The sequence below is a fragment of the Mercenaria mercenaria genome, chromosome 5 (assembly GCF_021730395.1).
Source record: "Mercenaria mercenaria strain notata chromosome 5, MADL_Memer_1, whole genome shotgun sequence".
NCBI lineage: Eukaryota > Metazoa > Mollusca > Bivalvia > Venerida > Veneridae > Mercenaria > Mercenaria mercenaria.
In genome coordinates this window covers 414,289-558,467 of record NC_069365.1, presented here as the reverse complement: position 1 = coordinate 558,467, position 144,179 = coordinate 414,289, and the positions used below count along the sequence as shown (strand labels likewise).

Genomic DNA, 144,179 nt, shown 5'->3' with positions numbered 1-144,179 from the left:
GAATACTGCTTAAGCCGTGCTAGGGGGCGGGCAGTGTTGCTTTTCAAATACTGCTCATGAACAGACCAATCAAAGCGAGTCTGCAATTTTCCTGTTTGCCTTGTTTCGGTGCTTCCGAGGCTCTACTTTCAAAGTTTATTTACTTCACAACGGCCCAGCGAGTGCTAAGTGCTGTGTGGCGGCCGTAAAAAGTGCCCGACTTCATCTCAGTGTGTTATATTTTTGGTCCTTCGGGATCATTTATTTCAACTTTATTTTAGATTTAAAGATTGAATACTGCTTAAGCCGGTGCTAGAGGGCGTGGGCAGTGTTGCTTTTCAAATAATGCCCCATGAACAGACTCAATCAAAGCGAGTCTGCAATTTTCAATGTTTGCCTTGTTCTCGGTGCTTCGAGGGGTTACTTTTCAAAGTTTATTTTTTACAACGGCGAGCGAGTGCTAAGTGCTGTGTGGCGGCCGTAAAAAGTCCCCGACTTCATCTCAGTGTTGTTATATTTTTGGTCCTTCGTAATCATTGATTTCAACTCATTTAGATTTGAAGATTGAATATTGCTCAAACGGGGCTAGGGGGCGTGGGGGAGTGTTGCATCTTCCATTACTGCTCATGAAACAGACTCAATCAAAGCGAGTCTGCAATTTTCACTGTTTGGGCCCTTGTTTTCGGGCTTCCGAGGGGTCTACTTTTCAGATTTTATTTCTACATATCTCAAGAGTGTTGATCTCGCAAATTATTCATTTATGTTACAAAATATTATTTCTAACTTGATCAATGTAAAATCGTATGCAATTCCTTTCAAGCCATCTTGTTAGAAATAACTTTACAATAATTCATTTTTTATTTATTTCCTTTTAAAAAAATTGTACTTACGGCTCCTTGCGTTCTTGCAGAGCAACCACCGTCTTCTTGTTTCCAGCTTAACTGTATACACTGCCATGAAGCTCAGTGACATTGCTACCAGCTTTACCTGTCTGCACTGCCATGAAGCCTAGCAACCTTCTTCCTACCAGCTTTACTTGTATACACTGCAATGAAGCTCAGTGACATTGCTAACAGCTTTACCTGTGTAAACTGCAATGAAGCACGGTGATATTCCTACCAGCATTACCTCCGTAAACTGTCATAAAGCTCAGTGACATTGATACAGGCTTTACCTATATACCCTGCAATGAAGCTCAGTGACATTGCTACCAGCTTTACCTGTGTAAACTGCCATGAAGCTCAGTGAAATTGCTACCACTGGTACCTGTATACACTGCAAAAAAGCTCAGTGACATTGTTACCAGCTTTACCAGTGTAAACTGCCATGAAGCTCAGTAACATTGCTAACAGCTTTACTTGTGTAAGCTGCCATCAAGCTCAGTCACATTGCTACCAGCATTACCAGTGTACACAGCCATGAAGCTCAATGACATTTTTGCTACCAGCTTTACCTGTATGCACTGCCATGAAGCTCAGTGACATTGCTACCAGCTTTACCTGTATGCACTGCCATGAACCTCAGTGACATTGCTACCAGCTTTACCTGTGTACACTGCCATGAAGCCCACCAACCTTATTGCGACTACCTTTTCATGTGTACACTGCCATGAAGCTCAATGACTTTCTTGCTACCAACTTTATCTGTGTGCACTGCAATGAAGTTCCCGCCGTTACATGACTGAAATACTGTTGAACAAGAGCTGTCTCCATAGGATGACACATGCCCCCGATGGCACTTTGAATGAACAGTTATGGCCAATGTTAGAGTTTAGGACCTTTGACCTATGGACCTGGGTCTTGCGCGCGACACGTTGTCTTACTGTGCCACACATTCATGCGTAGTTATTTTAAAATCCATGCATGAATGACAAAGATATGGACCGGACACGCCCATCAATGCACTATCATGAAATATGACCTTTAACGTCTAAGTGTGACCTTGACGTTTGAGCTACGGACCTGGGTCTTGCACGCGACACGTCGTCTTACCGTGCCACACATTCATGCGTAGTTACTTGAAAATCCATCCATTGATGACAAAGATATGGACCAGACACGCCCAACTATCATGAAAAATGACCTTTAACGTCCAAGTGTGACCTTGACCTTTAAAGCCCCAACTTTTACTACCCTGGCAGTAAGATTTGTAGGAGGAGCCTATCAAATAACAACGCTACTCTAGGCTGTCTGTTAGCTAAAAATAGCTCAGTTTAAATGATTCACAGGCAAATGTAAACAATGGTCAGTTGAAGAAGAAATTTGAACTAGTTTGCATGTTTTGATGGTAAAAAACTATTATTATCACAAGTTAGCAAGTGCTCCTGTGATAAGGACTAATAAAAATGATAAGCTGTTTGAAATTATATTTATCACTGTATGTCTGTAGTTAGTAGTTCCCTATTTCTTTAAAACATTTTTATGATATGACATATAAAATATAACTGTAGAAATGACTATGATATTCTATTTGGTTTAAAAATTCAAAATTACTTTCTGGAGAAGTTTTGCAATGCACTCTAGCTAGGTGTTAATTCCATTGATACGAAGCCTTCTGACGATCAGGTTTGTTGATAAAATTAACCACGTGGGAATTGTTTACATTCTCTGTTCCTCTTGGGTTCATGACCTCATTAGCTCCTCCCGGCAAATTCAAATTTTTGGCAGTTAGGTTTAAATAATTTTTTGAAACTATACTTCAGCATTTTTTGTTTTAAAAAATAAAAACACCAATTGATAAAGAATATTTCAATGTGTATTTATGCAATTTTTCATAACTTTTTATTCAGTGGTTTATTTAAAATTTTGAAAAAGGGCTCTCTGATGTGAAACATGCATAATTTATATAAAAACCTGCCCCGGCACCATCTTGTGGCTTTTATATGGCAGTTGGGGGTTTAAGCTACGGACCTGGGTCTTGCGCGCGACATGTCGTCTTACTGTGGTACACATTCATGCCAAGTTATTTGAAAATCCATTAATGGATGACAAAGATATGGACCGGACACGCCCAGCTATCATGAAAAATGACCTTTAACGTCTAAGTGTGACCTTGACCTTTGAGCTACGGACATGGGTCTTGCGCGCGACACGTCGTCTTACTGTGGTACACATTCATGCCAAGTTATTTGAAAATCCATCCATGGATGACAAAGATATGGACCGGACACGCCCAACTATCAAGAAAAATGACCTTTAACGTCTAAGTGTGACCTTGACCTTTGAGCTACGGACCTGGGTCTTGCGCGCGACACGTCGTCTTACTGTGGTACACATTCATGCCAAGTTATTTGAAAATCCATCCATGGATGACAAAGATATGGACCGAACACGCCCAACTATCATGAAAAATGACCTTTAACGTCTAAGTGTGACCTTGACCTTTGAGCTACGGACCTGGGTCTTGCGCGCGACACGTCGTCTTACTGTGGTACACATTCATGCCAAGTTATTTGAAAATCCATCCATCGATGACAAAGATATGGACCGGACACGAAAATTGTGGACAGACCGACAGACCGACAGACTGACAGACCGACAGACCGACAGACTGACAGACCGACAGACCGACAGACCGACGGTTCAAAAACTATATGCCTCCCTTCGGGGGCATAAAAACAACGTTAAACCCAAAACAAACAAAAGCAATGAAGTTCAGTGACATTGCTACCAGCTTTACAGGTGTGCACTGCCATGAAGCCCAGCAACCATTCTGCTACCAGCTTTACCTGTATACACTGCCATGAAGCTCAGTGACATTGCAAACAGCAGTATCTGCATGATCTCTCTTTAAATGTGCTCTTTAACTTAATTGTTTTTATGTGCTAAATATTTCTTTTACAGGTATTTATGTTTTTCTCGTTTTGTTGTTGCATGACTTTGTTTTTGTCGGAAAATAGCTGACTAGCTAATGTTTCTTTGTTTATACTACCCGACTTAAAATAAAGCTTCTTGTATCTTGTATCTTGTACCTGTGTACACTGCCATGAAACTCAGTAAAATTGCTACCAGTTATATCTGTATACAATGCTATGAAGCTCAGTGACAATGATAACAGCTTTAAATGTATAAGCTGCCATGACGCTCAGTGACATTGCTACTAGCTTTACCTGTGTAAACTGCCATGAAGCTCAATGACATTGCTAACAGCTTTACCTGTGTAAGCTGCCATGAAGCTCGGTGACATTGCTACCAGCTTTACTTGTGTACACTGCCATGAAGCTTGGCAACCTTCTTCCTACTAGCTTTACATGTGTACACTGCCATGAAGCTCAATGACTTTATTTCTACCAGCTTAACCTGTGTACACTGTCATGAAGCTCAATGGTATTGCTACCAACTTTACCTGTGTGCACTGCCATGAAGTTCAGTGACATTTCTACCAGCTTTACAGGTGTGCACTGCCACGAAGCCCAGCAACCATTTTGCTACCAGCTTTACCTGTGTACATTGCCGTGAAGCTCAGTGACACTGATACAAGCTTTACCTGTATACTAGGGATGGGAACGAATATTCGGATATTCGAATATTCGACAATCGGCCGAATATTCGAATATGAAAATCAAATTTGAATATTCGTAATTAGTGTATATTAAGTATAGTTTATTTGGAATATTTCAGAATAAAACTGTTTGTTCTGTCGTGTTTGTTTATCGTATATCAAAAGATGTCCAATTAACAAGAACAAGAGGGCCATGATGGCCCTATATCGCTCACCTGAGTACAGTTGCTTACTTGAACAAGATCTAGGCCTTCTGGTTTATTTTTAGCAAATTTATGAAGATTTCCCTATGTACAATCAAGTAACCCTGGGGCTGGGTAAATCTGACCCTGCGTGGGGGGAGGGGGGGGGGTCAAGATTTGAACAATTTTTGTAGAGGTCCACTAGGCAATGCTACATGTCAAATATCTAAGCTCTAGGCCTTCTGTTTTTTTTTTTAGAAAATTTTAAAGATTTTTCTATGTACAATCAAGTAACCCCATGGGGCGGAGCCAATTTAACCTCAGGGGTCATGATTTGAAATTTTTTTGTAGAAGTCTACTAGGCAATGCTACATGTCAAATATCTAAGATCTAGGCCTTCTGGTTTATTTTTAGAAAATTTTTGAAGATTTTCATATGTAAAATCAAGTGACCCCTGGGACGGGGTCAATTTTGACCAAGGGGGTCATTGTTTGAACAAATGTTGTAGAGGTCCACTAGGCCATGCTACATGTGCAACATCTAAGCTCTAGGCCTTCTGGTTTATTTTTAGAAATTTTTTGAAGATTTTCATATGTAAAATCAAGTGACCCCTAGGGCGGGGTCAATTTTGACCCCGGGGTCATGATTTGAACAAATTTAGTAGAGGTCCACTAGGCAATGCTACACGTCAAATATCTAAGCTCTAGGCCTTCTGGTTTATTTTTAGAATTTTTTTTTAAGATTTTCCTATGTAAAATCAAGTGACCCCTGGGGCGGGGTCAATTTTGACCCCCGGGTCATGATTTGAACAAATTAAGTAGAAGTCCCCTAGGCAATGCCACAAGTCAAATATCAAAGCTCCAGGGCTTATGCTTTTTGAGAAGAAGATTTTTTAAGATTTTCCTATGTACAATCAAGTAACCCCATGGGGCGGAGCCAATTTAACCCCAGGGGTCATGATTTGAAATTTTTTGTAGAAGTCTACTAGGCAATGCTACATGTCAAATATCTTAGATCTAGGCCTTCTGGTTTATTTTTAGAAAATTTTTGAAGATTTTCATATGTAAAATCAAGTGACCCCTGGGGCGGGGTCAATTTTGATCAAGGGGGTCATTATTTGAACAAATGTTGTAGAGGTCCACTAGGCCATGCTACATGTGAAATATCTAAGCTCTAGGCCTTCTGGTTTATTTTTAGAAATTTTTTGAAGATTTTCATATGTAAAATCAAGTGACCCCTAGGGCGGGGTCAATTTTGACCCCGGGGTCATGATTTGAACAAATATTGTAGAGGTCCACTAGGCAATGCTTCACACCATATATCTAAGCTCTAGGCTTTTGGTTTTTGAGAAGAAGATTTTTTAAGATTTTCCTATGTAAAATCAAGTGACCTCTGGGGCGGGGTCAATTTTGACCTGGGGGTCATGGTTTAAACAAATTTTGTAGAGGTCCACTAGGCAATGCTACATGTGAAATATCTAAGCTCTAGGCCTTCTAGTTTATTTTTAGAAATTTTTTGAAGATTTTCATATGTAAAATCAAGTGACCCCTGGAGCGGGGTCAATTTTGACCCCAGGGTCATGATTTGAACAACTTTAGTAGAGGTCCACTAGGCAATGCTACATGTGAAATATCTAAGCTCTAGGGCTTCTGGTTTTTGAGAAGAAGATTTTTTAAGATTTTCCTATGTAAAATCAAGTGACCCCTGGGGAGGGGTCAATTTTGACCCCGGGGTCATGATTTGAACAAAACTGGTAGAGGTCCACTAGGCAATGCTTCACACCAAATATCTAAGCTCTAGGACTTCTGGTTTTTGAGAAGAAGATTTTTAAAGTTTTTCCTTTCGGTTGCCATGGCAACCAGAATTCTGTATGGAATTCAATTCTTTGAACAATTTTTAAAGAAGACCATCCAAGGAACATCCCTGTGAAGTTTCATCAAAATTGTCCTGTTGGTTTAGGAGGAGATGTTGTTTAAAGGAAAGTGTGGACGGACGGACGGACGCCGGACGGTGAGCGATCACAATACCTCACCCCGAGCACTTTGTGCTCAGGTGAGCTAAAAAGGCTATGCATAATTGGCAGGTGCTACCGTTACGGATTAACAGTTTGCAACAGGTGTAAATGTGATACATGTCAAAAATGGTCCAATTAACAAGAAAATTGCAATGCATAATTGACAGCGAGGGGTCATCGTTACGGATTAACAGTTTGCACCAGGCGTAAATGTGATATCTTTTTACCTTTTGTTCCTTTTATATTGGCGCCTGTTTTATGTAACAAATTTTAGATTTTTTTTTCAAAAACAATACCAAACTTGTATTGGCGATCTTTTTGCAAAATTTTGTTTAACATTTCATACCGTCCACTGAAACGGTATTCATCCACAGCGTCCAGGCCATCGGCCGTATTTGAAATAAATTTTGAAGTAGTTTATAATAAAATCAAGAAATAATATATGATCATGTTGAAGGAGGTTCAGTCTGCCTTCGTTAAGTTTGTCGGCTTTTTACTCGCCGATTGAAAATTTTCAAAATGGCGGCGGTAATACAACAGCGCGACACGTGCTTGAATTGGACGACCTGCTATTTTTAGATAACGTTGCGACGGTCTAAATTTTAATCGATTTGAATGTTTCTTCTAAAAATCTGAATAAGTTAAATATGTTCATGATTATACTCACAGAGTCGTGAAATAAAACACTAGGATCGGCGGGTCTAACTAGGTATGGTCGGGTTACCCGAAACAAACATTTTTAGGCCTTATTACGTACGATGATTCACGTTTTAAACAGCGGAATATATTGTGTATATGCCAATCAATTAATAAAGATTTAAAAATTCCATTAAAACATGCCGAATATTCGAATATTGATTGAAGTATTCGTTCCCATCCCTACTGTATACACTACCATGAAGTTAAGCGAACTTCTTGCTACCAGTTTTACCTGTATACACTGCTATGAAGCCCAGCAACCTTCTCGCTGCCAGCTTTACCTGTATACACTGCCATAACCTTAGTGACATTCTTGCTACCAACTTTACATGTGTGCACTGCCATGAAGCTCAGTGACACTGCTACAAGCTTTACCTGTGTACACTGCCATGAAGCTCACTAGTGTTCTTGCTACTACGTTTTCATGTGTACACTGCCATGAAGCTCAATGGCTTTCTTGCTACCAGCTTTACCTGTGTACATGTAGCTCAATGGTATTGCTACCAACCTTACCTGTGTGCACTGCAATGAAGTTAAGTGACACTGCTACAAGCCTCACAGGTGTGCACTGCCTTGAACCCAGCAACCATTTTGCTACCAGCTTTACCTGTATACACTGCCATGAAGCTTAGTGACATTGCTACCAGCTTTACCTGTGTACACTGCCATGAAACTCAGTACAATTGCTACCAGTTAACCCTGTATACAATGCCATGAAGCTCAGTGACTTTTCTGCTACCAGCTTTACCTGTATACACTGCCATGAACCTTAGTAACATTCTTGCTACCAGCTTTACCTGTGTGCACTGCCATGAAGCTCTGTGACTTTTTGCTACCAGCTTTATCTTTCTTTACCTGTATACACTGCCATGAAGCACGGCAACTTTCTTGCTACCACCTTTACCTGTGTAAACCGCCATAAAGCTCAGAGAATTTTTGGCTACCAGCTTTAGCTGTATACACTACCATGAAGCACAGTGACTTTCTAGCTGCAAGCTTTACCTGTGTACAATGCCATGAAGCTCAGTGAATTTCTTGCAACCAACTTACATGTACCTGTATACACTGCTATGAAGCACAGTGGCTGTCTAGCTGCCAACAATACCTGTGTGCACTGACATGAAGCTCAATAACTTTCTTGCTACCACCTTTACCTGCATACACTGCCATGAAGCTCAGCGTCTCCCTTGCTGCCAGCTTTACCTGTATAAACTGCCGTGAAGCACAGTGACTTTCTAGCTGCCAGCTTCATCTAAATACACTGCCATGAAGCTCAGTCACATTGCTACAAGCTTTACCTGTGTAAACTGCCATCAAACTCAGTGCATTTCTTGCTACCAGCTTCATGTGTGTACACTGCCCAAGAAGCTCAGTGCATTTCTAGCTGCCAGCTTTACCTTTGTACACTGCCATGAAGCACAGTGCCTTTCTTGCTACCAACATTACCTGCATACCCTGCCATGAAGCTCAGTGACATCCTGTCTAACAGTTTTACCTGTGTTCACTGCCATGAAACTGAGTGACTTTCTAGCTGCCAGCTTTACCCGAGTACACTGTAATGATGCTCAGTGACATTGCTACTAGCTTTACCTGTGTACACTGACATGAAGCTCAGTGACTTTTTAGTTGCCAGCTTTACCCAAGTACACTGCAATGATGCTCAGTGACACTGCTACCAGTTTTGCCTGTGTACATTGCCATGAAGCTCAGTGGCTTTCTTGCTGCCAGCTTTACCTGTGTACACTGCCATGAAACTCAGTGAATATCTAGCTGCCAGCTTTACCTGAGTGCACTGCTATGAAACTCAGTAACCTTGCTACCAACTTTACTCATGTACACTGTCATTAAATTTGATCTTCTGACTCCAAACTAAAAGGGGTGTATGAGTCATCTACTGACCGTAAGCAATCAGCCTTTGAAGTTTGAGAACTGCAGACCAAAGCATGCTTTACTTATAGACCAAAAACCAATTTCAATCTCAAGGTCACAGTGACCTCCACCTTTTATCTACTGATCACAAAGCAACAGGGCTCATCTACTGACCACAGGCAATCAACCTATGAAGTTTGACGACTGTATGCCAAGGCATTCTTCAGTTACTGACCTGAAAGAGTTTTCAGTCTCAAGGTCAGTGACATTTACCTTGACCTACTGACCCGAAAAACAAAATTTCTTTGCAAGTAACAATAACCTAGGTTGAGTAGCTACCAGTAACAAGTGTTTCCCATTGCAGCAGTGGCGGTCCCTGGTTCTTCAATGGTTCCTTATCTTCTTTGTACGACAAAATATACACTCCTCATGAGTGGGTAGTACACAAGAACTTCCAGTCTGTCCATTTGTGTCGTGTCTAGGCTGAAAGGAAGATTTATATAGTCAGTATATCAAAGCTTGACTGGGTTTGATACAAACATTCTCTTCTTGTGTTACTGCTGTTAAAACATACTGATCTCTAACAATTTGATGCTGAGTCTGTTTTCTATATAGTCATATTAGGGCTATTACTCTGACAGTAATAATGGCCTCTTGGTGATCCAATAGAAGGTTGTAGTTCTCGTGGTTATGTAGTTTCCGTGTGAAATAAGTCAAAGTTTGTTATATAATGAAAAGCTGCAAGTGTAAACAAAGATAAATTTATTATGCTGGATGTCATATATGGCGGGAATATGTTTTATTTAACAGTATAACCACTGTAAGACTTCCTTTTTTATTGTGTTTTCTGTTCAAGTAAATAAAATTCTTTCAACTATTATGCAATTAGTTGATATATCAGTATGGGAAACTTCCCCTTCGGGAAATTATTTATGGGTTTTTCCCTACTTCTTGAACGGGAAATTTGTACTTTTTATAGTAACATGCTTCCCAAATACCGTTACAAGTACATTTTTCTGCGGGAACTTTATTTTTGCGTTTTCTGCGAAAGACAATAAGACTGCAGATTTAAAATCCGCAGAAAATTTTGTCCTGACATGCCAAGATACGACGATACAAGCGGCCATTATAATCCAGTTAAGAATATGACAATGTCAGACAGCATTATCAGCTTTTGTCCCACATGTAGCCTAAGGCCGACGAAGCAAGATGAAAATTTAGTAGTAACGGTAACATAATAGAACCGTTTTTTTATTGTTTTGCTGTTGAATAAACATAATAAAAACAAGAGCTGTCCATAAGACAGCGCATTCGACTTTTCTCAGTACTTGACTCTGAATTAGAGCTTTGCTAGTAAAAAATTCCAAGTTAAAAAGGGACATAACTCTGTTATGGGAATTGCGTCTCCTGGTGTAGACTTTGATAGTAAATAACTATTTAGAGTTTCAAGTCAAAAGCTTTAATAGTAACAGAAATATTTGACTTTTAACAAAAAATTCTAAGTTAAAAAAGGGCATAATTCTGTCAAAATTCAAATCAGAGTTATTGTTTCTCCAGGTGGTAAATAAGTATTTTAAGTTCAAGTCAATAGCTTTGAAAGTAACAGATATCTGACTTTATCAAACACTTTAACCAAAATTTCTAAGTTAAAAAGGGGCATATTCTGTCAAAATTCAAAGCAGAGTTAAGGGGATTGTTTCTCCTGGCGTAGACTTTGCTGTAAATAACTAATTCAAGTTTCAAGTCAATAGCTTTGATAGTAACAGAGATATTTGACTTTATCAAAAACTTTAACCAACGGTGACGCTGACGCCGACACCGGGGCGAAACAAATTTGTTTTAATTTTTGTTCACTAGTGAGCAATCAGCTGTCAGTTTCAATTTTCTTAAATTATATGACAAACACAATCCACTGTGTCCTTTGTGTCTATTATTAACCGATCTGGGGCCACTATCTCGAAGGTACCTTAAGTCCAAAGATGTTCATAAACTTTCCTGGGTTCGTAAGGTATTTGTAGCAGATATTTCCTCTATCTCAAAAGCCTCGTTATTTACGACACTTCGTAAATGTTCTTGTAAGTTGAGGCTGAAAAATCCACCCCTTAGCGTTCTCGTAGCATATAAAAACTTACATTTTTCGACCTATCTGAAGATGAATCAGTTTGTTTCTTATTGTACCACGCTGAAACTCGCGGAAATATATTTATTGAAGTTGTCTTTTCATCCGATCGTGTCAACGAACATGAATTAATTTCGTATAGATGGATAAATTTAATGCTTTTAATCTGTTTTTATAGACGAAAACGCACAGGTTTTGTGCCCCCACAACAGAGTGGAGGGGGCATATATAATTGGTATTGTGCGTCCTGTCGTCCATCCGTGGGTCTGTCTGTCGGTCAGAATTTTGTGATGCGCCTAGCTCAAAAACTATTTGATATGAATAAATGAAATTTTGCGTAAGTCTTTATCATGATATGAACTTGCGCACCTCCTATTTTTCGTCTGGTTCTGCCCCACATTTCCAGAGTTATGGCCCCTGAAATAGTAAAAAAATGCACATTTTCACCTTGTGACGCTAAGTGTTTCATATAAATTGATGAAACCTTGCAAGAGTCTTAATCATGATATGAAATTGCATACCTCCTACTTTTCATCTGTACCTCCTATATTTTGTCTGTCTCCGCCCCCTATATCCAGAGTTATGACCCCTGAGAGTCGAAAATGCACACTGTCACCTTGTAACGCGCCTAGTTCAAAAAGTATTTCATATAAATTGATGAAAACTTGGCTTTTACCACAATTACTGCTGTATATATTCACTGGCGGATTCTATTCATATTGGTGTTGGAAAAAACGCAAACATTATAAAGCTTTAGAGCAGTATGAAACATGTTGTGTTAATATAACATATATACATGTAGTTGAAATTTCCTATCATAGAATTACTGGAATCTTTAGCCCCTGAACTGTAATAACTGGTGAGACAGAATTATTTTTCCGTCACTGTTTCCTGAACTGACCAATAATGAAAGGAATTGCATTGTGCAAGACTATGTATGTATAGTTACAAAGAACCAATCTGTCCAATTTTTTTGACAGTAAATATTTCACAATAAGAGTCGCCTCCTGAGAAAGTAACAAGATTAAAAACAGGCTGAAACGTCTATATAGATTAAAGATATATAGAGGATATTACATGAGTGTCTTTTCATATCGAATTTATTAAACAAGTTGAACAAAATGATAAAATGCCAGGCTGTGCCGAGTACTGTATCAATTTTATTCGACGAGTCAAATGAAATCAATGTGGAAAGTCACAAATGAAATACTCTTTTTATCACATACTAGTATTAGCTTTTCCTGTCGAAACGTTAAAATTTCTACTTTCTTTAACTATTATAAATAAGTCAATTTGACCAATGTCTCCTATACTTTAAACGACGTCGATGTCAAAGCTTTATTACACTGGTGTATTATCATTTTTATGTAATGGCTTTAGTATACTCCCGCGACATCAAACGTGATAAATTGATTTTTAAAATTGAACACTACACGCAAATCTCTGCTCAGCTAGCATAAAACATAGATCACACAAGATCTCAAAACAGGTTCGAATACCTGGCGAGGCATTCTGTTCTCTGTGATTATTGGCTAAAGACAATATATCTCAGGTCATTCATTCTCCACCTCTGACTTATGAGGGGGAGTTGCCAGGCATTTGTGGAGAACAGCTTAAGACTTGTAAGGAACCCAGGGATACTAATGCAGTTAACTGACTAATTTTATCACAGAAAAAAGCATGAAACTCTACTTCTCATCAAAGGTTTGACATTTGTTTATTGCAAACTCTGACAGTGTTCTTTGTCTTATCAGTGCAGTAGATTGTTTTGACAACACTCCTGTGCAGATGTTGGGTATTTTAAGGCAAAGACGATACAGTTGAAAAGAAGTTTAGTAGAAAGGTTCTTTGAATACAATTATGTATGAAATGTTTGAATACCCTAGTCTAAAATAATACCGTACATTCCTTACAAAACTAAGTATATGTGACCAAAAGTTTAGAGTTTAAGTTGAGCGTAACTCTAACATTTTAGAAGTCATCGCTGAATAATTATTAGACAACTGTTTGTATTTCATTATGGAAGAAAGTCTGATGAAATGTAAATACTTTTAGTAGGCTTTATACCGTTGCAAGTGATAAAGTTCACTTAATATGGACATATTCCCATGATGTTTAGCAACAGACAACTTGTGGGCTATCAGATATACGTGCAATTGGTCGAAAATGACGTTACTAAATGGAATATCCATGACTTACGATATCGTAACAAACTAACAATACCTTAAGTAACAAATTCTTTACGAGGGCGTTAAGAGGTGTTTGGAGATAGCTGAATAATACTACATTAGTCTTATGTTAGGTTTAGCCCGCCCACTTAGATCAGTAGGGAGAGCGTTGGTCTACGGATCGCGGGATCGCGAGTTCAATCACCGGGCGGGGCGTATGCTCTCCGTGACGATTTGATAAAAGACATTGTGTCTGAAATCATTCATCCTTCATCTCTGATAATTCATGTGGGGGAAGTTGGCAGTTACTTGCAGAGAACAGGTTTGTACTGGTACAGAATCCAGGAACACTGGTTAGGTTAACTGCCCACCGTTACATGACTAAAATACTGTTGAAAAACAGCGTTAAACCCAAAACAAACAAACAAACAAAATCTTAGGTTTACCGTAAATCATACCTTAACTTACGATACAAATAAGTTTTTGAGATAGTGGCCCCTGTCTGGCAATGGTCATCTGACCGTATTTATAAAATGACTGTTTTTCTTGCCTTTAACATTCAACATTATGTGATATTGATGATGATGATGATGATGTTACATTAGTATTTGTCAACTTCTTCAACTTTTCAAATCGGAAGCCAACAAAACTGTTAAATTAACAACAAATGCGTACCTGTCTTTTTGAAATTAATGAACAACAAACCGGTGAATACAGAACCGCAGAAATAAATCCTATTCATGTGAGAAAGAAGACACCACAGAAATAAGGTACGCAGAAATTTAATACCACCTCATTTTTTTGTAAAACTCGCAGAACATAAACCCCACAGAAATAAGTACTTAATATATGGTATCACAAATTTTAGACCCATTTCATCCAAAATACCCGGTGCATTAGAATATATACAAGATCTGCAAAATGAATATGCCACATTAAACTTGAATGATATATCTAAATTTCTACAGTTCAAATTTTTTTAATGTCTTATCAAAACTTTTATTCAACACTGAAATTGGACATTTTTTCAGAAATAGCTTAAAAGAAGAGTTTCCGGAATTGGAAACCTAACATCCCGGTCAGGAAACCTAGCCCTTAAATTACTTCCCAATCAGGAAACTGAAAGCAGATATCCAGAAATTTTATTCTTTTATTTTGTTACAAAAGGCAGTAATTTCAAGTTTCAAGTTTTCTATGAGCTGTGATCCTGTAATTTAATGTGTCTGGTGCCCCAGGATTTTAACAGACTCATATGAGTTTGGATTCAATGGCACTGGGTCAATTATTTGAATGTTTACTTTTTATACATCCATAGATTTTGTTTTTTGTGACTCTAGTATAGTTTCTGATGTTTACATAATCTCTTTCTCAGTTTTTTACTCTTCTGATTTTTAAAAAACATCAATGAGGTAATGTCGTCAATTGATGGTCGATGTCAGCATTGTTTAAATTTATGTTTAGATCCACTTTTTCTGAAACACTGCAAGAGCTACAGCTTTGAATCTTTGCACACTTGTTTTTCATCATTAGGTGACTATGTAGTTCAAGAACCAAAACTCTAACCTGCATTTTGTCAGAATTACCGCCCTTTTTGTACTTAGAAAATCTGAACTATAACTCTTTTCTTACATACTGTCCAGCACTTGCAGACGAACGATGGCACCCCTATGCGGTGCTATTGTTCTTTTCTTTGCATCACCTTGCTCTGAACAACCTGATTCACTGTCCTCATTGAATCTTTTTTGTGTTTCCCTTAGATTCATTTTGCCAATACTATCAATAGAAATTGCATTCAACAAATGCAGATCACTGCTCTTCAAAAATAATCTTCAATACCTTGTCTAAACAATTGTACAAATATTCATAATGCGTGTCATAAACTGAATCATTACACTGGCCTGTTTTATTCCTTACAGGTAGTTTTCACTATATCGGAACCAGGTATTTGGGTGTATATCCTTGTCAAACTGTATGTTCTAAATGCAAATCTACTGCATAAAATGATGCATTAGCTTTGTTATCAGCTTTAACTGACCATGTTGACGGACACACGACATATGACGGACGACACACGACGGATGACGGACACTGAGCGGTCACAAAAGCTCACCATGAGCCTTTGGCTCAGGTGAGCTAAAAAAAAAATTAACCAATACAGATGCAGACACCAGACTTTCTTATTCTTTGAATAGTTGAGCTAGGAGTTGTACAGATGACTTAAAGCTGATTCAATTCCTGATATTTGTTGTCATTCTTACTGATAGAATTAATTATGTTGTTAATAGACTGTGTATCAAATTACCCGTTTCAAAAAGCTGCTGAACTCTGTTTCCATGAATGCCTTAAGAACTTGTACCTGCTGTATCTTGTCTTTCCTGAGGTCATTTTCCTTTTCTTTTCCTGTAAGACAATATTCAACGATATAACCAAGAAAATGTTTAACTGCCAGAATTATATCACATATGCATATACCACCCTTTATTAAATGTGATATCCTTGAAACATTAAAGCAACTGGCAACAATGTATGAAGCCAAGTTTGTGATTTATATGTGCCTTTTTCCCATATTGGCAAACTGATATAATTTCTAGACAATATTATCATAAGAACAAGTGCTGTCTGTAAGACCACCAGTGTTTGACTATTCAAACTGTTGTCCAAGAAGTAGGAATATTACCCTGTATGTTAAAATATCTATAGAGTATAGAGTTTCAATCCAGTAACTTGCATGCAAAACATGACCAGGATTTTCTAAGTCCCAAAAAGGGCATGATTTGGCCAAAATACTTGATCACATAGATTTATAACTTTGAAGATAAAATTAATGTGAAGTTTCCATTCAATAGTTGCATTAGTTTTGGAGATAGTAAGGTGCATGCAAAACTTTAACCGTCCAAATAGGGGACATAATCTGGCCAAAACACATTTCAGGGTTATGGGACTTGGCCCAGTGAGGTTGGCAAATGTCACAGAAAAAGCTATACGTCTTTAAGAGATAGCTGTATGTACTGGCATGCAAAACTTTAACTAAGATGTGTCCCTGTTGCCGACATCAGGGTGAGTAGAATAGTTTGGACTATTCTTTGAATAGTCAAGCTAAAATAATGATACATGCATATAAGGTTTATGTGTAATTTCATCATTGTTTTATATATACTTAAATATACCTTTCACCAAGCCAGCTCATCCTGTTTATACAACAGGTAAATCTTTCTATCTGAAGGTTGTTGGTTTGAATCCTGGGGAATGTTTGGCCATCTGTAAGACAAAACATCAAGGTGATATTTACTCCTTAGTTCATATGAAGAAGTTATCAGACAGTTACTTGTCGAAAACAACAAGAATTTGTAGCAGAGTTACAAAGAGCCCCAGGCTAGGGACATTTTTCACAAAACATTGCATGCAAACACAATATCTTCTTCTAAGTAATAGAGCAACATACCAAAAATGTATGTAAATCAAAACTATGTATCAGATAATTCACACAGATGCTGTTTAGTTTGAAAATGTCTGGAAATCTATAACTGGTGAATGCTTTCAAATGCTAATATCTGAATATATATATAATATCTGTAAAGATTTACTTTGATTTTATTTTTAAACTGGTAAGGTAACTAAATAAAAATATAATGAAATAAAAATATTCAACAAGAGCTGTCCGTAAGACAGCGCGCTCCACTAATTGGGGATTTGACAGTAAAATGAATATACGTCTGAATAAGAGACCTACTTCAAAAGGAAGATACACCAAGGGGCATAATTCCATCAAATACACAAATCTGAGTTATTAGGATTGTTACAACACATGCAGATGATAATGATAAGGAACATATTTTGAGTTTCAAGTCATTATCTTATATAGTACCAAAGTTATGTCCAGAAAACGAAGTTTGTAAAAAATTTAAGTGTAAAAGGGGCATAATTCGGTCAAAAATACAAATTGGAGTTATGGGGATCGTTACCACACATGCAGATGATGATGATAAAGATACATTTTAAGTTTCAAGTCTTTATCTTATATTGCATTAAAGTTATATCCAGAAAGCGAAGATTGCAAAAAAGTTTAAGAACAAAAGGGGCATAATTCTGTCAAAAACACAATTAGAGTTATGGGGTATGTAGCCACACATGCAGATGATTATAAACAAATATTTTTAATTTTAAGTCATTATGTTTTAAAGTACCAAAGATATGTCTATAAACGAAGCTCTCGAAAAAATTTAACAAGAAAATAATTCAAAGTATAACTTCTTGGTAACCTTGACCTTGGGTATAATGGGCCCAGTCCCTAAACATACTTTGTTTGTATGCTGGACAATGTTTATGTGAAGTTACAGTAAGATATAAGCAATAGTAACAAAGATATGACAGAAAAACAAAGGTTGCCGAAAAACTTGAACCTTAAAAATAACCTAAGTATAAGACCTTAGTGACCTTGACCTTGGGTATAATGGGCTCAGCCCCTACACATATTTTGTTTGTATACTGGACAATGTTTATGTGAAGTTACAGTAAGATATAAGCAATAGTAACAAAGATATGACAGAAAAACAAAGGTTGGCGAAAAACTTTAACCAAGAAGGGTCACGCCGACGCCGGGGCGAGTAGTATAGCCCCCCCCACACCCTATTCTCCGAATAGTGGAGCTAAAAATGATTTTAAGAGTAATAACTCCACAAACAATATCTCGAGCGGACGTGCCAATGATATGCACAACAAGGCTCTATATAAAATCAAGTGACCCCGGGGTCATGATTTGAAAAACTTAGTAGAGGTCCACTAGGCAATGCTACATGTCAAATATCTAAGCTCTAGGGCTTCTGGTTTTTGAGAAGAAGATTTTTTAAGATTTTCCTATGTAAAATCATATGACCCCCTAGGGTGGGGTCAATTTTGTCCCAGGGGTCATGATTTGAACAAACTTGGTAGAGGTCCACTAGGCAATGCTTCACACCAAATATCTAAGCCCTACGGCTTCTGGTTTTTGAGAAGAAGATTTTTAAAGTTTATTCCCTTCGGTTGCCATGGCAACCAGACTTTTGCATGGAATTCAATTCTTTGAACACTTTTTGTAGAGCTTCACCCAAGGAACATTCCTGTGAAGTTTGGATGAAATTGGCCAAGCGGTTTATGAGGAGATGTCGTTTAAAATAAAAGTTCACGGACGGACGACAGACGCCGTATGCCGGACGGTAAGTGATCACAATAGCTCACCCTGAGCCTTTGGCTCAGGTGAGCTAAAAATGCCACAGGGAAAGATGCTGACGTTTCATGTTAATAAATAAATAAAAAAGATCACATTTTATAAGACATAATGCACTTTGCAAGTAGATAGTTACTTGATTAGCAACTTTGCTATGCATTATGGATTATATCTGTTGTTGTTTTTTCTCAAAAAAAAAAATATTAATAATATGATATAGCCACAGTCTCATATTTTGAAGACTCACCCAATTATTATACATATACACCAAAATTTTAAGCCATATATATAAGAATTTATATAATGATGCGATATTTTGAGTATATTGTTTTCATAGCATCTCCTACTGCCATAGAAAGCAAAGAACTTTATTACCAATCAACACCTTGATCTATTGAATGAAATAAAAGTACGCAACAGACTCACATTAAAGTATGATCTCTGAAAATGAAATAGCAGGTCAGATTATAAACTTTTCCTGCTTTCTATTATTTTCTCCTTTTTTTCAAGATTATAGTACTATGTTTCGTGTACATGTATCTTACGCTAGGTGATGTACATATATGTTACGCTACCTGTTTTGATCCGCCTAACATATATGATTTTGATTAATATTTTTTATGACCGAGTTTCTTAATGCAAAAGAAACAAGAGAGCCAAGATGGTCACTCACCTGAGAAACACACCATAACAGTGTAAACATGTTTCACCTAGGGATTTCATGGAAACAAATATTCTGGAGAATTTTCATTAGAACTGAACCAAAAATGTGGTCTCTTGAGTTTAAACAAGTATTTTATTTGATATAACCTAGTGACCTAGTTTTTGAAGCCAGATGACTAATATTCAAATTTGACATAGATTTCATCAAGGCAATCATTCTGACCAAATTTTATGAAGATCAATTAAAAAATACAGCCTCTATTGCATACACAAGGCTTTTCTTTGATTTGACCTAGTGACCTAGTTTTTGATCCCAGATGACCCATTCTCAAACTCAGTCTAGATTTCATCAATGTAATCATTCTGACCAAAATTCATGAAGATCAATTGAAAAATACAGCCTCTATTGCATACACAAGCTAAATGTTGACGGACGACGGATGCCGGACATCAACGATCAGAATAACTCACCTGAGCATTGCTATGATAACAAAGATCATATTTCATATACTGATGCCAAATAAAAGAATAATGTAACATAAATCTATTGGTATAAAATGAATTCTCTATTCTCAGGTTTTTACAGGTCTTTCTGTTTGGCACCTCCCGTAGGTGTTAAGCGGAAATAGCTGAAGCATGTCATCTGCTCTCCTTGCTAAATAATCCGATATTGATCTGTTTATTGAGCTTAGACAGTGAAAGAGAGGCAACTGTGTATAGCATTGATCTTAATGAACAAGGGAAGATAATAGTATTGATTTTTATTCAATTCTTCAGTATGGCTGGAATTGGTGCTCCTGGTAGAATGTTAGCAGTATATGGCCAACTATTTATAACAAAGCATTTCCACAAATACATGTTTTCCCATATACCCACAGTCAGCAAAAACTGCAAAAACAAGTGAATGAAGTATTGCCATGCAATACAAAGTCCCCTACTGGAAGGCACCTAATTTTCTCTACTGCAGCATAACATAATGAACTGATATCTGTCAATGATGTATAAACAATATTGTACTATATATACAATATGTTATAACAACACACTTGGATTAAAATGTGCATATATAAAAACCCACAGTTGTTTTCATATTGAAATGTTTTTGCTGATTATAAAAAAGTTATCATATAAGTTATTTATAGTACCAACAAGGAAATTAATCTTAAAAAAAAAAAAAAAAAAAAAAAAAAAAAAAAAAAATATAAGTCCACAAGAAACTCTTTACCAGGTAGAGATAGGTCAAAATACACCTAAAAATTGGATGTAACATGCATGTTGTACCACAGAAAAGTGGTCTCGATTTTTCTCTACGGCCAATAATAAAAAAGTTACAATAAAATCTATTTATAGTAAAAACAAAGGGACATAATTCTAAAAATAGGGTGCCTCATGGTGGTGAACATTTGGTCCAAGTTACATCAAAATCCCTCAATGCATGAAGAAGAAATGCTCCGGACAAAGTCATTCTTGAATTTGACCTCTAAATATGACCTTGACCTTAGACCTAGGGACCTGGTTCTTGTGCATGACAATCCGTCTTATGTTGGTGAACATTTGTGCCAAGTTACATCAAAATCCCTCCATGCATGAAGAAGAAATGCTCCAGACAAAGTCATTCTTGTGTATGACCTTTGGTCTCTAAGTGTGACCTTGACATTAGACCCTGGGCTTGGGTTTTGCACATAACATGTTGTCTCATCCAGGGGAATATTTGTGCCAACTGATGTCTAAATCCTGTTTTGCATGACAAAGTTATAGACTGGACAGGAAAAAAATCCTACTGACCTTTGATCTCAAAGTGTGACCTTGACCTTTAAGCTAGGGTACTGGGTGTTGCGCATGACACGTCACCTCATCATGGGGAACATTTATGCCAAGCAATATTGTAATCCCTTGATGGATGACAGAGTTCTGGATCGGACAGGAAAAAAAACCTTATTGACCTTTGACCTTCAATTGTGACCTTGACCTTTGAGCTAAGGTTCCGGGATTTGCGCCTGACAAGTCGTCTCATCATGGGGAACATTTGTGCCAAGTAATATTAAAATCCCTTAATGAATGTCAGGGTTATGGACCGGACACGAAACAGACCCTGTTCATGCTATGTTAACATTTGACTGCTAAGTGTGACCTTGACCTTTGAGCTAGGGGTCTGAAAGTTGTGCATGACACATCATCTTATTATGAGGTACATTTGTGCCAAGTAATATTAAAATCCCTTCATGGACGGCAGAGTTATGGACCGGACAGGAAAAAAGCCCCGTTGACCTTTGACCTCCAATTGTGACCTTGACCTTTAAGCTAGGGGTCTAGGTTTTGCGCATGACACATCGTCTCATCATGGGGAACATTTGTGCCAAGTAATATTAAAATCCCTTCATGGATGGGAGAGTTATGGACCGGACAGGAAAAAAGCCCTGTTGACCTTTGACCTCCAATTGTGACCTTGACCTTTGAGCTAGGGGTCCGGGTTTTGCGCATGACACATCGTCTCATCATGGGGAATATTTGTGCCAAGTAATATTAAAACCCCTTCATGGATGGGAGAGTTATGGACCAGACAGGAAAAGAGCCCTGTTGACCTTTGACCTCCAATTGTGACCTTGACCTTTGAGCTAGGGGTCCGGGTTTTGTGCATGACACGTCATCTCATCATGGGGAACATTTGTGCCAAGTAATATTAAAATCCCTTCATGGATGACAGAGTTATGGACCGGACACGAAATTGCGGACGGACGGACGGAATGACGGAAAAGCGCATTCCTATAGTCCCCGAAACTGGTTTTCAACCAGTAGGGGACTAATAAAATCCTCACCAAAATATCTTAGTTTGGGAAGTAATGGGAAGTGACAGTATATGAAATTAACATGTAGAAGTAACTTCTGTATTTTACCTGTCCAGCACCACCTTAAGACCACCACATGTAGCGAGCACATTGGCCATTCTGTACACTTCCTCCTTGTCTATATCTTCCAGTGTGTTTGTATCAAGGGAGTTAACTATGACCTCTGTAGCATCCCCCAACAGTCCTCTCATATGGTAGATAATCTGCATTGGCTCTCCCTGTTAACCATGACAAATAAGACTGTTCTATTGTTTTGAGCATAAAATTTAATGCTATTTTAAATTGGTGGTCAAAAAGATAAAACATTTTCATATGGGTTTGAGATCAACCTCTGTTAGACATATAAAAGGTATTTTCCAAAAAAGACAGGAGTAACATTTGAAAGGTAAGCATTAAGGGTACAAGAAAGGAGTTCACTGGAGAGGAGTACCAAAATAAAATTAAATTTTTATCTGTAACTACATGGGAAATCATCAGTGTTTTGTTTTTGTTTTAAGTAACACTGACACAGATCAGAGGATAACTTTCCAGCTTTAATGGTGAAAGAAGATTCCAGGTGCTCCCACATGTACTATACCAGGCACAGACAGGCACCTAGGCAGAAATATATGGCTTTCTAATGTGACAATTGAAGCTTAAACTCTTCTCCCTTATACTAAATGAGTACTTAGGCATTAGGAAGTTAGAACACATGAAGACCGTCTGGATGCAAGGACGGGCAATGACATGTCTCCTCAATCTGAAAAAGTGTGTCTAGAAAGAGTTATAAGACCAACTTCAACATTTACCTCTTCATGTTCCAGTGTCCATACTTTCCTGTAAACATCTTTCACAGGTAAATCAAGGCTTATGATCTTCTTGTTCACAAGTAACTGAAATGTTTGTTGTATAAGATTTACTGTAAATATTCAGTCAAAACATCTATGCCTATTTTCCATTTGTGAAATTCACAGAAATTTTGAAATTATGACTATGTTGATAAAATTTCAGATGTTCAGTCTGTACTTACAATATTGGTTATTTCAATATGGAGATTTCACATGCAGTTTCTCAGAATTATTATTTTAGTTATAAGAAATCATCATTTCCACATGACTTTTGATATTCACACACTAAATAATTATGAAATATGTCTGGATTGGAATTTTATGAAGTGACACATTTTGCCTACCTCCATACCAGTGTCATCTTCCAGGAGAGCAACCAACTCACAATCTGCAAGGGGAAGGTCATATGCTTCTCTGTATAGAGTGATCTCAGAAAAATTCATTTCATATCTGCCTTCAAGCAGGTTTCAATAACAATTTACATGTCAATTTTAATTTTACATGTTTTCACTTGCAACTTATATTTCTGATAAATGGGAAACATTTCACTGAAATCAACTGTCACACATAAACTTTATATGTGAATTAATAAAAACAGTAACTTTCTCTGTATTCATGTATTAAATACATCAAAAAGATCATAACAAAAAATCTGCAATGTGCACAAAAGACATACCTTGACATATTTTGTTTTTCACATCCCTCATGAGAGGTCCGAGTTAGCTTCGCTCGAGCTGTATGGATTTCCCAGCATTCTCCTCTTGCTGCAGGTCTTTCTCTAGGATCATGAAGAAATCACCAACATCATTCTCCTTCTGTAAAAAGAAAGAACTTTTACACATACCTAAAGACAAGGTAGTTTTCTACATTTCTGTACTTGGGGTATTTTTACAGCACAGTACTCAATCTTGTATTATATTTAACTTTGCAACAGTGGTGAACTGGGTTATATCTTGTATCATGTTACACTGCACGGTAGTATCAATCCATGAAATAAAATGCCCCAAAAGAAATAAGAATTCCCATATTTTTTCTTTATATTTTAATATCCACAAATTCATGTTGCCACAAACCGAAACCACAACTTCTGATAATGATTGCACAGTACAAATGTATTTTAACTAGTAACAGTCTATATTACTACATGACTCCCTACATAAATTGCCAGTCCATAGTTTGTGAAACTAACCAGTCATTAGTGAAACACTAAATTTTTCTGGACAAAACCAAAACGTGAAGTCCATGGACCTTGGGGAAAGATTCTGACTACTGACTGGCAGCTTTTACGTGTATACAATTTAGTCTCCAGCATTTATAATGGTATGTACTAGGATGTACTAACTGGAAAGATGATGCTACACAGTCGCTCAAATATGAAAACAGGTGACACTTTGTCATCTAGCGGATATTTCTGTATAGTCTGTACACACACTTGAATAAATTCCTTTGTCTCAGACTCTGTACCTGTTATAAACATTACCACAACATTACTGGGTACATATAACCAGAGATCTCTGATCTGTTAATTACATAATAATATTAACAGTTTCCTTCAACTGTTAAACAGAATAACACTATCACTTCTTACAAAAAAAACCTATGCTGTTTCATTGTAGAATTAAAATCAAAAGAACAATTTTATACTGATTATTCTATAATCTTCAGATATAAACAACTAAATGGTTCATTGTTCAATACAGAAATAAACTTAACACATTTGGTTAACCTCTCAGATTTTACCATTAACCAATTATCAAAATAATGAAATACTGCCTTCCCTAACATTAATATCACATTTACCCACATCAGAACACATTAAGACCAAGAACTGTGACACAGTCAGACATGTAAACTTTCATTCCCCCCAAAAAAGATTCCCTGAACTCTTCCATAACCTCATCTAATGATCTATACTGCAAAGACAGACCTGTAAGAACATACCTGTAGTAAGCTCCTCAGGGAGCTCTAACAGTTTATCCTGTGTCTCATCTATCAATTTAGTTCTCTGCAACAGAAGTTTCTTCAATGAGAGATATCCATTAAGGACGTAACCAAATAGTCTATTCTTGTAGTGCTGCTTTATCTCCTTTTGTTGAACAAACAGGGACAGTAACTCTGTAAGAGCAAAATATAAATCAACTCTCCCTGCACAGAACTTTGTATCTATTTTCATTTTATAATATATAAAAACTTATTCATATACTGAACCTAAATCTCTACTACTTTATTTGTACTACTGCTTACTCTGCATGTAACTACTATTATTATTTATTATACAAAATTTATATAGCTCCCTTTTCATGATAAACACTTCAAAGGCGCTTTACATAGCGCAAAGGCAGCCACACAGGGCGCGAAATTCATCCTCTACTGGTACAGACACAGAGCGATCAATCCAGAGGGACAGAGTGAGACAAAGCCCCTAAAACTGAGAGAAAGAGAAATCCTTTTAGATATAGGCCTGTCCAGCTAACTTAGCCCAGCTCTTTGCAAATAGACAGTCTGATTCTTTAACGTGCCTAGTGTATAACACCCATACACACAAAGCCGTCTTTCCTGGGAAGAACCAGTACTGGTCTCTTAGTTAGATGGGAGACACTCAGAGCATCTCAGATATATCCAGTGCCCAGACTGGGAAATTCTATACCATACAACTTACATGTGACAGATTTTAGAGCAAAACCTTGTGCCAGATCAGAACTCAGTGTTGTCTCCTCAAGGTACTGTAGTTTCTCCACCTCCTACAAATAAATGTAAGACATATGTCTGTTTCAGTGTAAGATTGAAATATCTTTCACAAGTGAACAGCAAGATACATTATTTTCACAAGTGGCATAACAACAAGTAAAGATGTACGATATGGTGTACCGTACATGTGAAACAAATTTGCTGTTTATTTCAAGTTTTGACTAAATTTACCCATTTTATAGTTTCTTACCAGTGAAAAATATATTTTGGTATCTTTCACTGTGAAATATCAGATATATTTCACTCTAATATTTCAATAATTTACTGAAAAAAATGTAATAAACATCAGCATCCCAAGGTTTAGATGGTACATGTATTTTCATCCATTTTTAAAGACACTGATCAAAGGTACCATACAGTACATTGTGAAAATACTAACATACATGTAAATGTTAAACCTCAATTTCCAAAACACATTGTTAAAAATACTTTCTATAAAAGCAGCTTTCAACTTTTTAGAAACCTTTTAGTTAAAACTTTTATAGGACGAAAGCCTCGAAAGCAGAAACATCCAAAGGTTGCCAGGATGGTACTAGGGCGTGTGAGGCCTCTCTATGACAATTTAATTAAAGCATGTTTAAAGTTATATGCTTTCTACCTCTAAATTCACATTGGAAAGTTGAAATTGCTATGAAATTCCTTGTACAGGTACCAAATCAAGAAATACTGGAAGTTACACTAATTTTTTGAAAATTACTGATATACTGCTGTAAAAGGAGTTTACTCATTAAACAAATTTTAGTACAAACACTTACCTTGGTGATCAGATCTCCAAGTTTGAGTAACACCCCCTTGATAGCAAGGTAATGTTTCCTGTGGGTTGGTTGTATAATCCTACCATAGAGGGATAGGAACTCCTGGGCACATTCTCCAGCCTTGCCCGCCTGATCCAAACACCTGCAGAATGAAACAATTCTACTTTTAAAGTGAGAAAAGAACCTTAACTCTGTATTTAATTTAGTACATAGGCTGATTATTAAACCTGCAATATTTGGACTGGAAAACTCTTTATCTCCTGGATGATCATTTGCAAAAACTGAACAAATTAGAGAAAGTGCAAAAGAGGAATTTTACATTTTAAGATAATAATGCAAGGCAATACAACATTTCTACCATACTCTGAACACAGATTATGAGGAAAGATTGACAATGGTTAAAGCAGTGTTTCTTTGTGGAAACTTGAAGATGTATGGAAAGAGCATATAGCATTACCCTGTGAGCATGTCCACAATTTCTTTCTTCCTAGATGGAACCTGTGCTATATACTCAATCACCCTGGTTGCTGTCTGTCTTGCTGACTGGGACGATGGTGAGAATATAGCCTGCTGCAGCCAAGTTGTTTGTGTCAGCTTCAATGGAACACCAGGAACCTTCCACATCTTGGTACGCCACCTAGTGGCATATTTCTCCTCAAGATAACGAGCCCGAGCTTCAGTCTTCTCAACACATTTATCTTTTTCTGATTGTTTCTCAGTAATTTCTTCCTTCTTCTCTGCTGTTGGTGTGGTCTGCTGCGCTGCTGAAAATACAATACAGTTTCTTTACACAGACACATGACATTTTTTGTTGTTTCTTTATTTGCAACCAGCCGGCCCAACATATCAATTACAGAACCTTGCCTTGAAAGATTTAATATTTTTAATGATTTATTCTGAAGCCACGATTGCTCATAACTGACTTTGTTTTCTTGATATATGTTAAGTTACACAACATTATATGAACTGTATTTTTTTAACTAGTTGAGAACCTGAAGCTGTCTTAATCAAATACAACTATATCATTTTTTTTGTCATCTAGTTTCAGGACTTATTTCAGGAAAGAAGCATGAAGTTAATTTTGACTTAACTTGTACTGAAAAACTTTAACAATATAATTAGCAAAGATAAAACACAAATCTTTAATTTTACACAAACTGAACTGTTTTCAACTTATTTCTAGAATATCTTTGACAGCAAACAAAGTTCATCATCAACCTAAATGAGAAATGCGTTCTTACCTTGTTGGACTGGCAGACATTTCCGCCAGTTCTGGTTTCCAGCCAACCACTCTGCACTGTTCAAATGTAACTTAGGAGGTAAGGCCATCACTACATTGACAGGGGGTTCTTCCTGGCTACCATCCTGCAGCAAATATATCGAAGCATTATTATGAGTCTCGAAGCAAATACAGAAGCTCTAAATGTTTGACAGATTTCATACCAAAATAGAAATGTATCCATTGCCATAGAACTGATTGTCTATAACATCAATATTGGACAGATATTACCAAAGGGTTATAGAATCGGTCTGAAAAATAAGTCAAACCAAGAAACCAGCAATTTCGTACGCCCTGATAATTTACCTTAGCTATCTGTGACTTGTCAGGTCTAATCAGATGTTGGAGTATCCTTAGACAGGGTAATGTCACACTTTCCATAATAACCGGTTGTTTCAGCTGGATTCCCATCAGGAAGAGTCGCATCACTGAAAACAATTTTATCACAGTAAGATGACTGAGAATTTCGTAATAATCTTCAAACGGAAGTTACAATCAAGGTTATAAGTGGAAACTTCACAGGTCGCTCAACACGACAAAAACGAAAATGTTGCAGGCTCGGTTTGATTGAGCCTGTTCATGGACAGTAGTGGAAATGCATGCTACCGTCCACGCCCTCTAGCCCCAGATTGAGCAGAACTCAACATTTACATATGCTAAAAGTACAAAAAGCAATTTAGAGACATCCGCAGATGTATTCAAATGGCGGTGAACATGGAACCTTCAATGATACACATGTTGAGGCATGTAATTCCATGAAGAGCGGTGTTTGGTCCCCAGATAAAATAAGCCACCTTTTCTAGGGAAGTAAGTCCATCTTACTGTCATGTGTTTACCTTAAAGGTGATCATTTAAATACTAATATGATAGATCACAGATCTATTACACTCCCCTCCCATTATACAACCAACCAACAGCACTGAATACACTGGATCAAAGTAGTAAATCAACTTACCACATCTCACCCTGAATTCCCAACATGTATCTTCTTGTTTAAGGGAGTTAGCCAGCAACAGTATCTCATGTCTCACAGAAGAACCCTGGGTTACAGAAAAGATCAGTTATGGCCTTAGAATATAGCTAAAAACCTGTCTTAGCCCCCCACACCCCCCTGTTTACACCAGTCATTTTTGCCTTAAGGTATTAGGCCCATAATAGAGTACCTCCTTTTTGAAGAGTATTCAATTCCTACCATAAACCTACTTTGACAGCAATTTTCAGGGGGGCGTAGGTTCAAGCCCTACTGGGACCAAATTTTTTTCCCTTGTTTTCCTTTTTTTCTAGCTAGTTTTTACTTCTTTCAAGACTTATTATTGATTTATTGTACAAAAATGGGAAAAAAATCATTTGATATGCGATTTCTTGCTGTTAAAAGTGAATTTACCTCTAAAACAGAAGGGGTAGAGTTAGACATCTTTAAAAATACTGAGTTACATGCGGTAAAAGTTCTCTATTTTGCCTTCATTCTTTAGATTACATATTGTGGAAGAAATGTAGGTAGGTTTTACCTCTGCCCCAAGGTTATTTTTGAATAAAGTGAGCAAAATTCAAAACAGACCCGCAGGATTCGACCATAATTTTTCAATATTGGAGTTGGAATTCTGTCTGATTAAATCCGTTTACTCGAGGCACCCTAGAAAAAATGATATTGACAGTTTTTATTTTAAGTTTTATGATTGTTTACCAATAGTTTGATGTTTATTTCATAAAAAATAATGGAATAATAAATTCTCTGAAAACGTTTTGGATAAAGGCCACCACTTTGAAATTTGTCTCTACTTGAGCTTTAGGAAATACCATAAATTACACAAAATTTATAAAAAACGGCACGGTAAAAGTTTTTAAAAATTTGCATATAAGTGCGAAGCATGGTCAACTGTAAGAATATACCAAGCAAATGCCATTTTTTAAACATCACTATAAGGGGCCTAATACCTTAAGCTTTCCAGATTTACTTTTTGTTCTAACATGTCTAAGTAGCCAGATTGGTCCCTGCCTTGGTAGGCTGTTTAATACAACTTTCACTGTACACAAACGTAAGACTATTCTACACTGTTCCATTGTCTCCATGCAAAGAAAATTCTTTTATTTACAAAGACAAATCACTTCAACTGGGTGATAACTGAATTTTAATATTCTTCTTTATCAAAAGTCAATTACCATCTCATTGTTTTTTTTTTATCCCTTATGAATAATACACATGAAACAAGAATCTTACAAGATCTGGGTTGGATAAATGTCCTTTGACTGCTGCTGATGTATGAGTCATTATAATGTTGTTCATTTCCTCTGTTCCACACCTGTTGTCTTTGATCAGTAGGCAGAGCAGGGATCTGACCTCTGACCTTACATGTAGTGTGCCTCGGCGAAGGCTGAAATCTATCAACTCCTGAATCATACCCTGTAATAAAAATAGTTCAATAACTTTAACTTGAACTAAAATACTAAACTAACAACATCAGTAGTTAAACCAAAAACATATTTTCCTAATTAAATTTAAAAATCTGGGATTATTGAATTAATTTTTACTGTTGGGGTACATGTATTATAAATTCATTCTAGTCTGAAAGTGGAATGTGTGAGAGAGATGCTAGGGTTGAAAAGTTTTGAAAGGAATTCCCTACCTGACTACAGAGTACATGTCTAAGGTTGATGTTGGTGACAAGGGCTTGTAACAATGTTATACAGTGTTCCACAGCTGCACTTCCACATCCAAAACAATTGCTTGGCTTGACACTGAAGTGATACAGGAAATCTGCATATTTCTTTGTTTGAAAATTATCCCGTAAGATTTTCAACATCAGTTAACACAGTATCATCATTTCATTTTCATGATTTTAAGTGATGTCAACACAGAAATATCTAACTAAGGAAACTCTGATACAAGAACTCTACTTCAATTCAAAATGCAAAATATACAATACCAGAGATTCTTAAAGTTTGCAGATTTGGTAAACATTTCAAGTTGATTCGTGAAGAAATGTGTGAATGGCTCAAGGTGTTTCCTACAACAACTAAATTAGTTTGCACCAATTTCACTCTTTATAATTAATCAACATTAGACACTAGTGTCAATCCTAACTTTAGTATTCATTAATCTGATTAAAATCAATTAAATTTTCATAATGTATCAAGTTAACTGAAAGTGCTCTTCAGTTGAAAAACATATTCAGTACATATGCTTTAGGTCTTATAGTATTTTATAACGAAATGTATCTGGATGTAGATATGCCATTTTTCACACAAGCTTTTGTGCTACAACTTAATTAATTTATACCAAATTTCCACTCCGTTTTGTAACTTCTGCAAATCACCAAACTGTAAATGAGAACATTTTTATGCCAACAGTAAATGTGAGTAGCTTTAAACCCTAAAAATCTGAGTCCAAATAATTATATTATCTGTACCCATACCTGAACTTTTCAGCTTTCTTTAAGTTTGTTTAAGTACAGGTGGGTCTCTAGGGCTGGTGACAGGGGAACTGCTGGTGTCTACAGCCTGTCTCTGTTGTCTGTCATAGTCTACCAGCTCCTTTCTACATGCTAACACTTTCTTTAAACATACATTTATAAATTTATATTGCAGCATACACTTTCATTAGAAAGTAAAATAAATTTCATAGATGTATCAAAGAGATACTAGAAGACGTTTGTGTAGAAAAGCGCATGTCTCCCCCAATACATAGTCATAATAGGAAATAAGTCAATAGGGGACAGGAGCTAAAGTCAAAGAGACACTGATGGTTGGCTGCAATATGGATCATCTATTTGGCATGTCCAATCATCCCACTAAGTTTCAACATTATGAGCCTAATGGTTCTCAAGTTATGAATTGGAAACTGTTTTCCATGTGCAGGCCCCTGTGACCTTGACTTTTGATCAAGTGGCCCTTAAATCAATAGAGTTATCTATTCTGCATGTCCAATCATCCTATAAAGTTTCAACATTCTGGGTCAAGTGGTTCTCAAGTTATTGATCGGAAATGGTTTTCCACGTTCAAGCCCCTGTGACCTTAAGTGACCCCAAAACCAACAAGAGGGCCATGATGGCCCTATATCGCTCACCTGTTATCACTGCACTTGAGGACAAGAAGGTCCTCAGAAAAAATATCTAAGCCCAAAGGACAGGAACAACAAAGGGAAGAAATTTAACCAAAAAGAAAAACAAATCTTACAAGGTATAGATATGTTAAAATACACCTAAAAATTGGAGGTACCATCTATGTTGTACCACAAAAAACTGGTCTCGTGTTTTCCCTACGGCCAATAATAAAAAAGTTACTAAAAATAAGCTATTTATAGTAACGTAAAAGGAAGTAATTAAAAAAAAAAATATTGTAAGTGGACAAAAGAAGGATCTGCCAAATAAATCTGTTGACATAAATGAAATTTCAGATCAGTATCTTCATTAGTTATGGAGATATAATAATTTTAATTTGAAATAAAGGGAGGTAATCTGACATAAAATCAGTCCATAGATATCTACCCTGATTGTCTCAGTCCAACTAATAACAATAATGAAATTTCAAATAAGTCCTGTAAGTACTTACTGATATAAATCCATTCTGATTCCAATCAGGGGAGGTAATCAGATATAAAATAACTCTGGAACCTACGATTGGATCTGATTTGTCATGGAATCCAAGATTTATTGTTGTTGAAGATATTTTGGAAGTTTGTATCAAATAAAACCATAAATGAAGTCTCTATATGGCTGCAAAAGCCAAAATAGCCAATTCTGGACCTTTAAGGGGCCATAACTCTGGAACCCATGAAGGAATCTGGCCAGTTCAACAAAAGAAGCAAGATCTTGTGGTGATACAAGTTGTGTGCAAGTTTGGTTAAAATCAAATCACAAATGAAGCTGCTATTGTGCAGACAAGGTCAAAAAAGCTAATTTTGGCCCTTTCAGGGGCCATAACTCTGGAACCCATTATGGGATCTGGCCGGTTCAAGAAAGGAATCGAGATCTTATGGTGACACAAGTTTTGTGCAAGTTTGATTAAATTTAAATCATAAATGAAGCTGCTATTGTGCAGACAAGGTCAAAATAGCTAATTCTGGCCCTTTCAGGGGCCATCACTCTGGTACCCATAACGGAAATTCGCCAGTTCAAGAAAGGAACCGAGATCTTATGGTGATACAAGTTGTGTGCCAGTTTGGTTAAAATCAAATCATAAATGAAGCTGCTATTGTGCAGACAAGGTCAAAATAGCTAATTCTGGCCCTTTCAGGGGCCATAACTCTGGAACCCATTAAGGAATCTGGCCAGTTCAAGAAAAGAATCAAGATCTTATGGTGATACAAGTTGTGTGCCAGTTTGGTAAAAATCAAATCATAAACTAGAAAATGCTTTTGTAAAAAGCGCATGTCTCCCCCAATGCGAAGTCCTATAGGCAAGAAGTCAATAGGGGTCAGGAGCGAAAGTCAAAGAGACACTGATGGTTGGCTGCAATAGGGATCATCTACTTGGCATGTCCAGTCATCCCGCTAAATTTCAACATTCGTGGCCTAGTGGTTCTCAAGTCACTGTTCAGGCTCCTGTGACCCTGACCTTTGATCAAGTGACCTCAAAATAAATAGGGGTCATGTACTCTGCATGTCCAATCATCCTATTAAGTTTCAACATTGTAGGTCAAGTGGTTCTCAAGTTATTTCCAAAAAATGATTTTACATGAACAGGCCACTGTGACCTTGACCTTTAACAGACTGACCCCAAAATCAATAGGGGTCATCTACTCTGCATGTTCAATCATCTTATGAAGTTTCAACATTCTGGGTCAAGTGGTTCTCAAGTTATTGATCGGAACTGGTTATCAATGTTCAGGCCCCTGTGACCTTGACCTTTAACGGAGTGACCCCAAAAAACAATAAGGGTCATTTACTCTGCATGAACAATCATCCCATGAAGTTTCAACATTCTGGGTCGAGAGCTTCTCAAGTTATTGATTGGAAATGGTTTTCCATGTTCAGGCCCCTGTGGCCTTGACCTTTAACAGAGTGACCCTAAAATCGTTAGGGTTCATCTACTTTGCATGACCAATCATCCTACGAAGTTTCATCACTCTGGGTCAAGTGGTTCTCAAGTTACTGACCGGAAATGGTTTTCAATGTGCGGGCCCCTGTGACCTTGACCTTTCACAGAGTGACCCCAAAATCGTTAGGGGTCATCTACTCTTTATGACAAATCATCCTATTAAGTTTCAACATTCTGGGTCAAGTGGTTCTCAAGTTACTGACCGGAAATGGTTTTCAATGTTCAGGCCCCTGTGACCTTGACCTTTAATGGAGTGACCCCAAAATCGGTAGGGGTCATCTACTTTGCATGTACAATCATCCTATGAAGTTTCAACATTCTGGGTCAAGTGGTTCTCTAGTTATTTATCGGAAATGGTTTTCAATGTTCAGGCCCCTGTGACCTTGACCTTTGACGGAGTGACCCTAAAATCAATAGGGGTCATCTACTCTTCATGAACAATCATCCTATGAAGTTTCAACGTTCTGGGTAAAGTGGTTCTCTAGTTATTGATCGGAAATGGTTTTCAATGTTCAGGCCCCTGTGACCTTGACCTTTGATGGAGTGACCCCAAAATCAATAGGGGTCATCTACTCTTCATGACCAATCATCCTATGAAGTTTCAACGTTCTGGGTCAAGTGGTTCTCTAGTTATTGATCGGAAAAGGTTTTCAATGTTCAGGCCCCTGTGACCTTGACCTTTGATGGAGTGACCCCAAAAACAATAGGGGTCGTCTACTCCAGCAGCCCTACAACCCTATGAAGTTTGAAGGTTCTAGGTCAAATGGTTCTCCAGTTATTGCTCGGAAATGAAGTGTGACGTACGGACGGACGGACGGACGGACGGACAGGGCAAAAACAATATGTCTCCTGGGGGAGACATAAATAAAGCTGCTATTGTTCAGACAAGGTCAAAATAGCTAATTTTGGCCCTTTCAGGGGCCATAACTCTGGATCCCATAATGGCCAGTTCAAGAAAGGAACCGTGATCTTATGGTGATACAAGTTGTGTGCATGTTTGGTTAAAATAAAATCATAAATGAAACCACTATAGTGCAGACAAGAAATTGTTGACGGACAGACGCACGGACGGACGGACGCACGCACGGACGGACGACGGACGAAGGTGATCACAAAAGCTCACCTTGTCACTATGTGACAGGTGAGCTAAAAAGGGTCATCTATTCTGTAAGTCCTATCATCCTATAAAGTTTGAAGGTTCTGGGTCAAATGGTTCTCAAGTTATTAATCAGAAACCGTTTTCAATGTTCTGGTCCCTTTGATCTTGACCCTTGATCAAGTGACCCAAAAATCAATAGGAGTCATCTACTCTACATTTCCAATCATCCTATGAAGTTTCAACATTCTGGGTCTAGTGGGTCTCAAGTTATTGATCAGAAACGGTTTTCCATGATCAGGTCCCTGTGACCTTGACCTTTCATCTAGTAACCCCAACAAGAGGACCATGATGGTCCTGAATCGCTCACCTCTTCCCACATGCCCCAGTTTTGAGTATGACGTCGTTCTTTCTATTATTTGACATAGTGACCTAGTTTTTGAGCTCATGTGCCCCAGTTTTGAACTTGACCTAGATATTATCAAGATAAAAATTCTGACCAATTTTCATGAAGATCCATTGAAAAATATGGTCTCTAGAGAGGTCACAAGGTTTTTCTATTATTTGACCTATTGACCTAGTTTTCGAAAGTACGTGACACTATTTTGAACTTTACCCAGATATCATCAAGGTGAACATTCTCACTAATTTTCATGAAGATCTCATGAAAAATATGGCCTCTAGAGAGGTCACAAGGAGGAAGGTTTTTCTATTTTTATACCTACTAGCCTAGTGTTTGACCGCACGTGACCCAGTTTCGAAACTGACCTAGATATCATCAAGGTGAACATTCAGATCAATTTTCATGAAGATCCATTGAAAAATATGGCCTCTAGAGAGGTCAAAAGATTTTAATAATTTTAGACCTACTGACCTAGTTTTTGACTGCAGTTGACCCAGTTTCAAACTTGACCTAGATATCATCAAGATGAACATTCAGACCAACTTTCATATAGATCCCATGAAAAGTATGGCCTCTAGAGAGGTCACAAGGTTTTTTTATTATTTGACCTACTGACCTAGTTTTTTAAGGCACGTGAACCAGTTTCAAATTTGACCTAGATATCATCAAGGTGAACATTCTGACCAATTTTTATGGAGATCCATTCACAAGTATGGCCTCTAGAGAGGTCACAAGGTTTTTCTACTTTTAGACCTACTGACCTAGTTTTTGAATGCACATGACCCTGTTTCGAACTTGACCTAGATATCATCAAGATGAACATTCAGACCAATTTTCATACAAATCCCATGAAAAATATGGCCTCTAGAGAGGTCACAAGGTTTTTCTATTATTTGACCTACTGACCTAGTTTTTGAAGGCACGTGACCCACTTTCGAACTTGACCTAGATATCAAGGTGAATATTCCGACCAATTTTCATAAAGATCTCATGAAATATATGGCCTCTAGAGAGGTCACAAGGTTTTTCTATTTTTAAACCTACTGACCTAGTTTTTGAATGCACGTAACCCAGTTTCGAACTTGACCTAGATATCATCAAGATGAACATTCTGACCAATTTTCATGAAGATCTTGTGAAATATATAGCCTCTAGAGAGGTCACAAGGTTTTTCTATTTTTAGACCTACTGACCTAGTTTTTGAAGGCACGTGACCCAGTTTCGAACTTGACCTAGATATCATCAAGATGAACATTCTGACCAACTTTCATAAAGATCCCATGAAAAATGTGACCTCTAGCGTGGTCACAAGCAAAAGTTTACGGACGGACGGACGCACGGACGGATGGACGGCGGACACCGTGCGATCACAAAAGCTGACCTTGTCACTTTGTGACAGGTGAGCTAATAAAAATAGGGTCATCTACTCTAAAAGCCCTATCACCCTATGCAGTTTGAAGGTTCTAGGTCAAATGGTTCTCCAGTTATTGATTGAAAATGAAGTGTGACGGACGGATGGCCCCTGTGACCTTGACCTTTCAAGGAGTGACCCCAAAAACAACAGGGGTCATCTACTCTGTAAGTACTATTACCCTATGAAGATTGAAGGTTCTAGGTCAAATGGTTCTCAAGTTATTGACCGGAAATGGATTTCCACTGTGACCTGGACCTTTAATAGAGTGACCCCAAAATCAATAGAGGTCATCTATTCTGCACGTCCAATCATCCTATGAAGTTTCAACATTCTAAGTCAAGTGGCTCTCAAGTTATTGATCAGAAATGGTTTTCCATATTCAGGCCTCTGTGACTTGAGCTTAGATGGAGTGACCCCAAAATCAATAGGGGTCATCTACTCTACATTTCCAATCATCCTATGAAGTTTCAACATGCTGGATCAAGTGGTTCTCAAGTTATTGATCGGAAATTGTTTTCCATGTTCAGGCCCCTGTGACCTTGACTTTTGATGGAGTGACCTCAAAAACAACAAGAGCCATGTCAGACATGGCTAATCCCCCCACCGGGCATATCATAATTGAAGGATGTGGTCCGCATCAGGGGTTTTAAGATGTGGAAGAAAGAATAAGTCAGTAGTGAGGTGGTTTACTGCTAAATTTTATTAGTTTTCATGAAGAGTATAGCTATGATGTTTTTCTATATGGCTACTGTAAAAAGAAGGAATGGAAAGCTAACAGGGAACAAGAGTGCCAGAATGTCACAATATATGCCCGTCAAAGCAAATTTCTTTACTCCAGCAGCTGTATTTGCAAATGGAATGTTAATTTTGTGGTTGTTTAGTAATCATTGTAAGTCTTTTGTTTTTTAAAGTCCACAAAAAAACTCCTTACTAGGTAGAGATACCTTATATATAATAAAATTAATAAAATACACCTAAAACTGGAGAGTAACATCTATGCTGTACCACAGAAAAGTGGTCTTGTTTTTTCCCTAGGGTCAATTATAAAAATGTTACAATATAAGTTATTTATAGTAACAACTAAGGGAAGTTCATCTTTAAAAAAAAAAAAAAAAAAAAAAAAAAAATTGCAAGTCCACACAAAAATCTTTATCAGGAAGAGACTGGTCAAAATACACCTCAAAATTGGATTTAGCATGTTTGTTGTACTACAGAAAAGTGGTCTCAATTTTTCCCTACGACTAGTAATGAAAAAGTTACAATAAAAGCTATTTAAAGTAACAACAAAGGGAAGTAATTCTAAAGAAGGGAACTGCGCATGACACTTCGTCTCATGATGGTGTATAATTGTGCCAAGTTACATCAAAATCCCTCCATGCATGAAGAAGAAATGCTTCGGACAAAGTCATTCTTGTATCTGACCTTTGGCCTCTAAGTGTGACCTTGACCTTAGGCCTAGTGACCTGGATCTTGCGCACGACACTCCGTCTCGTGGTGGTGAACATTTGTGCCAAGTTATATCAAAATCCCTCAATGCATGAAGAAGAAATGCTCCGGACAAGGTTTTTATTCTTGTATCCTTTGACCTCTAAGTGTGACCTTGACCTTAGACCTAGGGACCTGGTTCTTGCGTAGGACACTCTGCCTCGTGGTGGTAAACATTTGTGCCAAGATATATCAAAATCCCTCCATGCATGAAGAAGATATGCTCCGGACAAATTTTTTAAGAAAATATGATAAAGGGGAATAACTCAAAAAATAGGCAAGGTAGAGTTATTGTTCTTGCACACTGCACTTCCTCCCAATGTGTTCTATCAGTGTATGAAGTTTGAAGAAAATCCCTCCAGTACTTTTGGGGTTATGCTCCGGACAAAATGTTTTAAGAAAACATGATAAAGGGGAATAACTCAAAAAATAGGCAAGGTAGAGTTATTGTTCTTGCACACTGCACTTCCTCCCAATGTGTTCTATCAGTGTATAAAGTTTGAAGAAAATCCCTCCAGTACTTTTGGAGTTATGCTCCGGACAAAATTTTTTAAGAAAATAAGATAAAGGGGAATAACTCAAAAAATAGGCAAGGTAGAGTTATTGTTCTTGCACACTGCACTTCCTCCCAATGTGTTCTATCAGTGTATGAAGTTTGAAGAAAATCCCTCAAGTACTTTTGGAGTTATGCTCCGGACAAAGATCGTTGCGGACGCACGGACGGACGGACGGACGGACAGACGGACGCACGGACGGAGAGCATTTCTAATATCCCCTTCACCTTTGGTGGGGGGATAAATAAGGGGTGTCTACTCCATAAACCCTGCCATCCTATGAAGTTTGAAGATTCTAGGTCAAATGGTTCTCCAGTTATTGGTCGGAAATACGTGTGAAGGACGGACGGACAGGGCAAAAACAATATGTCTCACAATTAAAATTGCTGTAATGCAACAGTCTTAAAAGACTAGGTTAGAGATAAATTTTCATGTCATAGCTATCTACCATAAAATAACTTAAGAAGCTGAACAATCAAGAACATATTAATTTGTAATGATCTACCATTTATTAGGGAAATGGTTAAAAAATAAATAATACTTGATATATGTTTCAGTTACCTGTATAATTTTGCTGAGTTCGTCAAAAGAAGATTTGCTTTCTCCACAGTATTTCAGGGCTAGATGTTGTATAGATTTATTCACAGCTGATCCTGGCACTCCTCCCCACTGTCCACCACCATCTTCTGGTCTGTCAGTGCTGTGCTCAGCTACCTGGATCCCCAGGTTCTCCAGTGCTGGACGATGCAGTTGTAACTGTTTATAGATTCAGTCTGCCTTCTCCAACAGCGAATTTATGGTTGTTTTAGTCTGAAATATTCATTTATCATTGAATCAATCATTGAATCAAGAAATTTATCTGTTCATATACAAAAACTTTATTTGGAATGATATAGGGATTGATTGGTGCTTTAACTTTGTATCCCAATATTTAGCGGTATATTCCAATAATCAGTATTCAAATAAGTGGAATCAATTTATCATGTAAATGTCTAATTATCTCCTCCCAAGAAAAATCCCTTGCCAATCTCTTATAGGATGTCTGTAGTTTGAGATCTTATTCTATAAAATTTGAACACAAAATCTGTATAAACTCCCTATCATTCAGAAACAATACAATATCATCACAAGTTACCACAAGATTGGAAAATAGAGAAGAGAAGACATGTAACCATGGTAACAGTATAATTTCTCACCTTCTTCCTGTCTTCTTCATTCTCAATAGGATCTACAGCACAACATGGTTTGGCTGTGCGGGTGAAATCAAACTTGGCATATTTACAGAAGCCACAGGCATTACACAGGAACGGGTCTTTCTCATCATAATTAATGGCTCTGTAACGAAAAAGAAAATCATCAGAACATATTTAGCACCAAATGTGACATAAAGTGAGGGTATTTGCTTATAGACAGACTAATGACATCACAGTTTTGGTCTGTCTTCCAGTCTGTTCAATGCGATATCGGGATAAAAAGTCAAATTTTAACACAACCAGATTTCTTTTCCTATTACACAAATAAGACTGGGAATTGTGACAATTATTATGCGACAAAGTCCCTGTTTGTATTTCATAATTACTATGCTATAGCATCAAATATCATAGCAGTACCCTGGAAATGAAAATAGATAATATAAGGCGGCTGTCATCAAGGATATAGGTGGTTACCCTTTATATCTTGTTCCTACATGAAATAATCTGACTTAAACCTGCATTTTATCTGCATTTATCTGCTGCTTCAGTACGGTGTAGGGCCTTTTACAGCGTAGAACAGCGTAGGACTCTGAAACATACTCTAATTGCAGACACTAACCATTAGCATGCTGGACACGACTGATTCTGCCTCTACGACCAGTGTAGATCATAATCAGCCTGCACATCCATGCAGTCTGATCAAGATCTGCACTGTTTGCTATTCAGTCAGTATCTTTTTGGTAACACCACTTTAAACAGTTAATGGTACTGTCCAAATTGAAACACTGGCAAGTTTATTTAAGAAATTGAGCAGGGTATGTGCTAAGCAGATCATGCTTAGAAAAACCATGCATACTGAAAATGGATAAAACTATGGCTGAACACAAGAGGCTGAGATATCTTACCTGCATTTATGACACTGGAACACACTTTCCCGCAGTTACCGCAAACTCCAGGGTTAGCTGGGATGGAGGCACTGCAGCGTGGACACTGTAATGTCTCACTGGTAGCTTGAAGGTTGTCACAGAGATCAGCATATTCTATCATCAGATTACACGCCACTATAGGAATTCGAAACTCAACCTGAAATATACATTAAACTTCTGTTTTACTGAAGAACTGCAAATATCATTTTAATAGAACAAAAGGTGAAACTATGTTTACAAAAATTTTACATAAGGTATCAGAGTGCTTCTGCATTCTTATAATTTTTCCTATCCTATATTCTTGTGTTCTTATAAAATATGAAGTACCTGTTTTACACTAGAATTATTTACCTTTGCATACAACAAATTGCATAAATAGGCCATAATTATTTTTCAAAAAATATTTTGCTTCCATAACAACTTATTAAAATTTAGAGAGGCTCTGATGTACAGGGATAGAGTTTCAAAATTCTGATCAGAAGGTTATGGGTTCATGTTATGAAGAGAGAATTTGGCTGCAGTCTTCAAAATAACTTATCAAGGCAAGAGAACTGGTCAGAAGTCCAGGAAGCAATTAAGGAAAGTAGTTAATGCAGGTTTGGAGAATATAATCTACAATCAATGTAAGAAATAGGTCTCAATCATTAAATTTACTACACAACATCTTTATTACCTTGACATCTGTGTGGCCTGCAGTTAGTGTCATCTTTCTGGCCTTGTGCCAAAGTCCTGGTCTGAAACTGAGAAGTTCCAAGAACACTTATTTGTCAGAAATGAGTTAATGAGTAAGCCATCAAATTCCATTTTTGTATGTATGTGAGCTCGATTCAATGTTGGTTCGACACACCTAGGAGCAGCGGACAACATTTTTAACACTGCTAATAAGCAAAATGCATTTTCTGTTAACAATGGTTAAGGGCAGGCACGCAGGTAGAGCCTCAACCTTCTCTAAGCTTGCTTGATGACTTCATAATAAGACATAAAGTCATTTTTTGTTTGGATACACTCATGCCAACACTATCATAGGTCATGTGGCAATTTTACATTTTTTTCACCAACACTTCAGTTTCAGTAGTATAGGTTTTCCCTAGACGTCCCAACAGACATTACTTCAGGCTAGGGCAAGCGCCTTGGTAGAACAGTCAACCGTCAAAAAGCCAGATTCCTCACAGGAGTACAAAAGAAGGGCTCAATGCACAAGAGGTTATTCTAGATAAAAACATTACTGACTCATCTATGGAAGCTCTTTACTTGTTACTAAACAAAGTACTTACAAGAACAAGTAGAGAGTCATATGGCAGTATGACACTGTGTGGAGCAAGCTCAGTAGTGGAAAGTGCCCTCTTGTTACACTGTTCAATGACAGCATTCAGGTTGTTCTCTATAGAGTAAAGGTCACATATCTCTCTGTATCTGTCCCTTGATCCACTAATAAACAGAAGTAACTGAAAATACAAATGATGTTTGACAATAAAGTATGAAATAATTAATCCTTTGAAATCATGGTGTTATTATGTACTTTCGAATGAAAATTAGAAAAAAAAAGATGAGAAAAAATAAAATATAATACATTTTCCCCTGTATCTTTCACTGCAATGCAAAATATTTTCACCAGTTTTTTGCAGCTATTTTAGTGTCTCTTGGGCAGTGATTTCAGTTGAAGTGAAAACTTGCATATGAATAATGAAATGAACAATGTCTCTGGTCTTCCAAAAGTCACATTATAAAATTCAAATTGCAACCCATCTATGGTACAATTAATCTAGTACGAATATAAGTACACTGCATCCAATTTCAAACCTCAACGAAGGCACACTACTCAGGAATCATTTTTTATTTTCAATTTTTTACATTAGAAAAATTGAGAACTTGAGTTGTTTGTACTCATGCAGCTAAATTTTCATATTTGTTGATGATGTAACAGTAATTTTTTAATTTATTTGTGAAAATAAGATTAATCTTGCCAGTAAACAGAAAACATTTTGTTGTTGTTCTCATTGGTTCTTAATGTAGACAAATGACATTTTCAACCATTTTAGTATTTAACAAATAAGCACAATTCCATACCACTGGATGAAAATAAAAACCACAGTCATGAAAAAGACTTGAATGTCCACTATTTTTCTATAATAAACTTACTTTTCTTGCTTGTTTTTTGACAAATGGTGTTCTCTGTGTCTTCATATACTCGGCTAGTGTGGTGTTCCATGCAGCATCAAATGTGGTTGTAAACACACCTTGAACATTGTCTCCTATCTTCTTCAACTAAAACCAGAAATTATGCATTACATGCAAGAAAATATCATCATGGGGTGTGAAACTGCAGTGCTTGAATATATTGAACCAAAATCTATAGTAAGTTGCAAAGAAAAACCTTATATAAAATCTAAGTATCAAGCAGAAGTGATATTTGAATGCACAGTATATAGATCTAACATACACACTCGTCTAAAATAAACAACAGAGCTACTGTGAAATTATTTAATTTCATGGTAATATACTGAACAGCAAATGAAACTATCCAGTTTTATAACTGGGGTATTTTTTCATTTAAAAACTTTAATTTATAAATCACTTGTGTTTTTCATATCACATTACACTTGAGGAACTTCATGTGTAAGATTTTAAAAAATCAATCAACCGTCAGTAGTCCCACAATAGCTGTTTTGCACAAAATTCATGTGCGCCTGTAATTAGCAATTTTCTTTGTGAAATTTTATTGTCATTGGAAGTATTGATCATTAGCTAATTCGAAAAACAGCATAAAGTTTAAAAAATGTTGTTGGTTGCACCGCACAACTGAATCAAATAGGGCGCGAGCGCCCAATTGGGATATTACAATGCAACTGACGCGCAGAAGATATAGCCTTTCAAACGGCTATTGTGGGCTACTGACTTCACGGTTGATTGATTTTTCAAAATTTACCACGTGAAGATCTTTAGGTGTAATTTTGATATGAAAAAACAATTCAAATTTGAATTATTTTTTTTATTTCAAAATATACCAGTTACACATCTGGATAGTTTCTTTTGCTGTTCAGTATAGTTTTTGGCCCCCAAGAACAGGCAAGAAACTTGAGTGAAAGAAGGAATTAAAGATATTCAAAAATGTTGGAAACATTTTACTTCAAATAATTTACCTGCATGAATGGAATAGCAGCAACTCTACCTTGTGCTGAGACCTTGGGTAGGTACTGCAGTAACTTCTCTAGCAGGTTCAGACGTAGGCTGTGAAGTCTGAAACATATGAAGAAATCTTGACAAATTCCACAATGCCTAACTGTTCATTGCAACTTCTTCAAATGCAAAAGTACACATACAAAGTAGAGATTGAAAAAATAAATTCAATCGAGTTTTGAAGAGTCCAATATATGGTACACCCCTGGAGAATCTCTTTTGCCCTTAACCTACATGTGAGTCACTTGGGCTTATCAGTAATCAGCTGCAGCCTCGCATTAGTTTGCGCATCCAGCTTCTTTCTTTCTTTATTCGGAAGTGCATGGTCAAGACCAGCCATTTTTCGGAGCTCACTAATGGCCATCCACCCATCCACCTTGTACCACAATTCTAGGTTCTGCATTCTTGGGAGTAGGAACGTACAGTCCAACACAGGGTTAGCCATTATGGCCAGCCATTATATAACTGACGCAGTTTGTCGAACTGCCTTGATGAGTAATCATCGCCTATGGTCATGGTCATCGACCATGACTGCCTGGGATCTCTCGGATACTGTCATCCAATCACATTCAGTTCACCGAACTGCCTCAATGGGTGCAAGCCCAAATGTTTGATTATGCAACAAAATAATCAGCAACTTGAGTGATAACTACCATATAGCAGGTTACTTCTGCAGGCAAAAAATTCTGTGGTTTTGTCCTAAAACGGGCCTAGTTTATTTCTGCTTTTTTTTATTTCTGCGACCTACGAGAAAAGCTGGAATTAATTTCTGCGTTTTGCATAAACCGGCAGTAAATTCTGTGCATGGGAAATAGCTACAGCATTTACTACATCATAATTAACAACGCAAATGCATAGTGTTCTCGTCAGTTATCTCTTGGTGGCATTATCTAGGCCAGAATCTTGGACAATGAAGTTGGTGCAGCCGATTTATGTTTAAATCCGATTTCTTTTCATTACCGTGCATGATAAAAAATCAGAGGTAAAAGTAGATACAGTAGGTCTAGTACCGGTAATTCATTTTGAAAGACATTTTCATGAAATGTAACACAGCTGGTAGAAAAATTTGCGATTTATTTACAAATGCAAAATCTAGTACATAGTCCATTTACAGTCCATTCAGTTACAACAGTAACCACACACATTAGTAAGTTTGTTTAGCTTTTCATAAACCTGGAGTATTTTGTGATATACACTTGTAAAGATTACATGCACGAAACGGTAACCATTCATTCATGGACAATAGATTGATACATTAACAAAAGAAATCAACCACAATCGATAAGGTGTGAATAACTTGACAGCAGATGAAAAACTCATGAGATAAAGATAACGGGTCATTATATTAAGCAAAATATAAAAGTTTATTTCTGCGTCCAAAATTTCTGCTAATAGTTTAAATGTCCGGAATTTATTTCTGCGTGACAGCCTCGGCCCGCCAATTTAGCAGAAATAAAATCCCGCAGAATTAACCAACTATATGGTATTCATATTGATATGTATTATTCAGACATTTTTCGAACACTAATAAAGCCACTTACCAAGATTTTTTTTTGTAAATCCTAATTTTCTTGTATTTTCTAACATAATTTAACTTTTAAATCCCAGTTTTATCTGACACATTTGGTGACAAAATTGCATTAACATCTTGAAATAAACACAGGCACATGGCGGCTGAAGTTCAAAGGAAAAGCGCCGATCAACGTTTGGCCTTTGATGTAGGAAGAAAGGAAGCCCTGTTTGACAGCGAAATGTTGTGATGTATGTGATGTAATTTGACCTAATTCTATGTGCAACCAAGCAACTTTGGTAGAGACCACCAAAGGAACATCATGGCCAAGTTTCATCAAAATCCATTCACTGGTTTTGGAGGAGATGTTATTTAAACACAAATGTTGACGACGGACGCACAACTTGACGGACGCACAACTTACACAGCGTGATCACAATATCTCACCATGAGCACTTTGTGCTCAGGTGAGCTAAAAATGGCTGCAGACTAATGAACTTCTTGTCAACTCTGGTTTCCCTGCAAAAACATTCAAACTAGTGCATAAAATTTAAGTCTGGATGACTACAACTGAAGTCTGGGAAATTGTAACTTAGTCTGGCCAAATGCAGCTATAGTCTGGCCAAATGAAGTTAAATCTAGGAAAATTCAGCCAAAATCTGGGCTGCTGAAGCTCATTCAAACTGCAACTAAAACTTTTACATAAATAGATTTTTAAGTTTTATTTCATTAAAATCAGCAGTTTGTTGGAATATATACAATGTATAATACCATAAAAAAATTTGACGTCATGTGAACACCAAAAATTATGTATAATGTTCATTCCATGAAATAAATTTTAACCATTCATTGAAAGAATAAATATTATCTACATCACGGCTTTAAATTAAATTACTCCAGTAATACTTACCAATGCTGGTTCATAAATTCTTTCTGTGTAACTGTGGATATATATAGTTTGTTGTTCAAAGATTCTTCACCCTAAATTAAAAAAGACAACTTTTATAACAGTTCTGCGAAATGATACATTTACACGGGCATGAAATTTTATGGTACGGCCAAAAGCAGATAATCTGTACGGATATGAATTTACTGATTTCATATTTTAGAAAATTTCATCTGATGGGATTTAATTTTGTGGATGGACGCAACCATAAATTCAAAGCAAACATTAAAGATTTCACAGATTTCAAAATTAGCAACCAGAGTATTTCATCAGAACTACTGTCATGCTAATACAAGCTTTGTGTACTTCTTAACATATTTCAGAAAAAGTCTCTTGATTAGAACTGTTTCGCAGCAGACTGGAACACTTACAGAATCTTCTCCTGCAGTATCTTCCTCCTCATGACTCAGATCTTCCTCCCAGTCGCTATCAATCTCCTGGGTGACACTGATCTCATGCTCTAATGGTGGTGAAGTAGAACCAGTCTGGTCACCTGACTTCATCAAGGCAACCAATATCTCTACAATATAAGACAATAAACAACATAATGTGTACATCAAATTCTGAAAAAAAAGTATATGTTTAAACTTTTGGCAAAAAAAGGAGAGATAAACTTGAAGTAAACAAGGTACATACATGTATTACAAGATGCACAGCTGAAACAAACAAATCAAAATCTTTCCTAAAGAAAGTTAAGGATGTTATTGAGAAATACAATACATGCTTATTAATCAAATCAATTACCAGGCATGCAGGTAAATGATTTCCACTATTTATCTATACATACACTTATTGAATGTAAACCCTTTTACTCATACATGCCATATTTTCAGACGGTCAATAAGGGAGATTTGCCTCAGCAGGGCTTTTTGGGTAGAAATAAGGGAGACTTTTATTCGCTCATTTTTTACGCGCTAAATAGCCGTTTTCATGAAAAAATCATCAAGTTTTTTAACATTGAATTGATGAGTGGACAGACATCCCAACTTTTTCTGAATGCCAAGTGGGAGTTTTTGCTTTCCAAAGTGGGAGATTGAGGTGTTCAAGTGGGAGATTTTATACCGCGGTAATTATGTTCATGATAACGAAGCTTTTAACAAATCTAATGATAATATAAACTTATTTGCCCTTATAAAATCACTATATAGTCTTAAAAAATTCACTTGTCTATATCTTATTATTCATGCATTTTTAATGTTTTGGAACAATAATACATGAAGCCTTCTGTGCAAAATTAAATATGGCACTTTAAGCACTATGTCTAAATTCAAAACACCACTGAGAATTAAACCTGCACTTTTATTTCTTTTGTTGGAAAGAAGACTCCCCAGGTGAATTTTACATGACAAACAGTGCAGCTGTTAGAACTGTAAAAACAAAATGTATATAGCTAAAAGAATAAAAGTTCAAGCAATAGAAAATTTACTGTTTGATTCTCATCCCTGTTAACCAGTATTTAAAACCCCTCGCTCAAATACTTCTATCGATCAAAATCCTGTTATCCAAAATTGAATGTCCGGGTATTGTTACACTTTCGTAGATTTGCCTAAATCTCCAGTTAAAGGCTGAACACCACTAAATCCAGCTGTTCTTTATTTCATATAAAATCCACTCACTTCATAACGGTGTTTCGACATTTTCTAGCATATCAGATTTTCAGACATTTATATTCCCATAAAGAACTAGATCGCTACTTTAGTAAAACAAAAAGAAAAGGGGGTGTTAACTTTTATATAAGAAAACTACAGTTTGTTAAATACAACCCGCTGAATTTACTACTTTTCGCTTCTTTCAATTTCTCTTTTCGTGACATTAAATTCTTACGCCGCCATTTTTATCTAGCATGCGATAGGAACATGCCGATTTCATTAGAATGCAAAGTGATACATACTGAAACGCGGTAGGGTAAAAGTAAGCACGCTGCTGTCGAGAAAATGCACTAGGAAAGGAAAAAAGATTAGTACTATTTATATTTGGACTACTTGTGACTAGACCTGCGGAGGCTTACATTCTGTTTGGTAGTGATCAGCCTAAAAGGATCTGTTTGACAAATTGTTATGATGCCAAGACAGTTTAACAGCATTTGATAGTAAGTGATATTAAAATTTACCATGACATTTCCTCTTATCAAAATGATTTTAAGAGAAATGTTTTTTAAAACCTAGCAGGTTGACTCGGCGACCATCTACTTTCGATTTCAAAAAGTTACAGAAAAAGGTAAAGCCAGTATAATTTCTAATCTAAATTTGATTGAATTTAATTAGATATCTAATGTCTGCATTTTAATTTCAATTGTGACACATTAATCAACACCTGGCTTTGTTGAATCGTGTAATAAACAATAATCAGCACGGGTAGAATAAGGCGCGAAAATATCCGAAAGGTGTTGTTTACAGACTCATCAGTAGTGATACGTACAGTATCGATAGGCGCAAAGAAGTGGATTATTTCATAATTTTTGTTTTTTTATTGTTTTTTTTTTTAATCGGGAGATTGAGACTTCTGATCGGGGTGATCGGGTTTTACAACCAGAAACGGGAGAAACCCGATCGGATCGGGAGAGTTGGGATGTCTGAACTGTGGAGCCAACAGTTGTGTACAGAATGCATGATTATTACTTATAGCACTTAACTTAATCCAAGGAAATTCAGAATTCCATGAAAGATTGAACCAGGAACTTTGTTTTTGCTTTATGTGTTGATGCTTCTGCATCTGGAGAGAGTGATCTTTTTGACATGTTTAAGCATACAATACTCAAAAGATTGCGGAGATATCATGTCAAAACAGTCAAAAGGCAGTCATTTCTTTTAATAAATGAAGTTGTTAAAACAAAAATGAAAGTAGTTCTTTTGCTGGAGTGCCCATATTTAGATTAAAACTACATGTATTTAACCTGGGAATTCTTCTCCCGTTAATTATTGCAACATGACAATATCACAAAGGAATGGCAGTCAATTATTCAGGCAGTATGAATTGCAATTTATTTCATAAAATTCACTTATCCGAATTCATGTTTGTCCGAAATTCTGTGTAGTCTGACATTAACTCGCCAATTTTGTTAAGTCGTTGTTGATTTTTTGCATGTTGTGCATGTATTTAAATTAAGAAACATAAACTCGGTGTTAGCACTAACCTGTCTCATCCTCTGATGGCTCGATAAATATGGGAAAAGAGTGTTTCCCGATAAATATTGAGGTCAGCGAAAACAAAAGTACACTTTGGCAGGTGGCGGTAAAATGACGTAATTTTAAGACTGGTTTACATATTGTTTTAAAAAACTACGGATCAGTGGCTTTGATGTTATTGAATCAGTCTAAAATCTCGCATGCACATGTTTACAATTGCCTACGGGTAAGATTAAATGGTTAATTGTTTGCAGATGGCGACAGTAGGTGGTAAGATAATTAATGCCTCAGGCGTGTATCTCTCGCAAAACAAGCTAGGGATTATAGACAACTATGAAAATTATGTCTGAAGAGTATTTCCAGGCTACTCGATATTGAATTTCAAGTATTTTCTAAAGGTCTACATTGGGTCGGAGATACGATTTTTCGACAGAGGACTTTTTTTCTGAATTTTATTTTTTTACGGGAGGTTTTCATGTTCCGGTGGGAGACCGGGAGATATACTGAAAATACGGGAGAAAAAGTCTCCCGGCGGGAGATATGGCATGTATGCTTTTACTGCCATATTTCAAATATAAACACATAACATGCAAGAATTTTTTCAGAGATAAGTTCTTCTGATCTGTTTTAAAACATGGGGAGAAATTCGATCAAAACACTAGTACTTCATTCTTTAGTTTTCTACTTTAAAGTATAACTAACAAGAGCTCCGCCAAGCGGGCAAAATTTAAAGAACTTGACTGTTGAAGCCCAAAGGACAGGAACAACAAAGGGAAGAAATTCAAAAAAAAAAATCAAAGTCCACAAAAAAATTTCTATGTTCACAAAAAAATCCTTACCAGGTACAGATATGTCAAAATACACCTAAAAATTAGAGGTACCATCAATGTTGTACCACAGAAAAGTGGTTTCGGTTTTTCCTTACAGCCAATAATAAACAAGAGGACCATGATGGTCCTGAATCGCTAACCTGTCCCCACATGAATTGAGTATGACGTCTTTTTTTCTATTATTTGACATAGTGACCTAGTTTTACAGCTCATGTGACCCAGTTCTGAACTTGACCTAGATATCATCAAGGTGAACATTCTCACCAATTTTCATGAAAATCCATTGAAAAATATGGCCTCTAAAGAGGTCACAAGGTTTTTCTATGTTTAGACCTAGTGACCTAGTTTTTGACCGCAGTTGACCGGTTTCAAACTTGACCTAGATATCATCAAGATGAACATTCAGACACACTTTCATGCAGATCCATGAAAAATATGGCCTCTAAAGAGGTCACAAGGTTTTTCTATTATCTGACCTACTGACCTAGTTTTTGACCGCACGTAACTCAGTTTCGTACTAGACCTAGATACATTCTGACCAATTTTCATGCAGATCCCATGAAAAATATGACCTCTACAGAGGTCACAAGGTTTTTCTATTATCTGACCTAATGACCTAGTTTTGGACCGCACGTGACCCAGTTTCAAACTTGACTTAGATATCGTCAAGGTGAACATTCTGACCAATTTTCATGAAGATCCATTGAAAAATATGGCCTCTAGAGAGGTCTCAAGGATTTTTAATATTTAGACCTACTGACCTAGTTTTGGACCGCAGTTGACCCAGTTTCGAACTTGACCTAGATATCATCAAGATGAACATTCTGACCAATTTTCATGCAGATCCCATGAAAAATATGGCCTCTACAGAGGTCACAAGGTTTTTCTATTATTTGACCTACTGACTTAGTTTTGGATCGGACGTGACCCAGTTTCAAACTTGACCTAGATATCATCAAGCGGAACATTCTGACCAAAATTCATGCAGATCCCATGAAAAATATGACCTCTAGAGAGGTCACAAGGTTTTTCTATTATGTGACCTACTGACCTTATTTTGGACCGGATGTGACCCAGTTTCGAACTTGACCTAGATATCATCAAGATAAAAATTCTGACAAATTTTCATGCAGATCCCATGAAAAATATGCCCTCTAGAGAGGTCACAAGGATTTTCTATTATTTGACCTACTGACCTAGTTTTTGAGTGCAGTTGACCCAGTTTCGAACTTGACCTAGATATCATCAAGGTGAACATTCTGACCAATTTTCATGAAGATCCATTGAAAAATATGGCCTCTAGAGAGGTCACAAGGATTTTCTATTATTTGACCTACTGACCTAGTTTTTGACCGCATGTTACCCATTTCGAACTTGACCTAGATATCATCAAGATGAACATTCTCACCAACTTTCATAAAGATCCCATGAAAAATGTGACCTCTAGAGTGGTCACAAGCAAAAGTTTACGCACGCACGGACGGACGCACGGACGACGGACGCTGCGCGATCACAAAAGCTCACCTTGTCACTATGTGACAGGTGAGCTAAAAAGTTACAAATAAGCTATTTATAGTAACATAAAAGAGAAGTAATTAAAAACAAGAGATCACAGAGTGATCTTGTCGCCCACCAATGTGCCATTTTTGAGTGTTCCAAATTTCAAGACATACTGACTAGCTCAAGGTCAAATTTCATTTCCGTACACAACACTGTGCATGTGGTCCAAATTCGAAAGCTGTAGCTTGAGAAATGTGAAAGTAGGTCACTAGATCAATTTCAAGGACGAAATGTGAAAGTAGGTCACTAGGTCAAAATCAAGGTCAAATTACACTTCAGAACATAAATTTATGCAAGTGGTCCAAATTTAAAGCCTGTACCTTCAAAAATGTGAAAGTAGGTCACTAGGTCAATGTCAAGGTCAAAGTTTGTTTCGGTACACAATCCTATGCATGTGGTCTAAATCTGAAGCCTGTAGCTACAGAAATGTGAAAGTAGGTCACTAGGTCAATCTTAAGGTCAAAGTTCATTTCAGTACACAAAACTATGCAAGTGGTCCAAATTTGAAGGCTGTAGCTCGAGAAATGTGAAAGTAGGTAACTAGGTCAAAATCAAGGTCAAATTTTATTTCGGAACACAGAACTATGCATGTGTTCCAAATTTGAAGCCTGTACCTTCAAAAATGTGGAAGTAGGTCACTAGGTCAATGTAAAGGTCAAAGTTTGTTTCGGTACACAAAACTATGCACGTGGTCCAAATTTGAAGGCTGTAGCTTGAGAAATGTGAAAGTAGGTCAGTAGGTCAAAATCAAGGTCAAATTCCATTTCAGAACACGAAACTATGCATGTGGTACAAATTTGAAGCCTGTACCTTCAAAAATGTGAAAGTAGGTCACTAGGTCAATGTCAAGGTCAAAGTTTGTTTCAGTGCACAAAACTATGCATGTGGTCCAAATTTGAAGGCTGTAGCTACAGAAATGTGAAAGTAGGTCACTAGGTCAAAATCAAGGTCAACTCATGTCAAGGTTCATCTTGCCACTCAAAACCATACATGTGGTCCAAATTTGAATGTTGTAGTTATTGACAAGAACATTTTAAAATCTTTTCCCTATATAAGTCTATATGAACCATGTGACCCCCCAGGGGCGGGGCCATGTTTGACCCTAGGGGGATAATTTGAACAAACTTGGTAGAGAACCACTAGATGATGCTACATTACAAATGCCAAAGCCCTAGGCTCTGTGGTTTGGACAAGAAGATTTTCAAAGTTTTTCCCTATATAAGTCTATGTAAACCATGTGACCCCCGGGGCGGGGCCATATTTGACCCTAGGGGGATAATCTGAACAATCTTAGTAGAAGACCACTAGATGATGTCATATACAAAATATCAAAGCCCTAGGCCCTGTGGTTTTGAACAAGAGGTTTTTCAAAGTTTTTCCCTATATAAGTCTATACAAACCATGTGACCCCCGGGGGCGGGGCCATATTAGACCCCAAGGAAATAATTTGAATCATCTTGGTAGAGGACCACTAGATGATGCTTCATACCAAATATCAAAGCCCTAGGCTCTGTGGTTTTGGACAAGAAGATTTTCAAAGTTTTTCCCTATATAAATCTATGTAAATTATAGAAATAAACAAAGGGCCATAACTCTCTAAAAAATTGTTGAACCAGCCTGATTTTCAGGGGGACACAACTAGGGTACCAATACATCATTCTGACAAAGTTTGGTCAAAATCCCCCCGGTAGTTTCTGAGGAGATGCGATAACGAGAAATTGTTAACGGACGGAAGGACGGACGGACTGACGGACGGACGGAAGGACGACGGACCACGGACGCAGAGTGATTTGAACAGCCCACCATCTGATGATGGTGGGCTAAAAATTTCATTGTAAGTGAACAAACAAGAGATCACAGAGTGATCTTGGCGCCCACCAATGTGCCATTTTTGAGTGTTCCAAATTTCAAGACTTATTGACTACCTCAAGGTCAAATTTCATTTCCGTACACAACACTGTGCATGTGGTCCAAATTCGAAAGCTGTAGCTTGAGAAATGTGAAAGTAGGTCACTAGGTCAATGTCAGGGTCAAAGTTTGTTTCGGTACACAATCCTATGCATGTGGTCTAAATTTGAAGCCTGTAGCTACAGAAATGTGAAAGTAGATCACTAGGTCAATCTTAAGGTCAAAGTTCATTTCGGTACACAAAAGTATGCAAGTGGTCCAAATTTGAAGGCTGTAGCTTGAGAAATGTAAAAGTAGGTCACTAGGTCAAAATCAAGGTCAAATTCTATTTCGGAATACAAAACTATGCATGTGGTCCAAATTTGAAGCCTGCACCTTCAAAAATGTGAAAGTAGGTCACTAGGTCAATGTAAAGGTCAAAGTTCATTTTGGTACACAAAACTATGCATGTGGTCCAAATTTGAAGGCTATAGCTTGAGAAATGTAAAAGTAGGTCACTAGGTCAAAATCAAGGTCAAATCTTATTTCGGAATACAAAACTATGCATGTGGTCCAAATTTGAAGCCTGTACCTTAAAAATGTGAAAGTAGGTCACTAGGTCAATGTAAAGGTCAAAGTTCATTTCGGTACACAAAACTATGCAAGTGGTCCAAATTTGAAGGCTGTAGCTTGAGAAATGTAAAAGTAGGTCACTAGGTCAAAATCATGGTCAAATTTTATTTCGGAATACAAAACTACGCATGTGGTCCAAATTTGAAGCCTGTACCTTAAAAATGTGAAAATAGGTCACTAGGTCAATGTGAAGGTCAAAGTTTTTTTCGGTACACAAAACTATGCATGTGGTCCAAATCTGAAGGATGTAGCTTGAGAAATGTGAAAGTAGGTCACTAGGTCAAAATCAATGTCAAATTTCATTTTGAAACACGGAACTATGCATATGGTCCAAATTTGACGCCTGTACCTTCAAAAATGTGAAAGTAGGTCACTAGGTCAAAATCAAGGTCAAAGTTTTTTCCAGTGCACAAAACTATGCATGCGGTCCAAATTTGAAGGCTGTAGCTACAGAAATGTGAAAGTAGGTCACTAGGTCAAAATCAACGTCAACTCATGTCAAGGTTCATCTTGCCACTCAAAAATATACATGTGGTCCAAATTTGAAGGCTGTAGCTACAGAAATGTGAAAGTAGGTCACTAGGTCAAAATCAAGGTCAACTCATGTCAAGGTTCATCTTGCCACTCAAAAATATACATGTGGTCCAAATTTGAATGTTGTAGTTATTGACAAGAACATTTTAAAAGCTTTTCCCTATATAAGTCTATATGAACCATGTGACCCCCGGGCGGGGCCATTTTTGACCCTAGGGCGATAATTTGAACAAACTTGGTAGAGAACCACTAGATGATGCTACATTACAAGTATCAAAGCCTTAGGCTTTGTGGTTTGGACAAGAAGATTTTCAAAGTTTTTCCTTATGTAAGTCTATGTAAACCATATGACCCCCAGGGCGGGGCCATATTTGACCCTAGGGGTATAATATGAATAATCTTAGTTGAAGACCACTAGATGATGTCACATACAAAATATCAAAGCCCTAGGCCCTGTGGTTTTGGACAAGGGGTTATTCAAAGTTTTTCCCTATATAAGTCATTACAAACTATGTGACCCCCAGGGCGGGGCCATATTTGACCCCAGAGAAATAATTTGAATCATCTTGGTAGAGGACCACTAGATGATGCTTCAAACCAAATATCAAAGCCCTAGGCTCTGTGGTTTTGGATAAGAAGGTTTTCAAAGTTTTTCCCTATATAAATCTATGTAAAATATAGAAATAAACAAAGGGCCATAACTCACTCATAAATTGTTGAACCAGTCTGATTTTCAGGGGGACACAACTAGGGTACCAATACATCATTCTGACAAAGTTTGGTCAAAATCCCCCCAGTAGTTTCTGAGGAGATGCGATAACGAGAAATTGTTAACGGACGGACGGAATGACGGACCACGGACGCAGAGTGATTTTAATAGCCCACCATCTGATGATGGTGGGCTAAAAAGGGATCTGCCAAATAAAAACAAGAACATTGCAATGCAGAGCAATATACACACGAAACAAAGTCATATGACCTTTGACCCCTAAGACTGACCTTGACCTTGAAGGGAGTCATCTGAAACACGTGCTCTGCACGTCATCTCGGTGTTGTGTACATATGTGCCAAGTTTTTTTGAAATCTTTCAATTCGTTCAAGAGTTACAGAGCAGACATGAAACAAACTCATATGACCTTTGACCCAAAGTGTGACCTTTACCTTGAAGAAAGCCATCCAAAACATGCGATCTGAACGTTATCTTGATGTGGTTTACATTTGTGTCGAGTTTCTTTGAAATCCTTCAAGGGGTTCAAGAGTTACAGAGCAGACACAAAACTGCTAACGTATGGACAGACAGATGGACGGACACCAGGAGGAATAACATAATACGTCCCTTTGGGTATATAAAAATAGGAAATTCTATACGAGCCTTTACACTGAAACTGACAGAACCATTTACCTTTCCTGACTTGCTGTTGAGTAGCATTTTTTCCAGAGCATCTTTCTGTGCAACATGAACTTTGCTGGAAACATAAAATATCATTATTAATTTTGTCAATGGTAAAAACAACATAAAAACTTCCTGTTTTAAAAAGAGCACCTATAAACTAGAATTTCACTGACATATCTATAGTGTAATTGAAATAACTCAGCAGTAAAAGGTTCTAACTTTAGTAACAATAACCTTGATGTAGATCAAAGAGACAAAACTCTAGTCATAGGGTGACTTTCCAGCTTTTCATGGAGGAAGACCCAAAGTACACCTACCAGCATTATTTCAAACACAGGTAGGCAACTGGCTCGAATCACAATCCTTCCACAAGCCAGCTGGATGGCTTTCCAACATGAAAGAATTACACTCCCCTGGCAAGGTCCTGAACCCACAGAGTGAGGGGCAAGTAATATACCTCAGTGCTAGTTTTAACAGATAAAGCTTTCTTTTTTGTAACTTCAAAAGAGTTAAAACCTAAATAATCTTTACTATATATGCAACAGCAAATAATTTGACCAGTTTCTTGGCAAAATATACGTAAAAGGAAGAACAAAATGTTATATTCAGGTTGTATTAGTATTGTTTATACACATACCAGAGTTGTAGCCAAGTTGTGGCAGCCTGAAATAAAGTATGATGTCCACTTTCGTTGCCACTAGCTGCAAGTGTATGCATCACAACCATGATCTCTGGAAACCCGCTTGTCTCCCCTGTTGCTGAGGACAACAGTGTTTCCTCTAGGGGCAGTAGAGCTTGCAGTATTGCATGGGGCACGGCCTCACTGACAGCGCTGTTGGATTTGACCAGGTATAAGGTAAATGTCTTTAACAGCTGAAGATTCTCCCTCAATACTTCCTCGTCTGTCTCCTGTAATAACATCATAATTGACAGACCATCATCTGTCTTTTGCTGATGTTATCAAAATAGAATTTCAAAGGGACTTATTCATAAGCTATTGGTAAAAATTTGATTAGCTTAAAAAAAATTGTACTATGGTAAGATGACTTTTATTTTAAACATACTGCTATGAAATGTATTTTTAGACAGGAAAACAATTTAAGGTAAAGCAAGACTAAAATATTCTGCCAACTTTTTAAATGAACAAAATCAGTAGTAAGTAGAGGGAATTATTGTCTTGAGGTAATATGGAATATATCTCAATGGGAAATGACACAATTTTCATTTTTTATATGTTAATCAGACCCATGTAAACCAAAATAATGGCAGAAGACAGCAATGCTTGATTACTCAACAGACTTGTCACTAAAGTAGGTTAACTGAATTAATGCAACAGTTGCAAAGGCTTAATAGTGTGAAAATTCAAAACAGAATTATGTTACCTATGCAGTGCATGTCCATGTCAGATCATTACAGTGGACAAGTGTGTGAATAGTAAGTACTGAGATACCAGCTTGCATACAAAACAAACAAATGTGGACACCGACATACCTAATGGGTGAGTGCAATAACTCTACCTATTCTTTGAATAATCGAGCTCAAAAAATCAGAGTATTGATAATTTTTACTGAAAGATGGCCAACATAGAATCATTTAATTTAGTTGGCATGACATACCCTGGTTTTAGCCTAAAAAGCTATACTGTGGGAAAAAATCATGGATTTCAAATTCTGAATATAAAATAAATGGGGATTTAGCTTTTTGGTTGGGATTTATTTAAAGGATTGATTCAACAATAAAATCTACTGAAATCAGTCCCCAAGAAATATTAATAATTTCAAAGTACTGGTATTTACATAACCATCAGTTTATGTTCCTGGCTGTATAGCTTTAATCATGAGTTAATACAGAAACCTGAACCAAACAAGTGCAGTAAATCTATTCAACAATCCAACTAGAGCTGCTTTTAAGAAAAGCGCATGTCTCCCACAACTGCCTAAACATCTGAATAGTAGTATAGGAGTCAACTATGCACCAAGACCTCGACTACCTTAATTATCATCAGTGCTTTTATTATCAAAAACAAGTTTCTAGGGCCATAATTCCGAAGTACCTGAGCCGATTTGGATAGTTATCAAACTTGGCCGAGGACTTATTGGCAACACAGTTTGTTTAAGTTTGGTGAAGATCTGATGAGAAATGTTCGACTTAAAGAGTGCGGACAAGATTTGTGAAAGACACACAGACTGGCTAACACACAGGAGTAAATCAATACTTCTCCCACACCACTGTGTGGTGGGAGACATAATAATGAGAAGGTGTACAAGGTTATAGAATAGTTCAAACAAAATCCGTCATTATGTATCACTAAAAAAATTTATTCAAGATTAAATAGAAGCACTTTTAAAATTTGTTTTCAGTATAAGGTTCAAGCCCATTGATTTCTTACTTTTGGTAGTACAACATACTTGGAGAGCCAGGCTTGTAAAACAGTGACATCCGTGTCTGCCAGTGTACACAGTGATTTACACAGGTCCTTGTATGTTTGGCCGTTTTTATTCCCGTCAGCTGCACGAGAAAGCAAAATATTGTAACAAAAGTTCTTAATAAATACACAATTTCAATGTCCATTCATTTAAAATGGGACCTAGAATATTACTATGTTTTCATATTAATGTTTTAACTTTCATGCAAACTGAATGAATTTGTTTGACTGTATATAATTCAATCAAAGTGAAAATTACTGATTTTGTATAAAGAGAATTCATTCTCCTGCAGTCATACAATTCAGTATCCAACTCAAGAACATGTTCCGAATGCTTATAACACATTATTATTAATAATAATCTATAATAATCACATACTTATCAGGCAGTTGCATAAAACACATCAAAATGAAAATCCACATATCTGCAGTGCCACACACTAATTACAGTTATGGACTGATAAATACAATTAGTCATTTCTTTGTGATTACACGTTCTTGTCTGTTATTTCCATATTCTTTGTCTTTCATTTGGAGAGTGTGTAACTGAACCAATTTGCTGTTTTTAGAGGTACACACCTAAATCAGCACAAATATATTCTGACTATAGATTTATCATTATCAAAATCAGAAATGAGACAGATTGGTCCAAAATGCAAACTTAATTCATTCTGACTTACCAAGAAGAAGCAATCTGTTGAAGAATTTCAGCACATTGCCCGCGAAGTTTGGAGACAGATTCTCTTTAGCAGACGACAGTAAGAAAGCTGTCAAATCTGTAAAATACAGGTCAATCAGTACAACACATTATACAAAATGTTGTATAGCAAGTGATTTCTACAACAAAATTATTTTAAATTTTTGTCCAAATGATCAGTAATATTTCTTCTGTGTTTCATTTTTCTACACGACGTCATTTTAAAATTGTGTCTGCATTCTGACAAACAGGGGAAGCTAATCTGTTAAGAATGTTTCTAAAATTAAGGAATGAAAATTCAGCCTCTTGTAGCTTAATTCTGTCAATGGTACGTGATATGTTTTAGAGATTAATTTCAGCAATATAATTTTCTACTGTTTGTAAGCAATACCGGTACTTTCTGATTACAGTCAGATGTGTAGGTAGCAGAAATTCACAATACAGTGTCTATATTTCTGTATCAAGCTCTTCAATACAAACTGCCTATAAATGTTCTCCTTTCTTCTTTACAAAGTATTTTCAGTAAATGTTCCACTGAACACTTCACTTCATTTTCTGCAAAACTGACAACTCTTCCTTACTGATTTCCTGGTATTCAAAGAATGTATTTTTTTATTTTCAATCAACAAACACACAATGTACTCATGTACATCCCTGTACGTACTCAAACAATTTCACATAAATTAAAATGCTGACGAGATATCCGCTATTCAGTCAGTATATTTTTGATAAGCACCCCTTTTAACAGTTAATGGTAATGACCAAATTGGAAGATGGACAAGTTCATGATAGAAATTTCGCATGGTAAGGGTTAAAAAGCTCTGCTCGGGTATTCATGTAAGGTAGCTATCAAGCTGGCTTGTAAATCTCAGTGGTTCTATCCAGATCCCTATCCAAGCTAGGACTACCTTGGGTTTTCCATTACCATTCAAACTGGAATGTAACCACAGAGCTATGTGGCATTTGGTATCAATCTATCAATAGTAAACATGGTCTCACCATGATGTTTATAGAAATTCTCAAAGGCTTTTATGAACTGCAGGTTAATCTAGGTGGTTCTCCATAAACTTCAGACAGTCACAGAATATCTTCTCATCCAGTTTGCTGAAACAATTTTATACAATTTTGTTAGAAAAATATGGATATCTGCTCTAAAATGAACATTTTGTTTCAAAATAGACAATACTTTTTACCCTGAACTCCTTGTCTAAAGACAACATATTTTCTATAATATTTCCATCATATTTCTTTTTAAAAAACGCAACATCTTTTCAATCATTTTGCTTTTAAAATAGACATTAAATTTTCTATTTTATTCATTTTAAGACTGGTAGCACCTTTCAGTTATATTTCATTTTTAAATGGGCAGCATCTTCTCAATTTCATTTCCCTGCTAAATTTCTAAAATGAACTTGTCCATCTTCCAATTTGTACAGTACCATTAACTATTTAAAAGGGCTGCTTACCAAAAAGATACTGACTAAATAGCAAACAGTGCAGATCATGATCAGACTGCATGGATGTGCAGGCTGATTATGATCTACACTGGCCGCAAAGGCAGAACCAATCGTGTCCAGCATGGTAAGGGTTAAAATAATCTGCACATTTTCAATCACATTACATTTCAAAGAATCTACATCTTTTCATATTATTTCATTTGAAAAATAGACAGAGTCTTTCTTTCTGTTGTGCTTCATGTTGTTTTTGGCAATGATCATGTATGTCAGTTAGTGATCTGTATTCCTTACCAATGTAGTCAACAGGCTGGTATGACATAACAAATACCACTCACACAGACTCATATTTTACAACAGTGGAATACACACCTCTCAGGGTCCGAATACTCTGTAATCAGTCGATGACAGACAGAGATCACATGCCGGTACATCGGCTCCGTGAATTTCTCGCCATCTACTGGTCCAAGGTAACCATCCAGGAAAGATATCTGTTGTACGTAAAGGTATATATCCATGATGTACACAAAAACGAGTCTACATAAAAACATAGTTGCATATATCTACTTCTAATATCGTTTCCTATTCAAATCTCTTCTTTCCCCAAACAACAATTTAAGGTATTAGATACTTGATAGTGTATCTCCTTTTGAAAAGTATTTGATTCCTACGATAAACCTACTTTTGACTTTGAATTTGTCAAGACGAAATAGGTTCAAGCCCCACTGGGACCAACTTTTTTTTCCTTATATTCCTTTCTTGGCTGCTACAAGGTCAATGTGAAATCATCATGTATTATTCAAATTAAACATGGGTGATCAAATTAGAAGGAACATTCAAAGATTTCACACAAACCTCAACGGATATTCATTTGTTTGTTGGGTTTGTCAGTCATATAGCTACTTCTAATAGACATTAATTAAGGCATATATAAATGTGCTAAAAGGGCAGACTGTTACTGTCAAATACTTTACTTCACAATTAGAAAGCTAGATATTATTTTGGAGGGAAGAATTAATGAGCCACAGCATGAGAAAACCAGAGAGAGAATAGTGCATTTGCGGCCAACATGGATCCAGACCAGCCTGCGCATCCTGCTAATGGTTTCTCTAATTGCAATAGGCTTTGAAAGTGAGCAGCATGAATCTTAACCAGACTGCGCGGATGCGCAGGCTGGTCAGGATCCTTGCTGGTCGCAAATGCACTATATTGGGTTTTCTCATGGTGCAGCTCATTTAAGAGTTGAAATATGTTAAACATAATTCAGCATCCGGACACCATTTAAAACACTGAAATCAATTAGTAATTTTTTCATTATTCCATATGCATGACTTGACAAACACATCCATGTCATACCTGTTGCTACCAGTTCTAACAAACAGGTTGTTACAATGCATCAATTATATAGAACAAGGCAGTCTGAAAGACAGCTAAATCCCCCGCCACTGCTATGGATAGTGAAAGGGTAAAACCTTTGATTTTAGCTGTGACCTTGACCTTGAACTGGCATGGCTGACTCATGAATTCTGCACAACATCTTGATGAGGTGATCATTTGACCAAAGTTTAATGAAAATCCTTCAAGGGGTTTAGGAGATACAGAGCTGAAACTTTTGACCTTCAGTTGTGACCTTGACCTTGAGTTGACATGGCTGACTCATGAGTTCTTGATGAGGTGATCATTTGACCCAAGTTTGATGAAAATCCTTCAAGGGGTTAAGGAGATACAGAGTGGACACCAAATGGAAGGCTCAAACCTTCGACCCTTAGTTGTGACCTTGACCTTGAGCTGGCATGGTTGACTCATAATTTCTGCACATCGTTCTGATGAGGTAATCATTTGACCCAAGTTTTATAAAATTCCTTCAAGGGGTTTAGAAGATATAGAGCGGACACGAAATGGAAGGCTCAAACCTTTGACCTTCAGTTGTGACCTTGACCTTGAGCCGACATGGCTGACTCATAAGTTCTGCACATCGCCTTGATGAGGTGATCGTTTGACCCAAGTTTGATGAAAATCCTTCAAGGGGTTTAGGAGATATAGAGGGGACACAAAATGGAAGGTTCAAACCTTTGACCCTAAGTTGTGACCTTGACCTTGAGCCGGCATGACTGACTCATGGGTTCTGCACATCGTCTTGATGAGGTGATCATTTGACCAAAGTTTTATAAAATTCCTTCAAGGGGTTTAAGAGATATAGAGCGGACACAAAATGGAAGGCTCAAACCTTTGACCTTGAGTTGTGACCTTGACCTTGAGCCGGCATGGCTGATTCATGGGTTCTGCACATCGTCTTGATGAGGTGATCATTTGACCCAAGTTTTATAAAATTCCTTCAAGGGGTTTAGGAGATATAGAGCGGACACAAAATGGCAGGCTCAAACCTTTGACCTTGAGTTGTGACCTTGACCTTGAACCGACAAGGCTGACTCATGGGTTCTGCACATCGTCTTGATGAGGTTATCATTTGACCCAAGTTTCATGAAAATCCTTCAAGGGGTTTAGGAGATATGGACCGGACACGATTTTGTTACGGACGGAAGGACGGACGCAGGCCATTCCTATAATCCCTCCGCCACGGCGGGGGATTAAAAAGAATAAAGAATGCTGTAAGATGTTACATCATCAATGCTAAAATTGGGTCACTTTCTTTAACAATAAAATTTGTCTGGAATGTTCCTTTGTTGCCAGAACTGTGCACGCACGCACGAGCGCATACACACACACACACACACACACACACACAACACACAACACACACACAAAATGCATTTTTAAAACATATAAAACAATGAAAAGGAACTGTTTATAGATTCATCTATTTTTTTCTTTAATAAGTAGAACATCTGAATAAAACAGGGACGTACATGCAAAGACTGCTATGGAACAAGTCTGTTGAAGATCCATCAAGTATTTGATGAGACCAAGTTGTTGAGAAGTTTTTCCTATTTTAGCTCTGGAGGCCCCTCAAAAGGTTCAAGCAACACTGAGAGACCATTCAAAGATGCTACAGACAAAGTAAAGATCTATTAAGTGGTTTTCAAAAAGTTCTTTTAAGGCATTTTACAAAAATATAACTCTGTCCTTCAATAAACTGGACAAATGGTTAATGCTCTTACGTGAAGAGGTCTGTTGCCAGTCTACACAGTGCATGTAGTACATGTCTCATTGGAACATTCACTGAAAACTTGCTCTCTGAAATATATGAAGTACCAATCTGAACACCAATAACAGATTACAAAAAAATGTAGATTTTAATTTAAACAAGAGCTGTCCGTAAGACAGCCAAGCTCGACTATTCGAAATATTGTCCCAGAAGCAGGAAAATAGTAACCAAAAAGGTTAAATATCAAAAGAGTTTTAAGTTCAAAAGGGGACATAATTTGACCAAAATGCATATCAGAGTTATGGGACTTGCTGCTATCAACTAGTTTTATAATCCCGAAGGCACATGTGAAGTTTCAATTCAATATCTGCATTAGTTTTGGAGACGGTAACTTGCATGTAAAACTTTAACCAGAATTTTCTAAGTCCAAAAGGGGGCATAATTTGCCCAAAATACATGTCAAAGTTATGGGACTGGACCCAGTGAGGTTGGTAATTGATCTAGAAAAAGAAAAATGAAATTTCAAATCTATATGCCTTTTAGTAATAGCTGTATGTACTTGCACGCAAAACTTTAACCAGGATTTAAAGTCCAAAAGGGGGCATAATTTGGCCAAAATGAAGGTCAGAGTTATGGGACTTGCTGCTATCAACTAGTTTTATAACCCCGAAGACACATGTGAAGTTTCAATTCAATATCTGCATTAGTTTTGGCGATAGTAACTTGCATGTAAAACTTTAACCAGAATTTTCTAAGTCCAAAAGGGGGCATAATTTCCTCAAAATACATGTCAGAGTTATGGGACTTGACCCAGTGAGGTTGGTTATTGACCTAGAAAAAGAAAAAATAAGTTTCAAAGCTATATGCCTTTAAATGATAGCTGTATGTACTTGCATGCAAAAACTTAACCAAGGTGTGATGCCGACGCCGATACCAGGGTGAGTAGAATAGCTAGACTATTCTTTGAATAGTCGAGCTAAAAAGTTATGTAACAGCTGGTGTCATTTCCAGGTGAAAGTAAAAAAAGGAAACAACTTACACAGGGTTAATCAACAATTATGAAATTGTGTTTAAGTTAATCCTACAATATCTCTAAAATATTTTTTATAAAATTCGCCCCATATGAAAATGGAAGACTATGACCATGTACTTAGATACCTAATTTATCATTCTTCATATTAATGACCTCCCACAGGCAATAAAAGAAATCTTTACTGATCTATTTGCTGATGATACTACTCTAACTGCCACTGGAAACACATATCATGAAGTACAAACAGCACTGCAGAATGCACTTGACAGTGTTAATCTGTGGTGTCAAAATAACTCCATGTCATTAAATGCCAAAAAATCAAAGGCTATGACTGTTTGTCCGACAAACAGACACAATTCAAGTGACTGTAACACCCTGCACCTTGGCAGTGCACCCATTGACTTCTCCAGTTCTGAAAGACTACTAGGTGTGCAAGTTGACAGAAATTTAAATTGGAAAGATCATATTGATAATGTTCTAAAAAAAATGTAATTCAAAACTTTATCTCCTCAAAAGAATAAAATACTTCTTAGACATTCCTATTAGAAAACTGTTTTTCAATGCATATATATTACCTCATTTAGATTATTGCTGTTCTGTCTGGGGAAACTGTAACTCTGAACAGGCTGATTCCATTCTCAAATTTCAGAAGAGAGCGGCTAGGATTATCCTGGACACAAAATTTGATGCACCCTCTGAGGAACTGTTTATTAAACTAAACTGGATGAAATTCCCAGAGCGAGTCAAATACAAACAGTCAATTATGGTTTATAAGTCTGTCAACAATATATGCCCTCAATACCTACAAGATAAATTTACTCACACTCATACTATTCACAAACGTAGTCTAAGATCAACTGACTCAGAACTTAACTTGTATCCCCCTAAACCAAGATTAGAATGTTTTCGAAAAAGCTTTGAATACTCAGGAGCAAAAATCTGGAATACACTGCCAAATGATGTCCGTCAGGCAGAAAGTCTTGCAAGCTTTTAAAGTAAATACATAAGTCATTGGAGAATGTCTTCTATAGGTCAAAGTTCATAAGCAATAATATTAAAGTGTCATATTCAAATTTTTGTAAAGTAATTATTCCAAATTTTGTCTATGATGACTTTATTATGTTGTTGTTTTGTACAGTCATCGAAATTGTGAGATGTTATGTTTATATCTATTTCCTTTGTTTAAAAATTTGTCATGAAGCATCTCTTCATCTATTATAAAGCTTGTTTTTGGTCTCTCTTTAATAAGATTGTTTACATGTAAATACCATGTGATTGTCATTATCAACCTCTGTTTTGTTTCATTTTGTACCATTGTAAATATGTGTTTTGTATGAGGCTCACAGGGGTGATTGGGCTAGACCTAACTGTGTTGCCTCTATAAATAAAGTCTTTATTATTATTATTATTATTATTATTATTAAATGCTGGAGCCGGGGCATCCTCGTCACCAAACAATGAAGATTTCATGACCTGCATATTTCTTGCATCAACTCCCACACTTGTTGCTAAGCGAAGTGAAGATGGTTCTTTGCCTTGGACATCCATATCTTCATCATCTACATTAACGAAACATGTACCATATGTAATTCACCTTAAATGTGGTTAAATCTGATTTTTTCAACTACCTGTCTGCCATTTAGATGTCTTCCACTCACCCCCAGCCCATCACCTCAATCCCCTCATGACATATTCAACTCATTTGATAATTCTTGCTGCAAAGTCTATCATACCTTAGTCCTTACTTTTCTTTTATCACATTTGAATTCAATTTTTCAAACACCATTGCTACGAATTCAATCTCTCCCTCTGCAAGGCCTCATAGCTTATTACCATACCTCATTTCAAAAGGAATTGTTCCCATTACTCTTTACTAAACTAGAAATACATTCTGCATGCCCATGGGCAGAATGTCAAGCCCACCAGCACCTTTGGTCTTTAAGTGTGACCTTGACCTTAGATCTAGGGACCTGATTCTTGCGCACGAAGCTCTGTCTCATAATGGTGAACATTCATGCCAAGTTACATCAAAATCCCACCATGCATGAAGACGAAATCTTCCGGACAAACTTCAATTTGACCTTTGACCTCCAGCTATGACCTTGACCTCTGAGATAGGAACATGGGGTTAGCGCATGACACTCCTTCTCATTGAGGTAAACATTTATGCCAAATATAAACAAGATTGGTCAATGTATGTCAAAGTTATGGTCTGGACAAAATCAGACGGACAGTGGCATGGACATACACCGATTCGCCATAGTGACAACTATATCGAGCTTGCCGCAAGCGGGCTCGACAAAAACCATCATTTAACTCATCATAGCACTACGTTTTCACTAAATCCTTTCATGTGACCTAAGTTATCTGATTATGTTTCTCTGCAATGAGAACGTACCTTGGTCCCCTGCTAATTTGTGATTCCCAATTGTGAGGTCTTTGATATCTGATAACAATAATCCACAACTGGAACTTGTTCTTACAGTACCACTGCATCCTTTAACTACCAGGCAAAGGTTCCCCACTGAGAGACCTTTAGATTTGATTATTTATGATGAAGAATTCTTTCACTGCAACTATATTACTATGTCTTCAAAGAAAAACACTAAATCCTGCTCATGTTTAACTCAAACTGATTTATCAAAGAAAGACTGATGTATACTAAAATGTTATTGTTTACCCCTACACCATTTTTTTACATTCTCCCTTACTGCAGCAAAAGTTTCTATAAAATACATGTATTGCCTCCATGTTAATCTGCAGAATTTCTTAAGACTGATTTGCTGACATTTTCCCAATTCATGTAGTTAAGGAGCCCTCCCTTTATCTTAACAGATAGTAACTAGTCAATGTTTAGACCCGATAAGCAGAAATTCAATCAGATGGATGAGTCCACCAGTATTTCCCCTAGTTTTAACTAGGAAATTCTCCCCCATTTCCACAAGGACTTCCATCTATCAACAGTCGCTAGTTACTAACCTGTACAGCCATCTGTTGCTGCTGTGCCAGACGTACCGGTAAACGTTTCTTGTCCTTTTCCGGTACATCTTCCTCATCTAAGTCATCAACTAGACTATACTTCGAGAAATATTTCACCTGTAAAGAGTCGCACCGACACATGATAGGTTAGAAACCTGTTTATTTCTAATTCATATGTACATCTACCAGTTCAATATTTTTGCAGTACATGTACTTATGACGATTCAGAAAAATTCTATAATTTCTAAACTGATATTCCGAATGATACATTTCTCTTAAACAACTTCTCCAAATATACAAAGGCTGAGACAGAAAAAATGTTTTGTAAAATACAAATCATAAGTCACACTTGCAAAGTATTAATTTTTGGTTGCTCTCCCTCTTGACCAAGAAAGGAAGTTCATTTGTTTTATTTTTGTTGTGTTCAAACACTGACATGATTTGAAAGCAACTTTCCATGCTTTTGATAGTGGTGGAGGAAGATTGGGCCATTGTTTCAGGCATAAACCTGTAACAGGACATAACCTTCTTCCGTAAGCCAGCTTCCTTACTGTGTAATTTAAGTAACTTGAGAGAAACACTAAACAGACAACAAGTAGCAAAACTAATACTCTTGGTGAGATATCTAACAGATGTATACATCAGTAAAAATAATAAACACATCTTCAAAATAGTACAGCAATATACCTCAAACACACAAGATCCTGTCTCAGATCTGTAGTCAATAAACTTGGCACTGACTTTAAGAGAATTCTCCCCTATCTTGTCTTGCCATCTTATTGCCTTCAACTTCTCAGGGCTCTGTAAAATATCAATAGTAAGATTTACATAACAGTATTTTAATGCTGTCATTTGAAACATGTGGCTCATATTACTCAGGTGAGCGATTCAGACCCATCATGGCCCTCTTGTTAAGATAGAAAACAAGAGCTCATAGAACATGAAATGCCCACCTTGGTAAGTCTATGTAAAACATGAGACCCCCCCAGGGCAGGGCCTCTTTTCAACCCAGGGGTATAATTTCAGCAATTTTGGTTGAGGACCACAAGGCAATGCTACATACAAAATATCAAAGGCCTAGGTCATGTGGTTTTAGACAAGAAGATTTTTTAAGTTTTTTACTATATAAGTCTAGGTAAAACTTGTGACCCCCGGGACGGGGCCTCTTTTCACCCCAGGGGCATAATTTGAACAATCTTGATAGAAGACCATAAGATAATGTCACATGCTAAATATATAGGCTCTACGCCTTGCGGTTTTGGACAAGAAGATTTTTAAAGTTTTACTTTTGGTTTCCATGGCAACCAATGGCAACCAGAGTTCTGCATGAAATTTAATTCTTTGAATAATTTTGAAAGGGGACCACCCAAGGATCATTCCTGTGAAGTTTGGTAAAATTCTACCCAGTGGTTTTCAAGAAGAAGATTTTTTTATATAATATTGATGGACGGACGACTGACGAAGGACAACGTATGACTGATGACGGACATTGAGCGGTCACAAAAAAAAAAAAAAAAAAGCTCACCACGAGCCTTTGGCTCAGATGAGCTAAAAATGAAAGCAGATTCAAATATGCCATGCTTGTATAAAACTGAGCAGTCACAGATAAATATTGCAGCACTTCTTACAATGCCTCTAAAAACCTACTAACATTTCTCTACAGATTTACAAGCAGGGGACAAGACCAAAACATCTCCACCCACGAGTGTTAGGCAAAGATGTAGAACTAGCTAGTGACACTCTCATATTTCCAAAGAGACTTGAAGTAACAGCAATGGAGCACATAATTCAAATTTCAGCTCTTATAACAATCTGCTATACAGAAAATTTAATCTGCAAAAAAATTCAATACCTTAATTGTAGTTCCAATAGATTTATCTCTCAGCCAAACACAGTCCAAAGTTATCTCAGCTTTCTTATCGAGACCTTCACCAACTTCATGTTTGTTGTCATCGTCTGGGTACACAAATACCTCTTTGCGATGGAAAAACACTGCAAAGACAAAGTTTACACTAGGTGATATACCAGATAGAAATTAAGGTTAAATATTGAATTATATAACCCCAACTCTTAACAAGGAATTGGTAAAACTGAATGATGCTCCCCGATGCATGTGCTTTTGTCCCAATATGGGGAATAACATATTATTAACAAGACTAAAAAATGGACACAATAAAAAGAAACTAGATGTGTGTCTATAGGACACAGGTGCCCCCACTCCTGCCACTGTAACATGGATTTATGACTCAGGTTAAATACTTTTTAAGATGTTTGCAACACAAACTTTTAAGAACCTTAAGTTATGTGTATTTTTCACTTAGTTAGCCATAACTCTGGCTTAGCTGAGTAAAATCCTAAAGAGAACACTTCACAGGCTATAAAACTAGAATGCGTCTGTAGGACACAGGGTGTGCCCCCGACTGACCAGTACATTTGTCACAAATAAGGGGAAATAATTCAAAAGTTTGCAGTCTTAATGGGGTATAGCCTCAAAACAATTATGAAAAGGATTCATTATTCTATACCATATACTTTTTGAGCTATGAGCATCACAAACAAAAAAATCCACTATTTTGGCTATTTCAAGGGCCATAACTCTGTAATAAACGCTAAAATTCTCAAAAAGAATGCCAAGTGTGCAAGGTCACATTATGATAAAGACTCAAGCATGCTGTTCAATTTTCATGTCAAACAAATCTTTCTTTCTATGATTTGGCGTTGTTTGATTTTTGTTTCTCAAGGCCTACTTCGTAACCTTAACATCATTGAGCTGAATAAATCAAAACTGTTTTCACAGGTAATTATCACCTATTCACAGTACTACACTATGAGATACTATATAATATATAGGTGGTACATTAGGTGTCAAAGTGGTACATAAAGTGACTGGTACATAAGGTGTCACACCCGAATAACGTATATTCTATTGCCAGTAAAAATTTGAAGGGAGATAAAAGCTGTAGTCCAAATAATTGTACTCGTGAGTTGAATATCGTTATATTTTTTTGACTTGTCGATATCCGCCTCAACGTAAAATATCAAAATGTAAAATCGGTCTACCAGAGGTCTCATTATTTAGACTAATAAAAGCTGTAGCTAACTTTCTAGCTGAGTTGTTTCCCTCTGTAAGACTGCCACACCGTGTATCACTTTTATCCTTCTATCCAATCTACTTTTAACTTCTTGTACAGGCGCGCAACTGCACATAATACTCGCAGAGAGGAGCGCTGCAGTATAAATAGATAGATAGATAGCCTGCTTTGAAAATTATTGTAATTTAGCATCCCAAAAGGTCACTGGTAACTATTTGACAGCAAAATAAAAAATGTGCGTCAACCTCATCAGGCTCAAAAACTGATGTAGTTTTTTTTTATCTCTGTTGAAAAATTATTACCATATCGTCAACAATTTCACCCTCTGCACTGAACTGGTCGGATAGTTTACCTTAGTTTACCTTAGTTGATTTCTGGTAGAAGGTGTAATTCCTCTGACACCAGCTCTCGGCACTTTATATCATGTCCGGTAGTTATTTTTGCCTCAAAGTTATATAAAATTGCTTGGTTTTGCCAATATTTATCCAGCCTCGATTCAAAGGTTATTAGTGTCCCTGCACTTATCACATTATCTGGCAGCGAGTTCCACATATCCACCACACGATGACTAAATGAATACTTTCGGATGTCTAAGCGGGGTCTAGATTTGTACAATTTCATGGAATTTCCTCTGGTGGTACAATGTTCATTCAGTGTTAAAAGTTCCTTTTCGTTGAAATAGTATTTTTTGTTAAGCAACTTGTACACTTCAATCATATCCCCTCTTGCTCTTCTGTAGCTCAATGTCGGTAATTTGAGTTTGCGGAGTCGTTCTTCATAGTTGAGGTGAGATAATCCAGGAATCATTTTAGTTGCTCGTTTCTGCAGGTTTTCAACCATTAAAATGTCCTTTTTCTTGTAAGGGCTCCAGATAGGGTGTGCATGTTCAACATGCGGACGGACTAAGGCTGTATACAGTTTCTTAAAAGTTTGTTGATCTAAGTATTCAAAGGACCGCCGCAGAGCTCCAAGCACTGAATTTGCTTTGTTAACCTTTTCCACGAGGTGTTGGCTGAATGACAACTTATCGTCTATTACCACGCCTATGTCTTTTTCAGCACTGCTTTTTTCCATTAACTTTGAGTCAGGTTTAAGTTTGTATGATCGTTCAGGTTCTTTCTTGTTGCTGATAGTCATTGTTTTACATTTATCTGGATGAAAGCGTAAAAGCCACTTGTCAGACCATTCACTCATACTATAAATATCTTGTTGCAGTAGATGCTTGTCATTTTCATTTGAAATTTCCCTGAAGATCTTTGTATCGTCCGCATAAAGGTATAGTTGGCTGTGATTATGGATATTCTCGGTTATGTCATTTATAAATAGCACAAACAACATAGGCCCAAGCACTGATCCCTGAGGGATACCACTCGACACTGGCTTCCAGTCTGATTCATAACCATTCAATATAACTTTGTGCTTTCTGTCTGACAGGAAATTTCTTATCCAGTTAATGTATTTTTCACCAAAGTTGTAAATTCTAAGTTTATGAAGGAGACGTCTATGTGAGACCTTATCAAACGCTTTCATATAATCACAGTAAGCTATGTCGATGGATCCACCTCTATCAAGAATATCTGTCCATTTATCAAGAACTGCCAAGAGTTGTAAAACTGTTGACCTTCCAGATATAAATCCAAACTGTTTATCACTAAACATGTCATACTTCTTCATGTGTTTCACCATATTTTCTCTCACAATTTTCTCTAAAAGTTTACATAGTATGCATGTCAAACTCACAGGTCGGTAGTTCCCTGCATCTTTCTTGTCACCTTTCTTGTAGATTGCTGTTATGTTTGCGGTTTTCCATTCCTTTGGTATCTCGCCAGTGTTTATACTGTTTTCAAAAATTATACTAATGGGTAAAGCTAAGATATCACTAAGTTCTTTCAAAATCCTTGGGCTTAACTTATCTGGTCCTGGGGATTTGTTGATCACAAGTTCATCTAATTTTTTCTTAACTATGTCAACCGTTATCACGATTTCATTTTCCATTGGGCAATCTTTTACTCTAATGTCTGGGAGCTCATCTTGTGGTTCTACTGTGAACACTGATGAAAAGAAGTCACCTAAAACATTAGCTTTTTCTATGTCTGACTCAGTCAATACATTCTTGTTTTTATCTTTATATAAATCTGATACTGAAGACTTAGTTTTCGACTTTGATTTCACATACGACCAGAATCTCTTAGGATTTTCCTTAGCCGCCAGTGCTATATCTTCTTCATACTTTCTGACAGCATCTCGTGACAGCTTTCTTACTTGGTTTCTGACTCGCTTGTACTGTTCATAAACACTTTCATCTTTACTATCTCTGTATTTCTTCCACAATCGCTCCTTTCTTCTCATTTTTGTCAATGTCTTTCTATTCAGGTGAATACCATTTTTCTTGCTAGGTTTGCTTGTTCTAATTTTCTTCAATGGTATAAATTTCCCTGTAGCTGCATTCAAATATTCTGTGAACACTTTCCATTGCCTATCTACAGTTTTATTTTGCAAGATCACATTCCAATCCAAGTCTAGCATTTTACTCATTCCTTGGAAATTGGCTTTACTAAAGTCCAATCTTTCCTTTGCATCACTTTGTTGTGTATAGCCACAAAAGTTAAATGATATAACCGAATGGTCGCTCTTACCGAGTGGGTTTTCAATAACAATGTCTTTCACCATGCCTTCCTCATTACTGAACACTACATCAATCAGTGAAGGTTCATTATCACCTCTTCCACGTGTGGGTTCGTTGATGTGTTGGTACCAGAAACAGTCTCTGACACACTCGATAAATTCGAAGCTGAAGTCTCCAGGACCACATTCCGTTGACAGGTCTTCCCACTGTATACTTGGCAAATTCAAGTCACCGACTGTAATGCAATGTGTATATTTCATTGTGTTTATTTCCTGAAACATTTTACAAAGCTTTTTACATTCATCAACAGACATGCTTGGGCTACGGTACACTGAAGAAAACAGTAGCTTATCATTTTGATTCAAGTTTATTTCAATACTCAGATACTCATTGAAATCTGTATTCAAGGTAACTTGGGTGTATTTTATGTTATCTTTTACATAAATAAGTAGTCCTCTTCCTGGTGATCCTTTTTCAAGGTTTTTATGCACAATTTCATACCCATCCAGATTATATTCAGCAAGCAATCTTTCATATCTGAAGTTTTTAGGCTTCACTTCTTGCAGTGCAATAATCATCAGTTCTTCCTTCATATCTACAATTTTCAATTTCAATTCACAGAATTTATCAGCAGTTAACGTATCTACATTTGAGAACAAAACAGGAAAGGCAGTGGCTAGTGAACCGTCACCGGTGCAGCAGACCCGAGGTCTAGTGCACCGTCACCGGTGCAGCAGACCTGAGGTCTAGTGCACCGTCATTTTTGTTATATATGAAATATAGCTTTTCTTTGAATTATAATTATAACTTATTGTCACCAGTTATATGTGTGATCATTATAAGAAGAAGGAAGTAAGATGATTCTAATTTAAATAAACCTTGACTTAGGGGGCGTGAGAGGTGTTGCACATTTCATTACCTCTCATGAACAGACTCAATCAAACCGAGTCTGTTATTATATTTCTTGGTTGCATTCTTTGCTTCCATAGGATATTTTTACAGATTTTATTACCTTTTAATTTACCGATATACAGATTAAAACATTGTGCCGCTATCAGATATGGTCTATTGATAGAAAGTTTATTATGGCAGAATGTTTCTTAAGTAGAACATTCAGTTCTGACAGAATGAGTTTCATTGAAAGAAATGTTTAATTTTTAATTTTCATAAATAGCATACTAGTATATTTATGTCCATTTAAGATTAATTATTGTCTGTATCTGGATACATCAAAATTGAAATCCGAACTTAATTTTAGATTCACTATCTCATGATCAGAGCTGCCGATACAAAAGACAATCATGCCCAAGCTAATTATTAAAATTTAATAACTTTAACAAGCTACCAACAAAGCCTACATTTGTAGACCTCCATTTATTGTTTTTCAAAGTTTTTATCATAGATTTCGTAAGATGTAGCTTTTTTAATTAAAAATATAACAAATATTGAAACCATAACAGTTTTCACCGTAAATGTACATTATAAAATATTTGCTTGCCAGATGTCAACATTTCCGAATTTCATCTTTCATAAAGAGTTAATTGTCAATTGTCACTGACATAATACATCTGAAATTAAGATCGAATTTCAGTTTTAATATACATACATATACATGTATACACTCAACAAAATTCCTAATCGGTCAGTTTTTATTGTATTACTATTTTGTTAATAATGCAAGTATTTACACGAAATTTAACATACCGACATCTCAATAGGTACTGCAGCTAATTATTGATTTATTTTAACCGACTTACCGCCAAAGTAACCGCTTCAGGCGTGTTGGCCAATTTAGCATATTTTGCACGTGCATAGCATGTGCACCAATATGCACGTGTTAATGAACACTTTTGGCATCACTGACGAAAGTCCTACTAAAAAACGCATATCATCGCTAAATTGATACAAGAGCAACGCGCCCGGGCTGTCGGAATTATACAACAAAATTCAAAATCGGTCATTTCAATGAATCGTACTTGGTTAAATTTTGAAAAAAAGAGCGCGGATGGTAGATAAGCAACGAGTGAAGGTTCTTGTAAAAGGAATTAAGGTTACACATGGAAATAACCATCAAAGTAACAGTTAAAAACAGAATAGCATCAAATTCTATTGAAATTGTAAAAACAATAACACACTCGCCGTAAATGTGTCCCAGCTAGCAACATTCCGACAGCTCGATCTCATTGCTCTTGTGTCAATTTCACCATAATATGTGTTTTTCTAGTTGGACTTTCGTCAGTACTGCCAAAATTGTAAAGGAACACGTGCATTTTGGTGCACATGCACTGCACGTGCAAAATATCCAATATTAGGCAAAACGCCTAATACGGTTACTTTGGCCAGGAGTCACCAAAAATAAATTAATGATTAGCAACAGTACCTATTTAAATGTCGGCATGTGAAATTTCGTGTAATGTAATTACCTGCATTATTGACAAAATAGTAATACAAATATAAACTGACCGATTAGGAATTTTGTTGGGTGTATGTCCAAATGCAGACAATAACTAAAAAAAAGAATCAATGAAATTCATTATGTCATTCGGAAATAGCTTAGTAAATGATGGATACCACTGTTGCCGAAGAACGGAGATCAGCGCTTTAAGGTAAAACGGTAAATTAACAGGTAAGTCGAGGTTTATCTTACTTCATTCTTTTAGTTATGTTCTTGCATTTTACTGGTGAAAATATCTTTTGATTAAACTTTACATAAAGGCTATATTTCATATATAACAAAATGACGGTGCACTAGACCTCGGGTCTGCTGCACCGGTGACAGTTCACTAGCCACTGCCAACAGGAAAACTATTAACAAACCTATTTACATTATATTTCTGGTCGCCTTTTTTTGTACCTATGCGGCCTCGAGGCTGTCCTCCGTGCCCTCGTATCCGCCCGCTCTCTTTACTTTCACTATCTTCCTGTCCCACATGGGACCTCTGACCAGGAAGTGAAAATTTTCATTACCTTTCTCTTGTGCTTTACTCTTAGCTTCTTTCCTCAGTTCACTTTCTCTCTTCCTTTCTTCTAAATTCATGTCATGCTTGTCATCAAGCATTTAACCGTATTGGTCATTCAGTGTTCTTTAATTAGGTCATGAGTCATCATATACCTGTCAAAATTTGTCATTAGTTTTCACAAGCTGTCAAAATTATTTTTATCTCTCTATTCTGCAAATGCACTGTTTTTGAAAGTATCTTGGACGGATATTGTAGTGTGTAACTTACTTTACATTCCGCATTAATATTTGTGCTTGAAATTGTTTTGATGAGCTCATCCACGTCTCATATGAATGTCTATTGTTTTAGATTACTGTCTGTTATAAAGGTACCAAATCGCAATATTGAGATATAAGAATTGTTCCTTTCTGGTAGACAATTGAAACTATTTGGTTGAATCATAATATAACAGTTTTTGGAAAGAACTGAATATTCTTTGTTTTTTGTTATTCACCGGAAATTCAAAAAGTGACATCACCTTAAGGACTGACAGAACTTGAAATAGGAAAATAAACTTTTACTGATGTCTTCATCAAACTTGGTCTCTAATATCCTTCAAAAGATCTTTTTCATGTTTGTTCAGATAGTTCCACTTGACATCACTTTTTTAGTGTAAAAAAGCTGAAATCAATGTAATGTTATGAACAGCTTGTTTCATCTTCATCAAACTTTGTTGGTAGTATCCTTAGGATGACTTTTATTCGAAATGGTTCTTTTCGAACATACATTTAGGCTCTACCAGAGCTAAAACAGATTTTTGTGAACAGCTTTTTTTTTTAAGGTAGTTACACAATTTTTTTCTACAATGTAGAATTTGATTAAACCCTGATTTTTCAGAACTTCAGAATATACTTAGAAAATTCAGCAATTAAAAAAGATAGGGTCGTGTGCTTTGTTTTTTTGCTAGACTGATTTGAAAAATTTGGACCTCACGCAATCTTTCATAATGGGAGTCTATGGGAAAATCACAACTTTCATAACATTTTTGCAAATAGAAATTTTTCTACAATGTAGATTTTAATCAAACATCTCACAGTCATAATATTATATAAACATATGGTCTATAATATGATGAAATAAAATCTATAGGTCCGTGTGCTTGCTTTTGAGATATTTAACCATGATTAAAGTGCGTGAACCCAACATTTTAAGCTAATTTTAATTAAGACATTATTTTGAATCTAACATGTCACATGTTCTAATATCATACTTTTACTTTAGAAAGATAGTAACAGTGCAATTGTAAGAAATTTATTCACAGGTTGCCATTACTTCATAAAATGATTTTCATTTCCGTAGGCCAAATCCAGGCTTTATTCTACATTTTCCAGATATTTTAAAATGATGTTACGCCATCACTTCCGGTTTTATTGAACGTGTAAAACTACCTAGTTTATACACCAAAAGCCACATTTTCTTCCAGATCCACATGGAATCTTGTCAGAATGAACATTGTATCTACTCACTATGGGTTTAGTTTGAAAGGCCATAAACAATGTCACATGGTCAAACCACAGAATAAATAAATAAATCTAAAATTTCTTTACTAACTAAAGCTAGGTCAGTTACAAAGCTAGCTCACCTAGGGTAAAAACTTGTTTAGTCACTAGGCCAAACCACAGAAAATCCTGTTTATACCCAAAGTCTCAACATTTTCTCACTGCTCTACATGTAACTGTTGAATTTGATGAACAAAATACCCCTTCATGGTCTTTTTATTTTGTGTGTAAAATTTACCATGTCTACAAAGTATTTAAATCACTCTGCTTTGACATTTTAACAACTGGCTGCATAGAAAATTAAAGAAGCAAGGATGAAATTGATAAATAGATGTTATGTTTTTCCTAAGGATTACAAAGTACTGAAAAATAATTTAATCAGAAAAGGACAATAATATGCACAACTATACTTCACACTAATTACTTGAGGTTTACTGAAATTCATCATAAATGTATGTAGCAAGTAATTTGAAATATGCCACATCAAGGGCTATAACTGCTAAAAATCACTGAAGTGGAACGGCCACTGATATGCATAAGACTTGGTAGTGATCATTCCTGTAAGGTTTGGTTAAAATCCACCCTAATATATAAGAGAAGTGGCTACAACATCATAAGATTTGACCAATCAAGGGCCACAACTATGCTGGAAAACACCAAACTGTAACATACTGATGATATGCACAACAAGGCTTGGCAATGATCTCTCATGTGATGTTTGGTGTACATACGCTTCTGGTATTGGAGCAGTTGCCCAGACAAGATAAAATAGACCAATCAAGGGCCATAACTCCACTGAAAAATCACTGAACCAGAACATGCAGACAGTATGCATAATGTAGCTTGGTACTGTTAACTCCTGTAAGGATTGGTGGAATTCCACCCAATAATATAAAAGAAGTGGCCAAAACATCATAAAACTGGATGAATCAATGATAACCCAGCTAAAAATCATCCAACTGGAAGATGTCAAGTATTTGCCTAATGATGCTTGGCACTTATCACTCCTGTGAGGTTTGGTGGAAATCTGCTCAATACTAAATGTGGCCAAGACATCATAACATTTGATGAACCAAGGACCATAACTCAGCTGAAAATCAATCAACCCAAAAAAGCCAACAATATGCACAACTAGGCTTGGTAATGATCACTTCTGGGAGTTTGGTATAAATCCCCCCAATGGTGATAAACTTGTGACAGACAGCACTAAATTGATATGTCTCCCCCACTACATATTCGAGACATTTAAGTAACATACTTCTTTCATATTTCTAACGCCATTATGTGTCAACCAGATGTTGTTAAAGTGCCTAATTGGCATACATCAATTTACGTATTTGTTGTGAATTAATCAATTATTTTATCAGCATAAGGTACCTTATTTAAACATACCTTATGTGCATTTTACGTCAACATTAAGTAACATTTTTTCTTTTCTTTTGGATTTAACATCGCACCGACACATGATAGATCATATGGCGACTTTCCAGCTTTTTAATGGTGGAGGAAGACCCCAGGTGCCCCTCCGTGTATTATTTCATCACGAGCGGGCACCTGGGTAGAACCACTGACCTTCCGTAAGCCAGCTGGATGGCTTCCTCACATGAAAAATTCAACGCCCCGAGTGAGGCTCAAACCCACATCGATGAGGGGCAAGTGATTTGAAGTCAGTGACCTTAACCACTCAGCCACCATTAAATAACATAGCTGAACATGTAATATGTAATTCTGAATAAATTGTTCACATTTTTTCTTGCTTTTATGTGCGTCACTGAAGGTGATAGATGTATAAATATTTTAAACAAATGAGAGAAAAGCTGTAACCAGTAATATTTGACTTTATATAAATGGTTTTGGATTATGTTTTTTTTTTCATATTAGACATTAATAATTATCTTTAAACATTTTAAGAAACATTGCATAAAGCCTAAGATACGTTATGCTAGGGACAGTCATGTTATATCAGATTTGCAAGGTTTGCAAGAGTTAAAAAATTTACTTTCAAGATATGCACTGCAATAAATGGATGCACGGTCTTGATTGATTTTGATATAAAATCATTGCATTGATGTTTTTTTCTTAAAAACATCCATACTTTTAGAAATTGAAAGTAGAAAGTTTTAAAAATTCATTAATCAGATCTGTCAAATATGAAATATTTTACTTTTATTACAATTTTTTTTTAATAGAATGGTTAATTATGCCATTCCTTATGAAACTTTCATTTGAAAAACACAAAAAACAAAATTCTGGCCTTGGGGAAATGTGTATCATTCAATATAATGTATCTTACACTGTATCTGGGTGTTTATTTCTTATATTCTGGTACAAAATCTAGGGCCTGTTTTGGTCAACTAGTGACTTCAGAATGTTGACTGTTGAAAACATTGTTCAATCAAATAAAAACGCCCAAAACCATTTGAAGATTCGTGTTTTTTTAACTATTTTTTACCTCCGAATTTAACGATTTAAGGTAGAATCAGTGTGGTATGAACAAGAGCTGTCGGAGGACAGCAATGCTCAACTATTCAACAGCCTTGTCAATTGAATGAATACAAAAGTTGAAAAAGGGCATAATTTTGTAAAATGCAAAGTAGAGGTAGTCATATCATGACAGTGAACAAGTGTGTGAAGTTTCAATCCATTCCAATTAGTGAATCAGATTACATACAAAAATTTAACCAAAAACTGCTAAGTCGAAAAAGGGGCATAATTTTGAAAAAAAAAAGAGTAGAGTTATGGGACTTGCTTAGTGCATGTCAGATCATGACAGTGAACAAGTATGTGAAGTTTCAATCCATTCCCATTAGTAAGTACTGAGATACTAGCTTACATACAAAACCTTAACCAAAAATTTCTAAGTCGAAAAAGGGGCATAATTTTGTAAAAAAGCAAAATAGAGTTACGGAACCTGTGCAATGTAGGTCAGTTTATCACAGTGAATAAGTGTGTGAAGTTTCAATCCATTCCCACAAGTGGTTACTGAGATACCAGCTTACATACAAAACCTTAACCAAAACTTTCTAAGTCGAAAAAGGGGCATAATTTTGTAAAAAAGCAAAATAGAGTTATGGAACCTGTGCAATGTAAGTCAGTTTATCAAAGTGAATAAGTGTGTGAAGTTTCAATCTATTCCCACAAGTGGTTACTGAGATACCAGCTTACATACAAAACCTTAACCAAATCGGGACGCGGATGCCGACGCATGGGCGAGTCCAATAGCTCTACTATTCTATGAATAGTCGAGCTAAAAACTTAAAGTGTGATGCCGAAGCTGTGGGGAGTAGGATAACTCTTCTTATTCAAGCTTAAACATTCTGTAGACGGGGCATATTGTACAGTATGAATGCCAACATACATGTGAATGTGACTCAGGCAGATTGCAGACATTTTTAGCTCACCTGTCACAAAGTGACAAGGTGAGCTATTGTGACCGCTTGTTGTCTGTCGTGCGTCAACAATTTGTAAAAAAATCTTCTTCTTGAAAACCACTGGGCAGAATTACACCAAACTTCACAGGAATGATCCTTGGGTGGCCCCCTTTCAAAATTGTTCAAAGAATTGAATTCCATGGAGAACTCTGGTTGCCATGGCAACCGAAAGGAAAAACTTTAAAAATCTTCTTCTCAAAAACCAGAAGCCCTAGAGCTTAGATATTTGGTGTGAAGCATTGCCTAGTGGACCTCTACCAGATTTGTACAAATCATGACCCCGGGGTCAAAATTGACCCCGCCCCAGGGTCACTTGATTTTACATAGGAAATCTTAAAAAATCTTCTCAAAAACCAGAAGCCCTAGAGCTTAGATATTTGACATGTAGTATAGATGGTATCTAAAATTTCAAACTGCACCTGATATTAATTTCTACTGAAAACTTAATACTGGAGTACCTCAATTATATTATGGTTTAACTTTCATACTTCATTTTTCATGCTGAAAGGCAATATTTAATCCGAAAAAATTGATCCTACTTGGAAAAGTGAAGCCAGTGACAGATAAATCTTCTAGGACTATTTAGCTATGTGAACAAAGTATGCATAGATTCGGATGTGTTTCCCAAAAATATAGTTTACTTCAAGATCTATGAATAATCATTCAAACAAAAAAGTTGAGCATTATCTTTTATTTTTAAACGAAATTATTCAAAGACAATTTTATTCATTAATGCCGATAATTTACAGGTATTGTATGATCACAGGAAAGAAAACATTTTTCGTGAGAAAAAATATAAATAGACTATAAAAATTTTACGACATCAAATCCCTCAACATTTTACAAAATTCGTTTGCCAAGAATAATCAAGGCCTCAAAATGTATGAGTTAAAAACAGAGCGATATAAAAATGTATATTCTAGCTGATGGTCACACCAAAACCATATCAAAAACTGTGCAGAAAGAAGTTATTTCACTTTTTATGACACGCACCTTGTGTTTACAAATGTACCTAATTTGCATATTGCGGAATCGCATTTACCTTGCAGAATCTACCGTTACAGAAACTTTTGTTAATATAATGCAGATGTTCTTTAGTATAAATAAAATGGGTGTGTTACTTAAAAAGAAGTAACAATCACCTTTCTTTAGCTAATCCATCAAAATAACGAAGCCAGTTTCGCTGTCAAAAGTTCCCGTGTTTACTGTACGGTGATATGTTAAAATATTGCAAGCGTGAGATAAGCGATATGCACTTCAGTTTTGCACCTGATTTGTTGTTGTTGTCATTGAATATGTAGCCTTAGGTACCATCTCTACATGTAGCATTGCCTAGTGGACCTCTACTAAAGTTGTTCAAATCATGACCTCTGGGTCAAAATTGACCCCGCCCTAGGGGTCACTTGATTTTACATAGGGAAATCTTCATAAATTTGCTAAAAATAAACCAGAAGGCCTAGAGCTTAGATATTTGACATGTAGCATTGCCTAGTAGACCTCTACAAAATTTGTTTAAATCATGGCCCCCAGGTAAAAATTGACCCCGCCCCAGGGGTCACTTGATTTTACATAGGAAAATCTTAAAAGATCTTCTTCTCAAAAACCAGAACTTAGATATATGGTGTGAAGCATTGCCTAGTGGACCTCTACCAAGTTTGTTCAAATCATGAACCCGGGGTCAAAATTGACCCCGCCCCAGGGGTTACTTGATTGTACATAGGAAAATCTTAAAAAATCTTCTTCTCAAAAAACATAAGCCCTGGAGCTTACATATTTGACATGTAGCATTGCCTAGTGGACCTCTACTAAAGTCGTTCAAATCATGACCCCGGGGTCAAAATTGACCCCGCCCTAGGGGTCACTTGATTGTACATACGAAAATCTTCAAAATTTTTCTAAAAATAAACCAGAAGGCCTAGAGCTTAGATATTTCACATGTAACATGGCCTAGTGGACCTCTACAACATTTGTTCAAATCATGACCCCGCCCCAGGGGTCACTTGATTTTACATATGAAAATCTTCAAAAATTTTCAAAAAATAAACCAGAAGGCCTAGGTCTTAGATATTTGACAATTAGCATTGCCTAGTAGACTTCTACAAAATTTGTTCAAATCTTGACCCCCGGGGTCAAATTGGCTCCGCCCCATGGGGTTACTTGATTGTACATAGAAAAATCTTCAAAATTTTCTAAAAAAACACCCAGATGGTCTAGAGCTTAGATATTTGACATGTAGCATTGCCTAGTAGACTTCTACAAAATTTGTTCAAATCATGACCCCCGGGGTCAAATTGGCTCCGCCCCATTGGGTTACTTGATTGTACATAGAAAAATCTTCAAAATTTTCTAAAAAAACACCCCAGAAGGCCTAGAGCTTAGATATTTGACATGTAGCATTGCCTAGTGGACCTCTACAAAATTTGTTCAAATCTTGACCCCCCAGGGTCAAACTGACCCAGCCCCAGGGTTATTTGATTGTGCATAGGGAAATCTTCATAAATTTGCTAAAAATAAACCAGAAGGCCTAGATCTTAAAGCTTTAGCTAAGAAATTTGTTCAAGCAAGCAACTCTACTCAGGTGAGCGATATAGGGCCATCATGGCCCTCTTGTTTGGTCTCTTGTGGGAAAATTATGCAACTACTAACCAATCCAAAATGATCAAAATAGTTGGTCCAGTTTGTTTCTTTAGATAACTGTTTCAACAAAATGATATAAATACACTTGAACAATGAGTTACCCTTTATTATTTGACATTACCAATCAAACCACATTCACATTTTACTGTACCTACTGTCATTTTTAAACATTATTTTAATATCTAATCTTATAGATTTTTACCAGCAGGTATAACTGTCTTTCTTTTTCAGTCATCTAAACTTTGATGTCACATTCAGTGACTTTTCACTACCACCTTTGACCATTACTTGAATGTTACTTAAAATAATTTTAATGTCTATATATCATGATCACATTTAAAAAAAATTTGCGCTAATGTCACACACAGTGAGTTGCATGTTTATCTCCGCTTTTTTTCCAGTGTTCAGCAGAGTCCTGAGCCTTCAATATCAGGAGTGTTAACATAAACGGATAATAAAGATTTTATTGCCCCTACTGACAGGTAACTTCAGTTATCTGTCTGAATTTTCCATAGAAAAGCTACACTTTGGGGTCAGTATTACAGTGTGGAATACTCTGTAGCAACATCCTAAGTCAATGTTACTGTGTGTTTTTCCTGTGTGGACTACTCCAGTCAAGTGTTACTGCATGGAAACTCATAACAGCAATGTCCTTGTCCACATTACTGTGTGGTAGACTCAGTAGCAATGTTCTGAATAAACGTTACTGTATAGAAGACATAGTAGCAATGCTCTGGGTTCGTGTTACTGTGTGGTAGACTCAATAGCCATTTCCTAGTCAGCATTACTGTGTGGTAGACTCAATAGCAATTTCCTAGTCAGCATTACTGTGTGGTAGAGTCAATAGCAATTTTCTAGTCAGCATTACTGTGTGGTAGACTCAGTAGCAATGTTCTGGGTTAGTGTTACTACATGGTAGATTTTCCTGATGGTAGTCTCAGCTCTTTAAATTCCAGCCAGATAAGATAAAGTGATTTCATCTGATCAGAAAACTGTATCCTACTACTTAGTTGATCATCAATGACTCCCTGTGAAGCAGATCCAAGTTAACTTCTTAGCTAAGATGCAACTGAAATAATGCAACAATATTAATCAGTAAGAGAAAAAAGAGCTCTTAGCTCGACAGTGAATAATACAGACGTATAGGAGTCACTAGAGCTATCACTGGAATAAGCAATACACCCAATATACTTCTCTACCTGAAGAAACAGCATTTCAAGTGTAAAGTTTCTATACTGACAAGACTTAGTAGATTTCAAACTGGAGCTATCACTAAAGGAATTTTAAACACTCAGACACAGCTACAGATACAGAGAAAGTGAAATCATGACCTTTGACCTTCAAATGAGATCTTCACCTAGTAACCTGGATTATGGCCTAAGCCTTTGCATGATGTAAACAACTGATGCTATCTTTATGAAGTTTATTCTAGTGGTTTGAAAATACTGATTGGACACAAGTTTAAGATATATGATCTTTTGAGCTATATGACCTTGACCTTGGAACTAGTAACCTTTGTTGTGTGCTCTGCAAGGTATCTTCATGAGGCAAGTAACTGATGCTACTTTTATGAAAATCTTGCCAACAGTTTAGAAGATAAGGAGCAGACATGTTTTAAGCTACTTGACCTTTTACCTTAAACTGTGACCTTGATCTTTGACATGTGAAATGGGTTCTGCACTCTGCACTATGTCTTAATGAGGTAAAAAACTGATGTTAGTTTTGTGAAAATCTTCCAAGCAGTTAGGAAGATATAGATCTGAAGGGGCGATTGCTATGATTGGATCCCAGAACAGTTTCTAGACCTAAAGGAATAAAGGAGGAAATTATTTGCTTCTGGGTGAATGGAGGTTTGGAAGTGGGCAGGTGGCAGATTGTTGGAGGATTTGTTTATTTGTTTTAGGTTTAACGCCATTTTTCAACATTATTTCAGTTATGTAGCTGTGGGCATTTAACCTAACCAGTGTTCCTGGAGTCTGTACCAATACAAACCTAATCTCCGCAAGTAACTACCAACTTCCCCACATAAATCAGAGGTGGAGGACAAATGATTTCAGACACTGTTTTTTATCACTTTGTCACAGAACAAGGGCCTCGCCCGAGGACCAAACTGACATTCCCCATGACCCGTAGATCTGCACTTTCCCTACTGAGCGAAGCAGGCGGGCTTATTTTTTGAGGTATAGACATGTATACCAGCATTTCCATATATTAAACCCTTTAGCTTTATAGCAGAAACTAGAGTTGTCACAGGAGTGATGAATTATACCCCCACAATATGGCCTTGTCACAGAACTAAGCCAATGTCAAAGCTGAACTTGCTTGATCTTTTACCTACTGACCTCAAAATCAATAGAGGTCATCTGCTGGTCATGATCAACCTCCCTATGAAGTTTCAAGATCCTCGGCCCAAGTATTCTCAAGTTATTGTCCAAAAAAGGTTTAAATGTTCCGGGTCACTCTGACCTTTGGAACTCAAAATCAATACAGGTCATCTGCTGGTCATGACCAACCTCCCTATCAATTTTCATGATCCTAGGCCCAAGCGTTCTCAAGTTACCATCCGGAAACAGTTTAACTGTTTTGTGTTATTTTGACCTTGACCTTTGACCTACTAGCTTCAAAGTCGAACTTAACCTGTATTCAATCATGTTACACCTGTGTACAAAAATTTATGATCCTGTTCTCAAGTTATCATACGGAAACCATTAAACTGTTCTGAGTCACTGTGACCTTGACCTTTGACCTACTGACCTCAAAGTAGAACATGACCTGTTTTACATAATGTTACACCTGTGTACTAAAATTTATTTAAATCGGTCAAGTCTATCATGAGTTATCATCCGGAAACTGTTTAGCTGTTCAGGGTCACTGTGACCTTAACCTTTGACCTACTGGTCCAAAATTCAAACATGACCTGTATTTTCTTATGTTACACCTGTGTACAAAAAATTATTTAAATCTGTCAAGCCTTTCAAGAGTTATCATCCGGAAACCATGAAAACCAACGGACTGACCGACCGCCAAGCTCAATCCTCTATACCCAAACTTCGTTTTGTGGGGGTATAACTAGCAGACTGAATTTATTTATTCTATTTATTTGTTTTGGGTTTAACGCCACTTTTCAACAGTATTTCAGTTATATAGTTGCGGGCAGTTAATTTAACCAGTGTTCCCAGATTCTGTACCAGTATAAACCATCGCTTCGAGCGTGGGAGGTCGTAGGTTCGATCCCTGGCCGCGTCATACCAAAGACGTAAAAAATGGTACTAGCAGCTTCCTCGCTTGGCGCTCAGCATTAAGGGGATAGTGCTAGGACCGGTCAGCCCAGTGTCAGTATAATGTGACTGGGTGGGGTATCATACCATGTGTCTACGGCGTGATATTCCAGTGAGGCAGCACTATAAAGTTGAGCATTGTGCTCACTCCTACAAGTAGACACCGTCGTTTATATGACTAAAAAATTGTTGAAAAAGACGTTAAACCCGAACACTCACAGTATAAACCATTTCTCCGCAAGTAACTGGCAACTTCCCCACATATCAGAGGTGGAGGACAAACTATTTCAGCTTTCATTCCTTTGTGAAGAGTAATAAATGAGACATGAGCTTGCTGAGAGATGTAACAGACTAAACATGAAGCTGACTCCACATGAATAGCTTTAGCTCTGCAGCCATGGGGACAATTTTGTCAGTGAGGTAAAACAGGTAATTTTCTGCTTACCTTACCTGCATCAATGGATACTTTGTCCTTCAGTTGGACTGATATGGTGTGCTGAATCCTTGTATTATCTTCACTATCATCCTCACAAAGATCTCTTGTACAGACCTGTTATTAAATATTATAAAATTACAAGTTTTCACAAAAGATTTACCATCACATGTTTTACATGTTTTCAAGTACTATGTTATTTTTTGTTCAGCATTGTAATATATCCTGTAATTCTACCTTCATTCTCAAAAAGAATAACAAAACACAGCTTTTTGATTAACACCTAAATTTGAAGTTAATATGCATGAAGATAGGCCCCGTACACCTTAAACTATTAAACAGGAATTAGCAATTACAAGAAGTTATTTTTTTCTATCTGATTGTGCTGATCTCTCCATGTATCACATGGAATTCAACATCTTTTGTGTCAAATTGTGATCTTCATATTCACTGTTGGGGTCTCTTTAAAAATGCACAAATGTGAGTATGTTATTTCATCTTTACAAATAGTGCTAGATCTATTGTAACAAGTGCTTCAAACAGGAATTATTCAGAATAACACTTTTTTAAAGCATTTCTGTGTAGTAAGGCGATATATGCCAGAGTATATATAATAAAGCTTGTTTGAAAGCTTATTTGAGCCGCACCATGAGAAAACCAACATAGAGCATTTGCGACCAGCATGGATCTGTGCAGTCTGATCAAGATGCTCTGTTTGCCATTCAGTCAGTATCTTTTCTGTAAGCACCCACTATAACAGTTAATGGTTCTGTCCAAATTAAAAGATGGACAAGTTCATTATACAAATTTAGCAGGGTAAGGGTTAAAAAGATGTTTAAGATAAACAGATTTGGAGAAAATTCTCATTTACATAATTATACTCACTTGAAGAATGAAGGTACTCCTACATATGGAATGTCTGGGCTTTTACAGATGTACTTCCTGGCTCACATTCTGTCTGCACCACCCACAACCATGGGGACTTTCAGGAGCTGTAATTTTCATCAGAGTCTGATCAGGTAATGGATTTGGTCAAATGTTAAACAAAATTAATGATCATTAACACTTAGTGTGTGCTCACTGACTGCATAATACATGTTGAAATTCCACTGTAGGTATTTTTAATCCCCCGCCACAAGTGGTGGGGGGTTATAGGAATGGTCTTCGTCCATCCTTCCGTAACACTTTTGTGTCCGCTCCATATCTCCTAAACCCCTTGAAGGATTTTCACCAAATTTTCACCAAATTTGGGTTAAATGATCACCTCATCAAGGCATGTGCAGAACTTATGAATCAGTCATGCTGACTCAAGGTCAAGGTCACAACTCATGGTCAAAAGTTTGAGCCTTCCATTTTGTGTCCACTCTGTATCTCTTAATCCCCTCATAAGTCATGAGTCAGCCTAGTCGACTCACGGTCAAAATCATAACTCAAGGTCAAAGCCTTCAATTTCGTCTCTTTGTATCTCCTAAACCCCTTAAGGAATTTTAAGGTCACAACTCAAGGTCGAGGTTTGAGCCTTCCAATAAATTGTTCATGTCTGCTCTATCTCCTAAACCCCTTGAAGGAATTTTATAAAACTCTGGTCAAATGATTACCTCATCAAGATGATGTGAAGAACTTACGTTTCAGCCATGCAGGCTGAACGGCAAGGTCACAACTTAGGGTCAAAGGTTTGAGCCTTCCATTTTTGTGTCCACTCTGTATCTCCTAAACCATTTGAAGCATTTTCATCAAACTTTGGTCAAATGATCACCTCATCAAGAACTCATAAGTCAGCCATGTCAACTAAAGGTCAAGATCACAACTCAAAAGTCAAAGGTTTGATCTCTGTATCTCCTAAACCCCTAGAGGGATTTTCATGAAACTTGGGTCAAATAATCACCTCATCAAGACGATGTGCAAAATTCATGTGTGTGTGTGTTAGGGTTTAACGTCTTTTTCGGTTCAATGTCAAGGTCACAGCTCAAGGTCAAAAGTTTACCCTTTCACTATCTGCAATAGTGGCATGGGGTTTAGCTGTTTTCAGACTGCTTTGTTAAAATTTGATTTTCCTATCCTAGAAACCAGGATAGTTATTTTAGCATGTGCATGAATTTAGTAAAGATATCTCACATGAATACGAGAACTTCTGTATTATGTTTGTCAAATATTTACATTAATTTAACAAATATATATCTAGCCAAGGTTCATGACAAATTCAGTTTGTAACATTCTTATTACCTCCCTTTACTTATCTTTGCTGCACAATCAGGATATATTGGAAATAAATGAATTCCAAAGCTATATACTGTCTTAAAACTTGCCTGTTGGTTAAGATTGTTGAAATATATCAAAACTATGAAACACAAATGTAAACTTTTGTTTGTTTTTGTTTATTTTGGGTTTAACGCCGTTTTTCAACAGTATTTCAGTCATGTAACGGCGGGCAGTTAACCTAACCAGTGTTCCTGGATTCTGTACCAGTAGAAACCTGTTCTCCGCAAGTAACTGCCAACTTCCCCACATGAATCAGAGGTGGAGGACTAATGATTTCAGACACAATGTCGTTTATCAAATAGTCACGGAGAACATACGCCCAGCCCAAGGATCGAACTTAGGACCCCGTGATCCGTAGACTAACGCTCATACCTTCTGAGCTAAGCGGGCGGGCAAATGTAAACTTAGAAATTACATTTTAATCAAAAGCAATAGTCCACTTTTTGAATACTTTCATATTAACAGGGAAAAATCACAAATTTTCATAAAATGTAATAAAACATACATTTCTAATAAAGATCTAACACTATGAAATGAATATTTGTCTAAGGTTTCTTGTTACCCTGCCTAACTTGCAAATGAACTGTTTTACTGTGTGAGGTTCTGGTTGTATTAGCTATCCTCAATGCTTCAAGATTCTACTCTTACATTTTGATACTGTGCTTAACATTTACCCTGCTAAATTTCTACAAGTATGCCCATGGACAGAATGTCGAGCCCGCTGGCTGTCAAGTGTAACCATGACCTTGGACCTAGGAACCTGGTTCTTGCACATGACTCTCCATCTCATAATGGTTAACATTCTTGCCAAGTTACATCAAAATTGCCCCATTCAAGAAAAAGAAGAGCTCCAGACAAACTTCAATTTGACCTTTGATCTCTGTGACCATGACCTTTTAAATAGGAACATTCTCATTCAGGTGAACATTCATGCCAAATATAAACAAGATTTGTCCATGCATGTCCATGCTATGGTCCAGACAAAACTGGACGGAAACATGGACAAACATGCACATACACCGAAAATGGTGACTATATTGAGCTGACTGCAAGCGGGCATGACAACAAGAGCTTACGCTTATCAATGAAATCTTAATGAAAAAATAGAATTTTTATTCATTTATCATCAAAAGTAACAAGAGCTGTCCTTAAGACAGCGCGCTCCACTATTCGGGGATTTGACAGTAAAATGACTATATGTCTCAATAAGAGACCTCTACTTTAAAAGGAAGATACGCCATGGGCATAATTCTGTCAAGAACACAAATCAGAGTTATTAGGATTGTTACAACAAATGCAGATGATGATGGTAAAGATATATTTTGAGTTTCAAGTCATTATCTTATACAGTACCAAAGTTATGTCCAGAAAACAAAGTAAAAAAGATTTAAGTATAAAAGGGGTATACTTTGGTCAAAAATACAAATCAGAGTTATGGGGATTGTAACCACACATGCAGATGATGGTGATAAAGATACATTTTAAGTTTCAAGTCTTTATCTTATATTGCATTGAAGTAATATCCAGAAAGCAAAGATTGCAAAAAAAAAGTTTAAGTAAAAAAGGGGCATAATTCTGTAAACAAATACAATTAGAGTAATGGGGTATGTAACCACACATACAGATGATGATATAAACAAATATTTTTAATTTCAAGTCATTATCTTTTAAAGTAGCAAAGATATGTCTATTAATAAAGTTTTCAAAAAAAATTAACATGAAAATAATTCCAAGTATAACTCCTTTGTGACCTTGACCTTGGGTATAAGGGCCCAGCCCCTGCATATACTATGTTTGTATGCTGGACAACGTTTATGAGAACTTAGAGCTGTGGTCGCAAATGCAAAACCACTTGCCACCAGTTGTCTAAAGGTTAACTTAACGAGATTAAGACATGCCAGGGAATACTGTTACAGTACTTATTCCTATTAAAAGCCATATATTGGTTGTCATCTACCTCTAGTATAAAACAATGATTTCCATAGTGTGTGCCCCCACCCCCCACTACCTGAAAATGCTTTGACGGTCATGTGATAGAAACCACTCATCCCAAACAATCCAGACCTCCAATACATTACTGATCAGAACCATTCATCCAAACCACCCACACCACTTTGAATCACTAAAGGATAAGGCAGTTGTGGGAGATATGTGATTTTCTCAAAAGCTGCTCTAGTTGGTCTTAATACCTTCAACAGTGAAAGGGCAACACACTGGATTTTTGGCCTATACCATATCAAAAGTCTAGTGCAAAGGCAGCTAGTCTAAAGTGCAATACAACAGTGAATCTGCTACAGAGAACACAACAGATTCATTTTATTTCTATATTGCCAATTTAGCTTGCTGCATGAGCCTTTTTGCCAAGAAGTATTTCCTATTTGTTCGTGTAACAGTTATACAGTAAAATAAGGTGACAGCCAAGTGCCAGTGAGTCGGACGATTGATTTAGCTAAACCCTGTCTACATAAGTTCTGTAACAAAATACTCACTTTAAATTAGAGGTATACATCTGGTTGGTCGATTCATAGATGTCTTCCGCACAAGGCCAGGTGATTTCATGCTTACAGTCTTTGGAATACAACCACTCTTATCCTGAAATTTTTAATAAAATGAAAAGAAAAAGCTGCCAAAAGAATGAAAGAAACATGGCTTAAAATATTCGATTCAGATATCAAGTTATCAAGAGGTACTGCCAAAAGTTTTATATTTAATTAGAGAAAATATCAAATTTCACAGAATTGGCAAATGGAGACACTGGCTATTAAATAAAGGAACAAAAGTTTAAATAATTTCTACTGTGATACTGGCTTACTTCAAAAAAAATTCTTTTAGTTATTGAACAGATGCTATTAACTATCACAATTTTGACCATTTCATTGATCTAAGTGTCATATCGGTATAAAGAATTATATTCAAGAGGAGAGTATAACAAAACTTAACCCTTAGTCATGAGTATTTTTATAATTATGAAAGTGCATGTGAACTTGTTCTGCGTGAGCAGCTACACCAAGGCCTTATCATGTCCAATAAACTTATAAGTGCTTACTTTATAACATGTCTTCAAAGAAATTAGATTGAATACAAAAAAAACAATTGAAAAAAAAAAATTAGACAGTACTTGGTAAAAATTCCAGATGGCTTACAAAACTATGTCATATTTTGCCTATTCTGGTAAGGAAAAATACATTTTGGAAAGTCCTTGAAAAAGTTCTGTCCAGTGTATATTGCAAACAAGTTAAACTGATATCAGCGACTGCTGGCAGATGAAGACCTAGTACAAAGACAAATCTTGAAAATCCTTGATTCCACCTCTCTCAACACAGGAACAACAGTCATCTAGCAAACCGCTGGCCCAGAAATGTAGATCTGTTGCTCCCAAACGACTCCATGCTGCGGATATATTGTCACCAGAATCCTTAATGGTACCGTTAGTAGTCTTGATTGGCAGTCAAAAGGATCAAAGAATTTATCACAGACTGTGAGACAGACCTTAAAATATGGAAAAGAAACAAATGCTGAAAATGGAAGGCGAAAAGAACCTGACAATTTCCGATTCCCATCTCTCTCAACACTGGAGAAACCATCATCTAAACACTGCCGGCCCAATATTGTAGACTAGCATCTCCAACACGACTCCACGCTGCGGATATATTGTCACCGGGATCCTAAATGGCATCGATAGCTGTGTGGATCAACAGTAAAGGGATCTGTCAGGCCTCGACATCAGTAAAAAAAGGAGAAAAAAACTTGGCCACAGCCAGAAAACAGCACCAAGTTAACAATAATAATTTACTGCTAAATCTAAAAGACCATAACAAAATTGAATGCATAAAAAATCTCCAAGGTGTAGCAAACTCATGACTATCTTAAATCTACTGGCACTACATCATGCACTGCTATCATTTCAGCTTCCTACTTTTTAACCTTCACCTGAACAAAGACTGCAAAGATGACTAATTAAAAGAAAACTTAGCAAAAATGAAAGATAGCCAAGCTTCATCAGATACAAAACTAATATTATACTTTGTAGTAAAAAAGAGGATGATTATGTGAGTGACTTGAAGTAACCAAACTTTCACTTCACTGCAGAAAAAATTGGCTACTGAACAACCATTCTATACTATATGAAATACATGGTTTTTGCTACTGATTTACTTGAATAATGCCAAGGGTTAACCCTTTACCTTTGAGTAGCATTTTACTGAAAGATAAAAATGCAAAATTACTCGAGTTTGTGCATTTTCCACTGTGACTTGAAAACTCTATTAGAAATTAAATCCACTTAAAAATACTTTGCCAGAGTGATACAAAAATTAAATCAACTTGAACCTTGCAACAGTTTACTGTGTTTTACAAATTAAATAAGCTCAAAAGTTCTTACCACTTTACAACACAAAAAGTTACTAATATGCCACGCCACTGTCTCTAACAGAATAACCTAACTCTGCCACTGCTTTACAAAATCATTAGTTCTACTGTCTGGTCATTGTGTTTTAAAATACAATTTACTTTAAACATTTTGATTTTGATATTCACTCCCACAATTTTACAATATAATTCATTTAACATTCATTCACTGCACTTTCTTTCACTGTATCAAGGTAATTCTTTGACAGTCATTCAATGCACAAAAGCATTACATTGCACAACATTATTCTAGTAACTATTTTCATTTAACATTCACTTCATGATAAATGATTTTTTATTTCAAAAGATTTCTGTTTTAACAAACATTCTTAAGCTAATATTTTCTTTTTTTTTGTACCTACCATCCCTAATTCTTGAAATTTACTCCAAAAATACACAATATTCTTAATTAAATTTAAATAGTTGAAATTGTTGATGAAACACAGATTTAATGATAGAACTAAACAGCATTCAATATATGGTACTCTAGCATCTTTGGACTGTCAATATTGACAGTGGCTATGAAACAGTACAGTCGGCAGTACAGTCCAAAATACAGTCCACAGTACAGTCAGAAGTACAGTCAAGGAGGTAAGTAAACCTCACAGAAGTATCTCCTCAGCAGTCAGAATGATAAGCAACACAATCATACAGCTCAAACACACATAAATGATGAATAAAAAATGTCTGTAGGAAGACCACAACCAAACATATTTCTACTTAACCTTCAACTCTAAATAATATCTTACTACTTAAGTATCAAGATTGTCTTTGAAATAGAAAACTAGAAACTCAGTTGCCAAAATGCTGCCATTCCTAAACAGATGTGCAGGCAGTATGTGGAGGAAAATTCTTTGGAGCAATGTGTCTAGCACATGAAGAATTTTGAACAGAACAAAAGCTTATTGTATATATTATATCTGAAGAGACAGTACAAGTAATTTTCAAGTTTTGATACAATTATACACATTGTGAAAATGATGGAAATGATTACAGGCCCAAGGATTTTAAGTAAATTTGGCATTTAGGCTACAGGTTGCTGGACTGCTTTAAACTAAACAAACATACCAATCTTTTCTGTTACAATGAAATGATGACTATTTATCCAAAACACTTGTTACTAAATTAAGTTATTATGCCAATCAATATGCAGAACTAAATATGTACTAAACAGAAATGCTGATGAAAATGTTCTTCTATTATCATGCTTCTACAACTGGACAGTAATTCAGTGTATTGACTAACTGACTCTAAATTAAATTTTACTTTGTTTAGTAACATGTAATTATTTCAATTTCTTTTAACAATTCCAGCTTAGAAAACCAAAAATAAATCCCTTGCTGATTGGCCCTTGATAATACATGAAGTATCAAATCTAAACACAAGTTGAGCAAAATGTTTTTCTCCCATCTACCACTGTTTATCTATCCTCATGGCAACAGTAATGGCAATCTGGCTTGGTGGAATTCTTCCACAATAGCTGTACCGGACAGAGGGATTACTAGAATCCTTCCAAACAGTTCTACAGGACTGGTTGCTCTTCTCCCACAATACATGGTTGGGACAGATGGCTTGGTGGAATTCCTCAACAGTTGGTTGGGACCTTAAGAAGCTGTTTTGACAACCTACTTGGCCATAGGAATAGGACATTAGATGGCTTGGTGGAATTTCTCCAAAACAGCTGTTGGGACAGCTGGCCAGGAAGAAGCTGGCTTGGAAGACTTCCTCACCAATAGCAGGTTGGGTCAAGTGGCTTGGTGGAATTCTTTCTGCAAAAGCTGGATGGATGGGACAGCTGGCTTGGTAGAATCCTCCTTCTGAAGCTGTCTTGACAGCTAATTTGGAAAGAAATATAGGACATTAGGGGGCTTGGTGGAATTCCTCCCGCAATAGCTGGATGGGACAGCTGGCTTGGTAGAATTCCTCCTTCTGAAGTTGTCTCAACAGCTTATCTGGACAGAAATATAGGACTTTATTGGACAATGAAGGACAGGTGTATGGAGGTTTGCTGGCTTGTGGAATATCCTCCTCAGCAGCTGAGAGAGAGCTCGCTTGGTTGAATTCTACAAGGCAGCAGTTTTGGCCACAACCAACTGGTCTGAATTTCCACTCTTAGAAGAATTGGACAGCTATTTGTGGGAGAAGTATGGGACTGCTACCATGGTTGAATACCACCCAGACAACAGAATGCGACAATTGCTTTTGAGCAAATAGCCACGAGGACAGTAAAAGCAAGTAGGTAGAAAAGAGACTTTGACTTTTATTCTATGAAAAAAAGACTAGATTCCATCCCACAGTTCTTTCAACAATTTAAATCAATGAGTCAGTTAGTAATACCTAATTCAAAAGAGAATGTTCAGATTTCCTTGAAGGTAGAATTACTCTAAACAAATAATAACTAATAATCATAAATAAAACCTTTGAACTATGAAATTATGGACAATTAATAATAATATTTTAGAAGAGAATCCAGAATCCAGCCATTAACCAGATGCCTAATTTCTGTACCAGTAAATACTGTTGAAATACTCTGTCGACAGTAGTAGTTTTAAGGTTAAGCGCCCTTCATCAATCTTTAGAACAGGTCTCCCATCTTTTATTTAAATGTATAGGTAAAGCCATTTGAGTATGGGTGTAATGTTAAGAAAAAAACAATGTGTTCATTATTTATCTTGCAATGCAGATATTTATATCATACAGCTTCAGAAAGAAGTGAATGGCTGATGATCTTCCTACATTCTACCATATCATCCCTATTCACTGAAATTTTGTCCAAAAATACATGATGGCCAATTTTACATTGCCCTTACAATGTGTTGATATGGCAGTTTTCATACAAAACCAGTAGCCAGAATTGAACCTTTGCCTTATTCTACCATATCCCTAACAGCTACAGGATTTAAAATCATTAAGAAATTATCAAATATGCAAGAAGTAGTTTAGTTTAAATTTTAACCAGAAGCCAGTTTTTCCTTGGCTTTTATCACCAGTACCAGAGTCCTAGCAATGAAATCAGTGTTCTCCCTGAGATTCTGTGATGTATGATTATCTTAATTTTGGACAAATTTTGGATGAATCCCACTGTATATAATACTGCTGATCAGAAATATAAACTTATAGTAACCTTCACTTTTGAATTAATGCCTAACACACCCTCAAAGACATTCAGTAATTCCAAAAAACACACTATGATTAGTGAGTTATGATTTAAACGAATGTTCAGGTAGAACACTAAAATCATATAGAATCTAAAAATAAAAAATTGATGGCAAAAAAAAAAAAGTGTCCTACAAATGCAAAAAAAAGAGAAGATATGACCAGCAACCCTCAGATTCTGATGTGTGGATTTTCACTAAACCAAGTAAATGGCCTGGCTACAACTGATGCAAACACGGTATGATATGGTAGTACCTATTACCTTTTTATTTTGAGGGCTGACTTAAACACTATCATACAGTACTCTTTCACACTAACAGTGGCAGAAAAACACCTTATTCTACCTTATCATCCCTATCCACTGAAATTTCGTCCAAAAATATAACCCTTAAGATGCAGTGATATGGTAGTTTCTAGAAACCTTTAGCCAGTATGTCTTTGTCTTATACTACCATATCCCTATCAGATTATTTTTAAATGTAGAAAGTCGTAGCTTCTCAGTCTTAATTGTAGTCAGTTATATTACCTGGCCTCCGCTTGACTTTGTTTAAACCGGCCTGGCTATCTATAAGAGTTGACCAAGTAAATGATAAGGTAGTATCTTGAACTGTATTTAATTGTGGGGCATAAAGCATATTTGCAGGCATCTTTCCTAAAACACTACTATGATTACTGAATTTAATCTAGAACATTATCAATGCCTGCATTAATTTTAATTAACATTAAAGCTTTATTCCATCTAACCAGCTCTAACTTAATAATTGTGGTGATATGATATAACAACTATAGTAAACATAGTTACAGTGACTTAATTTTGACCTTCCCTAACGCAATGGCTGGCACCTTCCTCCTAACATGTCTGACACTACAAAAATATTAATTCACTTGCTTAAAGCATTACAGTGACTAACCTTTCTTAAAATGTTTTTTTTTCTTTAATGTGGTTTATGATGAACTAATGTAAAATGAAAATTACATCCAGTATTGAACCCATTGGTTGAAAATATTGTACTTTGTGAAATAACAGTTATATATGAGCATGAAACTCAACCTGCATTATACTATAATAGCAGTTCAGTAGCCAAACTTCTCTGCAGTAATAACTTAGTTAATTCTTACAAAATGTAGCCAGTACTTAATGACAAAGTTTATAAAAATAAAGGGTAACCATCAAGTTAATACTTATAAAACAAGGCAGTCTGAAAGACAGCTAAATCCCTCACCACTGCTATGGATAGTGAAAGGGTAAACCTTTGATTTTAGCTGTGACCTTGACCTTGAACTGACATGGCTGACTCATGAATTCTGCACAACGTCTTGATGAGGTGATCATTTAACCCAAGTTTCATGAAAATCCTTCAAGGGGTTTAGGAGATACAGAGCTGAAACTTTTGACCTTCAGTTGTGACCTTGACCTTCAGTTGACATGGCTGACTCATGAGTTCTTGATGAGGTGATCATTTGACCCAAGTTTGATGAAAATCCTTCAAGGGGTTTAGGAGATACAGAGTGGACACAAAATGGAAGGCTCAAACCTTCGACCCTTAGTTGTGACCTTGACCTTGAGCTGGCATGGTTGATTCATAATTTCTGCACATCGTTTTGATGAGGTAATCATTTTACCCAAGTTTTATAAAATTCCTTCAAGGGGTTAAGCGGACACGAAATGGAAGGCTCAAACCTTTGACCTTGAGTTGTGACCTTGACCTTGAGCTGACATGGCTGACTCATAAGTTCTGCACATCGCCTTGATGAAGTGATCGTTTGACCCAAGTTTGATGAAAATCCTTCAAGGAGTTTAGGAGATATAGAGCGGACACAAAATGGAAGGCTCAAACCTTTGACCCTAAGTTGTGACCTTGACCTTGAGCCAGCATGACTGACTCATGGGTTCTGCACATCGTCTTGATGAGGTGATCATTTGACCCAAGTTTGATAAAATTCCTTCAAGGGGTTTAGGAGATATAGAGCGGGCTCAAACCTTTGACCTTGAGTTGTGACCTTGAGCCGACATTGCTGACCCATGGGTTCTGCACATCGTCTTGATGAGGTGATCATTTGACCCAAATTTCATGAGAATCCTTCAAGGAGTTTAGAAGATACAGAGCGGACACAAAATGGAAGGCTCAAAACCTTTGACCCTAAGTTGTGACCTTGACCTTGAGCCGGCATGGCTGACTCATGAGTTCTGCACATCGTCTTGATGAGGTGATCAGTTGACCCAAGTTTTATAAAATTCCTTCAAGGGGTTTATGAGATATAGAGCGGACACAAAATGGCAGGCTCAAACCTTTGACCTTGAGTTGTGACCTTGACCTTGAACCGACAAGGCTGACTCATGGGTTCTCCACATCGTCTTGATGAGGTGATCATTTGACCCAAGTTTCATGAAAATCCTTCAAGGGATTTAGGAGATATGGACCGGACACGATTTTGTTAAGGATGGAAGGACGGACGCAGACCATTCCTATAATCCCTCCGCCACGGCAGGGGATTTAAAAAAATGTAGCCAGTATATATTGACAAAGTTCGTAACAATGAAAGGTAACCATTTACTTAATTCTTATAAAATGTAGCCAGTACATGTAAATGTAGCCAGTACCTAATGACCCAAGTTCATAACAATAAAGGGTATGCTTAATTGGTAATATTCCTACATCTCTTTGTCTGCCTTAACCAGTCATAAAAACATTTAACAATAATGAATAGCCAGTACCTAAATCATTCAAGTATTTGAAAAACAGCAGCCAAAATATTTGGATCAGACATGAATTTATTAAATGATTCATTATAAAAATGTCTGAACAATGAATGATTAATCACCTTGAAAAACAAAGCAAATAATTCTAGCTAAAATATAATGAAAAAAAATTCTATTTTGGATAATAATATAATTCCAGTATTCTGATATGTAACACAATGGCTAGGAATTGGTAGTTTATCTTTACTTCTTAATGCAGTCATACATTTACCTGCACTGACCTTGGGTATTTTACAATGAAAGAGGAGTCAGTTTATTTATCTCTTTGCCATATTCTGTCATTATAATTACAAACAACCAGTAACCAGAACATTGAATGGCAGTTTTGAGCATTAAATATATGAATTTTATGGAACTATTCATTTTGTCTGTTCTACATTAAATAAGAGAAAGTAAGATTACTTTCATGATGATCTTAAATGAAATGAATGGTGGATGATGACCTAGTGACCTAGTGGCTAAGTGTGTGACGCTTCCCTAAGGACTACTGGTTAGAGCCAAGTGACACCAGTATACCTCCAGATTGCAGATAATGGACTGACTAACACCACATACCAAAACACTGCTTGTTTACTTAATTTAAATAATTATGAGAAACTAGACAAATCTTCCCTCCCAATTTAGGCATACTTATTTCTCCAACACTTCAACTTGGAATTTCTTCTGAGAAAGCAGCAAACATGCAAAGTGCAGTGCAAGGGAAGGAGGTGTACAGTGCAAGGGAGGAATGACTGCCACCTTCTCAACTGAATGTTCCTTGTCAAAGATCAGAGAAATAAATGACTGCAAAAATGTTTTTAAAGCATTTATGAAAGAAAAGCTCAAAAATAAAAGTTTGTAGATTAAGCAAAGCAAGCTTGGATTCAGTACTTGGTGAAAGATAACATAGACTTTTCTGGAGTTACCAAGATGGAATTCTCCATGATTATATTCTCAAGACCTAAACAGATCATATCTGTACCTTCAGTAACATAGTGTCAGTCACTACATATAGCACATTAATTTGGACTTTAGAACATCCTTCTTTGTATTAATTTATCAACACTACTGATCAATGCAGTAACTCTTAGAGATCTGCTCTGGAGTTATATGGTTTATAAATTCAAGGGACATAACTCTGAAGTAACTTGTCTAAACTGGCATTTTTATCACTCTTGACCTAAATTTTTGCAGAAATGAGCAAGACCAATATCAAAGAAAATATACAAAATTTGTATTAAGTGCATACACAATTTTCTAAACATTCAGTAATTCAAGGGCAGTAACTCTGAAAATCCTTGCATTTTACATAGAATCCTATCGTGTATTGCTATAGCCAAGATAAATAAACCTATCCTTTTACTGACTCCTATTCACATTCAATTTTAACAAAATCACATGCCATTCAGTACAATAATAGCTGAAAGTGACAAACCTACTTCAAAGTCCCATAAAAAACCTTCACGAAAATTTCTATGCGATAATAAGGCAGGACTTTGTCAAAATTTCCAAACAACTATACTTTTGCATAAGATTTTGCTGGAAGTTGACATAAAGTTCCTAAAGGCTGCTTAAAATTCTACACTATTAAATGTAATAATAACAAAGTCACAGGATGCCTACAAATACACTGGCAGGAAGTAAAGAATGGCAGTAACAAAGGCACTGTTTTTAAATTTTAGTGGTTGCCATTCAAGCTGAGAAAAAACAATCAAACTGTTTTAGAGAATCCGTATTGCAAACATAAAAAATCAAGCCAAAGTCATGATATTCTAAAAAAAACTTACCTGTCCAGATGCACAGCTTCCACCTTGACACACTGTCGCTTGCTTAGAAAAACATACATGCTGGCATTACACAATGCAATAGCAATTGCTATGTAGGAATCCCTATTCAACCATAACCATGGTGAAGATTGTAGAATATTTCCCCAGTGTCATCACAGTTCCTACAAGATACATCAAACAAGAAGAATCATTTAACCAGATACAATAAAAGAATTTAATATTAGTAATATTATCTAATTTCAAAGTCCAACAACAAATACACATACGGTATTAACCTTAACCTTTAGCCTGCTGGCAGCAAGTGATAGTGCCTTTGCAGCTAGTGCAGACCAAGATCAGCCTACACATCCTTGCAGGCTGATCAAGGTCTGCACTGTTCAATATTCAGTCAGTTAATTTTCAGTTAACATCCCTTTGATAAACAAGTGAATGAAGTACTGCCATGCAATACAAAGTCCCCTACTGGAAGGCAACTAATTTTCTCTACCGCAGTACGACATAATGAACTGATATCTGTCAATAATGTATAAACAATATTGTACTACATATACAATGGTATAACAAAACACTTGGACTGAAATTTTTATGTTTAAAAACCTATAGTTTGGGCGATTATCAAAAAGGTATCAGGTAAGTTATTTAAAGTAAAAAAAACAAAAACAAAAAAACAAGAGTGCCAGAATGTCACAATGTATGCCCGTCATAGCAAATTTCTTTACACTAGCTATGGAAGCGTCCTGGTGCCAGCAGAGAGATTTAAATTTGTCATACGTACGACTTACTATCTCCTACGTAGGAGTTAGTATCTCCTACGTAGGACATAGTATCTCCTACGTAGGACTTAGTATCTCCTACGTAGGACATAGTATCTCCTACGTAGGACATAGTATCTCCTACGTAGTACTTAATATCTCCTACGTAGGACATAGTATCTCCTACGTAGGACTTAGTATCTCCTACGTAGGACATAGTATCTCCTACGTAGGAGATATTAAGTACTACATAGGAGTTATTATCTCCTAAGTAGGACTTAGTATCTCCTACGTAGTACTTAATATCTCCTACGTAGGACATAGTATCTCCTACGTAGGACTTAGTATCTCCTACGTAGGACTTAGTATCTCCTACGTAGGACATAGTATCTCCTACGTAGGACTTAGTAACTCATACATAAGGGTTCCTATTTTGGGGCGCTGCAGCGTTCTGTGGTCCTACTCGTGTTTCCGGTACATGTGTTAATTGAACATTGCTGGTTGACTTTTTAATTGCGTGCTGATAAATGGCATTTATTGCAATATTTGATTTATTTTCTAAACTATTTATATTCCTGTATTTTATGCGTTGTCTCAAGAAGGGGCTTAAATAAATAACTTTTCATATTGCAATCAGTGAAATTATCTCTTAACCACTGTTTCTAACCAATAACAAAGAATTTATATAGACCTGAATGCATGACACGATTATCAATGTTCTATAACATTTAGTTAGTTTCAACTAGTCAATTATTCTTTTATCTAGTCACTCTGATCAAACAAAATTGTAAATGTTATTTCGCATGAAATAAGTTCTTATATTAAAAAAAATAGCCTTTACTGTGAAGAGCGATAAAGGGGAATAAATCATGTTTACCAAGTTACTCGTCCTTAATTTCTTCTCTCTAGGCATACACTTAACAAAACAAAGGATAACCAGATTTAATGACTGAAACCTACAAATTCCGTGATATTCGGTAATTAAAAGATTTTACTGTCAAAAAATGCTTCACTTTATTTAAATACCATTCTATTCTTCGTCTTTTTCACAACATATACAATATATAGAAGATACTCACACCATGTTAAAGAAAGCAAAACCGTCGGACCACAAGTTGATTTGACATTAGTTTTTCGGAACACTATAGACTCGCATCAGTCGTTAAGAGTCATTAAATGTAAAGCACTTTCCTCTCTGATACCACTTTCTGGAAAACAAGGCAGTCTGAATGACAGCTAAATCCCCCGCCACTGCTATGGATAGTGAAAAGGTAAAACCTTTGATTTTAGCTGTGACCTTGACCTTGAACTGACATGGCTGACTCATGAATTCTGCACAACGTCTTGATGAGGTGATCATTTGACCAAAGTTTCATGAAAATCCTTCAAGGGGTTTAGGAGATACAGAGCTGAAACCTTTGACCTTCAGTTGTGACCTTGACCTTGAGTTGACATGGCTGACTCATGAGTTCTTGATGAGGTGATCATTTGACCCAAGTTTGATGAAAGTCCTTCAAGGGGTTAAGGAGATACAGAGTGGACACCAAATGGAAGGCTCAAACCTTCGACCCTTAGTTGTGACCTTGACCTTGAGCTGGCATGGTTGACTCATAATTTCTGCACATCGTTCTGATGAGGTAATCATTTGACCCAAGTTTTATAAAATTCCTTCAAGGGGTTTAGGAGATATAGAGCCGACACGAAATGGAAGGCTCAAACCTTTGACCTTCAGTTGTGACCTTGACCTTGAGGCGACATGGCTGACTCATAAGTTCTGCACATCGCCTTGATGAGGTGATCGTTTGACCCAAGTTTGATGAAAATCCTTCAAGGGGTTTAGGAGATATAGAGCGGACACAAAATGGAAGGCTCAAACCTTTGACCCTAAGTTGTGACCTTGACCTTGAGCCGGCATGACTGACTCATGGGTTCTGCACATTGCCTTGATGAGGTGATCATTTGACGCAAGTTTTATAAAATTCCTTCAAGGGGTTTAAGAGATATAGAGCGGACACAAAATGGAAGGCTCAAACCTTTGACCTTGAGTTGTGACCTTGACCTTGAGCCGGCATGGCTGACTCATGGGTTCTGCACATCGACTTGATGAGGTGATCATTTGACCCAAGTTTTATAAAATTCCTTCAAGGGGTTTAGGAGATATAGAGCGGACACAAAATGGCAGGCTCAAACCTTTGACCTTGAGTTGTGACCTTGACCTTGAACCGACAAGGCTGACTCATGGGTTCTGCACATCGTCTTGATGAGGTGATCATTTGACCCAAGTTTCATGAAAATCCTTCAAGGGGTTTAGGAGATATGGACCGGACACGATTTTGTTACGGACGGAAGGACGGAAAGACGGAAGGACGGACGCAGACCATTCCTATAATCCCTCCGCCACGGCGGGGGATTAAAAATTCAATACCTCTTACCCCTGACTCTAACTACTGGACAAATGCGATCTGAGCTAGGCAGTTTTCATCCCAGCTATAATAATCACCATCTCATTAGAGATCATTGCAAATGTGTTCATGATGTAACATAACCCTTGATTGACTCCAGTGCCCTGGATCATAGAATATCCTTTATGACCTTCACAGTCTGTATAATGAAGTGCTTGCCAATGAGTACCTTTTATCACCGGATGAATGGAAGAGGTGTTAATGAACTTTATACCTTAATAAACTTTATAAATGTATCATCTTTAATATGCAAATAAAGTAGAAATGAGTGTTTAAAACAAAAAAGTATCAATAGTTTAGGCCATACCAAACTGATATGTCGTTCGTCGGAACTACCGCATCAATAATTTCATTCCCGAGAAAAAAAAAAAAAAATTACCCGCCCGCACGTACATAAAAATCTCCGAAAAAAAATTTTTTTTTTTCGATTACGCGGTCCGGAATAATAACGGCAAAACAGGTTTTATCGCTGTTTTAATGCGTCAAAGTAATATTGATCGGATTTCATGCATCCATAATGCATGTAGCTGATGATCCAAACTCAAAAAGTCAGGAATTATGGTGTTGTTCATTATTTGTTTTAAATCTGGAGTGTCTGTGTTAGTGCCACACATGGCCTTCGATGTGCCGGTAGGTTATGAAATAGGCACATTCTACTTTTGTTCAATACAGTGAAAAGAACGAAGCCCGACTTGTAAGACGTGCACAGGGATGCAGTTAAAAATATTTGGAAATATTGTTCAGATATAAAGTTTTCAAACCATTTGTTATCAGTTGTTTAATTCAGCATGTTAGATCTAGAGCCCAACTACCGGTACTATCTTAAAAAAATATTTGTTCACAGATCCTGACCGACCTATCACATTGTCTCGGCCCAAATCTTTTTGAACGTAACTTCTTTAGTACAGCAGTCAGATATTCTATCAAAACGCATTTAGTCAATTTAAAAATTGTTTAGCTTTTCAAATAAGTAGTGTTGATATGAAAATAATTTCAAACAAAATCTGTCCTTTTGTAATCCCAGTTTTGCCTGTTTGTACACATGACGCCAGGATATATTTAAAATTGGTTGTAAATTGATTGAACGAAAGAAACTGAAAAAAAAAACAGACTTCCTCAACTCTAAATTTCAAGTTCAGTCAAAGCACAACAAACAACACTTTTAAGGGTGGCCATATTGGGATCATTCTTTGTCCGTCTGTTATTATTTTTGCCTGAAATGAATCTCTACCACAAAAGCTTAAGCTAGCCTGATCATGATCTGTTAAGAAATTATTCCAAAGGAATTCGAGCAATTTTGAAGCATCTGTATGCCCAACTCCGTTTGGTCTCTCTGGTCAAGTGGTTTATTACTTCCCCTGTCACCTCTATGGGTTGGAGTTCCACTAGGGGCACAAATTTGTTCATGTGTGAAAGCCATCTAACTGTGTTTCAGAAGAAATGTTATTCCACACAATCATGTGCCTGTTTTGTCTTAAATATTCCTCATCCTTTGCCATTAAATAGGCACGTCTTCAGATTAATGTAGAAAAATCAAAATTAAAAATAAGACACTCATTTCTTAGTAATTAAAATTACAAAATAAAAAAAATAAAGTGATTCAGTGAGTTTTGGCAAGAATTTATTTGCAAATATACTGTGTTACCCACACTGTAAATGTTTGATTTCTGTGTTATTTCTAAAGAAATGTTAACTTTATATATAATCATAACCGCCTCCTCAAGGGTTTAAGTGGGAAAAAAAAAATTAAAAAAGCCCGCTCGCTCCATGTAAAATCTACCCGCCTCTGAAAAAATCAAAATTGAGAAAAAAAAAAATAAAATAAAAATTTCGCTCGCCCGCTCCTATTTTTTTTGAAAATTTTCCGAAGAACTATTAATCAATTTGGTATGGCCTTATTATCATGTTAAATCATGCTTTAGATGCAGTTACAGTAATTTCCTGTAACTAGTTAATGCATGACCTGAATGTAGAAAAAGAAAATTGAGCCGTGCCATGAGAAAACCAACATAGTGGCTTTGTGACCAGCATGGATCCAGACCAGCTGGTGCATCTGCACAGTCAGGTCAGGATCCATGATGCTCACTAATGGTCTCTCTGACTGCAATAGGCTTTAAAAGCGAACAGCGTGGATCCTGACCAGACTGCGCGGATGCTCAGGCTGGTCTGGATCCATGCTGGTCACAAAGCAACTATGTTGGTTTTCTCATGGGGCAGCTCAAATGATGATAACACCTAATAAATATTGATTATTAAAGGCACTGTCCTTGAGATCATACGACAACAGAAAAAAAGGGAAATTTTAGGTACCAGTATCACGAAATTAATGCTAATACCGCTTAAGAAAGCTTTGAATTAATTACTAACAGATTATATGTTATTGAAACACATGAGAACTAGTTGTCTTAACTATCTTTTACTCTGGAAATTAAAAAGCGTTTGTAACGTTTTACTGAGGTAAACTGCCTAATTATTAAATATCTACATTCAAGGGTCGTTGTATACATATTCCTCCGTGGTGTATATTGTTAAAGACAGCAGGAAAATTTTCATTGCTGTGGCGGCCCGGGTTCGATTCCCGGATCTGGCATCTTTTTTCCTTGATTGAGTAGATTAAGGATAGTTTAGAAACAAAAACTCGAATTTTAATGTCCATAGTATGTATGATCGAACTTCAAAGACCATTTTTAGCCAAAATTTGTAGGTCAGTGCCTTTATTGAGAGAAAGTTTATTAATCAAATCACACAATCGGTCAAAACAATAACTGGCGGTAATTATATTTAGTAACTTTAATGATATACTTTAATCATACTTTTGAACTCTCTACATAATTTCAAGAGAGGCCTCCATAGCCGAATGGTAAAGGTTCGAAACCTCACATGACATGTTTCAATTCTTCATGCTCATAAACTGCCCGGTTGGCTTATGGAATGTCGGCGGTTGTAACCTGATGTCTGCCCATGCCTGGAGCAATGCCTAGAAGTGCACCTTGTGGGTAGCGCAGTGTGACTTTACCCAAACTACGTAGTCCCCCCAAAAAAACAAAAAAAACACAAAAAAAAAAAAACAACAACAAAAACAATAACAACAAAATAAAATGTTCAAAAATATCTATTAAAACAAATTTATTGACTACTTCATCTGTCAAATTCAGAACTTGGTCAAATGTGTCTTTAATTCATACTTACGAAGTTTGTGTGAGACATTAAAAGTAGGGATATGTTTAATTATTTACAAATATGTAATCTACCGGTATCAGATAATCCTTACTAAATAATAGTACACACGAGTAATTGTTCCACTGCGCATGCTTGAGAGTCTTTTAGTCAGTGACATACGTACGAGTTCCTAACTCCTACGTAGGAGATACTAACTCCTACGTAGTACTTAATATGTCCTACGTAGGAGATACTATGTCCTACGTAGGAGATATTAAGTACTACGTAGGAGATACTAACTCCTACGTAGGAGATACTATGTCCTACGTAGGAGATACTAAGTCCTACGTAGGAGATACTATGTCCTACGTAGGAGATATTAAGTACTACGTAGGAGATACTAAGTCCTACGTAGGAGATACTATGTCCTACATAGGAGATACTAAGTCCTACGTAGGAGATACTAACTCCTACGTAGGAGTTAGTAAGTCATACGTATGACAAATTTAAATCTCTCTGCTGGCATCAGGACGCTTCCAACTAGCACCTGTATTTGTAAATGGAATTTTAATTCTGTGGTTGTGTAGTAATTACAGTAATTCTTTTGTTTTTCTGAATCCACAAAAAACCTCCTTACCAGGCAGAGATACCTTAAAATACACCTAAACTTTGAAAGTAACATATGTTGTACCACAGGAAAGTGATCCTGGTTTTTTCCCTATGGTAAATTATAAAAAGTTACAATATAAGTTATTTATAGTAACAACAAAGGAAAGTTAATCCTGAAAGAAAAACATCCAAAAAAATTCTAAGTCCACACAAAAATCCTTACCTGAGGTAGAGATAGGTTAAAATACACCTCATAATTGGATGTAACATGCATGTTGTACTACAGAAAAAAGTGGTCTTGATTTTTCCCTATGACTAGAAATAAAAAAAGTTACAATATAAGCTATTTATAGTAACAACAAAGGGAAGTAATTCTAAAGGGACCTGCGCATGACACTCTGTCTCATGATGGTGTCAATTGTGCCTAGTTACATCAAAATCTCTCCATGCATGAAGAAAAAATTCTCCAAACAAAGTCATTCATGAATTTGGTATTTGACCTCAAGTGTGACCTTGACCTTAGACCCAGGGACCTGAATCTTGTGCAAAACAATCCGTCTCAGGTAAATGAACTTTTATGCCAAGTTACATCAAAATCCCTCCATGAAAAAAGAAGAAATGTTCCAGACAAAGTCATTCTTGTATCTGAACTTTGGCCTCTATGTGTGACCTTGACCTTTGACCTAGGGATGAGGTTCCTGTGCAGGACACTCAATCTCATAGTGGTGAACATTTATGCCAAGTAATATTCAAATCCTGTTTGGCATGACAAAGTTATACACCGGACAGAAAAAAAGCCCAGTTGACCTTTGACCTCCAATTGTGACCTTGACCTTTGAGCCAGGGGTCCGGGATTTCCACAGGACACATTGTCTCATCATGGGAAACATTTGTGCCAAGTGATATTAAAATCCCTTAATGATTGACAGAGTTATGGACCGGACACGAAACAGACCCTGTTCATTCCATGTTAACATCTGACTGCCAAATGTGACCTTGACCTTTAAGCTAGGGGTCTGAAAGTTGTGCATGACACATCATCTTATTATGAGGTATATTGGTGCCAAATAATATTAAAATCCCTTCATGGATGGCATAGTTATGGACCGGACAGGAAAAAAGCCCTGTTGACCTTTTGCGCACGACAGATTGTCTTACCATGGGGAATGTTTTTATATTAAAATCCCTTCATGGATGACAGAGGTATAAACCAGACATGAAATTGCCGACAGACGGAATGACGGACAGAAAAGCGCATTCCTATAGTCCCCGAAACTGGTTTTCAACCAGTAGGGGACTAATAAATGGTATTACCCAAATTGAATGATGGACAAGTCTGTTTTAGAAAACTGTTGAATTCAGTAAATTTAAAGAAGATATACTTACCAGTACTAACTGAAGATACTGAAGATCCATGCAGTATTTGTTTAGTAGAGTGAAGGAACACTTCCCACCATTTCACATCACCTTGGGAACAAAGCATCTAGATCTCTACACAAGGATCGTCATCATTTCAGTTTCCATGCGTGGAAATAATGAAAATCTCTGCTCTCAAGCCTGAAATTAAATAAGCCAAAACAGCAAAAAAAACCGCAAAATTGTTTTATGTTAAGTTTGCTTAAATAAGGAAAGAAATCAATATTGTAGAAGTGAGCTACATGAAAATAATTCTGACAGACTGGCCTGTCCTGGTAGAGGAAGGCAAACATTCATAGGAATCTGAAAGAGAGAAAATCCTGCCCGGTCCTGGCAGGCCTTGAACCTGAAAAAAATACAAAACCTGCCCAATGTATGTTCCGTCCAAGTAAAACATGCATTAGAAGACATAGGCAGGGTATTGACCTGAAATGAATAAGAAATCCTTGCAATCCCTGATTTTCCGTCTCACTCAACAAAGGAACAACTATCATCTAGCAACCCGCCGGCAAGGATTGCAGATCAGTCACCCCCACACGCTTATATCTTGCGGACATGTAGGCACCGGGTCCTCGATAGTCACGATAGCAGTCTTGATCAACAGTTAAGGGACCTGCAAGGCCTTGAAACCTGAAAAATATTCTGCTGCTTCTGTATCTTCTGCAATCTTAGGCAGACCTTGGACCTGGAAAAGATGAAATCCTGCCCATCTCATATAGGTTGTCCTAGGCAGGTCTTGACGCTGAAAGAAAATCCTGCCGACTGTATGTATGGACGGGACACACAGTCAGTTGTCACAGGCAGGCTGTGTATCTGAAAGAAATTAAAATCCTCACAATCCCTGATTCCCATTTCTCAAAACAAAGGAATAACCTTCATCTAAACACTGCGGGCACAGAATTGTAGAACCAGTTACTCCCACACGTCAAAATCTTGCGGACATATAGGCACCCGATTGTCCTCGATGGTCACGCTAGTATGTCTTGATCAATAGTAAAGGGATCTGTCAGGCCTTGGCAACAAAATGCAACTCTGCCAATCTTTTGAGGCAGCATCTCCTCCTCAGCAGTCTGTAAGATTGGCAGAGAAATAAAACAAAAGGAAAACAGCTCACTCCTACCATCTTTATAAGTAAAAAAAAAAGTGCTTACCCTATCAAACCATAACTAAATGCAACATCAAGTTTAAAATTATTCAAACTGAAACTTACACCACAATTGTTTAAAACTGATTAAATTTACAAAACCTAAGTGGGTCACAATAGTGCTAGATTGCCTGACCATGCTTCACATCTAAAAGGTAATACAACTAGAGTGTAACCAAGGTTGTTTCTGTAATCTAGTTTTTGACCTCAAATGGTTTAGTTTCCAACTGAACCTTCCACTTTACATAATACCTGGTGACTTTAAACACAAGATGGCCAAGTTGAACATAAATTTGATTCAATTCCAAAAATAACCAAGTTTCTATTTTGACCTTTAGACTGGTATAAAGTATCTCTACTATTGCGTTTACATGGGATTTCTATCCAATACCATTTTTTAAGTTTTTTTTTTTTTTTTTTGGGATTTTTTTTACCCAAGATAACCAAGCTTGTATATTGACTTCATTTCTGACAGGCTTTTTGCAAGATAGGTAGAAGATGTCTCCTCTATGGTGCTAACATGGATTTTTTACGATTGGCCTAGTTTACAGCTGGTGACAAAATAAATACACTGCACTCTGTATCTGCTTCTTTAAAAAAATAGTTTGATTTGGTTTCCTATTAATAGGACAGGAAAACAATATGAAATTACACTATCAAGACATTACTCAAGAGCCAATGACTCATGGGTTATTGGATCAATCTTGCCAATTATTGTCTTGCAACAATTTGTACTCTGTATTATGTTCTATAAGATTGTTCAAGGTCCATAACTCTGGTTTTACAAAAACGATCCTGCCAAAAATCTTATCACAAACATTCTAGGATATGTAATATGTAACCTTGGTAAGTTTTTGAACAATTTTGTCTACTACTGAACTTGAACAAAATACTTTATATTATCTAATTACAAATATCTTTAGTTACAATTTTGATTGGCTTTACAAAATGTTGCCCATAGGATTAAATGTTGAAGAAAGTTAAGATCAACTCTTGCATCCATTCATCTCATTCACCTTGCCACTTAACTTTTCATATTATATCAACTTTAGACTTTGCCAATTTAACTTAAAAAATTATTCCTCAAACAGACATTGCAAATGCCAATGAATTTAAAAACATAATTCATTTCAGTAAATTTGATTCATAAAGGAAACTATTTCCAATTAAAGCCTTGATACAACAACTTTCTATCTTATTAATTTTTTTCTTGGCCTAGTAACCCCGGTAACCAAGTCGGTATTAATGAACCCTGTTAAAATGAAATGCACCATTAACCAAATTGAAGCAACTGAAGTTCATGCCTTGCTTGCTTTTAAACATCAGCCACTGAGAATAGTACAAATACTCAGAAATAGCAACCAACACTTCACTTAAGTGAATCTTGCCAAACAATGCCAGAGATACCAAGAGTGTAGAAGTCACAATATATACCCTTCAAATTAATTTATATTTTCTATAATACTCTTCTTAATAGATTTAAATTTTGCAATTTTGATTTATTCAAGGGCAATTACTCTAGAAAACTGGTCCTGACTAGCAACTTATCAGAAATGACCTAGAAATATCTGGCATGCCAGAGATCGAAGAACAGGAGATGTCCCTAAGACATTAATGCTCTACTATTTGAATCGGGAATATTACCCTAGTTTTTAAAATACCTACAGAGTTGAATGCAAAACTTTAACCATGATTTACTTAGTCCAAAATGAAAGTTATGGGATTTGATGCTATCATCTATTTTTATAACCCTATAATATAACCACTTGTAAAGTTTCATTATTAAAGTAACTGAAAATAATGCTCTCATACAAGTTTTAGAAAACAACCATTATGATGCAGATTTTAAAAGCTTCAAGTTTTGCTTTCTTTCATTTACAAAAAAGGATCCTATCAAACATGGAAAAATCATACAAGCTTAATTGTTTTGAATTACTTTCCTTGGTAGGCTTAAATTGTAAGTGTTACTTTAATATTAACTTGATAGGTCCCATATTTCCATAATGATTAACTTATAATCTTCTAGTTTAAACAATTATGCAATCAGAAGTTGCTAAATACTGAAAGACTGAAAGACTTCGGTCAAGAGCAACAGGTAGAAGACTGGAAGTTATACAGCCTGTAAGAAGAAAAGAAAGCTAGCTTGCTGTATACAACCATACAAGGTAGCAGCTTTGGCTAGCCTGATGGATGAAATATACAGCCTGGTAGCACACAGGAGAGCTAGTTAGATGTAATGTATAGACCATAATGAAATATACTACCAATAAGACCCTATAGGATAGATGAGCTTATAGGAATATATAGGGTAGGCTATAAGAAGCAAAGAATGGTAAATGCTCCCTAGAAGAAACATGGGCTGGCTGGCAGTATGCAGCATCTCTCGGTAGCAGCTTCGGCTAGCTTGGTGGATGAAATATACAACCTGGCAGCACATGTGAGAGCTAGATGGATATAATATGGGTCCTAATGGTAGTTACAAGGAAGAAATATATACCATATTAGCATCATGGAGGGACACCATGGGATAGCTAGCTAGAGTTATGTGGATATAATAGTTGTGGATATTATAGTTAGCTTGAAGACATATACCCTAGTAGCATCATGGAGGCAGCACCATGGGATAGCTGGCTAGAGTTAGGTGGATATGATAGTTAGCAGGATGAAACATACCCTAGTAGCATCATGGGGGAACACCATGGGATAGCTAGCTAGTTAGCTGGATATCATAGTGAAATAGGATAGGAAAAGAAGTTTGGGAAATTTTGCTAAATGCAGATACAAGCACAGTGAACAAGCTGCATTGACAGAAAAGCAACAGAGTAGAATAAAGGAAATTGATCTTATCTTTCAGTCTTTAAATGCAGAGCTTTTTTCAAAATAGTACAATCAATAATTCATGTGATCAATAGATATTTCACTCAAATTCAACAAAATATATGAAAAACTACTTACAGTAACCAGTGCTTAAGCTTATGCTAAGGGGGCATGAGAGGTATAGCATATTTCATTACCTCTCAAAACTTATCTCATTCATACCAAGTATGCTAGTAAGTTTCCACAGAATGTTCTTATACATTTTTTCCAATTTTAAAGCATATTCATTTTAAAGACTTAAGCTGTCGCAGTTTGATACAAAATTGACCTCTCGTGTATTTTCTTTACGTTGTCAAGTATTTTAAATCTGCACTAAAATGGTTTTTCTCATATCATAATATTATCTTGTATCAAGACAACCTATAATGTTTAAGCTAAATTCAATCCTTTTCTGTGATTTTTCACCACATACACTAAGTCTTTTCATTAAATTTGAAGAGCAAATTCTGTAACTTATGAAATATGCATGTCTCCCAGGTTATTTGAAAATATTTCTATAAAACTACAAATTAGACCTGAAATACTGCCTATATGACCTTTACCTTGACCTTTCAAAGTGTAAACTTGACCCCAAAATGTATAACCTTGACTGGTGCAGAACGCAAACAATTTTGCTAAGCTATATAAAGATATTTAATGCACATGAAAACCTGCCTATTTGACCTTTGATCTCACTATATGACCTTGATACTGAACCAACATGACTGAAAGATGTGTCTTGCAGGTCATTTTACTTTGGTAAACCATGTGCCAACTTCTTGAAAAATTTTCAAATAGGTAAAAAGAAAAAACAGCACACATAAAATGGTGCCTGTGTGGCCTTTGATCTCACCATACCACATGTAGTGACCTTGACCTTGAATTGATAGGACTTAAAAACATTCCCCAATCATTATGACAAAAGTTTATGAGCAAAGCCAATCCTGTCATCCTTTTATTTTTAGCTCTAAATTTACAAGCACAAATTATTGAAATGTTGGTCTCTATTTCATAGTACAAATTAAACCACATTGATAAATATTGCCGAAGTTAGCAGACTAAAATGTAACATTGAGGGAAGTGAAGACCTGAACATTTGCTTTGCTTATGTCAGTGCTGGACTCAGCTATAATTTTGCTCAATGCATTTTCAGTTTTCAAAAGATGTTAAGATTTTAATTTTTCATAGATTTTCAAACAAACACTCACTAAAAAGACAGAAATGCTCTATCAAAACTGTTCTATATTAAAAATCCTTTAGTTATTGCCGACAGGAATCTGCCTTACAAATACATGCTGTCAATTTCTATAATTATGTTTTGAATTTCATAAAAATAAAAATCATGAAAGAAAGATGTAATTGTATCAATTTATTTTATTTATCTGTATTTATAAGAAAAGTCTTCATGACCTACAAATTCAAGAATCATGCAATGTCTGTGAAATAAATACCATTCAAAATAAAGTAAGTTCTTAAAGTAAGCATTAACAAAAATATGCCTTTTCCCCTTATCATCCCCTTTGCGTAAAACTGTATACATCCTAAAATTTTAACTATTACTTCCTGAATATCTAATAACAAACAAGTATAAGGTAGATAGGACAATTTTTTTTTAACTTGTATGTAAACTATCTTGAATAAATATAGGATACATTTGTATGTGGTAAATAGGGTTGGCAGGCCAGTGGTAAACAGACCATCTCTAAATCCTGAAATACAGTAGTTCAATATTAGTCTGACAGCAGCCAATATTTCTTAACCCAGTCCTATGATATTACAAACAGCTAAGCTTCACATCAAAATTGTTTGACACTATTAATCTATAGGAAGCTATTATAACCAGCTACAAGTATTTTTGAAAGATGATCAACACCATAAGAATGTTTGACTCAATTCAGGAGAAATGTGACTTTTTTAAATTGTGTTTATCAGCTGAAAAATGACCTGTAATACAGTTCACGCCTTGACCTAGAAAAGAATGGTGTCTTTAAATGCAGTTACATGAACCAGCAGCCATTCCACCTATTTCCCTTGTCAATTATTTTTTTCTGTGTTTTTGAAAGATTGGTGGCATTTTGGTCAAAAGTGTATTGATTTTCTAGCTAATCATCTAATATTGATAACAAAAAATACATTATCTAACATACACATGTTTCTTTACAATTTCCCCATACCAGCTATAAAAGCAGTTGAAAGATTAGAAATGCCTCCGAAATGAATGATATTGTCACTAAATGCAATTTAAACCTGAATCGGAAGTGCTTCCCCGCTACTGATGTAATAATGTATGTAAAGAAATTTGACAAAAAGTATTTAATACTCTGATACCACTAGAGCCCTTTCATGTTATATGAAGAATCCAGTCCCTTTTAAATGATATTCTTGTAACTTGTAGCCAAAAGTAAATGATTCTGACACTTCGGTTTACGCATAGATCTTTAACCAGTACCTCTTTGCCAGTTTATCTTGGGTAATTATTGACCAGAAACTGTTTTCTACTCTTAGTACCAGTGACCTGACTCCAGTAGCCTTTAATACAAACTGTATAAGCTTATAAACTTGCTATACACTAAGTTTGGTGACAATATGCTGTTTAAGTAATGGTGACCTTGACCTCATTTGGCCTGGAGACCTCCAGTCTTAAGCCTTTTCTCCTCAAAAGCTTTCTATCAAGTTTTATTGCAATATCTAATCCATAATTTCAAACTTGCTACACACCATGTTTGGTGACAACTAAATTATTGACCTGAAACCCCATTTGATGCAGTTAACTTAGCCCCACTGTTTTAACAAAATTCAATTACCACAACTGGCAGAAAACTGTATACAGTGACCCCAACTGCCTCAATACAATCCCAAGCTAGGGCTAAACATAAGTTTAGTGAATAAATATCAATTTTAACTACAACCCAGATTGACCATGCTTGTCAGCCCAAACTTGGTAACCAGGATTTTCAAAATTGGACCATGTGATAATGATTCGTTGAAATCCCTTGAAATCTTAAAAGTTATTTCTGAATGAACAATCTGGAGGAGAAGTGCCATTGTCTGTGACCTAATCTTTGAGGGACAGAATTGACTCTCAACATAGCTTCTCATTATGCTTAACTTTTGATAAAAGTTTCATTGGAATCCATTGAATAGTTTTAAAAGTTTAAATATAGCTGAGACACAAAATAAGTATTACAGTCCTTTTAATGTGTAATACTGGTGACCTTGACATTTGATGTACTGACCTCAGACTGACTGTTTTCCATAACATAACATCATGCTGAACATTTCATTTAAATTACACTAGATGTTTTGGAGATACTAACAGTGTGATTATATGAGAACATGAAAATAGTCAAAATTTGATGGTACATTATACTAAATTTGACTTGGAACTTTATGAGGAAGTGGCAAGCATAGTGCAAGGTGCATGCTGGGATGCTGAACAATGCAGGAGAACAGTGCAAGGGAAGGATGCAAAGGGAAGGGGAAGGAAGAACATAAAGTCCCAGGTCAAAATTGTAGTATAATGAACTTAGAAAATTGTGAAACCATAAAAAGATAATGTAACAGCAGACATATATTATGCAAAAAGCCTGCCTCCAATTTTACTAAGTTGCTGAATTTTTTACAAAATATTATTTTTATTTAAGCTAAACAGAATAAGAGCAATTTAATTAGGCTTAAATGTGCTATAAAGTGTAACCAATTTGCAAAATCTAATTATTTAGATTTAATACAGAAAGATTAATGCCAAAACAGGATACTGGTTGCAGAGAGCCAATCAATCTTCTTCAAATTATGACAATGGCTTTTTAGATCTGGAACCCCAAAATCTGTTCCCAGTTAAGACAATGTTGTTCAAAGGAAATTAACCTGTTCAGAGCCCTACCATGCAAGTAAATGATTTCAATAGTGATATTGGTTGGCTCCAAGCCTGACATACTTTTCCCAATTAACTTAGCAAATATAGTGTAAACCAACTTGACTATTGAGAGGACATTGGTTAAGACCTGACATGGTTTTTCCAATTAATATTTAAAGGATACTGGTTCATATCTCTTGTAAACCAAGTTGACTGACAGAAGAGTGGTTGAGACCTGACATGGTTTTCTCAACTTTTTGAGGATACTGGTTAAAATCTATTGTAAACCAAGTTGAATACTGAGAGAGTTCTTGTTTAGACCTGATGTGGTTTTCCCAATTAAGTTTTGGAGGATACTAGTTCAGATCTAGTGCAAATCAAAATAACATCTAAATCTATTAAGATATTTGTTAACAACATTCAAATGTTTTTCCAAAATTAATATTTCAGAGTACACTGGTTCAGATCTACTGCAAATCAAGACAACGACTATAGAGAGTACACTGGTTTAAAGCACTGATATTTTTCCCCAATTAATCTATTGTGAGAATACTGGTTCATTTCCCTGGCAAATTAAAATTTTGCAATTTGTTTTCTAGATAACCCATTTCATAGTTTTCGAATGACCTGAAACAAACAAATTAAAAACTTATTTACCAACAAACTTGAGCATATAATCAGCATATACATGTGCTATGTAAAAATAACTGAGTTATGGCCCTCTTAATGGTTACCACATCCAAATGTATCAATATCAATAGTAAACCAAACCATTTCATGTATTAAATTTCTTGACAATTTTCAAAATATATAGCCTACATAAACTACTACTTGCACATTGAAATATTAAAAAGGGAAACCATACAAATCAATGATTTCACCTTTTGTATGTGACAAATAGAATGATGGTCCATAGTGCAAAGACCTTGAACCATAACTGAATTTTAGGATATGTACAGTTTCATCTCCCCTTTGTGTGATGGCAATTTTAATGTACTAAACAGAACTCAAATTACACTGAATATATTGACAGATGGCAATGAGAAACAAGAGGACCATGATGGTCCTGCATCGCTCACCTCTTCCCACATGACCTAGTTTTGAGTATGACATCGTTTTTTCTACTATTTGACATAGTGACCTAGTTTTTGAGCTCATGTGACCCATTTTTGAACTTGACCTAGATATTATCAAGATAAAAATTCTGTCCAATTTTCATTAAGATCCATTGAAAAATATGGTCTCTAGAGAGGTCACAAGGTTTTTCTATTATTTGACCTATTGACCTAGTTTTCGAAGGTACGTGACCCTGTTTTGAATATTAACTAGATATCATCAAGGTGAACATTCTCACTAATTTTCATGAAGATCTCATGAAAAATATGGCCTCTAGAGAGGTCACAAGGTTTTTCTATTTTTATACCTACTGGCCTAGTTTTTGACCACACGTGACCCAGTTTTGAAACTGACCTAGATATCATCAAGGTGAACATTCAGATCAATTTTCATGAAGATCCATTGAAAAATATGGCCTCTAGAGAGGTCAAAAGATTTTTCTAATTTTAGACCTACTGACCTAGTTTTTGACCACAGTTGATCCAGTTTCAAACTTGACCTAGATATCAAGATAATCATTCAGACCAACTTTCATACAGATCCCATGAAAAATATGGCCTCTAGAGAGGTCATACGTTTTTTTATTATATGACCTACTGACCTACTTTTTAAAGGCACGTGACCCACTTTCGAACTTGACCTAGATTTCATCAAGATGAACATTCTGACCAAATTTTATGGAGATCCATTCACAGGTCTGTCCACTAGAGAGGTCACAAGGTTTTTCTATTTTTCAACCTACTGACCTAGTTTTTGACCGCACATGACCTTGTTTCGAACTTGACCTAGAATTTACCAAGATGAACATTCTGACTAACTTTCATACAGATCCCATGAAAAATATGGCCTTTAGAGAGGTAACAAGGTTTTCTATTATTTGACCTACTGACCTAGTTTTTGATGACACGTGACCCACTTGTAAACTTGACCTAGATATCATCAAGGTGAACATTCAGACCAACTTTCATGAAGATCTCATGAAAAATTTGGTCTCTAGAGAGGTCACAAGGTTTTTCTATTATTTGACCTACTGACCTAGTTTTTGATGGCATGTGACCCAGTTTCAAACTTGACCTAGATATCATCAAGGTGAATATTCTGACCAATTTTGATGAAGATCTCATGAAATATATGGCCTCTAGAGAGGTCACAAGGTTTTTCTATTTTTAGACCTATTGACCTAGTTTTTGACTGCAGGTGACCCAGTTTCGAACTTGATCTAGATATCATCAAGATAAACATTCAGACCAACTTTCATACAGATCCCATGAAAAATATAGCCTTTAGAGAGGTCACAAGGTTTTCCTATTATTTGACCTACTGACCTAGTTTTTGATGGCACGTGACCCAGTTTTGAACCTGACCTAGATATCATCAAGATGAACGTTCTGACCAATTTCCATGAAGATCTTTTGAAAAATATGGCCTCTAGAGAGGTCACAAGGTTTTTCTATTTTTAGACCTACTGACCTAGTTTTTGAAGGCACGTGACCCAGTTTCAAACTTGACCTAGATATCATCAAGGTGAACATTCTGACCAATTTCCATGAAGATCTTGTGAAATATATGGCCTCTAGAGAGGTCACAAGGTTTTCCTATTTTTAGACCTACTGACCTAGTTTTTGAAGGCACGTGACCCAGTTTCAAACTTGACCTAGATATCATCAAGATGAACATTCTGACCAACTTTCATAAAGATCCCACAAAAAATGTGACCTCTAGAGTGGTCACAAGCGAAAGTTTACGGACGCACTGACGCACGCACGCACGGACGACAGACACCGCAAGATCACAAAAGCTCACTTTGTCACTTTGTGACAGGTGAGCTAAAAATGCAATATGCAAGAAACATAACTCTGAATTGATTATTTCCAAGATTATCTTCTCCTCTTATATTTTTTACGAACTCTTACTGAATTCATACAATTCTTTGATACAAGTACTGGTATCTAGGATGAAAATAAAATTTTCAAGCCAAATGGGCACAACATTTATTTGTTGAGACAAAAATATTGCACCAATTTAAAAAAAAAGACTGCTCCTTGCATGTCAAAGTTACAGCTCAGAAAAGATCTAACATGACCTTTGACCTCTTTATTAATGAAACCTTGATCTTCGAGAAAGAAACCTGCATCTTACTCCAAACACAGTTTCACTGTGGCAAACAGTTATGGCGCTGACAAGACCTTACATGAACTTTAATCCTAAATGTGACCTTGACCTTCAAGAAATAATAAGAAGATGTCAATGTCAATGCAGTTTGGACAAGCTGTATTCCCTTTGATACCCTTAAGTGTGACCATAACCTTTGAATTAGGAAACTGCTGCTTGTGCTCTATAGGCAAATAAATCTGTCAAATATAAAAAAATACTGCTCATGCATGTCAAAGCTATCACCCACATGAAATTAGATAGACATAAGACCTAGTAAATAACCATGGATTTTACAGAAAACTGGTTCAAGCCTGACACAACATGACCACTGCGCTTTTTCAGAAAAAAATTACTTATCGTCAAATCTCTCTAATGAAAATCTAGAAAAAACAATCTGAACAAGAGCCATGTTAGACATGGCCAATCCCCCTGCCGGGCATATTATAATTGAAGGCTAAAGTTCCTGGCAAGTTAGTGTCTGAAAGTATTAATTTTGGGGAAAGCTTTGAAGAACCATTTAGTTGTGGTCCGCATCAGGGGTTTTAAAGATGTGAAAGAAAGAATAAGTCAGTGGTGAGGTGGTTTACTGCTAAATTTTATTAATTTTCATGAACAGTATAGCTATGATGTTTTTCTATATGGCTACTGTAAAAAGAAGGAATGGAAAGCTAACAGGGAACACGAGTGCCAGAATGTCACAATATATGCCCGTCACAGCAAATTTCTTTACTCTAGCAGCTGTATTTGCAAATGGAATTTTAATTTTGTGGTTGTTTAGTAATCATTGTAAGTCTTTTGTTTTTCTAAGTCCACAAAAAACTCCTTACCAGGTAGATATCTTAAAATACACGTAAAATTGGAAAGTAACATCCATGTTGTACCACAGAAAAGTGGTCTTGTTTTTTCCCTACGGTCAATTATAAAAAAGTTACAATATAAGTTATTTATAGTAACAACTAAGGGGAGTTAATCTTAAAAAAAAAAAAAAAAAAAAAAAAAAAATTGCAAGTCCACAAAAAAATCTTTACCAGGTAGAGATTGGTCAAAATACACCTCAAAATTGGATGTAGCATGCATGTTGTACTACAGAAAAGTTGTCTCGATTTTTCCCTACGACTAGTAATGAAAAAGTTACAATAAAAGCTATTTAAAGTAACAACAAAGGGAGGTAATTCTAAAGAAGGGAACTGCGCATGACACTTCGTCTCATGATGGTGTATAAATGTGCCAAGTTACATCAAAATCCCTCCATGCATGAAGAAGAAATGCTTCGGACAATGTCATTCTTGTATCTGACCTTTGGCCTCTCAGTGTGACCTTGACCTTAGACCTAGGGACCTGGATCTTGCGCATGACATTCTGTCTCGTGGTGGTGAACATTTGTGCCAAGTTATATCAAAATCCCTCTATGCATGAAGAAGAAATGCTCCGGACAATTTTTTTTAAGAAAATATGATAAAGGGGAATAACTCAAAAAATAGGCAAGGTAGAGTTATTGTTCTTGCACACTGCACTTCCTCCCAATGTGTTCTATCAGTGTATGAAGTTTGAAGAAAATCCCTCCAGTACTTTTGGAGTTATGCTCCGGACAAAATTTTTCAAGAAAATAAGATAAAGGGGAATAACTCAAAAAATAGGCAAGGTAGAGTTATTGTTCTTGCACACTGCACTCCCTCCCAATGTGTTCTATCAGTGTATGAAGTCTGAAGAAAATCCCTCCAGTACTTTTGGAGTTATGCTCTGGACAAAGATCGTTGCGGACGCACGCACGCACGGAGAGCATTTCTAATATCCCCTTCGCCTTTGGCGGGGGGATAACAACAAATACAAGTCTAAAAAAGCAAAACTATTTAAACATTCTTTTTAAAATTATTTTACCTTCCTTCCTTGCTTTGTGTTCGTTTTTTGGTCCTTTACCAACAGTCTGCTGAATGAACATGCACTCTCAACAAGCATCACATGATTTGCATTGGTTTGCTGTAGAATAAAGGTATACAGTAGTAAATAAATTTACAATATGTTCTATACAAAATTAGCAATCTTCTGAGAGCTGTAACAGTCATTAATTCATAAAATATTGGTGCAAGAGTTATGCTCCTTGTGCCATATGGTGTGGGTGATGTTTTCTTCAAGTTTTAATCAAATCCATTTAGTAATAACTATAATAGAGTGAAAATGCATCAAAATTAACCTTAATTCGAAGTAAAAGGGGACATAATTCATTAACAAGAGCTACTGGCGGGCAGCAATGCTCCACTATTCAACAGCCTCGTCAATTGAATGAATACAAAAGTCAACAAGAGCTATCCGTAAGACAGCACGCTCAACTTTTCTCAATGTTTGACTCTGAATTAGAGTTTTGCCAGTAAAAAAAAAATGCCAAGTTAAAAAGAGACATAAATCTGTCAAAATTCAAATCAAAGTAATGGGGATTGTTCCTGGTGTAGATTTCAATAGTAAATAACTATTTTAAGTCTCTAGTCAAAAACTTTAATCGAGATATTTGACTTTATCAAAAATTTTATCGAAAAATTCTAAGCTAAAAAGGGGCATAAATCTGTCAAAATTCAATCAGAGTTGTAAAAATGCAAGACGGGGTTATGGAACCTGCACAGTGCTTATCAGCTCGTGACAGTGGACAAGTGTGTAAAGTTATAATCCATTTCCTTTAGTGGGTACTAAGATACCATCTTACATCTAAAAATCTAACTAAAAAAGAGGGCCAAGATGGCCCTAGGTAACTCACCTGTGTTACACATCATAACAGTATAAACATATTTTACCTAGTGATTACACGGAGAAAAATATTATGACCAATTTTCAGTAAGATTGAACCAAAAAAACGTGGCCTCTTGAGTGTAAATAAGCATTTTCTTTGATCTGACCTATTGACCTATTTTTTACCCCATGTGGCTTAGATAAGATCTTGTCCAAGACTTCATGATAACAAACACTGATCAAAATTTATGGAGATAGAATAAAAAATGTGCCCCCTACTTGCTGTTTGATTTGACCCATTGACCTAGTTTCTGACCCCACATGACCCAGATAAAAATTTCATAACAACAAAGGGAAGAAATTAAAAATAAATCTAAGTCCTCCAAAGGACAGGAACAACAAAGCGAAAAAATATAACCAAAAAGTAAAACAAGAAATATCTTTATAAAAGATGGTCTTAGTGATGTAACTGAAGCACAAGTTATATATGGGCAGAAACCTGTATTTTAAATCTTTTGGCAGTGTGAAGTTTTGTATAAATGAAGAAGACTGTTTAGAAATTGTGGAGGGACACACGACGGACACCAAACAATCACAAAAGCTCACTTTGAGCCTTTGGTGCTTAAAAGATGGTAACAGTAAGCAAACAATATTGAAATACTTTCTATACTTTATTTCTGGATTGTTGGAAGCAACACAAACCCTTACCCTACTTCAGCTTATTATCAAATTTGTCTATCATTCAGAATCTGTACAGTACTATTTTCACCGGAAAGATTAATTTAAAATTTAGAGTCTAAAACTTAACAGTATCGGACATGTTGTTGCTGGTTATATAGTAATGATTTGCACTGGTTAGAAATTGTTCCTGTAATACAGGGTAAGAGTTAATGACTGTATAAAACAAAACCTTTTTGTAAAAACAGGAAACTTAACAAAACAGAAATAACTTAACAAGAAAACTTAATCAAAGGCCTGAAGGGCCTGAGTCGGCTAATGATTGATGTACTGACAGTATAGTCTACCAGTTTCAGTTTGTTTTTAGTTTTTTTCTTAAAATTTCATAACATGTAGCTCGATATTTACCCAAAATATTATATCCGGATACGATCACACTTTTCTCCAGTTTTAACAATATATTTTACAAATTGTGATGATACGAAGACATTTAGCAGCAATTGGCAGTATCTGACATTGAAGATTATGGTTAAATTACCTCTTATTTAAACCTTTTCATAAAAAAGTTGTTTCATTTCGTGAAAGCAGCCAAACATAGACGATCTACTTTTGATTTCAAAAACTACAAGAAAATACAATTTAATGTTTCGCCGATTTGTTTATTTCTCGAAAAATAAGAATTAAAATCATTTTTAATATCAGTAGTAACTAAACAAACCAGTAAGAGCTTCTTCTTCCGATAATTTATCCGTTTACTGACTGCAAAATTCAACCCATGCAAAGTTTATAGAAATCATACGATGCGTGTTTACGTTCAATGTGGGAGAATTAAGGCTGATCGGCTATGTTACCACCTAACGCATCCAGACGATTCAGATTTTGTTTTTAAAAAAGCATTGTGTGCGTTTCTGTAATTTTATATACGTTTTTATACGCTTAGAAATTATTAGACATGCGTATTTGCATTATTTCTATACGTAATTTACGCTAATACGCATCTTATCTGGAGCCCTGTGGAACTATTTTTTGTCTTTCGCTGGATGTTACCCAAGCTTTGTAAGCCTGCGCAATTCTTTAAATGCACATTTATGCTTAATGAGTTACATTCGAGTATTGCACAATTACAAGTCATAAATATGACATATTACATCGTATATTGGTCATAGCAAAGGGAATTGACACAACTTAACTTCATTCATGCAGTGAACTGTTTGAAGTTTGAGAAATCTAATGGAACTACATCCCTTCACGTGTTATTCGGTCCATTTAGAGAATGGCTGAACAGCAAGGACTCGTCAAAAGGCTTTCAGCCTTTAGCCGACTCAACAAAACAGAAATATGTCCGGATGAGCAGACGAATATTTGGTTACGCACACCTGTTCAAGTGGTATGCATACAACCCGATGGTGCTGTACTTATAGAGGTTATAGATGACAAACGCGTTGTCATTTCACTCAGAGTGAAGCATTTTCAGCCTTACCTCCAATCAGCGCCACTCTTACAAAATATCTCATTATGGCTGAAAATACTGAGAATACCTTACCAAGCAATCTGATTGGTACATTATTCAGGCGGCATAAGGTTATACGAGGTCATAAAATTGTGCGTAATACGGCACGCCGAAAAAAATCTTACAAAGTACAGATAATGTCAAAATACACCTAAAAATTGGAGGTACCATCCATGTTGTACCACAGAAAAGGGGTCTTGGCTTTTCCCTACGACCACTAATAGAAAAAGTTGCTAAATAAGCTATTTATAGTGACATAAAAGGGAAGTCATTAAAAAAAAATTATTGTAGGACCTTACAAATAAAAACAAGAGCACTGCAATGCAATGCAAATGCAGAGCAATATACACACAAAACAAAAGTCATATGACCTTTGACCACTAACTGTGACCTTGACCTTGAAGTGAGCCATCCAAAACATGCACTCTGCACATTGTTTCGATGAGGTGAACATTTGTGTCAGGTTTCTTTGAAATTCTTCAAGGGGTTCAAGAGTTACAGAATGGAAGGGAAATTGCTAACCAACAGACAGACCTGACAGACAGACAAAGAGGCAATAACATAATATGTCCCTTTGGGCATATAAGAAAGAATCAAGATCTTATGGTGACACAAGTTGTGTGCAAGTTTGGTTAAAATCAAATCATAAATGAAACTGCTATTGTGCAGACAAGTTCAAAATAGCTAATTCTGGCCCCATCAGGGGCAATAACTCTTCAACCCATAACGGAATGTGGCCAGTTCAAGAAAGGAACCAAGATCTTATTGTGATACAAGTTGTGTGCAAGTTTGGTTAAAATCAAATCATAAATGAAGCTGCTATTGTGCAGACAAGGTTAAAATAGCTTATTTTGGCCCTTTCAGGGGCCATAACTCTGGAGCCCATTATGGGATCTGGCCGGTTCAAGAAAGGAACCTATATCTTATGGTGACACAAGTTTTGTGCAAGTTTTATTAAATTCAAATCATAAATGAAGCTGCTATTGTGCAGACAAGGTCAAAATAGCTAATTGGTTAACCAAGAGATGGTCCATATCAAGCGACCTAAGTCCAAAATGAGGTCAAGGTCAAACTGAGGTCAGGTTATGTCTGAAGATGAGGAATGGTCATTCTAGTAAGGGGCATTGACGCTAGACGAAACGGTCCCATTTGGTTAACATCGTACGGACGGACGAATGGACATTCCCACAGATGGACCTTTATTGGGTATTTCTTTTGTTAAAAAGTACCCAATATGCGACAAAAAATACCCAGTAAACACTACGGAATGAATAGAATTTACCGTTACCTGTTGTTCCCTGTACCCAACAAACGTTCATTTGTGGGCTCGGACGAACGAATGGACGGACGGACAGGACGATCACTATATGCCTCCCACATCAGTAGATGCCGGGGGCATAAAAAAAGTGTGCCTCATGGTGGTGAACATTTGTGCCAAGTTACATATAAAAAAAATCCCTTCCATGCAAGAAGAAGAAATGCTCCGGACAAAGTCATTCTTGAATTTGACCTTTGACCTCTAAGTATGACCTTGACCTTAGATCTAGGGACCTGGTTCTGGCGCGCATAACAATTTGTCTCACAGTGGTGAACATTTGCGCCAAGTTACATTAAAATCCCTCCATGCATAAAGAAGAAATGCTTCAGACAATTCTTGAATTTGACCTTTGACTTCTAAGTATGACCTTGACCTTAGATCTAGGGCCAGAGCTTTGCGCCCAACATGTTGTCTCATCCAGGGGAATGTTTGTGCCAACTGATATTTCAATCCTGTTTTGCATGACAAAGTTATAGACCGAACAGGAAAAAAAATCCTATTGACATTTCATCTCAAAGTGTGACCTTGACCTTTAAGCTAGGGTTCTGGGTGTTGCTCATGACACATCGTCTCATCATGGGGAACATTTATGCCAAGTAATATTGTAATCCCTTGATGGATGACAGAGTTCTGGACTGGACAGGAAAAAAAACCCTAGTGACCTTTGGCCTCCAATTGTGACCTTGACCTATGAGCTAGTGGTCTGGATTTTGCGCATGATATGTTGTCTCATCATGGGGAAAATCTGTGCCAAGTAATATTGAAATCCCTTAATGAATGACAGAGTTATGGACAGGACAGGAAACAGACCCTGTTCATGCCATGTTAACATTTGACTGCTAAGTGTTACCTTGACCTTTGAGCTAGGGGTCTGAAAGTTGTGCATGACACATCGTCTTATGAGGTACAATTGTGCCAATTGATAGTAAAATCTCTTCATGGATGGGAGAGTTATGGACCGGACAGGAAACAGACCCTGTTCATGCCATGTTAACATTTGACTGCTAAGTGTAACCTTGACCTTTGAGCTAGGGGTCTGAAAGTTGTGCATGACACATCGTCTTATTATGAGGTACAATTGTGCCAATTGATATTAAAATCTCTTCATGGATGGGAGAGTTATGGACCGGACAGGAAAAAAGCCCTGTTGACATTTTACTTCCAATTGTGACCTTGACCTTTGAGCTAGGGGTGCGGGTTTTGCGCATGACATGTTGTCGCATCATGGGGAACATTTGTGCCAAGTAATTTTACAAGAGCTATCAGTGGACAGCGCGCTTTACTATTCTCAGTGCTTGATAGTATCATATAAGCAATGAGTAAAACTTTAACATTACAATAAGCATATTCTATGTCGAAAAGGGGCCATAATTCAGTCAAAATGCTTGATAGAGTTGTCTCCTCCTTTTTACAGACTGCAGTCATGATGGTAAACAAGTATGCAAAATATGAAAGGTCAATAACTCAATGGACTTTGAAAATATTTGGGGTGCTACGCAAACTTTAACATTTATTCTAAGTCAAAAAGGAGCCATAATTCTGTCAAAATGCTTGATAGAGTTGCCTCCTCCTTTTAACAGACTGGGGTCATGGTGGTAAACAAGTATGCAAAACATCAAAGCAATATCTCAATGGACTTTGAAAATATTTTGGGGTTGTAAGCAGACTTTAACATTTGTGTGACGCTCACGCCAATGCCGGGGCGAGTAGGATAGCTTCCCTATTCTTCGAATAGTCAAGCTAAAAATCCCTTCATGGATGGGAGAGTTATGGACCAGACAGGCAAACAAGAGCTGTAAACAAGGGGCATAATTCAGTCAAAAATACAAATCAGAGTTATTGGGATTGTTACCACACATCATGATGATAAAGATACATTTTAAGTTTCAAGTCTTTATCTTATATTGCATTAAAGTAGTATCCAGAAAGCAAAGATTTGCAAAAAAGTTTAAATACAAAAGGAGCATAATTCTGTCAAAGACACAGAGTTATGGGGTATCTAGCCACACATACAGATGATTATGAACAAATACTTTTAATTTCAAGTCAGTATCTTTTAAAGTACCAAAGATATGTCTATAAACGAAGCTTTCAAAAAAAATTAACATGAAAATAATTCAAAGCATAACTCCTTGGTGACCTTGACATTATGTATAATGGGTCAAGCCCCTACACATACTTTGTATGCTTGACAATGATTATGTGAACTTACAGTATGATATAAGCAAAAGTAACAAAGATATGACAGAAAAACAAAGGTTGCCAAAAAACTTGAACCTTAAAAGTAACCTAAGTATAACAGCTTGGTGACCTTATCCTTTGGCATAATGGGCTCAGCCCCTACACATACTTTGTTTGTATACTGGACAATGTTCATGTGAAGTTACAGTAAGATGTAAGCAATAGTAACAAAGATAAGACAGAAAAACAAAGGTTGCCGAAAAACATCAACCTTAAAAATAACCCAAGTATAACAGCTTAGTGACCTTGACCTTGGGTATAATGGGCCCAGTCCCTGTACATCTTTTGTTTGTATGCTGGACAATGTTTATGTAAAGTTATAGTAAGATATAAGCAATAGTAACAAAGATATGACAGAAAAACAAAGGTTGCCAAAAAACTTTAACCTTAAAAATAACCCAAGTATAACAGCTTGGTGACCTCGACCTTGGGTATAATGGGCTCAGCCCATACACATACATTGTTTGTATACTGGACAATGTTTATGTGAAGTTATAGTAAGATATAAGCAATAGTAACCCCTATTCTCCTAAAAAGCCCTGTTGACTTTTAACCTCCAATTGTGACCTTGACCTTTAAGCTAGGGGTCCAGGTTTTGCGCACAACCCTTCGTCTTATCATGAGAAACATTTGTGCAATGTAATATTAAAATCCGTTCATGGATAAAAAGAGTTATGGACCGGACGGAATGACGGAAAAGCGCATTCCTATAGTCCCCGAAACTGGTTTTCAACCACTACGAGACTAATAAAATCATAAATGAAGCTGCTATTGCGCAAACAAGGTCAAAATAACAAATTTCGGCCCTTTCAGGGGCCATAACTCTGGAACCTTTCTGGTGATACAAGTTGTGTGCAAGTTTGGTTAAAATAAAATCGGAAATGAAACTACTATCGTGCAGACAAGAAATGACGCACCCATGCACGCATATTCTGGTCCTTTAAGGGGCAGTAACTCTAGAACCCATGATGGGATCTGGCCAGTTTTCAAAAGGAACCGAGATATCATGCCAATACATGTTTTGTACAAGTTTTATTAAAATTGCTAGCAAAATGTGGTCACAAATTGTGAAGGGACTGACGTACGATGGGCGATCACAAAAGCTTACCCTGTAAAAATGCATAGTAGAGTTATTGAACCTTTGCACTGCATGTCATATCATGACAGTGAACAAGTGTGTGAAGTTTCATTCCATTCCCATTAGTGGATACTGAGATACCAGCTAATATACAACAAGAGGGTCATGATGACCCTGGATCGCTCACCCGAGTAATATGAGCTACATGTTTCAAATGTCAAACTGATGATTTTTAGAATTTTTTTGGAAGATTTTCCGATGTACAATCAAGTAACCCCTGGGGCAGGGCCAACTTTACCCCGGGGGTCATGATTTGAACAAAGTTTGTAGAAGTTTACTAGGCAATGTTACATATCAAGTATCTAAGCCTTCTGGTTTATTTTTAGCAAATTTATGAAGATTTCCCTATGTACAATCAAGTAACCCCTGGGGCTGGGTCAATTTGACCCTAAGGGGTCAAGATTTGAACAACTTTTGTAGAGGTCCACTAGGCAATGCTACATGTCAAATATCTAAGCTCTAGCTCTTCTGGTTTATTTTTAGAAAATTTTGAAGATTTTTCTATGTACAATCAAGTAACCCCATGGGACGGGGTCAATTTGACCCTGGGGGGTCATGATTTGAACAAATTTTGTAGAGGTCTACTAGGCAATGCTACATGTTAAATATCTAAGATCTAGGCCTTCTGATTTATTTTTAGAAAAAATTTGAAGATTTTCCTATGTACAATCAAGTAACCCCTGGGATGGGGTCAATTTTGACCCCGGGGGTCATGATTTGAACAAATTTTATAGAAGTCCACTAGGCAATGCTACAAGTCAAATATCTAAGCTCTAAGCCTTCTGGTTTATATATAAAAAATTTTGAAGATTTTACTATGTACAATCATGTAACCCATGGGGCGGGGTCAATTTGATCCCAAAGGTCATGATTTGAATAAATTTTGTAGAAGTCTACTAGGCAATGCTACATGTCAAATATCTAAGATCTAGGCCTTCTGGTTTATTTTTAGAAAATTTTTGAAGATTTTCCTATAAATCAAGTGACCCCTGGGGCAGGGTCAATTTTGACCCATGCATACATGTCAAGTTCCGGGGACAATTTTCCAGGAGATTTCAGTTGAAAATCCAGGATATTTGATGAAAATCCAGGAGATATTTTCGACCAGCATTTTTTAGGAAATTTTTGGTCGATTCTATAAAACTGTATAACAGATAAGATCTGATCAATGTTTTTAGGTGCTTAAGTTGCATTTTAAAACATTTTAATCTTAATCCTGTTGAATACGATTGATTCTGCCTTTGCGACGAGTGTAAATTGTCCATGCAGTCTGATCATGATCTGCACTGTTTGCCATGTATCAGTATCTTTTTTGTAAGCACCCTTAGCTTTTAACAGTTACCGGTACTGTCCAAAATGAAAGATTGGAAAAGTTCATTTTAGAAATTCTGCAATGTAAACAAAAAATTATATATAGATTTATAGTAACTTTATTCAGTTATTACAGTATGGTTTGAGCAGAGGAAATGGAGTTTGGATGAAATTTTATACTGGCGAGTTTCTTTAATGTGAATAATCTGCAGGTTTTTTTACATTCTTGGATTTTTTGCAAACGAACAGAAGCTAACATTGAATGGAAATAAATCTATTTCACCCTTTTGAATCTATATTGAAAAATACTTTTTACTCATCAAAATGAAATTGAAAATCATAGCTGTTGAAAGAATGTTATAACCTATCTCTAGTTGTTTTCTCCATCAGTGGTAATGATTGCCATCAATCCAATAAAGGTCGGCTCTTTAATCTACTCAAATGTATCCTCAAAATATCTCTTTTTACACTTAAAATCTTCAATAAACAAGTTCCTGTCTTATCATCATATTATGTCAGTATCAGCACTCGCCAATTAACACAATCTAAAAATAGCACAGTACACACCTGTTTGCAGAATGTCATCAGTGCGTGACCTTGTTAAACTCTTATCAATATACCAGAAGAGTGGTAAATTACGTCAGGCACAGTGTGTAATTAGGGATTAAGTTTGATATAGGAAACCATTAGCTTGGAATTTCGGATTTCCGGGAGAAATAATTGATTTCCGTATGTCCGGGAAATGGACAAAAAATCCGTGAGACTCCCGGACGATCCGGGAAACTTGACATGTATGCCCATGGGGTCATGATTTGAACAAATTTTGTAGAGGTCCACTAGGCAATGCTACATGTCAAATATCTAAACTCTAGGCCTTCTGGTTTATTTTTAGAAAAATTTTTGAAAATTTTCCTATGTCAAATCAAGTGACCCCTGGGGCGGGGTCAATTTAAACCCCAGAGTCATGATTTGAACAACTTTAGTAGAGGTCCACTAGGCAATGCTACATGTCAAATATCTTAGCTCTAGGCCTTCTTGTTTTTGAGAAGAAGATTTTTTAAGATTTTCCTATGTAAAATCAAGTGACCCCTGGGGCTGGGTCAATTCTGACCCCGGGGTCATGATTTGAACAAACTTGGTAGAGGTCCACCAGGCAATGCTTCACACCACATATCTAAGCTCTAGGGCTTCTAGTTTTCGAGAAGAAAATTTTTTAAGTTTTTCCTTTCGGTTGCCATGGCAACCAGAGTTCTGCATGGAATTCAATTCTTTGAATAATTTTTAAAGAAGACTATCCAAGGAACATCCCTGTGAAGTTTCATCAAAATTGGCCTGTTGGTTTAGGAGGAGATGTTGTTTAAAGGAAAGTATGGACGGACGGACGGACTGATGCCGGACGGTGAGCGAAAAACTCAGCCAAAAACTGCGAAGTGGAAAAGGGGACATAATTTTGAAAACAAACAAAGTAGAGTTACGGGACCTGCTTAGTGCATGTCAGATCATGACAGTGAACAAGTCTGAAGTTTCAATCCATTCCCATTAGCGAGTACTGAGATATCAGCTTACATACAAGTCAAAAAGGGGCATAATTTTGTAAAGAAGCAAAATAAGAATTATGGAACCTGTGCAATATAAGTCAGTTTATCACAGTGAATAAGTGTGTGAAGTTTCAATCCATTCCCACAAGTAGTTACTGAGATACCAGCTTACATACAAAAACATAACCAAATTGGGATGCGGACCCCACACACAGGCGAGTCAAATAGCTCTTTGAATAGTTGAGCTAAAAATTGGTGCCAGAGTTATGCACCTTGTGTCATATGATGTGGGGGTATAAGGTATAACAACTGTTTTAAGATTGAATCAAATCCATTTAATAATAACTGAGCTAGAGTGAAAGTGCATCAAAACTTTAATCTGAAATTCTAAGTCAAAAGGGGGAATAATTCATGAAAAATTGGTGCAGGAGTTATGGCCTTTGTGCGATATCATGTGGGTGATGATGTTGAACAAATGTTTCAAGTTTGAATCAAATCCATTCAGTAATAAAGATAGAGTGAAAGTGCACCAAAACTTTAACCTGAAATTCTAAGAAGAAAGGGGCATAATTCATCAAAACAAAATTGTGCCAAAGTTATGAACCTTGAGTCATATGAGTTGGGTGATGTTGTTGAAGAAATATTTCAAGTCTGAATCAAATCTATTTAGTCATGACTGAGATAGAGAGAAAGTGCACCAAAACTTTTAACCCGAAATTTCATTTAAAAAGGGGGCTTAATTCATGAACAAGAGGGTCATGATGACCCTGGATCACTCACCTGAGTAATATGAGCTACATGTTTCAAATGTCAAACTGATGATTTTTAGAAACTTTTTGGAAAATTTTACGATGTACAATCAAGAAACCCCTGGGGCGGGGCCAATTTTACCCCGGGGGTCATGATTTGAACAAAGTTTGTAGAAGTCTACTAGGCAATGTTACATATCAAATATCTAAGATCTAAGCCCTCTGGGTTTTTTTAGCAAATTTATGAAGATTTCCCTATGTACAATCAAGTAACTTCTGGGGCTGGGTCAATTTGACCCTGTGGGGGTCAAGATTTGAACAAATTTTGTAGAGGTCCACTAGGCAATGCTACATTTCAAATATCTAAGCTCTAGGCCTTCTGGTTTAATTTTAGAAAATTTTGAAGACTTTTCTATGTACAATAAAGTAACCCAAATTGACCCCGGGCGTCATGATTTGAACAAACTTTGTAGAAGTCTACTAGTCCCTATGTAAAATCAAGTGACCCCTGGGGCAGGGTCCAATTTTGACCCCGGGGGTCATGATTTGAACAAATTTTGTAGAGGTCTACTAGGCAATGCTACATGTCAAATATCTAAGATCTAGGCCTTCTGGTTTATTTTTAGAAATTTTTTGAAGGTTTTCCTATGTAAAATCAAGAGACCCCAGGGATGGGGTCATTTTGACCCTGGGGGGTCATGATTTGAACAAATTTTGTAGAGGTCCACTAGGCTATGCTACATGTCAAATATCTAAGCTCTAGGCCTTCTGATTTATTTTTAGAAAATTTTTGAAGGTTTTCCTATGTAAAATAAAGTGACCCCTGGGGCGGGGTCAATTTTGACCCCGGGGGCTCATGATTTGAATAAATTCTGTAGAGGTCCACTAGGCAATGCTACATGTCAAATATCTAAGATCTAGGCCTTCTGGTTTATTTTTAGAAAAAATTTTGAAAATTTTCCTATGTCAAATCAAGTGACCCCTGGGGCGGGGTCAATTTTAACCGTGGGGGTCATGACTTGAACAAATTTGCTAGAGGTCCACTAGGCAATGCTTTGTACCAAATATCTAAGCTCTAGGGCTTCTGGTTTTTGAGAAGAAGATTTTTAAAGTTTTTCCTTTCGGTTGCCATTGCAACCAGAGTTCTGCATGGAATTCAATTCTTTGAACAATTGAAAGGGGGCCACCCTAGAATCATTCCTGTGAAGTTTGGTGTAAATCTGCCCAGTGGTTTTCAAGAAGAAGATTTTTTTAGAAAATGTTGATGGACACATGACGCACGACGGACACTGAGCGGTCACAATAGCTCACCAGCCTTTGGCTCAGATGAGCTAAAAATTGGTGCCAGTTTTGCACCTTGTGTCATATGATGTGGTTGATGATGTGGCACAACTGTTTTAAATTTGAATCAAATCTGTAGTGTGATAACTCGGAGAGAATGAAAGTGCACCAAAACTTTAACCAGAAATTCTAAGTAAAAAGGGGGATAAATCATGAAATATTGGTGTGTTATGGCCCTTAAGCCAGATGATGTGGGTGTTGATGAGGAATAAATATTTTAAATTTAAAGCAAATCCATCAAGTAATTAGAGAGATAAGGTGAAAAAAGTGAAAGTGTAAAAAAAACTTTAACCAAGGTGGGGACGTGGAAAGACGCTGACGCCGACACTGACACTGGGGTGAGTAGGATAGCTCTCTTTATACTCCCTATAGTTGAGCTATAAATTAAGGATTCTCTTTCCGCCATTATCCAACCAGCCAGAAACTGCTGCTTGATTACCTATTTAGTACTATTGTACAAATACAGGAGCTGTCATTTTTGTAGAAGCTCATTTTTAAATATCAAATAGAAGAAAAACAAATATATCTTGGAAATTGGTGCATTTATATTGTTTAAACTTAGCTATCATTTTAGACTAAAAAAGAAATTGTAAAGACATTCAACTTTTTTACATAGAAAAGCATACAGATTCATACTTTTTTCTCTAGAAAAGCATACATATTCTGTCCAAACTAATCTACATGTACTCACTTGAACAATGAAAATGTTTTGGCTTTCACTGAGGTAATTGTTCTGGTTCCCATTCTGACAGCTGTTGTAAAGTTCACCACTGTGAGAGTCAACTGGAATGATGACAGACATCACAACAAACTTGGGTTATGAATTTAAGAAGGCGTAGATAACCAATCATAGACTCATCAGCCTGAAATAAATTATTGTTCTTGACATTGCTTAGATATAGTACTAGAGATTAATCAATGACACAAATAATCCTACCTTGCATTTATGAGCAAGAATGAAATACCTTTACAGTTAAAAAGTTAGTGTTTAGTCAATTCATTCTAATGTCCATTTTCACAGTAAATACTAGAGTTTTTCTTGGTTTTATAGACAATGTGCAATTATGGTAGAAATAACATTGTACATGTATATAAATTTAAGCTTAAAAAGAGAATCTGAATTTATTTTATTACACTTTTATTATTATTGACTATTCAAACTGTTGTCCCAGAAGCAGAAATATTACCCTTAATATCGAGATATCTAGACTTTTAAATTAATATCTGCGTAATAGTTTTGGAGATAGTAAGTGGCATTTAAAACTTTAAATAGGATTTTCTAAGCACAAAAGTAGGCATAATTTGGCCAAAATGCATGTCAGACTTACAGGACTTGATGCTATCAACTAGTTTTATAACCCTAAAGACACATGTGAAATTTTAATTCAATGTCTGCATCAGTTTTGGAGACAGTTAAATTTGTAGGACTTTTTATGTCCAAAAGTGGACAAAATTTGACCAAAATACAAACAATTCAGAGGTATGTGACTTGACCCAGTATGGTTGGAAATTGACCTAAAAAAATTAAAATAAAAAGTTTCAAAGCTTTATATGCTATTATTGTTAATAGCTAGATATACTTGCATGCAAAACTTTAACTAGGAGTTTTAAAGGGGGAAAAATTTGGTCAAAATGCAGGTCAGAGTTATAGGACTTGATGCTATCACCTAGTTTTATAACCCAGGAGACACATTTGATAGTAGGTAACTATTCCAAGTTTCAAGTAAATAGCTTTGATATTACCACAGATATTTGACCTTATCACAAACTTTAACCAAAAATTCTAAGTTAAAAGGGGCATAACTCTGTCAAAATTCAAATCATAGTTATGGGGATTGTTTCTCCTAGTGTAGACTTTGATAGAAAATAACTCTTTCAAGTTCCAAGTCAATAACTTCGATAGTAACAGATACTGACTTAATCAAAAACTTTAACCAAAAATTCTAAGTTAAAAAGTGACATAACTCTGTCAAAATTCAAATCCGAGTTATGGGTATTGTTTCTCCTGGTGTTGACTTTGATAGTAAATAACTAATTTCAGTTTCAATTTAAGTCAGTATCTTTGATAGTAACAGAGATACATGTATTTGACTTTATCGAAAACTTTAACCAACGGCGATGCCCATGCCAACACCGGGGCGAGTGAAATAGCTCTACTTCTTCTTTGCAAAGTCAAGCTAAAAATGTTCTATACCTGTAAAAGTTATGGCCCTGACAATATAACTTTCTCTATAGTTCTCACTCAGTTTTATTAACGTTTCGGCCTTAAGGCCTTTATCAAAATGACAAATATAACTTTCAGTAAGTATTTATGCGAAATAATATGAAGACTGCTCCAGGCATGTCAATGTTACAGTTTGGACATGCTGTATTCCCTTTGATCCCCAAAATCTGACCATATTCTTTGAATTACGAGCCTAGAGCTTGTGCTCTCTGCCAAATATAAAAACGATTGCTCATGCAGGTCATTTTTTTCTTCTTTCTTTCCCTTTTCTCTCCTGTTTTTTTTCCCCTTATCTTTTCATTTTTCTTTGCTATATGTATATATTTTCAAACTACAAAAATTGTGAAAGTAAATTATTAATTTCACTAGTACACTATCACAAGAACAAACACTATGCAATTTCACTAGGCATATCAGGGTGTTATGAAGTACTGAAGCATTTACAGAATATGGATTTTATGGAAATAAGAAGGAACTAAATTCACAAGTACACCAAGGACCCCTTTTCATTTACATAGAGGTACCGAGACACTAGACAAATGATTTAATGAGTTACACACAATGCACACATATGCTAGCATATAAATAATTGGCACAGCTAATTTAGTTCAGGAGTACCAAACGCACGGAAGATAAGCAGAATAAGGAAAATGGACTAGTATCTGCAAGCTGGAGGACAATATTGTCCTTGGCCACAGAAAAACAAAGAAAAATTTGAAGTGCTCCAAATGAGCCGAAAGTCAGTTACAAAATTCAGGCCTGTATTTCTCAAAATCTGAGATTAATACAAATCAAACACTCTAAATAATCATAATTATAGGTTTTCTACATAATCATGAGTATATCAATTGACCCTAGCAGGTCAAAAGCTGTAAATACTGGAAAACAAAAGAAAAAGGAACTAATTTCGTATACTAAACCACGCTCAATTACAGTAATACTTTGACAAAATGGTAGAAGGGCCAAGGTTCAACAAGGATAATATTCCAAGGAGAACAAATGCATGAAAAGCCACCTGTGACTAATTAAAATTTATTTTATAAGAAAAATTCAAGATGACGGCATTGACCCCGCTATTTCAACGCGGTCACGCCAACTCTTCTTGATAAAAGTAAAGTTAAAGTTTGCCATTGTTGGTTAAAACACTTTTAAAATTATTTCATCTGACACACTCTGAGAACCTAAATTGTACGACGATGCCCCAGAGGGGATTTTGTACTGTACTGGAAGAAGAAGAATAAGAACTGCCTTGCGTCACTCCAGCACAACTAAAGTTTATAAAACTTATAAAAACCTGATAAAACACTTTGCTAAAATAGTCTCTCCCAAAACCACTTCCGCCACCATCAACCATCACCTCATGTAACTGGTTCAAGCCTAACACATTAGAAAAATTCTTCCCGCCAAATCGAAAAAGTTCAATAGAAAAGTGATGCATATTTTAAAATAAAACCTGAATATCAGATAAAAGTCTAACAAGATATTGCCCACATAGAAGACAAGACGCGAAAGGCTTTCTCCGCGGAAACCTGATGGCAGTGATGCAGGGTGACTGCAAAAGTCAGAAATTAAAAAGCAGCCAGCTTGTCTACAGTCACATATGCGACGATGCTCCAGCATATTATTGGAAGACGAAGAAGCGAAACTGTAATTAAACATTTCTTTTTTAATATATTTACCTTTCTTCCCCGCTTTGTGTCCTTCTTCGCTTTGCGTCCTTCCTCGTGCTTTACTGACTGCCTACTGAATGAACACGAGTTCACTCCCAACATATGTCACGTGATTCGCACCTTGGTAGCTTTAGACTACACTTTCACTAGCCGTTACCTGCTACACTAGGATAACAATTCGACCGGGTGTGCGGTGTTACACAGTGATACATGTATGTCACATGGAATACGATTTATTTTCTTGAACACTGTTCATTTTTCTGCACCACAACTCAGAATTTTGCTATGACTAGTTTTGAAAGAGTATTACTACATTGTCCGATATGGAATTCTATGGCTAAAAATCAAACTTCCCTAGGTTAGTCTTTGGCCCTACAAACATTCTCAACTGGTATTAAGAAGCGCGACATAGCTTACACCTGGATTTTAAATTCTTATATGTACGGACTTCACCCAGTTACTGACCATTTTTCGACCACGGGTCTTGGCATAAACTACCTTATTGCAATCGCGAAGAACTACAACAAACAGAACTTTTCTGCTCGTCAAAATAATGCTCTCATATACATATGGGTGAAATGATGGAACTCATGCGGCAGATATAATGATGGAACAAACGATGATGATTAATAAACAAACTGAACATGAATTATTGAACAAACTGGTTATAAAGAAGGCACATGCGTGGAAGACGTATGGTTCCAGACATAAAGTCTTTTATCAACATAATAGAACTGACGGCCCCGCGGTCAAGTTTATAAGCTGGGTCGTGGGTTCGATTTATAGGTGAGGCGTTTGTACACTATGATGATTTGATAAAAGACAATTGTTTCGAAACCGTTCGTCCTCTACGTCTAACTCATGTAGAAAAGTTGACAGTTACTTGTGGAGAACAGGTTGATACTGGTATAGAATCCAGAAACACTGACGCGATACGTTCGATCAAAAGCTATGTATACATGTATAATGATAAAAAAGACAGGTGTAACGAAAGAAACAGACGGGTTACATATATTATATATTTTATTACACCGGATTTAGGCCAATATGGCTTCCTTTTCATGCAAGATAACCACGTTCAAAGGCGCTTTATATAGCGCAAAGACAGCCACTCGGGGTGCCGAATTCATCCTCTACTAGTACAAACACAGAGCGGTCTGACCGGAAGGGCAGAATAAGACAAAGTCCACAGAATCGAAAGAGAGACACAATTCCTTTTAGATACAGGCCTGTCCGGCTGGTTCTTTAACGTGCCCGGTGTGAAGCACCGGTACCGATACACGCAAAGTCATCCTTCCTGGAAGAACCAGTACTTACTGCCCTCTTAGTTAGGTGGGAGACACTCAAGAGCATCTCAGAAATTTCCAGTTTCTGTACCGGAATTCAAACCTCGGACCTTTCGAATCCCGGACCTCTGAATTGACAGTCAAGCGTGTTACCACTTCACTATCGGGCGATAATAACTGAACAGACGGAGAGAGAGAGAGAGAGAGAGAGAGAGAGAGAGAGAGAGAGAGAGAGAGAGAGAGAGAGAGGGTAATTTGGAGTTCTAATTTTGTATTTATATTGAGTGTAGACACGGATTATACTGTAACTCACGTAGCAGATAATAGTATGTGGATAATTTTAAAGGTGATTTTCTCTACACATGTAGATCAGGTGTGTTGAACGCAATAGCCACTAATCCTTCTATTGTGGATGCACACCACGGAGTGAACGAGTGCCATACGGAATACATGTATTATCAAACTTGTTTGGAATACCTTTAAAAAGAACTACATGTATATTCTTGTCAATCACATAGGCCTAATAAAATTACAATAAAATAATGCGGTCATTTTTTTACTGTCACAGGGTGAGAAAAATGTGCAGCCAGACCGGGACTCGAACCCGGGGCCTCGGAATACCGTTCCGATGCTCTACCGACTGAGCTACCCGGCCGCCTACACACTTTCTCCCCTTTTTAATATATTTCAAGTTCTATACCGTGACATATTTCCCCACCATTTTGAAATTCGTCCTCGAATTTCAGCGGGTACTTTATATATAAGCAATTACAGGCGTCGGAGACTAACCAGTGTAATGCCGTCACGGCCCCATGTTGGGCGCCAAATGTCACAGGGTGAGAAAATGTGCAGCCAGACCGGGACTCGAACCCGGGGCCTCGGAATACCGTTCCGATGCTCTACCGACTGAGCTACCCGGCCGCCTACACACTTTCTCCCCTTTTTAATATATTTCAAGTTCTATACCGTGACATAACCACAGTGATCTTTTCTAAATACATTGAAGACCATTTATGAGAAAATAGTGACATAGGTATTTCATTTTTACAAAAATACGGTTACTCACTAATTTGGTGTAAGATTCTTACGTATATGCATGGTTTGTTGTATATCATAGTTTCCAAATAATGAAATTTGATTTTGCAGAAAGTTCAAACAGTGAAACTTCAATTTCCATGAGTTCTTAAAGGTCCATTACTAAGGGAAAGTGAGTTGGCAATTTTTTTCATAGCCAGTGCATAGACTTCTGAAAGACACTAAATAATGAAGATTGGCAGGTCAAAATTTACAGAAGATCTTTGGAACTCAAAGAAATGTATGCGTATTGTGTTGAAATTTCAATGAATCGACAGAATGACCCCCCAGGTCTTTTTAACTTTCTTCATACTTCATAGAAAAATAATTGTACATATACTGCGATTTATTTCGAATTTCTACATACCAACTTTCATTTTCCAATAAAATGAAATAGTTTCTGTGCTTTTTAAAAGAAATTAAAATGTTCACTTTCCTTAGTATTGGACCTTTAAAGTATGAACAATTTTGGCATTGTGCTTTCAATATTTAAAATTTTAAGTGTCAGGTAATTTATATTCCTGTACGGATCATCAAAAGTCCTTCACAGAGGAAAAACATGGGGGCTCTGCGGCCGAGTGGTTAAGGTCGCTGACTTCGAGTAACTGTCCACTCACAGATGCGGGTTTGAGCCTCACTTGGGATGTTGAATTCTCCATGGGAGGAAGCCATCCAGTTGGCTTACGGAACCAATGTGCCCACCCGTGATGAAATAATGTACGGAGTGGCACCTGGGGTCTTCCGCCACCATCAAAGCCTTAAAAGTCGCCGTATGACCTATAATTGTGTCGGTATACGACGTTAAACCCATCAAAACAAAACAAATAAAGGAAAAAACATGGTGCGGCTTCCTGTGTCAAGGAGTTTGTCCGGATCCAGCCAGGGCAACGTGACTGGAGTCTGTCAATCTTTATTATTTACTATTTTTTTCTGACAATGTAAACATTTACAACTTGTTATTTACTTTTTTTAAGAAACAAAAATACGAAGAAAAATGAAACATGTGAATCTGGTCATTTAAATATATATGATGGAAAATACAACTGAATATGGGAAATAAAGTAAACAATTAAACAGTATTCTATCAATATAAATGACCGAAATCTGAGAAGAAAACGCACACCTCCTTTTTAGCATCAAAAGTGTCATCATATTGCAATATTTAATAAAAAAAAAATAAAATTGCTTGCGATAACAATTACAACAATTACATTAAAACTTTAAATCATTTCGTCAAATAAAACTTTCATGTAACTAAAATCACAATGG

At 36.5% G+C, this 144,179-nt stretch overlaps 2 protein-coding genes and 1 long non-coding RNA gene across 7 annotated transcripts; all 3 read right to left on the bottom strand.

The window, feature by feature from the left end:
• Positions 1-23,856: 23,856 nt before the first annotated feature.
• Positions 23,857-50,234, bottom strand: LOC123556269 (E3 ubiquitin-protein ligase UBR4-like). Of its 3 annotated transcripts, none has more exons than XM_053542483.1 (22): positions 49,724-50,234; positions 46,962-47,110; positions 46,555-46,625; positions 44,098-44,194; positions 43,097-43,222; positions 42,232-42,402; positions 41,631-41,697; positions 40,937-41,114; positions 40,035-40,173; positions 39,400-39,648; positions 31,265-31,403; positions 30,476-30,587; positions 30,070-30,252; positions 28,807-28,891; positions 28,158-28,279; positions 27,814-27,937; positions 27,030-27,333; positions 26,573-26,714; positions 25,729-25,810; positions 25,011-25,184; positions 24,412-24,533; positions 23,857-23,884 (listed from the first exon to the last, which is right to left on the bottom strand). In XM_053542483.1, coding segments are annotated over exons 13-20 (1,041 nt in total). In that variant the 5' UTR covers positions 30,250-30,252; positions 30,476-30,587; positions 31,265-31,403; positions 39,400-39,648; positions 40,035-40,173; positions 40,937-41,114; positions 41,631-41,697; positions 42,232-42,402; positions 43,097-43,222; positions 44,098-44,194; positions 46,555-46,625; positions 46,962-47,110; positions 49,724-50,234; the 3' UTR covers positions 23,857-23,884; positions 24,412-24,533; positions 25,011-25,182. The 3 variants fall into 3 exon arrangements, with proteins under 3 accessions (XP_053398458.1, XP_053398456.1, XP_053398457.1); XM_053542481.1 differs by having other exon boundaries at positions 27,030-27,336; positions 49,724-50,226; XM_053542482.1 differs by lacking the exon at positions 31,265-31,403 and having other exon boundaries at positions 27,030-27,336; positions 49,724-50,226.
• A 7,090-nt stretch (positions 50,235-57,324) lies between these two features.
• LOC123556270 (nuclear pore complex protein Nup98-Nup96-like) lies at positions 57,325-71,569 on the bottom strand. The gene is made up of 10 exons (XM_053542484.1): positions 71,348-71,569; positions 70,099-70,238; positions 68,934-69,047; positions 68,247-68,363; positions 64,248-64,323; positions 61,501-61,619; positions 60,674-60,778; positions 59,658-59,753; positions 58,942-59,060; positions 57,325-57,461 (listed from the first exon to the last, which is right to left on the bottom strand). The coding sequence occupies exons 1-5, from the start codon at positions 71,451-71,453 to the stop codon at positions 64,306-64,308; spliced, it is 495 nt and encodes a 164-aa protein (XP_053398459.1). The 5' UTR covers positions 71,454-71,569; the 3' UTR covers positions 57,325-57,461; positions 58,942-59,060; positions 59,658-59,753; positions 60,674-60,778; positions 61,501-61,619; positions 64,248-64,305.
• Positions 71,570-84,615: 13,046 nt separating this feature from the next.
• Positions 84,616-140,594, bottom strand: LOC123556268 (uncharacterized). Of its 3 annotated transcripts, none has more exons than XR_008370845.1 (9): positions 140,560-140,594; positions 137,348-137,519; positions 123,993-124,091; positions 110,959-111,129; positions 102,591-102,751; positions 92,990-93,092; positions 89,127-89,233; positions 88,254-88,358; positions 84,616-85,599 (listed from the first exon to the last, which is right to left on the bottom strand). It is a non-coding gene; the product is annotated as an uncharacterized LOC123556268 (long non-coding RNA). The 3 variants fall into 3 exon arrangements; XR_008370844.1 differs by having other exon boundaries at positions 88,259-88,358; XR_008370846.1 differs by lacking the exon at positions 140,560-140,594 and adding an exon at positions 140,175-140,274 and having other exon boundaries at positions 88,259-88,358.
• Between the last annotated feature and the right edge of the window lie 3,585 nt (positions 140,595-144,179).

Excerpts from the sequence above, each read along its gene's own strand:
- LOC123556269 (XM_053542481.1), bottom strand. The coding sequence starts at position 30,249 with ATGATTCAGGAGTTGATAGATTTCAGCCTTCGCCGAGGCACACTACAT. Across the intron at positions 28,892-30,069 it reads ATTTATCCAACCCAGATCTT|GGTTCTTCTGTGAGACATGA; the intron begins GTAAGATTCTTG and ends TCTGTAACCCAG. Across the intron at positions 26,715-27,029 it reads ATTGTGGACATGCTCACAGG|GTGTTTGGATCAGGCGGGCA; the intron begins GTAATGCTATAT and ends TTCATTCTGCAG.
- LOC123556270 (XM_053542484.1), bottom strand. The coding sequence starts at position 71,453 with ATGTGCAGTTGCGCGCCTGTACAAGAAGTTAAAAGTAGATTGGATAGA. Across the intron at positions 70,239-71,347 it reads GGAAACAACTCAGCTAGAAA|TGTTTTTCCATCGCAAAGAG; the intron begins GTTAGCTACAGC and ends TTGTCTTTGCAG. Across the intron at positions 68,364-68,933 it reads CAGGATCTTGTGTGTTTGAG|GTGAAATATTTCTCGAAGTA; the intron begins GTATATTGCTGT and ends GACTCTTTACAG.